Source organism: Stenella coeruleoalba (assembly GCF_951394435.1).
Source record: "Stenella coeruleoalba genome assembly, chromosome: 21".
Taxonomy (NCBI): Eukaryota; Metazoa; Chordata; class Mammalia; order Artiodactyla; family Delphinidae; genus Stenella; species Stenella coeruleoalba.
The window spans coordinates 125,950-270,128 of record NC_137167.1 but is presented as its reverse complement, the minus strand read 5'-3'; the positions used below and the strand labels follow the sequence as shown (position 1 = coordinate 270,128).

The window sequence follows — 144,179 nt, the reverse complement described above, 5'->3', positions numbered from 1 at the left end:
ACTGTTTAATGAAGAGATTGTCTCTCCACCGAGTGTTCCTGACTGTCTTATCAAATATTAGTTCACCTTATATGTATAGATTTATATCTGGATTCTCAGTTCTATTCCATTGTTGTGTATGCCTTTTTACATGACAGTACCATACTATTTACATTACTATAGTTTATAATACAGTTTGATAACATGGAATGTGATACCTCCAGGTTTGTTGTTCTTTCTCATGATCGCATTGCATATACAAGTTCTTTTGTGATTCCTCATACATTTCTCTGTTGTTTTATTCTACTTTAAAAAATGCCATTGGATTTTGATAGGAATTGCATTAAATCCATAGATGGCTTTGGGTGGTGTGGACATTTTAAAAATATTAATTCTTCCAATCATGAACAAGGGATAACTTTACGTTTATTTCTGTCTTTTGCAATTTTTTTCATCAATGTATTGTAGCTTGTATTGTAGATATCTTTCAACTCCTTAGATAAATTTATTCCTTATTATTTTATTAGTTTGGATGCTCTTATAAATAGAATGGTTTTCTTTTTTCCGATCATTGTTAGTATATAGAAATATGACTGATTTTTGCATTTTAAGTTTTTATTCTGCAACTTTACTGATTATGTTGATTAGTTTTAATAGATTTTTGGTGAAGTTTTTCAGTTTCTATATATAAAATCATGTTATCTTAATATAGACACATTTTTACTTCTTAATCTCCAATTTTGATGCCTTTTATTTCTCTTCCTTGACTGATTGCCCTGGCTAGGACTTCCATTACTATGCTGAATGAGTGGTGAGAGTAGACTCCCTTGTCTTGTTTCTGATATTAGACAAAAAGTTTCACACTTTCATTTTTGAGTGTGCTTTGAACTGCGACTTTGTCATATTTGGCCTTTTTTTAAAAAAAATATTTACTTTTGCCTGCATTGGGTCCTTGCTTCTGCATGCGGGTTTTCTCTAGTTGCAGTAAGTGGCAGCTACTCTTCATTGTGGTGCGTGGGCTTCTCATTGCAGTGGCTTCCCTTGTTGCAGAGCATGGGCTCTAGGCATGTGGGCTTCAGTAGTTGTGGCACACAGGCTCAGTAGTTGTGGCTCACGGGCTCTAGAGCGCATGCTTAGTAGTTGTGGCGTATGGGCTTAGTTGCTCCTTAGCATGTGAGATCTTCCCGGACCAGGGCTTGAACCCATGTCCCCTGCATTGGCTGGCAGATTCTTAACCACTGTGCCACCAGGGAAGTCCTGATATTTAGCCTTTATTATGTTGAGTTACATTCATTTTATACCTCACTTAACAAATGCTTTTTCTGTGCCTATTGATATTATATTTTTCCTTTGTTCTATTAATATGATGCATCCCATTTATTTGATTTGCTAGTATTTATTCAGAATTTTTAAATCTATATTCATCAGTGTTATTGGCCTCTAATTGGCAGTGTTCATTTCAGATTATTTTATGAAAGTAATGCTGGCCTCGTAAATTGAGCTTGGGAGTTTTCTCTCCTTATCCATTTTTCTCTTTCTTTTTTGAAGACTTTTAGGTTTGGCATTAATGCATTAAATATTTGGTAAAATTTACCAGTGAAGCCATTTGATCTTGAGTTTTTCTTCATTTGAAGAGTTTTCATTACTGATTTAATTTCCATACTACTAATTGCTTCATTTAGATTTTCTCTTTCTTCCTAATTCACTTTTGATGGGTTGTATCTTTCTAAGAATTTTTTCCATTTATCTAGGTTGCCCAGTTTGTTAGCATGTAGTAGTTCAAAGTAACATGTTATCCTTCTTATCTCTGTAGTGGTGTTGTAATGTCTTCTCTTTTATTTATAATTTTGTTGATTTGGGTCTTCTCTCCTTTTCCTTGGTTAGTCTAGCTAAAGGTTCGAAATTTTATCTTTTAATGAAGCAACTCTTTGTATCACTCTTCTTTTCTATTGTTTTCCTCTTCTCTATCACACTGATTTCTTCTGTAATCTTTATAATTTTCTTGCTTCTGCTAATTTTGGGCTCAGTTTTGTCTTTTTCCACGTCCTTGAACTGAAGAATTAGGTTTTTTATTTGAGATATTTCTTAATTCGGAAGGTAAGCATTTGTTGCAATAAACCTCCCTCTTAACACTCCTTTGCTGCATCCCATAGGTTTTAGTATACTGTGTTTCCATCTCAGTTTTTCTCCATATACTGTGTTATTTCTTCTTAAATTTATTCTTTGATAAATTAGTTGGTTAGGAGAGTGTTGATCAATTTTTTTGTATTAGTTAGAGTTCCAGTTTTCCTCCTGTTATTGATTTCTAGTTCATTAATATTTTCAGATAATATACTTGGTGTAAATTAAGTCTTCCTGAATTTATTAAGATTTGATATGTGGTCTGTCATATGGTCTTTGTTAGAAATTATTTTTTCTGCACTTGAGAAGACTGTGTATTCAGCGTATGTTGGAGAGAATGCTCTGTATATGACTCTTATGATCATTTGGCTTTTAGTGTTGTTCACATCAACTGATTCTTTTTTTTTAACTGAAATACAGTTGAGTTACAACGTTGTATTAATTTTTGTCGTATAGCAATGTGTCTCAGTTATACACTTATATACATCTGTTTTATATTCTTTTCCATTATGGTTTATCTCAGGATATTGAATATCCTGTTCCCTGTGCTATACAGTAGGACATTGTTTTTTATCCATTCTATATGTAAGAGTTTGCAGCTACTAACCCCAAACTCTCAGTCCATCCTTCCCCAACTCCCTCCCCCTTGGTAACCACAAGTCTGTTCTCTATGTCTGTGAGTTTGTTTTGTTTCGTAGATAGGTTCATTTGTGTCATATTTTAGATTTCACATATAAGTAATACCATATAGCATTTGTGTTTATCTTTATGGCTTACTTCACTTAGTATGTTAATCTCTACTTGCATCCATGTTGCTGCAAAAGGCATTATTTCATTCTTTTTATGGCTGAGTAATATTCCATTGTATATATGTACCACATCTTCTGTATCTATTCATCTGTTAATGGATATTTAAGTTGCTTGCATGTCTTAGCTATTAGAAACAGTGCGTCTATGAACGTTGAGGTGCATGTATCTTTTCGAATTATGGTTTCCTCCAGATATATGCCCAAGAGTGGGATTGCAGGACCATAAGGCAACTTTATTTATAGGAACCTCCATACTGTTCCCCATAGTGGCTGTGTCAATTTATATTCCCACCAACAGTGTAGGAGGGTTCCCTTTTCTCCACACCCACTCCTGTGTTTCTTATTTGCAGACATTTGATGATGGCCATTCTGCCTGGTGTGAGGTGGTACCTCATTGTAGTTTTAATTTGCATTTCTCTAATAATTAGTGATGATGGGCAACCTTTCGTGTGCCTATTGGCCATCTGTATGTCTTCTTGGGAGAAATGTCTGTTTAAGTCTTCTGCCCATTTTTTGATTTGTTTTTTCGTTTCTTTGTTATTGAGTTGTATGAGCTTTTTGTATATTTTGGAAATTAAGCCCTTGTTGGTCACATCATTTGGAAATATTTTCTCCTAGTCTGTATGTTGTCTTTTCATTTTGTTTATTGTTTCTTTTGCTGTAAGAAAACTTATAAGTGTGAGTGGGTCCCATTTGTTTATTTTTGCTTTTATTTCTATTGCCTTGGGAGACTGACCTAAGAAAACACTGGTACAATTTATGACAGAGAATGTTTGGCTATGTTCCCTTTTAGGAGTTTTATGGTGTTATGTGTTATATTTAAGCCTTTAAGCCATTGTGAGTTTATTCTTGTGTATGGTGGGAGAGTGTTCTAATTTAATTGATTTGCATGAACCAACTTTTCCAACACCTCTTGCTGAAGAGACAATCTTTTCCCCCATTGTCTATTCTTCATCAGAGATGAATTGACCATGGTTCTGTGGGTTTATTTCTGGGCTCTCTATTCTGTTCCATTGATCCATATGTCTGTTTTTGTTCCAATACCAGGCTGTTTTGATTAGCATTGTAGCATTGTCTGAAGACTGGGAGGGTTATGCCTCCTGCTTTGTTCTTTTTCCTCAGGATTGCTTTGGCAATTCTGGGTCTTTATGGTTCCATATACATTTTAGGTTTATTTGTTCTAGTTTTGTGAAAAAATGTCATGTGTAATTTGATAGTGATCACATTAAACCTGTAGACTGCTTTGGGTAGTATGGACACTGTCATTTTAAACAGCTGCAGCCTGTTCTCACTGTCAGTGGAACCAGCTCCCCTCTGGAAGCAGGTGTCCATGCAAGGCTCTTAGAAATAAGACAGACAACACTACCCACGTGGACTCTTCATACACACCTCTGACCACTGCACCTTTGCTTTCTAGAAGTAACCTCCTTAATCAAGTGGGTGGCATCTGGGGATGAGGCAGCAATCATCCTCCAGAAAGAGTTGGTGCCCCTCCTACCACTGAGGAATGAGAGGTCCTGTGCCTCATTCCCACCAAGGGTTCCAGTTTCAGGAGTTTGGGGAGCTTTTGTTTTGCTGCTTTAGTGGATGAGAAATGACACGTAACCCATTGTCTCCTTTTCACTTCTCTTCTGATGAGTGAGGCTGGACTTTTGTCACTTTCAGTTATTTCCAGAATGCAGCCACTTTTCCCAGTTCTGGGGGAGACCACTGAACATGCCTTCCTGGGTGTTCCCAGCCACAGACTGTGACCCACATGCAGCGATGAAACTCTTTCTGCAAGTACTAAGTAGCTAGTGACTGGGTTCTGTCCAACAGAATGTAGCAAATCAGGGGAGTTCAGTGTTAAGATTCATGACAGAACCTCTGTCACTTCTATTTCACTTGCTGCATCCTGTGTTCTCTCTCTGTTTCTGTCTGTCTCTCTCTCCTATCCCTGGACCTGGGGAAGGCTGCATGGGTGTTACTAGGTGCCATACGGAGAGTCCCACATAGGAGAGAACACAGGGAAGTCCCAGACCTCCAGGCAGAGGCACTAGGCTCTCAGCTCAGACTGCATCCTGCCAGTACTCATCTCAGTGAGTCTTCGAGAAAATCCTCCCCTGTGGAGTGACAGCTGAGACCTCAGCCCCAGCTTCATAGAGACCTTGGGTCGAGGGCACCCAGCTCAGTGCTGTGGGAGCTCAGGAGTAACTAGGTGTATGTATTTTGTATGTTGGGAAACCCTCCATATGATCTGCAGTAAATCAGACAATCTGTAGCATAGAGCAGGTCTACTCAATGTTATGTAAAAACAACCACAAAGACAATGCATATTAATAAAGGTAAGAAAATGCACTAAAAACAATAATAGTGACAATTATGATGATATTACCAGTACTACTGTTAAAGAGAAAAATAAACTTAGAAAGATGGCAGATTTGCGTACAGACTCATCTAAGTAAATTTCAGGGTACCTATAACTGACGTCCTCTGGGATATTGTAGAGTCAGAATGCTAGGTTTGCACAAAGAAATTTGTTCTGAGAGGAGAAAACAAGCAGGTAATCCTGGGTCAGCAGGGAGAATGATATGTTGGCACAAACAGTGCAGGGGCTCCCTGGGGGAGTTAGAAAAAGAAATGATTACTTGAGCAGGCAAGTCACCATCTCTATGTCTGCCAGTGCTGCACCAGCTTTTCCTGGACCCCCTGAGTGAATTTGGAACATGTCCCTAGGTTCAGGCATGCCAATGATATTCTCCTTACTCCTCACTTATCACAATGTCAGTTCCTGGGCTGACTTTTCTAATTCGGAGGACTGGACTCCAGGGGGGACACCCTCTCCAGCCTTCCCAGGAGACGTGAGAGTGGTTCCTGGCACAGAGTTGAGGTGGAAGATCCTGTGCTGAGTCTGGCAGGACAAGGATATCTTCCAGGGCTCTTGCATTGGTCCCTCTTTTTGGTCACTTAAGAGGACTTAAACATTGTACTAGAGGATCAGGAAAGTCAAGAATGTCCTCCCTGGGGCTCACAGTAACAACTGTCCCTTCCTCCACTGGGTAAGTCTGAGTATCTCAGGAGGCTCTCTGACCCACAAGTACCCATAAGTACAGCAGGAACCAGGAAGCACCATGTGTATGTAAGTCTGTTGAAAACCCTCCACAATACTCTTCAGTAAATTGGATACATTCATGAGCAGAGAAACTTAATAAGAAATGCAATAACAACAATAGTGATAAATAATAATATCAATAGTGATTACTATCATAAAGAAATTAATTGTACTACTACCAATCATAATACTAATAAACTTAAGGACTGAGGGATTACAGACTTCCCTTATTGAATGACAAGTTTCTTGGAGTATTTTGAAATCAGAGTCCGAGTTTAGCACATGCTTTGGAGCCACAGTTGTAGGTTTGCATAGTGAAGGTATAAATAGAGCAAAACTAAACAGCAGCAGGTAAAAGAAATCCATGGGAGGGCGTGGGCTGACTTAAGTCTCATATTCCAAGCCCAGAGGAGAGCACTATGTAGAAGAGAAAAGTTGATCCTGGGCTTTCCTGACACATGGAGCCAGCAAATCTCATGAGTTCTGATGACTGCTGTCTGCGGCTCTAACCCGGGAAAGAAAAGCAGGACTCCAGATACACCTTCAATACGTGAAAAAAACACGTAAAATGTACATGGAGCTTCAACTCTATCTCTACCCTCACTGCCTGACAATTGACAAAGTGGCAGATCAGGGCTATTGATTGCCTTTTGATGCACCTACAGACTTACTTGGAATTGGGAAGAGAAGATTACTTATGAATTTGCATGTAAAATTTTTATAATAACCTATCCGAAAGTTGAATTACTACTTCCTTGGGAAATTGATAGGTTATTTTACACAACACCTCATATGTTTCCTTTAGTAATATTTGTTCACAGTATATATATTTCTGAATATGTATGAAAGGCACATGCCGTATCAGCCCAGAGGAGGCATTGACGGGGCTTTAGAGATCAGTGACCTTTGAGCACGTGTTTGTAGAACTCACTCATAAAGAGTAGGACCTGCTGGACACATTGCAGACGAAGATGTACACAGATGTGATGCTGGAGGACGCCCGTTGTCTCATCTTCTGAGTGCGTCTCTCAATATTTATTTACTTCTTTATGCATGTCTTATTGAGATAGGCGCTGCAGCTTCCACATATGCTGCTGCACTCTTGCCCCTGACTCATGCTTCTGTAGCACTTAGAGCAACCTGGAACGAATGTGTTCCTTTACTAATCACAGCACATGTGCCCCTTCATGGAGATACAGTCTCCATTACCACAATCGCACGTACTCCTTACTAGTCAGCCACCAACACACATAATAATGCTGGACACAGATATGGGCTATTTTATCTAACAGACAAGTGACTTTATGTTGCTAAGTAATTCTTCTGCTCGGGGGACTACCATGAGGTTTGAACACAGCAAAAAACACATAACAGCTTGTATCCCCCTTTCTACATGAACTCCAAGTAATAATCTCATGGGTCTTATGTTTATTGGATTCTGTTAGAAAGCAGTGTTAACCATATTATGAAAACGTTGCTTCCTTCTTGGCTGAGACGTCTAGGCAGCGTGCAGACTGTTTTCCCTCTTGGGCAAGAACAGCAGCAGCCAGAGACTTTTACTGTCTTTGAGTGAAGTGTCGGGTGACAACCTTCAGTGTTTCCCTTCTTCAGCATGCTCGAACGTGCACTGCCATTGATGCCCTCACACTTGAGCCTTGGCATGTTGTCCTGCACTAGCATTGCATGCACTGTTCTCAACACAGAACTTTAAATCCATCTAGCATTTCCCACATGTATCAGGGCATCAGCTCTGCAAACCAGATGTAATTTCCCAGTTGGAGCAAGAAGAGTAGGTGTGGAGGGAAGAGGAGGGTTTCCCCAGGCTGGGGTCCAAGTCAGCTCCAGACACATGTGCTCTGTGTGGGGAGGGAGCAGGACACTTGGAATGCCAACTGGAGGTTTGCTCGACTAAAGGATATTTTTAGAAATGTATGTGAAGCCACTGAGTCAAATTATCCAGATTCTGTCATTATGCATCACACATCAATTTCTCTTCACGTTTCCCCCTGTACTTTTTACCTCAGAGAAGCAAAATTCCTGTCCTTGTAGAAGTTAAAATTTCATGTTTTTGTCTCTGCCATGGTCCCTTTAATAATGTTTCCTCTCATATTCCCTGTAGCGTCTGAATATATTTTATTTTTCTTTTACCTAAACACTGAACATCTTATTAACATTTTTCTAAACCATGTTTCTATTCACTGGTGTATTTCTCAAATTCATGTTTTTTCCCCATGTAATGTACTTTTCAACAATTTAATCCCCCTAATGTCACATGTGTCGTTTCTTATTTATTTAATTTAATTATTATTTTTGCCTTATTTCAAGCAAAAATTGTGACCATTAAAAGCAAGAAATGATATTCAGGCAAGTTATTTCCCTGTGGACCAATGTAGCTGTAAGAAAATAGTAAATTTATTCAGGTGTGAACTCTGGTCATCCACATGTGAAACCTGGGAATGAGGTAAGTGAGGAATTCAGCAGATTCATAGAACTCAGTTACAGTGCAGTGTAAACACCAGACCAGCATAAAGTGTTCACTTTATAGACTAAATTAGACTGAATTTTCATGATATCTAGTAGAAATGTTACAAAGAGGGGATGTCCATGCAGAAGATTTACATACTATGTGTATGTAACTGACATGGAGATCATTTTAACTGGAGAATATCATTGAATAGACTTACATACACATGATTTTTCACAGCATAGAAAACAATTTTACTGTAATGAATGAAGGAGAGCCCTGAGGGATTTTTAATTCCTTAGTCAACATTGAATCCTCACACTGGATCTATCAATGCTAAAATCAAACTGAAAAGCCGGAGTTCATATCAAAATTCTCACACATGAAAAACTCTTATCAAGAATGTTTTACCACACATTTCAGCTATGAATTCATAATTTTGGCTAATAACCTCTTATTTTATAAATAAGTAGAATAAAATTATTGATTTGTTAAGTTGTCTTGAAATGATAAATACAAAAGTTTGTAACAATAAGTACTTTTGTAAATAAGTTAGCATTAAGAAATATATATAAACAAAGTTATATGTGACAATTATTATGATCCACTTAATTGTGATTGTCAGTAAGATTATCTGTTGCTTTCTCATCAGAAATTTTGCAGGCCAGAAGAAAGTGAAATGATATGCTTAAAGCATGGCGGGAACTACCTACCAACAATTCTATATCTTACAATATTATTCTTCAAACATGAGGAAAATGAGAGACAGTCTCAGACAAAACCTGAAGGAGTTCAGTACCATAATACCTATCCTTCAAGAAATGCTAAAGGGAGTACTTCAAGTTCAAATGGAAGGACACCAGAAACTTGAGGCCATATGAAAAAATATATTTCTCTTATAAAGGTAAATAAATGGACAAATAGAAGAAAAAATCTTTAATTTTGACTTGTAACTACACTTTTTATTTCTAGGATATTTTTTAAAACCAAAATATTAAAATATAAATGTATTGCTATTGCATGATTTTTTCCCCTAAAATTCATATGTTAAAAATAAAACCTCCAAATGTGGTGGTATTAGGATGTAGGGCCTTTGGGGGGTGCTCAGGTTATGAGGGCAGAGCCTCCATGAATAGGATTTGTGTGCTTTTATTTATTTTAAAATATGTATTTATTTACTTATTTGGCTGCATTTGCTCTTAGTTGCAGCACGTGGGATCTTTGTTGTGACGCACAGGCTTCATATCTAGCTGTGGCATGGGGGCTCGGTAGTTGCAGCACACAGGCTCTGTAGTTGTGGCAGACAGGCTCTAGAGCCAGCATACACGCTCAATAGTTGCGGCATATGGGCTTAGTTGCCCTTTGGCATGTGGGATATTAGTTCTCTGAACAGGGATCGAACCCATGTCCCCTGCATTGGAAGGCGTATTCTTAACCACTGGCCTACCAGGGAAGTCTCTTGTGTGCTTTTAAAAGAGACCTCAGAGAGCTCTCTAGCCCCTTCCTCCAGGTGATGATATAATGAAAAGTCTATGACTCAGAAAAGACCTTTACCTAACCACCTTGATCTCACACTTCAGCCTCCAGAACCATAAGAAATAAACTTCTGTTTATAAGCTACCCAAGCTGTGGCATTTTGTTATAGCATCCCCAAATAACTAATTCGTACATCTACATTAACAGAAAACAATGTATACATATGTGCCTTGTGACATTAATAATATGTAATTAATGTGTAATGTAATAGGAGATGTAATAGAGATTTTGCATGTGATTAAAATTATGTTGATATCAGTTTAAGCTAGTTTGATAGGATTTTATATGTAATCTCCATGGTGTCCACAAATTTAATATCTATAGAATATACACAGAAGGAAATTAAATGTAAGTCAAGTCAGGGGACTTTTCTGGTGGTCCAGTGGTGAAGACTCAACGCTCCCAATGCAGGGGGCCTGGGCTCAGTCCCTGGTCAGGGAACTAGATCCCACTTGCCACACCTAAGAGTTCGTATGCTGCAAAGAAGATCAAAGTTCCCCCATGCCACAACTAAGACCTGGCACAGCCAAAGAAATTAATTTTAAAAATGAGTCAGTACAATGAGTAAGAACAAAGGACGTCAGTATGTGAGAAAATGTGGGACAGAAAAGCTATATGACATTACAGAAAACAAATTGGCAATTAAATGTCATTTCATATCAGTAATTTATATATATATATATATATATATATATATATATATATATATATATATATATATATATATATAGCTTAAACTCATCAGTTAAAAAACAAAGATGTCCCTAGACTTTATCCGGCATCCGGGCTTAGAGGGGCTGCTCTGAAGACGGGCGAGCAGCATGGAGGCCCGCGGCGAATCCCAGCCTGACACGAGTTGTTCGTCGTTTTCCTGGGACGGCTCCGGGGTCTCGGTGTCCAGGGAGGTGCTGACGGCGGGCAGTGTCGGCCACGGAGGTATACGGGACAAGTTGGTCATCAACTCCAAGCCTAATTCCGGAAAGAATTCCACTCTTCAAAAAGTTCGGAAAAAGAGGAGTCCCCTATTGGACCAAGTACAGAGCTTTCTCCCACAGATGGCTCAGGCAAACGAAAAGTTAAGGAAAGAAATGTCAGCTGCACCACCTGGTCATTTCAATATTGAAAATATTGACACTCTCGGAAAAGTTATGCAAATGGATATGACCTTGTTTGAGATGAATCAGTCTGATTCAAAAGAAGATGACAGTTCACAAGAGAATTCACAAGACAGTTCAGAGGACAGTTCAGAATTTGAGGATGAAGATGATAGCACCTCTTCTGAAGGTGAAGTCACCATCGATACCATTAAGCTTCCTAATTCAGAAGATGGAAAAGGCAAAATAGAGGTTCTGGACCGTCCTGCCAGTGAAAAAAAAGAAAACAGGGACATAAACAATCTGAGAAACAGGTGATAGTTCCTGCTAATTCTGTGAAAAAGAATGTGGCTTGCTGGTTATTTTGCATTTCAGATACCTATGGTGCCTGTTTGCAAAAATGAATGTATTTTGCTTCTTGGAGAAACAAGCTAGCTTTTAAAGAGTTGGAAGAGATAGCATTTGGGGATCTTCTAAGAGCAGACTGTTTCTGATCTCATGCTAAAGAGATTTAGTTTAGAAAGCTTAACTTTATGTATGGTGATGAGTGAATTTGTTGACATCCTCTTTCATCAACATAGACTTCAGAAATCTCAAACTTATTTTAAAGTAAAAATACAAGTTACCCGTTTGTTTTTGTTTTAAATTGGCCTCTTGGGGCTTCCCTGGTGGTGCAGTGGTTGAGAGTCCGCCTGCCAATGCAGGGGACACGTGTTCATGCCCCGGTCCAGGAGGATCCCATATGCACGGAGCGGCTGGGCCCGTGAGCCATAGCCGCTAAGCCTGCGCATCCGGAGCCTGTGATCCACAACGGGAGAGGCCACAGCAGTGAGAGGCCCGCGTACTGAAAAAAAACAAAAAACAAACAAAAACTTATGTTGGGGTTTTTTTTAGGCTATTTTAAAGTCACATTTATTTGTTACCATCAAAATGGGTTCAGTGAGGGAGAATTTTTTTTTAAACATCTTTATGGGAGGATAGTTTCTACATAATGTGTTGGTTTCTGCTCTGTAACAAAGTGAATCAGCTATATGTATACGTGTGTGCCCATGTTCCCTCCCTCTTGCGTCTCCCTTCCACCCTCCCTATCCCACCCTGAGGGAGAAATTTTTTACAAAGAAAAGAATTACTTATATTTAGATGCCCTCAGACATATCTACTTTAATTAAAAAAAAATCCTTTCCAGTTTCAGCTGGAAAACTGGTGCTCTGTGGTTTAATCACTGTCAGTGACTCTGTAGCATCTTAATGCATGTAAAATTTGCTGGTTGGAAAATTTTGTGTTTTTTTTTTGGTTTTCTTTTTCTCATAAAGGAATTTTTTGTTTGTTTCGGCTATTAACATTATTCTTTCCAGTTGCCCACAGTTTTGAAACCTATTCATTGTAGAGAATAGGGACATCCCAGGAAAATAGGTCACAGTACATAAAATGGTAGTAACAGGTTTTCCCTTTCAAACGGCAAAATTATCCTGCATTGGAGTTGCCTTTCTGCCACATTCTTGATCTTATTTAACTTGTTTGGGACCTCATCTGCCATGGGACTGGCTTTGCTCAGGATATAGACCTGAGAGTTTAAAGGACTGTCTCCAAGTGCATTGAGCTCATGAGACTTTGTTGCCTAATATTTTAGGGGTTTGTTTTAACTATTTTTTCCTACTCCTCTCATTAGCTTATAACATCTTGTAAATACTCTGAAGATAATTCTCCAAGTTCCTTCTGGTATTTTTCATTGGGAATTGGAAATCGGCTGTGCACTCAAAGTATGCAGAAGTGAACAGATCTGGAAACGAGACTTCTCAGCTGCAAAGGGTATACTTTGTAGCACCAAACACAGCTGTGATGGATTATTGGTGTGAATATTTAAGGATTGTCTTCTACCAGATAATATTCATGCCACATTGTGGGAAGAGTTGTATTTGTCTGGTTCACTCCTTAGCTTGGTGCATGGTACACAGTAGACACCGAATGATGTTGATAAATGTATTTACAGGTATATTGAGGATGTACAGGGCATTTTAAGCCATGCTATCCATGCGGATATGAAAGTGTAACTTCACTGGAAATACAAAGCCAAGTAGAAATAGTCTGATGGTCAGTGAAAGAGACTAGTCAGTCTAGAATACATACTAGTGTGTAGAATTAGAATTATATTTCTCCCCTGCTATGGCCTTCTCATATAATATGACTAGGTATTCTATACAGTTAAAGAAGTCAACTAAATTCAGTTCCTCTGGACATTCTTATGACATAGGAGGAAAAGGAAAAACAAAAATTTAATATGTGATAGGGATGTCGTTTTAAGTAAGTGTAAAATGGTTGAATTATTTAATATACAGAGTCAGGACTGGCTGTTTTTAAACCAATTTGGATACTAAGATAAATTATGTATGTCTTAAAGATTTAAATATAAAGAAATAAAATTATAAGTTTCATACTAAAATATAGGTGAATATTTAATAACATTAAAAAAAAGATGGACAAGATAGACATAAAGGGTCCAACTATATGTTGTCTACAAGAGACTCACTCAGAAGTAAGGACATTCATATGCTGAAAGTGAAAATATTGGAAGAGATATTGCATGAGAACAATAAGCAAAGAGAAGAGGAGTGGCTCTTCTGCTTCTGCAGCTGAGGCTGTGGCCCCTACTTTTCAGGGAGTAAACAGAGGCAGGGGCAGGGGCAGTGGCTGGGGCACACCTCCCACCCTCTGCACCCTGAGCCAGGGAAGTCAGAGGGACTTGGTCCCCCTCCCGAGTTCCATTCTTCCTCCAATGAGAATGGTGCTAATCAATAAGGACCAGGCTATAGAGCTGATTCACTTTGTTATAAAGCAGAAATTAACACACCAGTGTAAAGCAATTATACTCCAATAAAGATGTTAAAAATAAAGAAAAATAAAGACCTGGGGAAAAGAGATGGTCCTCGTGGAGAATGCCTATGTCCTAAGTTTATCTGCTGTCGGGTTGGCTTGAGAGAGGGCAGGAGCTACATGATGTGTTCTCTCCCTTCAAATCCATTAACTTTTTCTTTCTTGATGTACGCACACACCCACACACGCAAAACGAGTATAAAGCCCATATATATAGAAGGCTAAAGGGTTGGTCTATGAGCTTGAAAAGACGGAAATAGAACACTTGAGGCCGACTGCAGCAATGTGTTTGTGTCTGTGCATGTGCATTACTAGGTGGAGGGTCCACAGTATCCATCAGATACTTAAGGGAGAACATATCTCCCAAGTGTTCTGGATTTTGTAAATTATCATAGGACAAGAGTCTTCAAGAAAAAGCAGGTAGCTCTCTCACACACCACTCATTAAAGTAACAAATATTTATTGAGAGTCTCCAGGATTCCAGCATGTGGAATTTTCTGGAGACTAAGACGTGAAATGTATAAATAGTCACCTTCACCAAGTTTATAGCTCAGTGGAGGCAATAAGAATTAATATCTCACATTTTTTCTATTTAAGTATGACTCAGGGTTTAAGGTAATTTTTCTGCATTGTGTCCACACTGTCCCAGGACTGACGTCCTCCTCAAGCTCAGCACCTAGAACACAGATCTGATTGAGCTAAACTGGTGATGCACCTGCTTCCCAGCAAGGTTGTGGCCTCTAATGGCTGTCTCCTGCTCCTGTGTCCGTGGCCTGATCAGGATATGGGAGACACTTAGGCTGATTCCTCAGTGCGTTGTGTACTCCCACAGCCGAGAACTTGCTGAGCAAAACATAACTTCTTTACTTTTGTGAACACATGGCCTCCAAAAGGCAGAAATATTTAGTGACAATGTACTGAGGACATAATTCCTTATTCATTCCCTGACCTCCACTCTCTGTCACAGAGACATGCAAAACCACGGAATCAGGCTTATGGGTCATGACTTGGCTGTGTCAAGAAGTTCTAGGCCATGTGGGAAGACTCCTCTCTCCTCTGAGATTTCTGCTTCAACCAACGGGGAGCAGCTTCCCTTCAGGTCTGAACTGAAACCCTGTAAGTTCATATATTGAAGTCCAGACACTTGTACCACAGAATGTGACTGTATTTGGGAATAGGGCCTTAGGAGAGATGATGAAGTTAAAATGGGTCACAAGGGTGAGCCCTAATCCAGAGCTGTGCCCCTATGAGAAGATTAGGACACAGCCATGCACACTCAGCTCATAGAGTTAAGTCCATCTGCGGATGCAGCAAGAATGCAGCCACCTGCGAGCAAGGGAGAGAGGCCTCAGAAGAAACTGAACCTGTAGACACCTTGATCTTGAACTCAAAGCCTCCAGAGCTGTGAGAAAATTAAGCCTCCCAGTCTGCACTATCTTGTTCTGGCAACCCTAGCAAAACCCTAATACAGCTTTATTTCTCCTCTATCCTCTTTCTTGCAAATAAAACATGAAAATAGCACCAAAAAACACAGTGTATAAAGTATTTGAAAGAAAAACGCAGGGGAGCCACTGCAGGGGCTGAGGAACTACACAGCCATTGATTCCCCTGGTTTTCTTTGTCTGCTACCAAAGTAAGGGAAAATAGTCAAAATCACCATGGAAGGCTTGAGTAGACATTTTAGAGAAGGCATAGCTCTCCCTGGTAAAACAAACTTGACATGTACTCGGTAGAAATAGTAAATGCATTTTAATCCTTGGAGGTTTAAAAAATTCAATTTCTTGGCTTTCTAGAGAGGTTGTAATGCATGTACATGGTTGAAGGTCCTGAAAATTGCATTACATTGTGCCCCGCACCGCCTTCCTTCTTTGCCCAGGAGCCCCTGCCCTCCACAGGTAGCCATGTATCTGGTTTCCCACAGCAAACATCCAGAGTGTCTTTATGTGCATACAAGCAAATATGAATATACATTTCTCCTTGGCACCCTAATTAAAAAGACAAATAGTAGAACACTGGGCACGGTGTTGTTATAGCTTGCTTTTATTCATTTGACAGTATCTTGCAAATTATCCTCTATCAAGACATCGTTTCCTGCACGACAGTGCACGGAATGGATGATGTACTACAATGCACTTTGCCAATCCACGTTGGGATGCACGCTGATATTCAATAATCCGTTTATATTACAAACAATGCAGCAATGCATAATTCTGCTGCTAGCAAATGTGTAGGGTATGTTTCTAAAGGATTTATTACCTGGAGGGTTTTTAACTGAGAGCATTTGATAAGATACTCTGTTACTGAATCCTTCTGTGGAGACTAGCAATGAGCCTTTCTCTTTCTGTAAACTGCAACTTACCAGATCTATCCCCCCACATATCTTTAAGAATTCTTTCCAGCCTCTTGTACCATTCAGAAACCCTCCATAATCTGCTCAGCACCTCTCTTTATTCTCACACACGTCACAGCCTTACCTGGCACATACCTGCTGTCTCCACCTTGACCTCTGCCCATTGAGCAGCATTTAGAAATACTGAAAACCCCTCTTTGATCATCTCCAATTAATCGGCTACTGTGTGACTCAACTTTACTCAGTTTTATCACTAATTACAAACAATGGTAATTACAATACAGTTGAGTAACGACAATAGTAATTTTCGGTTCTGTAGGTCTCAGAATTTCTCACTTCACCAGTGTCTACACTAGTGGATCTCAAAACAAATTCTCAAGTCACTGAAATTGTTTCTTGCCACGACAACGCTGTATGGTCATCTAGTCGTCCTTGCAGCAGCGGACGCCAGGTAACAACCAAATGGAGGAAAAACCACCGGGATAGATCTGGATGGCACGGAAGAGAAGGTGCGCCTCCATCCCTCCGAACTCATCCCCTCTGGCCCACCACAGGTCCCATTTCTCTCCCCGGGTTGTCTCCTCGTCCACACGCGCGTTCAGAGGCCATTCCGGTATGATATTCTCACGAGGAGCCTCTGACAACCGCGCCCACCCAGGACCACGCATCACCTCGTGCCTCCTACGACCATCACCAGACGCCCCAAGCTCCTCCCCATTTCCCCATTTGTTAGGCTTCTCCAACCACCAAGCCACAGGCGGAACCGTGGCTGCGCCTGGATCGCCCTCCCCTCTCGCCTGCGAATGTCCTTGTTTTCACCTGTGGTGAGAGGACCTGGTCCACACAAGCGCTTCGCCGACGAGGCCAACAGAAGTGGGGACGCCGGGCGCTCCCCCGTAGACGCACCTCGGCCTGCAGGGGAATACCATCTGCGGAGCCCCATGACCGCTTCTTGCGGATTTCGGAGAAAGTAACAGCAGGGGAGGAGCTCCACCACGGCGACGGGACCGGGACGCACTGTTTTCCCAAGGCGGCCAAGAAGCAGCACCGGGCGTCCTATTGGATGGGGCGTGGCGGTCTCGTGGGAAGGAGGACGTGAAGGCCGTGGTCCCACTTCCAGTGCCTCCTCGTTATGCCATTCGGGCCCTACCCACTGCGGAGAAAAACATATTTGGGAATAAGGGCGAACAGGATCAAGAAACAAGGACGGCGGAACTTGGCGTCCACGTCCGTAGGAGACTTTGAACCACTCTCAGGCGACACTTGGAAAGCGGAAATACGACCACCGGGCCACACGGACGACACCGGGGATAGATACTCTCTCTTGACCACATGCTTCAATGTGGGCGTTTCACGCGCAAGAGACACAAGGGAGTGCCAGTCGAACCGAGCAGACCCACCATTCAACGACTTCTAGGGAGCGCAGCGCCGGCCTCACATTATGCATGTCTGCACGTCCAAATCCCGCGAGAGCAGCAAGCGCCCTTGCCCCGGAGACCGGGACACAAGCGCGCCAGCCAACAAGCACATCGGGCCCTCCAACGCCCTCAACGCCCGTGCCCGGTGCGTTCCCCACGTCCGGAGTGGGACGCTGGTGGACAGAAGTGGTAGAAAATGAACGCTCCTAAAGTGACTCAGAAGGACGGACCATCAAGCCTCAGGCGCTCCGGAGGGCTCGCAAGAACATCTCCCTACACAACGCGGCGGGCGGCCCAGGTAGGGTCGAGTCCGCTCAGTTCCCGTGGCTGGAGGGGCACGGGCGGTTGCTGGTCGACCAAGCCAGGTAATCCCTACATCTCACTAGGGAGCGAGGCAACGCTCACACCCTCGTAAACCTACACACCCAATCTCCAGCGAACTCAGGAGGAGCCCATGCCCCGGGACCACCGGGACAGTCGCCACACGCATAGCCGGGCTCCCGGAACGCTGCCTCGCGCCCGGCGTCCGAATGTCAGCCCTCGCGAAGATCGCTGAAGCTCCGGAGACAAGGGACGATATAAAAGCGGCCGCCAGGTGGCGCCCGACCACGGCTCGAATGTCCCCGGGCCGGATCCCGATCGCCGAACGGCGAGGGTGCAGTGCCGGCCGCCCAAACGCCCGAGCTCGTCTCGGGGAGTCCGCCTCGGAGCTAGCGCCCGGCTCGGCACGACACGGGCCGACCCCGGCAGCAGACGGGGGACGAGGAGCTGGGAGGATGGTGCCGGGAGGCTGCCGCGAAGGAGACGCGCTCTTCACGCTATTCCTGGGCCGCCGGCCGCTGTAAACAAGGAAAATTCTGCAGGGGGATGGACTGCGTGAACTGTAAGCTGAAACCATGAACGTACCAATAGAAAACACGGACGACATTTTATTCTGTAATTGCAGAGTGGAGATGTTACTAAAACAGCAAAACCAGGGCCCAGAAGCCATACAGAAAACGATTGATAACTTGACAACCTAATTGATCTTTACATATTCCACAAGCAAAGTCAAATGACAAGAAGTGGGTAGGTGGGAACATGTGTGCAAATACATGTGTACTAAGAATATTGATATCAGTATTACTTAAGAACAGAACATTTAGAAAACAGCCATTGAGAGGGACCAGGTAAGTAAATTTCAAGTATATTCAGACAATACAGTAATATCACTTTGTGCTTTGGTTTATTGATTTTTTTTTTAAATGAGCTAGATGTATAGGTATTGACTTGGAAAAAATGATGACAAGCTGTTTAATGAAAATAGCAAGTTTATATATATCTTTTGAAAAGAGTAAATGGAAAAGTAGAGGATTGGAATAGGTAAAGCAACTTTGCAAAACAAGAGTAAATTCCTCCTTACAGCCTGGAGTCAAGAACCAGAACGATGAGTGTGTCAGAAACAAACATGAGCCACACTCCTTGTTTTTCTGCCCCCTCCTTCTGCAGTCCAGGGACAGGCAGCTGGCATCTCAACCCCTCAATGTCTCTCCTCCACCCACACCCAGAGCTACCTACAGGCAAGAAGAACTTTCACTCTGCAGGCCTGGCCTCCCTATGTCCTCAGCCTGTTTCTTCATATCAGGAACTCTCAGCAATTCACTTGGTTTGCCCAGTCGTCCATGCCGAGGGTTGCTGACCCCACCCTACACCTGTGCAGCCTTTCTCTCCAAAACCTTTGAGCTGATTTCCCAAGGGAAGAACATTCCCCTAACATAGCAGGTATGAGCCAAGGGGACAACTGGAAGTTCGCGCCTGGATCCATCATACAAATTTTGTGTGCACTCAACTCCCAAAGACACAAGAGCGACGGAGCGTCCACTGTATTGTTAGCGCAACATGGCCATTGCTTTCTTAAAACACGCAGGCTCAATCAGCAAGTCCAGCTGTGGCACGAAGAAAAAAGAAACGCACACGCACACACACATATCGGCAGGTAATCTGTACTCCTGCCAGGTCTGAGAGTGGTGGGAGCAAAAAAGAGATCATTGTTGCCACTTCTTGGGTCCCCTGTGCTGACAAACCCTGGTGGCTGTATTGATGTTACTGGCGGGGTGTGAGGGCTTCGAGCTCCCTAATGTGTCATTTCCTGTCCAGTGCCCTACATTTCATTCTGTCTATCATACACTTTCTCCTCAATACACAGTTACAATTAAGAAAATAATAATCTGCATATGTTACATTCAATTTTCAAGTTTGAACAAAGGTGAAGAACACATAGGGAGGGACTTCCCTGGTGGCGCAGTGGTTGAGAGTCCACCTGCCAATGCAGGAAACATGGGTTTGATCTCTGTTCTGGGAGGATCCCACGTGCCGCGGAACGGCCAAGCCCGTGAGCCACAACTACTGAGCATGCGTGCCTGGAGCCCGTGCTCAGCAATAAGAGAAGACACGGCAATGAGGAATCTGTGCCCCTCAACGAAGAGTAGCCCCCGCTCACCACAACTAGAGAAAGCCCGTGTGCAGCAGTGAAGACCCAATGCAGCCAAAAATTAAATAAATGAATGAATAAATAAATTTATATTAAAAAAATCTTCCAACAAGCAAAAGTCAAGGACCAGCTGGCTTCACAGACAAATTCTATCAAATTCTATTCTATTCTATTCTATTGAATTCTATCGAATACTATTTAGAGGAGAGCTAACACCGATCTTTCTCAAACTCTTCCAAAAAATTGCAGAGGGAGAAAGACTCCCAAATTCACTGTATGAAGCCACCATCACCCCGACACCAAACAAAACCAGAAAAGATATCACAAAGAAAGAAAACTACAGGGCAATATCACTGATGAACATAGATGTAAAAATCCTCAACAAAATACTAGCATACAGAATCCAACAGCACGTTAAAAGGATCAGACACCATGATCAAGTGGGATTGGTCCCAGGGATTCTTCAATATACGCAAATAAAACAATCTGATACACCACATTAAGAAATTAAGGAATAAAAACCATACAATCATCTCAATCGATGCAGGAAAAGCTTTTGAAAAAATTCAACACTGATTTATGATAAAAACTCTCCAGGAAATGAGCATAGAGGGAAGCTACCTCACCATAATAAAGGCCATATATGACAAACCCACCACAAGCCTCATACTCAATGGTGAAAAACTGAAAGCATTTCCACCAGGATCAGGAACAAGACAAGGATGTCCACTCTCACCACTCTTATTCAACATAGTTTTGAGAGTCCTAACTACGGCAATGAGAGAAGAAAAATAAATAAAATGAATCCAAATTGGAAAAGAAGAAGTAAAATTTTCACTATTTGCTTATAACATGATACTACACATAGAAAATCCTAAAGATGTCACCAGAAAACTACTAGAACTAATCATTGTATTTGGTATGGTTGCAGGATACAAAATTAATGCACAGAAATCTCTGGCAATCCTATACACCAACAACAAAAAATCAGAAAGAAAAATTCAGGAAACACTCCTATTTACCATTACAACAAAAAGAATAAAATACCTAGGAATAAACCTGCCTAAGAAGGTGAAAAACTTGTACTCAGAAAACTATAAAACACTGATGAAAGAAATCAAAGGTGATGTAGACAGATGGAGAAATATACCATATTCTTGGATTGGAAGAATCAATATTGTGAAAATGACTATACTACCCAAAGCAATGTACAGATTCAATGCGATCCCTATCAAAGTACCAATCGCATTCTTCACAGAATTAGAAAAAAAAAATTGCAATTCGTATAGAAAGAAAAAAGACCCCAAATAGCCAAAGCAATCTTGAGAAAGAAAAACAGAGCTGGAGGAATCATGCTCCCTGACCTCAAACTGTACCACAAAGCTACAATAATCAAAACAGTATGGTATTTGCACAAAAACAGAAATATAGATCCATGGTACAGGATGGTACAGATACCCACAAACTTATGGGCACCTAATTTATGACAAAGGAGGCAAGAACATACAATGGGGAAAAGACAATCTCTTCAATAATTGGTGCTGGGAAAACTAGATAGGCAAATGTAACAGAATGAAATTAGAATACTCCCTAACAACATACACAAAAATAAACTCCAAATGGTTTAAAGACTTAAAAATGTAAGACCAGACACTATAAAACACTTAGAGGAAAATATAGGAAAAACACTCTTTGACATAAACCACAGCAACATCTTTTTTGACCCACCTACTAGAGTTACAGAAATAAAAACAAAAATAAACAAATCGGATTTAATTAAACTTAAAACTTTTGCACAGCAAACGAAACCATAAACAAGACAAAAGGACAATCCGCAGAATGGGAGAAAATATTTGCAAATGAAGCAACAGACAAAGGGTTAGCCTCCAAAATATACAAACAGCTCATGGAGCTCAATATCAAAAAAGCAAACAATGCAATTAAAAAATGGGCAGAAGACCTAAATAGACATTTCACCAAGGAAGACATACAGATGGCCAAGAGGCAAATGAAAAGATGTTCAACATCACGAATTATTAGAGAAATGCAAATCAAAACTACAATGAGGTATCACCTCATGCCAATCAGAATGGCCATTATCAAAAAAGCTAGAAACAATAAATTCTGGAAAGGGTGTGGTGAAAAGGGAACCCTCCCACACTGTTGGTGGGAATGTAAATTGATACAACCACTATGGAAAACAGTATGGAGGTCCCTTAAAAAAATAAAAAGAGAACTACCATATGACCCAGCAATCCCACTACTGGACATATACCCTGAGAAAACCATAATTCAAAAAGAGACATGCACCACAATGTTAATTGCAGCGATATTTACAATAGCCAGGACATGGAAGCAATCTAAATGTCCATCGACAGATGAACGGATAAGGAAGATGTGGCACATATATACAATGGAATATTACTCAGCCATAAAAAGAAACGAAATTGAGTTATTTGTAGTGAGGTGGATGGACATAGTCTGTCATACAGACTGAAGTAAGTCAGAGAGAGGAAAAAAAATACCGTATGCTAACGCATATATATGGAATCTAAGAAAAACAAAAAAGGTACTGATGAACATAGTTCCAGGGCAGGAACAAATAGGTAGATATAGAGAATGGACTTGATGACACAGCGTGGGGGGCAAAGTGAACGTAGCATCGACGTATTTACACTACCGAATGTAAAACATTTGGCTGGTGGGATGCAGCAGCATAGCACACGGAGATCGGCTAGATGCTTTGTGATGACCTAGAGGGGTGGGATAGGGAGGATGGGAGGGAGCCTCAAGAGGGAGGGGAAATGGCGATATGTGTATGCATATGTCTGACTCGCTTTGTTGTGCAACAGAAACTAGCACAGTATTGCGAAGTAAGTATACTCTAATAAAGATGTATGTTTTTAAAAAAGATATGACTTTAAGAGTGATCACAGATTTAATTTTCCAGGTATACTGAAAAAAACCAGAGTGGTGAAATTGCACTAAAGATGACAATAGCAACGAACTTCATTTTTATTTTATCTGCACATTGCACAAGAACTTTTAACCCTGTACATCACTGCTTTTTAGAAGAGAAATTTCTTTCATTATAGGATCCCTTTTTTTAATAAATAAATTTATGTATTTTATTTATATTTTTTAGAAAAGAATAATTTATAGATAGAAAACTATCAGGAGTTAATGAGTTCTAATTTACACTTGGGAGTAAAGCAAACTCTAAAAATGGTCACATTGATGAAATAATGAATACATAATTTAATATGCTACTGAAAACTTAAGAAAAATAACCAAAGTCTAGAACTACATAATTTTCGGTTATTAAATACAAAAGCATTTTCATGCAACTTCCAGAGATTCTTGCATGTCGTATAACATTTCTTTCTTAAAAGTGCATTCTTGCATAATAGTAACAGAAACAAAATACATTTTTTATTATGTATTTATCAATACATTTCATTTCAAATTTGTCAATAATGTATATAGCTTAGAGCACATTTCAGGAAATGTCTATATGACAATACTGTTATTTGGGGTGTTTTGGATTCTCTATAATTAAGCTAAGAGAAAATTAGGAGCCCAAAATAATGATTTAAATAGAGATCCTCTTGTACAGTATTCTTGAAAATGGTGCCCCATGGATGTTCAAATAAAATGGCAGATAAATGAATTTTAAGGCACATGTGCAGCAGATTTTCTATTCTAATAAAAGCCATTATTGATTTTCAAAACTTTATTTTTGAATCCAAACAATTAATTTTAAAAAATACTTATTTCATGATAGAGTAAACAGGAAACCTGGCTCTTAGGAAAAGAAATCTAGCTTTACTCTTTCTAAATCTTGCAGTGCAACTTTACAGAAGTCCAGAATTTTAGACAGTATTTTTAATAACCCAGCCTTTCTGAAAATATACAGCCTAATCAAGGATCCAGAACTGACAATGTTTTAAATGTCAACTTTACTTTGTAAAGTGCCAACTTTTCTTTGTAAACTAGTAGCAAAATTTTGGAATTATACAATGGGTAAACCCTTATTTACATTTAATTTTTAATATCAGTAGTTTTATTTTGCAGGGTAATTTAATTTACTGTATTAAGAAGAAGAAGTCTATGAAAGTAAGGCCATAGTATTATTTACCTTTCAATCCTCATAACAGTTCAAATTCTGAAATATTGGAGGGTCTCAGAAAATAGTTGTTAATAAATGAAAATTTGATTAAGGAATGAATAAGGTGATTTAGATGATCTTTCTCCTGAATGACACATTTATGTGGTTGATTCCAGAGTCATATTTTCCCGTAGGATCAGATGGATGCTATAGTCTCTCCTGTGTGTTTGTGTGTGTATGCCTTAATTTTTATTTTTAGCACCAGTGGAAGTCCTACAACTTGCTATTTCCATTGAACAGTCCATCATCAACATCTTTCCAAGTCAACATCTTTACACCTATAGATTTACTTCATGTGAAAATATCAAAAACTAAATACAAATTAATAATATTGCATTGTGTAGACATACTAGAATTTCCTTACCTGATCCCTCTTAATGGCTATGTTTACTGAATGTTCCGTTTTTATATTAAATATTTCTGATATCAGTAATCTTATTACACATGTATTTGCACAAATGTTGCTCACACACCGGTTTCTTATCATTGGACTTTGCTTGTGGAATATGTAAAGATGAATTTGTGGTCAAGTTTATCATTCATTTCTTGCATGATTTTTGCACTTCTAAAAAACATGCAAAAAAAAATGCTTTACAAGGACTCCATTTTGAAACCACAGAATAAAAATCATTCATACATGTTTTCTACGTGTACTTTCATGGTTTCAGTTTTAGAGTCCACGCAGCCCAAGTCCCCGCAAAATCCCTAAGTGCTCCCAGGAGCAGGGACCCGCCCTAGCGCTGTGGGCCGCTAGTACGCCCTCCCGGCCGGGAATCGCGTGGGGAGCGCTTCTCCGCGGCAGCCTCCCGGCGACCTCTTCCCAGTCCCCCGCCCTCTTCTTCTGTGGCCGGGGTCGCTTCCCGCGGTACTGATACAGGATCTAGCGCCGAGACGGACGCCCCGGGACGAACTCGTGCATTTGGGAGGCCTGCGCTGTACCCTCGCCGGCCGGCAATCGGGATCCATGCCTCAGACTTTCCCGCCGCTTGTCGGGCGCCAAGTGGCGGCGGCTTTGAGACCGTCCCTTCCATCCGGAGCTTCAGTGCCCATTGCGAGGGCTGGGACTCAGCCGCCGTGCCCGAGTCAGAGTTCCGGGAGGCCGGCGACGTTGGCGGCGACTGTTCCGGTGGCGCCGGGACGTGGGCGGTTCATGTTGTCGCCGGAGATTGACCGAGCAGGTCTATACCTTCTGAGGCTGGCGCTGAGCTGTAGGGAGGTTTGGGTATACTGGATGGGTCGACCAGCACGCCGTGGTTCCCCTCGGGTAACGGGGACCACGGGCCTGTTTTGTGTGACCAGGAGAGTGTGTCCGTGCCTGGCCTCCTCCTCCGTGTGTCCCGTTGGTCGTACATTCTCATATTTTCCAACTCGCCTGGAGGTTGGGAGCAACACGGATGTACGAAGACATCACCAACCCTAACCCTAACCCTAACCCTAACCCTAACCCTCCCTTTTTGACCTTCAATGAGCCTTTCTGCATGTATGTATTTGGGAAGGTTTCCTTGACTTCGAGAATGAGGAATATGTGCTCTTTTATCTCTTATCTGGGCAGGGCCCAGCCTCCTCTCTCACTCCTGATATTTTGGAGTATCTGTCCACAGGGGAGAAACTCCAGCTGTTCACCCTGGGACCCATCTATCCCCTGCCTCATAGGGATAGTGCAGGTGTTTAGACCACAGACTTCAATCCTGAAATCTGTTACATTGGAAGTGGCAGTTCCAGGACTCTGAAGAGCTACTCTGCTGGACCTCCAATGGCAGACCCTGGCCACTTTCATACAGTGCTTCACCACCCAGGCCCTCTCCTGGGCCATCATGCCCAGATCTCCGAGGCAGGTGGTGATGACGCACTTGGCCACACTGTTGAACTGGGTGACAGTGGCATGGATGGTTTGTGCCATGTGCTCATTTCCAAATGTGTTTTCTGGGACCAGATGGAGCCCAGGCACTGAGCGGGAACCACCTTCTTGAACACGTCCTGGGGAGCAGGGGGAACGTCACATGGGTCTGACACACCCCGTCTTTGCATGCCCGGCAGGGTCATCACTGACAGTGGGAGCTCAGAAGTGGAGGATATAGCCAAGCCTGCCCATCTCCACTAACTGCCAGCTCCACAAGGCAGCTCAATTCTGCTCAACCCAAGGGAGCATCTTCCACCCACCACGGTCACCCTTCTCCTCTAATTCCTTGTTCAAATGCACATTGCTCTGTGCAGCTACAACCAGGGCCTTTGTCTGTTTCTGTCCCTTGAGGTTAAGGGCACGTCAGATGTGTAATAGGTGCTGAGGCTGCTGAGTCTCTGGGCAGATTGTGGGGTGACCCGGGTACCTGGCTGCACACAGTGAGCTCTCCTCCCCCAGGCAATGGACCAGGCTCTGCCTGATGTTCCCTCTGTTCTACCTCTTTTAATCTGCACAGCCACTGTGTGGGAAGTCCTCTCATTGTCCATCTCTACTGATCTCAGGTGGACAGTGAACTTGCCCAGGTTACGTGGTTGATAAGTGGTGGAGCTGGGGATCTGCACCCTGATCATAGGAGTCCAGGCCATGGAAAGGAAGGTGTGGGACCCCAGGCCCACCATGAGCGCCCACCTACTCCACATGCCCATCGGAGCCAATGGTCTTGGTGCAGCTGTCTCTAGCACTGCGTTGACCCTTCTTCTGACCCTTCAGCAAGAACCTTGGAGCTGGCACTAGAGCAGGATAAAGAGAAAGGTTCACCCACGTAACTGACTTTCCCTGTGCCTTCCCCCAAACAGAAACATCTACTGTCTTTAAAAGGAATACCCAGCCCCTAAACCCTAACGCAGAGAATCTTCCCTGCCCACAGTCCCTCTTCCCCTCTGGCTTTGCCTCAGTGGACTCTAAAATCTCCTTCTGGATCAGGAAAATGGGGCATGGTGTTTCATGTCTGAGGCAGGCAAACTGATCTGCATGTAGGCCAACTTTAGCCTAAAAAAGGGACAGAGGAGGGGCTGCCAGGTAAGCTGCAGGTACTAACACAACCAGGTGCCTAGGATGAGAGACAGAGCGTGGGGAGAGTCACGTGTGGAGCAGAGCCGGATGCCTGGCCTCACTCAATGCTGTGCACCCGAAGCACCCTCCTTTGGCTCTTGGACCCAGATGATGGCCTCAGCCCACTTCCAACCCCACTGTGGTTATCCTTGTACTGGAAGGCCTGAGCCCGACAGAGATTGTGTGAGTCTGGTCTTCTTACTGACACTCTTCTCTCCAAGGTCATGGGCACAGCATACTCCATCCTCCATGCACATGAGCATGAGAACTGAGCTTGAGACAGCTTTGTGAACATGTTGCTCACCTCACCTCCTCTTCTGGTCCCCAGTTATGGGTGCCAGAGAAGGTAGATGTAGGGAGGGCAGGTGGAGTGAGATGGGGCTATGGAGGGGATGAGTCTCTCAGGGACTAACCCAACCCCTCTGATTCCAGGGAGGCTGGGACCCTATCCACAGCTTTCTGACTCATTTGCTTCTTCAGGGGAAGCCCCCAGACATAAGCATTCCTATGGGAACTGAAAGGTGTGTGAGCTCCAGTGTTCTGCCTGTCCTTGCCCAGCACAGCCTCCAGACTCCCACTCTGTGCTGAGGCCTACCACAGTGATATTTGGGTCGACAGAGGAGCCTGTGAGCCCAAGACCACTCAGAGTTTTAGTTGGTCCTGTGGTTCATATTTGTGTTGTAATATGGGAGGAGCACCCATATCCAGAGGCAGCCATGGGGGCTCACTTCTCATGCACTCTGGACATGACTACTTAAGATGTCTAGAGAGATGATCTGAAACTCAGTTTATAATTTAGCCCCAGGGATTGTGTCTGTTTTATTCTTTAAATTTAGTGTCTAGGAAAATGCCTGCATGTACTGGGTACTTAATCTGTATTGCTGAATGAGTGAATGCCAACCAGAACCATCCCAGGTATCTGGGTGGGCCTGGAGTTCCTCTGCCTGCTCCCAGAAATTCCTAATCTGCCCATACCAAGGACTAGGTCCAGAACAAGATGGATGCAAACACAAAGCTTCTTTGCAAATAGGAAATCAGGGTGATTTTCATGTGCTTTTCCAAACTCACAAAGACCACAGGCCAGTGCTGGATGAGGCAGAGAGTTTCTTCACTGGGGAGAGAGAAATATATATGTGAAGACACACAGCATGGCCAGCAGCCTTCTCTGCAGAGCCAGCCACCAGGCAAGCATCTACCATGACTTGCTACAGTAACACTAGGAGGTTCATACTTTTATCCACCTACTTGTGAGAAGAGCAAAGTGAAGCTCAGAGAGGTGCGGTGACATTCCAAAGACACACAGATAAAGGTGGGGCACCCCCCACCAAGCTGTGGTTGGCGCAGCCATCGCCTATGAAACTGATCATGCAGGACCTGCTGGGCAGTAGTGAAGGCCTGATTGGAGCAGAGGAACAGCGTGGTGTAGGTGATGTTTCTACCTGGGAAAGCTGGTACCAGGGACTCTCCGTGATTCTTCCTTGTGCCTGTTTTGAGGGGCAGCATTATTCAGGCATCATCTGGGGACAGGGTTGTCTCTTTTCACACCGTGTAGACAAGGAAGGACATATACACAATGGCAACACCATAAATCACCAGTAGGATCAGGATGTGGAGTTCAGACCAGAAACTAGTAGCATAGCAGGAACTGGTGCAAGAGGAGGACCTGAGTGCCCACCCCGAAAAACGTTCTATGTTTAAAAGTACAATTTAAGTGGAAGGGGGTAATAGACCGTTGACGCCTTCAAGACATTCTCTTATCTGAGGAACACCAGCACCTCCCGGTTTTAAGTGCATCATCCCAGTTAGACATCAGTAAACACCACTGTAGACATGAGAAAATAGAGGGTTAGGAATTACAAACAAGTACTCAAGATCATGCAGGTCAACAAACAGGGAACTGCCCAAAGCACGGGCTGCATGACATTCCCTCTAAGCTGCCTGAGGCTTGGTCTGCTCTTCATGTGGAGCAGAAGGCCCTGGAAAACCACATTCCTCAGAGGACCCCAGGCACTTACCAGATTCATGTTTGGGTTCTAGGCCAACCCTGATCACCTGTAAGTCTTGGGGTTTGAGACTCCTCTGCACCTGTTCTCACTGAAGACCAGAATTTGATGTTGTTGGTGGCCTGCCCCTTGCCTAGAAACGTGGAAGAGTTGAACCCATTGACCAGCTCCTCAAAGATCTCTGGGTGGAACTCTGCAAAGACACTGTCTGGTAGCTGGGCCAGGAGTGATCAGGAGCCTATCTGAACATCGCCACAGGGAGAGTCCCAATGAGAATTTCTATTCCTCAGTTCAGGAACAGAGAGACACCTGTCAAATCCCCCAGCCAGGGGGGAAAGCAGATGAAAGCTCTAGGGATCAGGTTTAACATGTGCGCAGATGACCTGGGTCTCAAGCGCTCACCTCTCATCCTGCCAGCCACGAACTGGGTTTGGGCATGAGAGAGCCCCCACCCCCAGGCTGCCGACACTTGACAACCTGCTCCTGCCCTGGAAGGCCGTACCCCTCCTTCCCTGGCCCCGCCACCCCCTTCACACACAAACAATGCTGGGCTGCCCTCTGTTACCTTTCAGTACCTCCTGCCAAATGGCCAGAGGTATCGGTGATGAGGGGTGAGCAATGTCCACAGCGACAGAAAAGTCCCTCAGCCCAGAGCCTCTGAAAAGTGGGGAACAACAGAATAGATTGTTCTCTTGAGAGTCTCCAGTCGAGTGAGTTCTTGGGGGCTCTTCCTATAATGTGGGTGTCTCGTTACCAGTGTTTAAGTTCTGTTGGGGACTCTCACCAAGGAACTGAGGTCACTTATTCAAGATTTTATTATCTGGGATCCTCCCTTCCATCAAATCTACACAAATCCGCTTCTAGGCTGTTAACTGCCCCTCCCACACAATGTCATCCTCTTTTTTTGTACACGATGAGAGGACACAGCCCTGGCCACAGCTGCCTGGAAATGTAGCTAGGGTCCTAAATTTCAGAAGATAGAACTGAAATCAGTCCCTTTTCTCACCAGTTCTGTGTCCTGGAAAACACCCTGCTCCTCTCAGCTGTTCCTCAGTCTTCCAACCTGCACAGTGGAGATCGGGCTAGAATGTCCTTTCTAGGAGCATCACCATGTGCATTGAGATAATATCTATAACAGCTGTAGCTAGTGTCACGTGTGTCTAAGGCACAAAGGAGAGACTGGAAAATTACAAGAAGGGGTGGGACACAGCATAAAATAACTCAAAAGATGTCTGAGTTTCAGGAAGGTGATATTGGAACTGTCACTTCCCCTCTTAGCCTCACTTTTAGGTCAGCAGCATGAGGGGGTTGAAATTAATGGAAATTCACACATTGTCACCCTTTGGAGTAAAACTGTTCAGTTGTTTCCTGTTATAATTTGAATGAGACTCAAGTGACTCAAATTGGCCTGTGTGGTGGGCAGCCTCCACATGGCATCCAGTGACACCACCTTTCCTATACATACCTCTGTGTAACTAAGTGGTTAGCAAATACCCCAATCAGTAGATTTTAGCCGAAGTGATGGAATGTGATGCGTACGCTTTAATTTCAAAAATCGCTCACCTTCCTTTTATTCCCTCTCTAATTTTCCACTTCTCTCTCTCTTATCCCTGAATTGAGGAATCAAGCACAGATGTTTTGAGCTGTCATATAAAGAGCCCCACAAAGGAGAGAATCGAGGCATTGCCCAAGTCAACACACAGAAAGAAACTCAAACTCCAAATCCAACCTGCATCCTGAACACTGTGAGTAAAGTTGGGACCAAATCCTCTGTCACTTGAGTCTCAGTTGAGGCTGCAGCCCCAGCCTGTGAGACACGTTGATGCAGAGGAGTCCATTATGCTGTGCCCGTATTTCTTACCCACAAAAATTGCGAGCTGTTAAATGTATGTAATTTTAAGATGCAAGGTTTGGGGTAAATGTTGTTAGAAAGAAACAGATACCTAACAGTCTAGCAGACCCCAGGATATGGCCCTGACTTCCTGACTCCCCCTAACCCCCGCAGTTTTTTCTCCAGTTCTACTCATCACTTTCTAACATCTCTGGTCCACTCACCTCTGCCCACAGGTGTCTGCAGCAGTGGTGACTTCTCCCTGACATGCTGCTCCCAGATATGTGAGGGTTGGTTCACTGTTGTCATTCTGGTCCCCGTAACTGTCACTCCAGTGAGGCCTCTGAGACCCTCCTACCCAGGGACTTGCCAAACTTCCCTCAGAGCACAGTCTTTATTTCCAGTCTCACACTTGCTCTTTTCTTTCATATGTCTTGCTCCTGTACTTTTGGCCATCTCTGCTCCAGGCTGTGAGCTCCTGGAAACTAGGGAACTCTTGGTCATTTTGTGCCCCACACAAGGGCACCTGGCAGAGAAGGAGTGCAAGGTACATAGTTGCTGAAGGAATATGTGTGACTATCTTGGCGCCCTCCTCCCTTTTAAGCAGTTGGACTGTGGAGGTGAATGCTACTGACAAGAGTTTAAAGTTGTATGTGTAACAGGGGGGACCACAAAGCCCTCTACGTGGCTCTCAGTGGGCATCAGTGATGCAAAAGCCTGTCTGCTCCTAGGTGACCAGCACTACAACTGTGGTCCTGGGCCTGCACACCCCTCAAAAACTGGTACCTTTATTTGGGTGTCCTCAACACAGAAGCTCTTCAGAGTCACAGGGGCATAGAGTAGAACATACAGGCTCCAGGGCAGTGCAGTGAAAGTGGCCCCAGAAGCTTCCTTTTCCCCACCGTTTTGTCCATCACTGTGGTGTCTCTTTGCTCGTCAGGGATGACCTCAGCCAAAACAATGATATCCCCACATTCAAATGAGGACCACGAGGCACCAACTAAGACTGGTCTTCTTCCTAGAACCCTGGCTCCGGGTCTGAGGCTCTGCCCCCTTGTACTCACAAGGCCTCGTTTCCCAGCTAATCCCTCCTCTGAGGGACCTCCGTGAAGTGGAAAGCATTTTGCCAAACTCTCAGAACACAGTGGTCAGTGGTGGAGAACCAAGTTTCTCAGCAGTCTTTCCAAGCATGCAGAACACTTGCAATCCGCCATGGCAAGCACACAATTTGTAGAGAAAGAAAGCCCTTCTCCCCTACAGCACTGTCTACACTGGGGAATGGGGTGTGTGCTCAGCCTCGGTCTAGAAGATCAGAATGGTGGACTGTAAGACCCCAGGCCCTGTCCGCTGGAGAACACGAGGGAGATGGCCCACGCCCAGGCAGGACTATGGGAACTTGGAGAATCCCCCTCATTCTTTCGACCTCTGGACACACTGCCAGAGGGGTGGACGCCCCTGTTCCATGGCAGACCTCTCTCCAACATCTTCTTGCTCTCCTCAACACTTACATATTGTTTTCTCTTCCCTAACCACCCTCGCATCATCCCCAGCTGTTAACCCTATTTCTATTTGTACATACATGTGTCTGCATGGAGATGCGGAGAGAGTAATGGCCCAAACTGAGCCGAGTTGGCAGGAATTCACCAGGATCTTAAGGGCTCTTATTTCAAAACCAAACATGATGGGAGGGACTGAGTACTGGCTTAGGGAGCTGGATTCCTCACTTTTATTCCGGCCTCTGCTCACATATGGTGTCCTAGACAAGTCCCTGCCTCTTTCTGGGCTTCAGTTTTCAAATTATATAAAGAGGGTTTCGATGCAGAGTTACATAGGCACGTGCACAGCCAGAAAGTTTCTCAGGCTCCAGCAACAGTAAATGGGTGGTTGACGTGAGTGAGCTCAGGCAGGCACAGGTACACAGGCCTCCTAACACGGGCAGATGTAGGCGGACATGTAGCAGGAGTGACCAAGATACCTGTCGATGTCCTAGCACAAGCAAGAGACAGGGCGCCTGTACCCCACCTCCCTGCACCAGCATGAACACTGGAAGAAGGGCTCTCCTCAAAGGTGAGCTCTGTCTGATGCCCCCACCTGCTGTGTCTAAAAGGTCCACATTCTCTGGAACCCTAAGCACGAAGATCATTCACAGTGGAGTGGTTCCCAGCAAGTAAATTGGGGATGGAAGTGATATTTTCTTTGTAGAGGCTCAGGCCCTGGAGACACGCTCCCTGATTTGCCATACATTTCCCCTTTACAACTGAGTGGAATAAACCCAAGGAACATACCCGTAGTTGAAAGCACATGTTGTTGTTGGACAATCCACAAATCGAAGGTTGCTGGGTCCCTGAATCTCTTATTGGAAGAAAATCAACAAGCAGAATCATTTGCTATTTCAAAGCCTTTGTTGAGCTGTTATATGATGTGAGTGTAAGTTTATGAAAGGTTCAAACAACTGATATTTTCATGTATATCTGTTAAGCAGCTAATTTTAAAGTCTGTAACAAAAGTATGTTCTGAAGAAATTTTTTCAAGAAAAATTACTTTCCAAAGTCTGAAAACAGAAAATCCCACATGAAGTTCTGAAAGGATAAGTTTTAAAATGTAATTCATGAGTTTGTTTATTTAAGGAACTGATTTTGAATTTTGTAAATAATTTTGGATATTAGAAATGTGTATCTTAAATACATTATCATTTTGTTTTCTGATATTTTATATTTAACGTATTTTACATTACTTTCTTGTGCATAAAATATAATTGAATAAAGGTGGTCATAAGCAGAATGTTTTTTCTTGTTTCCTTAATTTTTGAGAGGATTTGCTAAATGAGGGAAAACACAGTTTGAGTCCCTCCCTGACAAGCTCCAAGGTATGCCAGCTGTATTCCACTGCCTCAGATAGCTAACGGTTTCTTGGAATTAACTGTGGACTCCTATTCTCAAATGAGGAAAAGTCCATAGATTTTCTACTCCCATCTTCTGTTTCAGTTATTTGTGTTTGTGATCAACTCTGTATATTACTATAGAGAATTTTATTCCAAGCAGAGGAGCTGTCCTCTGTGTCTAACAGGTTGAAGATCCAGTGGAGAATCTGATGATGGAAATTGGTTGCTCTTTTCTAGGGACCTGAAATTGATGCTGTCATTGTAGCATAGAATAGAGGTTATTATCATTTTTGGGGGGATGACCTAAAACCCAGATAACATGGCTCCAAAGAGTGGGGCACATCCCAGGCAAGAGAGCCGGCATGGCTTGAACAGAGCATCACCAGTGCCATCAGCAGAGAGTCTGAGGCACTGAGATTTTGAGTAACTTAGCATCCTGGCTGGGAGGGGGCACATGTTCTCCAGTGAGTTCGAGCATCCTACACTTCCCCCAAGGGCCTGCAGGGGGGGCACGAAGCCACTATGTCACAGGCGATGGGGCGCATGCGCAACTGCACCCGCACTCGATGGGCGGTCTTCCCTGAGGACGGAGTGGAGGCGCCATGGCTGTTGCGGGCCCGCGTGTGGGGCTGGCTGGTCTGCGGGAGGACGATGTTCCCCACCCGCGCCCCGGCCGGTGCAAAGGGGCTGTGCCCGTTCCTCGACGCTCCGCGTCTTCCTTTCCGGCCGCCCCGCGCGGTGTATCCCCACCTTCTCAGGTAACGTTCGATGTCGCTTGTTGTCCCTCGGATCCGGTCTCCGAGGGGCCGGCGGCGTGGAGGCTGTTCCCGGCGAGGCGTCTATTCCGGACGCGGGGCGGTTGGCGGGAGAAGCTCCGCCCAAGGCGGAGCGCGGGAAGCGCGTGCCCTCGTGGGCGGCGCGGCTGGGCCCCGGACCCTCGGGCCGCGGGGAAGGAGCTGGGGCGCGGGCGACAGGGAGAGTTCACCGTCGCGGACTGACTCTGCTGCGTTTCCTCAGACGCCCCCGGAAGGTTGTAAAAATGTCCCCTTTTTTTAGCGGCCAAGAGAAATGTTTCCGCCCCTTGTCCTCAACCGCACGGACTTATCCACTTATTCCTTTGTTCAAAGACCTTAACTAACAGACTGTACACGGATGATGTGCAGGTAACGTGGATCTAGTTTAAAACGTATTGAAAGAGTAAAAAAACAGGGCTTCCCTGGTGGCGCGGTGGTTGAGAGTCCGCCTGCCGACGCAGGGGCCACGGGTTCGTGCCCCGGTCCGGGAAGATCCCACATGCCGCGGAGCGCCTGGGCCCGTGAGCCATGGCCCTGAGCCTGCGCGTCCGGAACCTGTGCTCCGCAACGGGAGAGGCCACAACAGTGAAAGGCCCGCGTACCGCAAAATAAAAATTAAAAAAAGAGTAAAAAAAACAGTGTAGTAAAACACACTATGTTAAGTTTTATACTTTAAACATGTCAGAATCAGAATTTATTGTATTTTACTTTTCCATCTTAAAGGAATAAAATTATTTGGAGCGTATTGTCAGCTATGGATCGGCACTTGCCTTCTACCTCGACAAGGATTAAATCAGGTGCTGGTGCAGTTGCTGCAGCCGCTGACCTTCAACACCCCCTGAAAGGAGTTCAGGGTGGAGAGCGGAAATAATGTGCTCTGTGCTCGGGGAAAGCTGGCAGGACAGCTCTTCAGAGAGTTAGATACTTTCAGGAGCTGATTTTATGAGCCCAGTTCTTGTATCTCCTCTTGTCTAGAGAAGCACTGAAATCCTTCATGGTGACGTCACTAGCCGGAGCCTGCATGAGACGAGCAGAAACCTTCTGCAAAAATTATATGTGCTCGATTGCGTGTACTCCCCCTTCACCAAAATTACATATATACTGGCCTTCCCCCTGCCTCTTTGGAACAGTTTCTTGGAGCCATCTGAGATTCTGTCTCCCAGGATATAGTCTTTATTTTGCCCCCAATAAAACTTAACTCACAACTTTCATGTTTTGCTATTTTCTTTACGTCACCAATATTTATTATTTATTTATTTTTACAAATAATTCTTTTTTAAATTTATTTAATTTATTTTATTTTTGACTGCATTGGGTCTTCGTTGTTGCATGGGCTTTCTCTAGTTGTGGCAAGCGGGGGCTACTCTGTTGTGGCGCACGGCTTCTCATTGCGGTGGCTTCTCTTGTTGCAGAGCACGGACTCTAGGTGCGTGGGCTTCAATAGTTGTGGCTTGAAGGCTCTAGAGCGCAGGCTCAGTAGTTGTGGCTCACAGGCATAGTTGTTCCCGTGTATGTGTGATCTACCCGGACCCGGGCTCAAACCTGTGTCCTCTGCATTGGGGGGTGGATTCTTAACCACTGCACCACCAGGGAAGCCCCACAATGAGCAATATTTAAGATGTAGTTCTTAGCTTTTTTCTCATTTTCAAGTCAAAATATTGCTGTGTTTGAAATTTTCTCATAATACAGTGACAGTCTTAAATATTTATACACATAAGCTCATTGAAAAATCTTCTGCAGTATTCCAATGTGACTAGTATTATTAAAAATCATAATATTCATGTCAATACCAAATTTTTATAAGAATGTAATTTAAAAAATCGTGAATCACTTTTAGAAGTTCCAGGCACAGTGACGATTTTTAAAATACCAACCATTGCATACTTCATAAGACCATTTAAGATGAAATATATTAAAACTTAAAACTTCAACAGAATACTTAAAAGCTAAGACAGGGGCTGCTTTTTGTAAATTAAATACATTCATAGCAAATAAATTTTCTGCTAATAGAGAATATGAAGGTTTTTAGCTTAATGTTGTATAGCTCCATTCAAAAGGTGAAATTAGGATATCTATAATCTTATTTATTTTCAGCCTCTTTCCCATAAGAATTGATATTTCTATCTGTAGAATCTTCGTAGCTTATTCATTTACTTTTTATTTTGGTTTATTTTCTACAACAGAAAGAGTATTCCTATGTCTTGTTAAAGTTTTTATTCTCCTAACCTAGTTCAAGGTTACTTTCTGACATTGGTTGTAAACAAGGGGAGAGGCCTTATAATAAGCATGCGATTTTTCCTATAGTCAAGATGTTTTTCTTGGACGACTTTCTTTACAATTTCCACTTTGCTCACAATATTATCCCATTGTGAAAACTGCATAAAAATTTGTAATCTATTTATACCTAGATGCTTCTTATTTCACCACAGTGCATTTGTTAATATGATTTTACATTAAATATTAATATAACATAGTTGATTTTATTCATATATGCTAACATGTTTTATATAGGTACACACATATATGAATATTTGCTACATGCCATTCATTTGCATAGAATGATAGCTGATTGTATCTGATCTTTCTGACTGACAGTTGGATAGACTTATGTGTGTTTAAAGTACTACTTAGAACAGACATTAAAATATCACATCGTCTCGTTATACAGCATTTTAAAGGTCATATTTTAAATTGTGGGAGCAGAAATTTTGTCCATTAAGGTTAAGAAATGATCAGGTCACAATTTTGGCATCGTCACGCTCAGTGGAGGAACATGGCTTCTACGTCTTCGTACATGTGCCACAGTTACACCTGTATAATATCTGTGAGCATGAGCATTTTTATGTCAACATTATCTTTTCCCAATATACTCATAATTAGCTGAGGTATATCATATCTAGTTTTTCCTTTTACTTCAGTACAATCAATAAAGCTTTCTTTTGCAGTGATGGCACTTTTTCTTTTTTAACATGAAGGTACATTGTCATCTGACATATTTGTACATGGTGGGCTACTGCTCTTGTACAAAGCAAAGTACTTTCATTTCATATTTTCATCTGTATTCCAGATCTAACCTGATTTCTTAGGAGCATTAGGTACTTTTTTAAACTGTATTAGACACATAAGAACAGATCACTTTTTATCTTTACCTACCTCATGAGCTAAATGGATATAGACATTACAATAACATGTAAGTCTGACAAAATTGGGAAGCATTCCAGGGTTTGAGCTTCAAGTAATTTTATGTAATCTTCTAAGAGGCAATTTATTTCTGGCACATTATATGGCAACATCTACAATCACTTGCAAGTTTGTGTGCCATTTGGGCTTTCTGATATTGTCACTTTCAGCTATCCCCTAGGAACGGAGTTTGAATTTTTTTTTTCTTTTTGCGGTACGCGGGCCTCCCACTGCTGTGGCCTCTCCCGTTGCGGAGCACAGCCTCCGGAAGAGCATGCTCAGCGGCCATGGCTCTCGGGTCCAGCCGCTCCGTGGCATGTAGGATCCTCGCGGACCGGGGCACGAACACGTGTCCCCTGCACCAGCAGGCAGACTCCCAATCACTGCGCCACAAGGGAAGCCCTGAATATTTTAAAAAACACTTCTGATTAGAAAATATCAGGATGAAACACTGAATTTTTGTGGTCACAACTCAGTTCTCATTATTCTAATGTAATATTTGAGTTGGCACATAATTTGATTTTGTTCCATTAGTATGAAATGTAAGCATGGAAACAAAATTTTTTAAAAGCATTCTTGGAATAAATGAACCAGTCACAATGAATTATTAGTTATTTTATTTTTATTTTATAAATGGGCTGTTTGAATATGTTCAGCCATGAAATGACATGTAGACTCACTTCTGAGTCCTGACAGACATCTCTGGTGAGTGACTTCTTAGAAAGTGACTCAGGATACAGCCATACCAGTAAAATGACTGCAGCCAAAAGAAAAAAAACAAAAACTCCCAAATAACATAATATATAATAAATGATTATACACATGTGCATTCTTAATTTAACATAAAATATGTAAAATTGGTGTTATTGGATATTTTCTACTATCATGGGTAATTTACTTCTCTCTGTTATAAATTCTATTTAACAAGATGAAACAGTACAACTAGGTGACAGGGGAAATTAATAGTAATTACTGGTAGGACAGTTTAAAAATAATATGTGTTAGAAAAAAATAAAAATTTGTTTAATACATTTTCATTTTAAAATTGTTTCAGATTTATAGAAAATTTGCAAGAATAGTGCAGGATTTCACAACTAGCCCAGACTCAGTTTCCTCTCTTATTACAGTTTCATGTCATTAGGGTACATTTTTACAGTTAATGAACTAGTGTTGACACCTGATTATTAACTATAACCCACACTTTTTTCAAATTTTCGTAGACTTACCTTTTTCTCTTCTAGGATTGCATTCAGGATATCTCACCCTCATTCCATTTAGCTGCTATTTCTCTTTAGGACACTGTTAGTTGTTATAGTTTCTGAGACATTTCTTGTTTTTGATGACCTTGACAGTCTCGAATTGGGATTTACCTGTTGTTTCCCTCGTGATTAGCCTGGGGTTATGTGTTTCACTTCGTATCAAGGGCATATGCTCTGCAGATGACTTACTACTGTTGATGTTGCCCTTGATCACCCGGCTGAGGTGGAGTTTGTCAAGTTCCTCACTGTAACATCAAACTTTTCTCCCTTCCATTCAGTGTGTACCGTTTGGAAGGATGTCACTGCGTGCAGGACACAATTAGGGAGTTGGGAAGTTATGCTCCACCTTTCTGATAGTTAAACATCTATCTCTATTATTTGGGATTTTGCCTGAGCGATTCCTACACTCCCATATTTATGTATCTGTTTTTTCCAGAAATAATAGCCAGTAAGTTTATGAAATGATGCTCCATCTCAGAAGGATCAGAGAGATGCTGGGTCCAAACATCTGTGCCTTGAATACTGTCCAGCACATAGTCTTGCTCAGTAAATACCTGTGAATAAGACTTAAAAGATATGAGGGAGGGCATACATAGTGTGCATAGGTGGCAAAAGCAGATTCCAGGCAGAGGGGAGAGCAAGGTAAAATGCTGTAAAGAAGGAACATGGCTGGCTTGTTTGAGGAAAGTTGGGAATGCTGGGTGGTTGAAGTTAAGTGAGCAAGGGATAGAGCCCTTGGTGTTGTCAACAGATTGTCGGCCATTTAAAGGACATTGGCTTTTACTCTGTGTGAAATAAAGGACCAGTGAATGGTTGTAAGCAGAGGAGGGCTATCATCTGACTTCCTCTGGCTGCTGTCCTACCAACTGACTGAAGGGGCAAAAGCAGAATTGGGGCGCCAATTAGGAGACTGCTGTAGTAACCAAGGTGGGAGCTCAGGCACGTTGTTAGCCCTGGTGATGGAGACCAGTTGTCAGATATTCGTTGTGGTTTTGCAGGTACAACTGGGGCCAGCCACATGGATATGACACAAGGTTCTTCACTCAGAAACGCCCGTGCTTTGTTTCATGCTCTTGTGTCCATCTTGAAATTCTTATTTTTTTTTTCTCCTCTAGACTTATTGAGACATAATTGATATACAGCACTGTGTAAGTTTAAGATGTACATTGTGGTGATTTGATACATATATATAATGTGAAATGATTACCGCAATAAGGATTCTTCCATAAACTCACATCATTAACTTTTTTGTGTGGTAAAATTTTTGAGATCTACTCCCTTAGCAACTTTCAAATATATAATACAGCGTTGTTAGCTATGGCCACCATAATGTATGTTAAAGTTCCCAGAACTTACTCACCTTAAAAGTGGAAGTTTATACTCTTTGATGCAACGTATGATTTGCAGATATTCTCTCCTAATCTGTATGTAGACTTTATATATATATATATATATATATATATATATATATATATAAAGCTTTTTAGTTTGATATAATCCCATCTGCTGGTTTTTACTTTTCTGGCTTATGCTTTTGGGATCATATGCCCAAACCAGTGTTAAGTAGATTCTTCTTTATGTTTTCTTTTGGAGTTTTATAGTATCTGGTCTTATGTTTCAGTCTTCAAATTAATATTTGTGAGTGGTATAAGATAGGTGTCCAGTTTCATTTTTCTGTATGTGGTTTTCCAGTTTTCCCAACAGAATTTGGTGAAGACACTATCCTTTCCCCATTCAAAATTGCATTAAAACGAATAAATATTTAGAAATAAACTTAACAAAGGAAATGAAAAATTTGTCCTTTGAAAACTACAAGACTTTGATCAAAAAAAATTGAAAAAGACAAAACAAGTGGGAAGATATACAGTACTGTGTTCTGTGATCAGAAGAATTATTGTTGTTAAAATGTCCATACTACCCAAAGACATCTATAGGTTCAATGCAATCTCTATCAGAATTCCAACAGCATCGTTTACAGATATAGAGAAATCAATTTTAAAATTTTGTACGTGACCACAGGAGACCGCAAATAACCAGAGCAATCCTGAGAAAGAAAAAATTGGGAGTCATCACACTTCCTGATTTAAAATTATATTACAGGGGCTTCCCTGGTGCTGCAGTGGTTAGGAATCCGCCTGCCAATACAGGGGACACAATTTCAAGACCCGGTCTGGGAGGATCCCACATACCACGGAGCAACTAAGCCAGTGCACCACAATTACTGAGACTGTGCTCTAGACACCATGAACCACAACTACTTAACCCATGTGCCACAACTACTGAAGCCCGCGTGCCTAGACCCCATGCTCTGCAACAAGAGAAGTCACCACAATGAGAAGCCCATACACCACACTGAAGAGTAGTCCCCACTCGCTGAAACTAGAGAAAGCCCGCGCGCAACAGCAAAGACCCAGCACAACCAAAAATAAGTGAATAAATAAGTAAATTTATTTTAAACAAAAAGAAACAATATTAAAATCCTGTAGTTACACGACACTATGATATTGGCACTAAAATACACACATAGACTAAAGGAACAGAATAGAGAGCCCAGAAGTAAACCCCAGTGTATAAGTTACTAATATTTGAGATGGGAATAAAGCACACCCACTGGGCAGGATAGTCTCTTCAACAAATGGTACTGGAACAACTGGATACTACTTATAATTTTGGGGGGAACCTCCATACTGTTTTTCATAGTGGCTGTATTAATTTACATCTCTACCAACAATGCACAAGGATTTTCTTTTCTCCATGTTCTTTCAAACACTTGTAATCTCTTGTGTTTTGGCTGTAGCCATTCTAAAAGGAGTGAGATGATCTCGTGATTTTGATTTTCATTTCCCTGATGATTAAAGACATTGAACACTTTTTCATATATCTGTTGGACATTTGTATGTCTTCTTTGGAAAATATATCTATTCAGATCCTTTCTCCATTTTTAACCAGTTGTTTTTTGTTTTGTTTTGCTTTTGTGTGTGGTTTTATTTTTTTCTGAACAGAAGGTGTTTTAGGTTTTCTTAGTCCTATTTTATTTTTGCTTTTGCTTTATTGCCTGTCCTTTGGGGTCATAACCAGAAAATCACTATTCCCAAGACCAAGGTCAAGGAGATTTTCCCCCAGGAATTTTTTAGGTGTTTTATGGTTTCAAGTCATACATGTTTGTCTTTAATCTCTTTTGAGTTAATTTTTGTGAGTAGTGTGAGATAGGGGTCCAATTGAATTCTTTTACATTCATTAGACTGTACCAGTTTACATTTCCACCAAATATACACACAAGTTGCCTTTTCTTCACATTCTCACAAACATTTGTTTTTTCTTCTCATTTTTAGAATAGCCATTCTAACAGGTGAGAGCTGATGTATCATTGTGGTTTTGATGATTATTGATGTTGAGCATCTGTTCATGTACCTGTTGGCCATCTGTATGTCTTTTTTGGGGAAAAATGTCTTTTCAAGTCCTTTAGCCCATTTTTTATTTAATTTTTGGCTGCTATTATTTTATGTTACTTCTTATATATTTTGAATATTAGCCCCTTATCAAAAAAATGGTTTGCACATATGTTCTCCAGTTCTGTAGATGCTTTTTAGTTTGCTGATTGTTCATTTTGCTATGCAAAGTTTTTCGTTTGTTTGTTTGCTGTTCCACTTTTTTTTTTTTTTTTTTTTTTTTTTTTGCTTTTGTGGCTCCCACATTTGGTATTATATCCGAAAAATATTTGCCAAAACTATATTGAGGAACTTGTTCTTTATGCTTTCTTCAAATAGTTTTACAGCTTTAGGTCTTATATTTAAGCCTTCAGTCCACTTTGAGTTAATTTTTGTGAGTGGTACAAGAAAGGGGTCCAATTGTATTCTTCTGTAGGTTGTTATCCAGTTTTTTTTCAGCACCATTTATCGAAGAGACTGTATTTCCCCTACTGCAGCTCCTTGGCTCCCTTGTCAAATATTTGTTAACAGTAAATGACTGGTTTTATTTCAGTGCTCTTGATTCTGTTTCATTGGATTAAGTCTCTATTTTTTCCCAGAATCTATTGTTTTGATTACTATAGCTTTGTAATAAAGTTTGAAGTTAGGAATTGTGATGCCATTAGATTTGTGCTTCTTTGACCATGTTGATTTGGCTATTAGTGGTGTTTTGTGGTTCCATACAAATTTTAGGGTTGTTTTCTCTTTCTGTGAAAAAATCATTGGAATATTGATAGAGATTGCACTGAATGTATAGACAGCTTTGGGTAGTATAGATATTTTTACAATATTCTTCTGTTTCATAACCATGGAAATGTTCTTCATTTATTTGTATCTTCAGTTTTTTCATCAGTGTTTTGTCATTTTCAGTGTATGGATATTTTACCTACTTGGTTTAATTTATTCCTAAATGTTTTATTTATTTCTGATGCCATTTTAAATATGATTGCTTTTTACATTTCTTTTTCAAATTGTTGTTAGTATATAGAAGTACAATTGCTCTTCACATGTTGATTTTGTATCTTGCAACTTGACTGAATTTGTCTATAATTAGTAATACATTTTTTTGGAATCTTTGGGATTTTCTCCATATAAGATTATATTAAATGCAAACAGAAATAGCTTTACTTCATCCTTTTCAATTTGTAATTCTTTTATTTAGTTTTCTTGCCTAACCGCTCTGGCTATGACTTCCAGTATTATGCTGAAAAGGAGTGGTGAGAGTGCACAAAACTTATTTTGTTTATATTTTTAGCAGAAAACCTTTCAAGCTTTCACCATTGATTTTAATGTCTGCTGTGAATTTGTTCAATATGACTTTTATTGTGTTGAGGTACATTCTACGTATAGCAATTTGTTAAGTATTTTTTATCATGGAAAGTTCTTTAATTATTTCACATTCTCTTTCTGTATCTATTGAGATAACCATATGATTTTCATATTTCATTCTCTTAATGTGGTGCATCACATGTTTGAATTACATAGGTTGAATTACCCTTGCATTCTAGGGATAAATTCCAGTTGATCATGGTGTATGATCCTTTCAATATACTGTTGAATTTTGTTTGCTAGTATTTCACTGAGAATTTTTGCATCTATATTAGTAATACTTGACAGTTGTTTGTTTTTTTTTTTTTTTCTTGTAATGTTCTTATCTAGCTTTGGTATCAGGATAATGCTGGACTCATCAAATGAGTTTGGGAATGTACCTCAAAGCTTTTTAGAAAAGTTTGACATGGAGGTGTTTTTTATTCTATTTAAATATTTGGTTGAATTTCCCAATGGAAATTGGAAAATTTCCATCTGGTCCTAGCCTGTTGTTTTTTGTTTGTTTGTTTGTTTTTTGTAAATCTTTTATTACTGATACAATCTTTTCACTCATCATTGGTCTGTTTGGTTTGTCTATTTCCTCATGATTCAGTTTTGGTAGTTTTTATGTTGCTAGGAATTCTTTTCCTCTAGGGTATCAAACTTGATGGTATATATGTGTTGATGGTCACCTCTCATGAGCTGTGGTATTTTTGTTGCATCAGTTGTAATGTCTCCTTTTTCATTTCTGATTTTATTTGAGTATTCTCTTTTATTCTTCATTAGTATAGCTAAAAGGTTAATTTTGTTTTCATTTCAAAAACCACCTCTTGCATTGATGTTTTCTATTGTTTGCATGGTCTCTGTTTTATTTCTGTTCTCTTATCTCTTATTTCATTGCTCTGCTACTTGTGAGCTTAGTGGTTTTTCCTTTGTTTGCTAGTCCCGTGAGAAGTAAGATTGTTTACTTGTGATCTTTCTTTTTTCTTATTGTATGCATTTGTTTCAATAAACTCTCTTATTACTGTTTTTCTTGCAGCCCATAAGTTTTAGCAAGTTGTGTTTCAATTTCCTTTTAAGATTGTTTTTAAATTTCAAAGACATTATTGTAAAGGTGTTGTAATTTTTCCCCCAGTTTTATTGAGATATAATTGAACACAGTACTATTTAAGTTGAAAATGCACATTATAATGATTTGACTTCCATATATTGTGAAATTGTTATTGCAGTAAGATTAGTTAACATACATCGTCTTATATAGATGCAAGAAAAGAAAAATAAGGAAAATATATTTTCCTGTGATGAGAACTCTTAAGATCTACTTGCTTAACAGCTTTCAAATATACCATATGGCAGTGTTAACTCTATTCATCATGTTGTATATAATATTCTCAATACTTATTTATCCTGTAGCTGCAAGTTGGTACTTTTGGACTTCATCAAATTCTGCCTCTTCTCACCTCCCTCCTCTGGTAACCAAAAATCTGACCTTTTTCTATGAGTTGTGTTTGTGTGTGTGTGTGTGTGTTTTTCACATATAAGCTTGGTCTGACTTCTCTCACTTAGTGTAACGCCCTCAAGGTCCATCCATATTGTCACCAATGGCAAGATTTCCTTCTTATGGCTGAATGTTACTCCATTTTCTAAATATACCACAAGGTTTATATCCACTCATCTGTTGATAGACACACGTTTTTTTCCATGTCTTGGCTATTGTAAACACTTTTGCTATGAACATGGAAGTGCAGATATCTCTTCAACATAGTGTTTTTAATTCTTTCAATATATTTCTATAGATGAAAATGCTGGACCATATGGTAGTCATATTAAATTTTGAGGGCCTCCTCTAGTGTTTTCCATAGAGGCTGAACCAATTCATAAGACAAGCAAAAGCACAAAAATCATCCTTTTTCTCCACATCTTTGCTAGCATTTGTTAGCAGATATCTTGTCTCTTTGATGAATTCCATTCTAACAATCCTGAGGTGATATCTCATTGTGGTTTAGATTTAATTTCCCTGATGTGTAATGACGTTGAACACATTTTCATGTATTTGTTGTACATTCACATATCTTCTTTGAAAAAATGTCCGTTGGAGTCTTTGCAACAGGTTTTAATTGGCTTAATTTATTTTGTGTTACTGAGTTCTATGATGTATTTTGGATATCAACCCCTTATTTGGTGTAAGGTTTGCAAATATTATTTTTGATTACATAGGCTCTTTTCGTTATTTATTTATTTTATCCTGTTGTGTAGCAGATTTTTAGTTTGATATTGTTCCACGTGTTAGTTTTTTTTAATTGTTGCTTGTGCTTAAGGTATCATCAAAAATAATATTAAAGACCTGTGTTAAAAAGATTTTTACTGTTTTCCTCCAGGAAGAAAAGCCTCCCGTCTTACAGTTGTCTTTACCTTATCTTATTTCTATTTAATTGTCATGAGTGGTGTTAGACAGGAGTCTAGTTTTATTCTTTTGCATATAACTATGCAGTTTTCCAAGCACTGTTTAATGAAGTGATTATCTCTCCACCGAATGTTCCTGACTGTCTTATCAAATATTAGTTGACCTTATACGCATGGGTTTATATCTGGATTCTCAGTTCTATTCCATTGTTGTGTATGCCTTTCTACATGACAGTACCATACTACTTACATTACTATAGCTTTATAATACAGTTTGATATCACGGAATGTGATACCTCCAGGTTTGCTGTTCTTTCTCATAGTCACATTGCATATACAAGTTCTTTTGTGATTCCTCATACATTTCTCTGTTGTTTTTTTCTACTTTAAAAAATGCCATTGGATTTTGATAGGAATTGCATTATATCCATAGATGGCTTTGGGTGGTGTGGACATTTTAAAAATATTAATTCTTCCAATCCTGAACAAGGGATAACTTTACGTTTATTTCTGTCTTTTCCAATTTTTTTCATCAGTGTATTGTAGCTTGTATTGTAGATATCTTTCATCTCCTTAGATAAATTTATTCCTTATTGTTTTATTAGTTTGGATGCTCTTATAAATAGAATGGTTTTCTTTTTTCCGATCATTGTTAGTATATAGAAATATGACTGATTTTTGCATTTTAAGTTTTTATTCTGCAACTTTACTGATTATGTTGATCAGTTTTAACAGGTTTTTGGTGAAGTTTTTCAGAGTTTCTATATATAAAATCATGTTATCTTAATATAGACACATTTTTACCTCTTAATTTCCAATTTTGATGCCTTTTATTTCTCTTCCTTGACTGATTGCCCTGGCTAGGACTTCCATTTCTATGCTGAATGAGTGGTGAGAGTGGACTCCCTTGTCTCGTTTCTGATATTAGAGAAAAAGTTTCACATTTTCACTCTTGAGTGTGCTTTGAACTGTGACCTTGTCATATTTGGCCTTTTAAAAAAATTATTTACTTTTGGCTGCATTGGGTCTTTGTTGCTGCATGCGGGCTTTCTCTAGTTGCAGTAGGTGGTGGCTACTCTTCGTTGTGGTGCGTGGGTTTCTCATTGCAGTGGCTTCTCTTGTTGCAGAGCATGCGCTCTAGGCATATGGGCTTCAGTAGTTGTGGCAAACAGCCTCAGTAGTTGTGGCTCACGGGCTCTAGAGCACAGGCTTAGTAGTTGTGGTGCATGGGCTTAGTTGCTCCTAGGCATGTGGGATCTTCCCGGACCAGGGATTGAACCCATGTCCCCTGCATTTCCTGGCAGATTCTTAACCACTGCACCACCAGGGAAGTCCCGATATTTAGCCTTTATTATGTTGAGTTACATTCATTTTATACCTAACTTAACAAATGCTTTTTCTGTGCCTATTGATATTATATTTTCCCTTTGTTCTATTAATATGATGCATCCCATTTATTTGATTTGCTAGTATTTATTCAGAATTTTTAAACCTATATTCATCAGTGTTATTGGCCTGTAATTGGCAGTGTCCATTTCAGATTATTATATCAAAGTAATGTTGGCCTCGTAAAATGAGTTTGGGAGATTTCCCTCCTCATCCATTTTTTTTCTTTCTTTTTTGAAGACTTTTAGGATTGGCATTAATGCATTAAATATTTGGTAAAATTTACCAGTGAAGCCATTTGATCTTGAGTTTTTCTTCATTTGAAGAGTTTTCATTACTGATTTAATTTCCATACTACTAATTGCTTCATTTAGATTTTCTCTTTCTTCCTAATTCACTTTTGGTAGGTTGTATGTTTTTAAGATTTTTTCCCATTTATCTAGGTTTCCCAGTTTGTTAGCATGTAGTTGTTCAAAGTAACATGTTATCCTTCTTATCGCTGTAGTAGAGTTGTAATGTCTTCTCTTTTATTTAAAATTTTGTTGATTTGGGTCTTCTCTCCTTTTCCTTGGTTAGTCTAGCAAAAGGTTCAAAATTTTATCTTTTAATGAACCAACTCTTAGTATCACTTATCTTTTCTGTTGTTTTCCTCTTCTCTATGACATTGATTTCTGCTGTAATCTTTATAATTTTCTTGCTTCGCTAATTTTGGGCTCAGTTTGTTCTTTGTCCAGGTCCTTGAACAGAAGAGTTAGGTTTTTGATTCGAGATATTTCTTAATTCGTAAGGTAGGCATTTGTTGCAATAAACCTCTCTCTTAACGCTCCTTTAGCTGCATCCCATAGCTTTTAGTATACTGTGTTTCTATTTCAGTTTGTCTCAAAATACTGTCTTATTTCTTCTTAAATTTATTCTTTGATAAATTAGTTGGTCAGGAGAGTGTTGATCAATTTTTTTGTATTCATTAGTGTTCCAGTTTTCATCCTGTTATTGATTTCTAGTTTAATAATATGCTCAGACAACATACTTGGTATAATTTAAGTCTTCCTGAGTTTACTAAGATTTGATATGTGGTCGATCATGTGATCTTTTCTAGAAAATATTTTTTCTGCACTTGAGAAGACTGTGTATTCAGCCTATGTTGGATAGAATGCTCTGTATATGACTCTTATAATTGGCCTTTAGTGTTGTTCACATGAATTGATTTTTTTTTGTTTAATTGAAATATAGTTGAGTTACAATGTTGTATTAATTTTTGCTGTATAGCAAAGTGTCTCAGTTATACACATATATACATCTGTTTTATATTCTTTTCCATTATGGTTGATCTCAGGATATTGAATATCCTGTTCCCTGTGCTATACAGTAGGACATTGACTTTTATCCATTCTATATGCAATAGTTTGCAGCTACTATCCCCAAACTCTCAGTGCATCCTTCCCCAACCCCCTCCCACTTGGTAACCACAAGTCTGTTCTCTATGTCTGTGAGTCTTGTTTTGTTTCTTAGATAGGTTCATTTGTGTCATATTTTAAATTTCACATATAAGTAATACCATATAGCATTTGTCTTTCTCTTTATGGCTTACTTCACTTAGTATGCTAATCTCTATTTGCATCCATGTTGCTGCAAATGTCATTATTTCATTCTTTTATGGCTGAGTAATATTCCATTGTATATATGTACCACATCTTCTGTATCCATTCATCTGTTGATGGACATTTAAGTTGCTTCCATGTCTTAGCTATTAGAAACAGTGTTTCTATGAACATTGGGGTGCATGTATCTTTTCGAATTATGGTTCTCTCTGGATATATGCCCAGGAGTGGGATTGCAGGATCATATGGCAACTCTATTTTTAGGAACCTCCATACTGTTCTCCATAGTGGCTGTGTCATTTTATATTCCCACCAACAGTGTAGGAGGGTTCCCTTTTCTCCACACCCCCTCCTGCGTTTGTTATTTGCAGAGTTTTGATGATGGCCATTCTGACTGGTGTGAGGTGGTACCTCATTGTAGTTTTAATTTGCATTTCTCTAATAATTAGTGATGATGGGCAACCTTTCGTGTGCCTATTGGCCATCTGTATGTCTTCTTGGGAGAAATGTCTGTTTCAGCCTTCTGCCCATTTTTTGATTGGTTTGTTCGGTTTTTTGTTATTGAGTTGTATGAGCTGTTTGTATATTTTGGAAATTAAGCCCTTTTTGGTCGCATCATTTGGAAATATTTTCTCCTAGTTGGTATGTTGTCTTTTCATTTTGTTTATGGTTTCTTTTGCTGTAAGAAAACTTATAAGTTTGAGTGGGTCCCATTTGTTTATTTTTGCTTTTATTTCTATTGCCTTGGGAGAGTGACCTAAGAAAGCACTGGTACAACTTATGTCAGAGAATGTTTTGCCTATGTTCCCTTTTAGGAGTTTTATGGTGTTATGTGTTATATTTAAGCCTTTAAGCCATTTTGAGTTTATTTTTGTGTATGGTGGGAGAGTGTTCTAACTTTATTGATTTGCATGAACCAACTTTTCCAACACCTCTTGCTGAAGAGACTGTCTTTTCCCCCATTGTCTATTCTTCATCAGAGATGAATTGACCACGGGTCTGTGGGTTTATTTCTGGGCTCTCTATTCTGTTCCATTGACCCATATGTCTGTTTTTGTTCCAATACCAGGCTGTTTTGATTAGCATTGTAGCATTGTCTGAAGTCTGGGAAGGTTATGCCTCCTGCTTTGTGCTTTTTCCTCAGGATTGCTTTGGCAATTCTGGGTCTTTTATGGTTCCATATACATTTTAGGTTTATTTGTTCTAGTTCTGTGAAAAAATGTCATGTGTAATTTGATAGTGATCACATTAAACCTGTAGACTGCTTTGGGTAGTATGGACACTGTCATTTTAAACAGCTGCAGCCTGTTCTCACTGTCAGTGGAACCAGCTCCCCTCTGGAAGCAGGTGTCCATGCAGGGCTCTTAGAAATAAGACAGACAACACCACCTACGTGGACTCTTCATACACACCACTGACCACTGCACCTTTGCTTTCTAGAAGTAACCTCCTTAATCAAGTGGGTGGCATCTGGGGATGAGGCAGCCATCATCCTCCAGGAAGAGTCGGTGCCCCTCCTACCACTGAGGATTGAGTGGTTCTGTGTCTCATTCACACCAAGTGTTCAAGCTTCAGGAGTTTGGGGAGCTTTTGTTTTGCTGCTTTAGTGGATGAGAAATGACACGTAACCCATTGTCTTCTTTTCACTTCTCTTCTGATGAGTGAGGCTGGACTTTCATCACTTTCAGTTATTTCCAGAATGCAGCCACTTTTCCCAGTTCTGGGGGAGACCACTGAACATGCCTTCCTGGGTGTTCCCAGCCACAGACTGTGATCCAATGCAGCAAGGAAACTCCACTCTTTGTGCAAGTACTAAGTAGCTAGTGACTGGCTTCTGACCAACAGAATATAGCAAATCAGGGGAGGTCAGTGTAAAGATTCATTGACAGAACCTCTGTCACTTACATCTCACTTGCTGCATCCTGTGTTCTCTCTCTGTTTCTGTCTCTCTCTCTTCTCCCTGGACCTGGGGAAACCTGCATGGGTGTTACTAGGTGCCATATGGAGAGGCCCACATAGGAGAGAACACAGGGAAGTCCCAGGCCTCCAGACAGAGGCACTAGGCTCTCAGCTCAGACTGCATCCTGCCAGTACCCATCTCAGTGAGTCTGGGAGCAAATCCTCCCCTGTAGAGCGACAGCTGAGACCTCAGCCTCAGCTTCATAGAGACCTTGTGTCGAGGGCACCCAGCTAAGTGCTCTGGGAGCTCAGGAGTAACTAGGTGTATGTATTTTGTATGTTGGGAAACCCTCCATAGTGATCTGCAGTAAATCAGACAATCTTTAGCATAGAGCAGGTCTACTCAATGTTATGTAGAAACAACCACAAGATAATGCATATTAATAAAGGTAATAAAATGGACTAAAAACAATAATAGTGAGAATTATGATGATATTACCATTACTACTGTTAAAGAGAAAAGTAAACATAGAAAGATAGCAGATTTGCGTACAGACTCCTCTAAGTAAATTTCAGGGTACCTATATCAGATGTCCTCTGGGATATTTTAGAGTCAGAATGCTAGGTTTGCACAAAGAAATTTGTTCTGAGAGGAGAAAACAAGCAGGTGATCCTGGGTCAGCAGGGAGGATGATATATTGGCACAAACAGTGCAGGGGCTCCCTGGGGGACTTAGAAAAAGAAATGGTTACTTGAGCAGCCACGTCACCATCTCTATGTCTGCCAGTGCTGCACCAGCTTTTCCTGGACACCTGAGTGAATTTAGAATATGTCCCCAGGTTCAGGCATGCCAAAGATACTCTCCTTACTCCTCACTTGTCACAATGTCAGCCCCTTTGCTGACTTTTCTAATTTGGAGGACTGGACTCCAGGAGCGACACCCTCTCCAGCCTTCCTAGGAGACATGATAGTCGTTCCTGGCACAGAGTTGAGGTGGAAAATCCTGTGCTGAGTCTGGCAGGACAAGGGTGTCTTCCAGGGCTCTTGCACTGGCACCACTTTCTGGTCACTTAAGAGGACTTAAACATTGTTCTAGAGGCTCAATAAAGTCAAGAGTGTCCTCCCTGGGGTTCACTTACCAGTAACAGCTGTCTCTTCCTCCACTGGGTATGTCTGAATATGTCAGGAGGCTCTCTGACCCACAAGTACCCATAAGTACAGCAGGAACCAGGAAGCACCATGTGTATGTAAGTCTGTTGAAAACCCTCCACAATACTCTTCAGTAAATTAGATATATTCATGAGCAGAGAAACTTAAGAAATGCAATAACAACAATAGTGATAAATAATAATATCAATAGTGATTACAATCATAAAGATATTAATTGTACTACTACCAATCATAATACTAATAAACTTAAGGGCTGAAGGATTATAGACTTCCCTAATTGAATGACAAGTTTCCTGGGGTATTTTGGAGTCAGAGTCCTAGGTTAGCAGCCAAAGTTGTAGGTTTGCATAGTGAAGGTATAAATAGAGCAAAACTAAACAGCAGCAGGTAAAAGAAATCCATGGGAGGGCGTGGGCTGACTTAAGTCTCATATTCCAAGCCCAGAGGAGAGAACTATGTAGAAGAGAAAAGATGATCCTGGGCTTTCCCAACACATGGAGCCAGCAAATCTCATGAGTTCTGACGACTGGTATCTGCAGCTCTAACCCGGGAAAGAAAAGCAGGACTCCAGGTACACGTTCAATACGTGAAAAAAACAGGTAAAATGTACATGGAGCTTCAGCTCTATCTCTACTCCCACTGCCTGTCAGTTGACAAAGTGGCAGATCAGGGCTATTGATTGCCTTTTGATGAACCTACAGACTTACTTGGAATTGGGAGGAGAATATTACTTATGAATTTGCATGTAAAATTTTTATAATAACCTATCTGGAAGTTGGATTACCACTATCTTGGGAAATTGATAGGTTATTTTACACAACACCTCATACGTTTCCTTTAGTAACATTTGTTCACAGTATATATATTTCTGAATATGTATGAAAGGCACATGTCATATCAGCCCAGAGAAGCCATTGACGGGGCTTTAGAGATCAGTGACGTTTGAGGACGTGTTTGTAGAACTCACTCATAAAGAGTAGGACCTGCTGGACATATTGCAGACAAAGATGTACACAGATGTGATCCTGGAGGACGCCCGTTGTTTCATCTTCTGGGTGCGTCTCTCAATATTTATTTACTTCTTTATGCATGTCTTATTGAGATAGGCGCTGCAGCTTCCACATATGCTGCTGCACTCTTGCCCCTGACTCATGCTTCTGTAGCACTTAGAGCAACCTGGAACGAATGTGTTCCTTTACTAATCACAGCACATGTGCCCCTTCATGGAGATACAGTCTCCATTACCACAATCGCACGTACTCCTTACTAGTCTGCCACCAACACGCAGAATAATGCTGGACACAGATATGGGCTATTTTATCTAACAGACAAGTGACTTTATGTTGCTAAGTAATTCTTCTGCTCGGGGGACTACTATGAGGTTTGAACACAGCAAAAAACACATAACAGCTTGTATCCCCCTTTCTACATGAACTCCAAGTAATAATCTCATGGGTTTTATGTTTATTGGATTCTGTTAGAAAACAGTGTTAACCATATTATGAAAACGTTGCTTCCTTCCTGGCTGAGACATCTAGGCAGCCTGCAGCCTGTCTTTCTTCTTGGGAAGAACAGCAGCAACCAGAGACTTTTACTGTCTTTGAGTGAAGTGTCGGGTGACAACCTTCAGTGTTTCCCCCCTTCAGGGTGCTCGAACCTGGGCTGCCATTGATGCCCCCACACTTGAGCCTTGGCATGTTGTCCTGCGCTTGCATTGCATGCACTGTTCTCAGCACAGAACTTTAAATCCATCTAGCATTTCCCACACGTACCAGGGCATCCGCTCTGCAAAACAGATATAATTTCCCAGTTGGAGCAAGAAGAGTAGGTGTGGAGGGAAGAGGAGGGTTTCCCCAGGCTGGAGTCCAAGTCAGCTCCAGACACATGTGCTCTGTGTGGGGAGGGAGCAGGACACTTGGAATGTCAACTGGAGGTTGGCTCGACTAAAGGATATTTTTAGAAATGTATGTGAAGCCATTGAGTCAAATTATCCAGATTCTGTCATTATGCATCACACATCAATTTCTCTTCACGTTTCCCCCTGTACTTTTCACCTCAGAGAAGCAAAATTCCTGTCCACGTGGGAGTTAAAATTTCATGTTTTTCTCTTTGCCACGGTCTCTTTAATAATTTTTCCTCTCATATTCCCTGTAGCATCTGAATTTATTTTATTTTTCTTTTACCTAAACACTGAACATCTATTAACATTTTTCTAAACCATGTTTCTATTCACTGGTGTATTCCTCAAATTCATGTTCTTTCCCCATGTAATGTACTTTTCAACAATTTAATCCCCAAATGTCACATGTGTCATTTCTTATTAATTTATTTAATTTAATTATTATTTTTGTCTTATTTCAAGCAAAAACTGTGACCATGAAAAGCAAGAAATGATATCCAGGCAAGTTATTTTCCTGGTGGAACAATGTAGCTGTAAGAAAATAGTAAATTTCTTCAGGTGTGAACCCTGGTCATCCACATGTGAAACCTGGGAATGAGGTAAGTTAGGAATTCAGCAGACTCATAGAACTCAGTTACAGTGCAGTGTAAACACCAGACCAGCATAAAGTGTTCACTTTATGGACTAAATTAGACTGAATTTTGATGATAGCTAGTAGAAATGCTACAAAGGGGGGATGTCCATTGCAGAAGATTTACATACTATGTGTATGTAACCGACATGGAGATCATTTTAACTGGAGAATATCATTGAATAGACTTACATACACATGAGTTTTCACAGCATAGAACACACTTTTACTGTAATGAATGAAGGAGAGCCCTGAGGGATTTTTAATTCCTTAGTCAGCATTGAATTCTCACACTGGATCTATCAATGCTAAAATCAAACTGAAAACCTGAGTTCATATCAAAATTCTCAGACATGGAAAAATGCTTATCAAGAATGTTTTACCACACATTTCAGCTATAAATTCATAATTTTGGCTAATAACCTCTTATTTTATAAATAAGTAGGATAAAAATATAGATTTGTTAAGTAATCTTAGAATGATAAATACAAAATTTTGTAACAATAAGTACTTTTGTAAATAGGTTAGCATTAAGAAATATATATAAACAAAGTTATATGTGACAATTATTATGATCCACTTAATTGTGATTGTCAGTAAGATTATCAGTTGCTTTCTCATCAGAAATTTTGCAGGCCAGAAGAGAGTGAAATGATATGCTTAAAGCATGGCAGAAACTACCTACCAACAATTCTATATCTTACAATATTATTCTTCAAAAATGAGGAAAATGAGAGACAGTCTCAGACAAAAGCTGAAGGAGTTCAGTACCATAATACCGATCTTTCAAGAAATGCTAAAGGGAGTACTTCAAGTTCAAATGAAAGGACACCAGTAACTTGAGGCCATATGAAAATATATATGTCTGTGATAAAGGTAAATAAATGGACAAATAGAGAAAACACTATAATTTTGACTTTTGGCTATACTTTTTATTATTCTAGGATATTTTTTAAACCAAAATATTAAAATAATTATAAATTTATTGCTATCGCATGATTGTTTCCCCAAAAATTCATATGTTAAAAATACAACCTCCAAATGTGTTGGTATTAGGATGTAGGGGGGTGCTTAGGTTATGAGGGCAGAGCCACCATGAATATAATGTGTGTGCTTTTATTTTAAAATATGTATTTATTTACTTATTTGGCTACATTCGCTCTTAGTTGCAGCATGTGGGATCTTTGTTGTGACGCACAGGCTTCATATCTAGCTGTGATATGGGGGCTCGGTAGTTGCAGCACACAGGCTCTCTAGCTGTGGCAGACAGGCTGTAGAGCCAGCATACAGGCTCAATAGTTGTGGTGCATGGGCTTAGTTGCCCATTGGCATGTGTGATCTTAGTTCTCTGACCAAAGTTCGAACTCAGGTCCGCTGCATTGGAAGATGGATTCTTAACCACTGGCCTATCAGGGAAGTCTCTTGTGTGCTTTTAAAAGAGACCTCAGAGAGCTCTCTAGCCCCTTCCTCCAGGTGATGATATAATGAAAAGTCTATGACTCAGAAAAAGACCTTTACCTAACCACCTTGATCTCACACTTCAGCCTCCAGAACCGTGAGAAATAAACTTCTGTTTATAAGCTACCCAAGCTGTGGCATTTTGTTATAGCATCCCCAAATAACGAATTCGTACATCTACATTAACAGAAAACAATGTATACATATGTGACTTGTGACATTAATAACATGTAATTAATGTGTAATGTAATTGGAGATGTAATAGAGATTTTGCGTGTGATTAAAATTATGTTGATATCAGTTTAAGCTAGTTTGATAGGATTTTATATGTAACCTCCATGGTATCCATAAATTGATTATCTATAGAATATACACAGAAGGAAATTAAAAGTAAGTCAAGTCAGTGGACTACCCTGGTGGTCCAGTGGCGAAGACTCCGCGCTGTCAATGCAGAGGGCCTGGGCTCAATCCCTGGTCAGGGAACTAGATCCCACATGCCACAACTAAGAGTTTGCATGCTGCAAAGAAGATCAAAGGTCCCCCATGCCACAACTAAGACGTGGCACAGCCAAAGAAATTAATTTTGAAAATGAGTACAAAAAGTAAGAACAAAGGACCTCAGTATGTGAGAAAATGTGGGACAGAAAAGCTATATGACATTACAGAAAACAAATTGGCAATTAAATGTCATTCCATATCAGTAATTTATATATATATATATATATATATATATATATATATGTCTTAAACTCATCCGTTAAAAAACAAAGATGTCCCCAGCCTTTTTCTGGCATCTGGGCCTGGAGGGGCTGCTCTGAAGACAGGCGAGCAGCAGGGAGGCCCACGGCAAATCCCAGCCTGATGCGAGCTGTTCGTCATTTTCCCGGGACAGCTCCAGGGTCTTGGTGTCTAGAGAGCTGCTGATGGAGGGCAGGGGCGGCCGCGGAGGTATATGGGACAGGTTTCTCATCAACTCCAGGCGTAATTCCAGAAAGAATTCCACTCTTCAAACAGTTCGGATAGAGAGGAGTCCCCTATTGGACCAGGTACAGAGCTTTCTCCCACAGATGGCTCAGGCAAACAAAAAGCTAAGGAAAGGAATATCAACTGCACCACCTGGTCATTTCAATATTGAAAATATTGACACTCTCGGAAAAGTTATGCAAATGGATATGATCTTGTTTGAGATGAATCAGTCTGATTCAAAAGAAGATGACAGTTCACAAGAGAATTCACAAGACAGTTCAGAGGACAGTTCAGAATTTGAGGATGAAGATGATAGCACCTCTTCTGAAAGTGAAGTCACCATCGATAGAATTAAGCTTCCTCATTCAGAAGATGGAAAAGGCAAAATAGAGGTTCTGGACCGTCCTGCCAGTGAAAAAAAGAAAACAGGGACATAATCTGAGAAACAGGTGATAGTTCCCGCTAATTCTGTGGAAAAGAATGTGGCTTGCTGGTTATTTTGCATTTCGGATACCTATGGTGTTTGTTTGCAAAAATGAATGTATTTTGCTTCTTGGAGAAACAGAAGCTAGCTTTTAAAGAGTTGGAAGAGATAGCATTTGGGGACTCTTCTAAGAGCAGACTGTTTTTGATCTCATGCTAAAGAGGTTTAGTTTAGAAAGCTTAACTTTATGTATGGTGATGAGTGAATTTGTTGGCATCCTCTTTCATCAGCATAGACTTCAGAAATCTCAAACTTATTTTAAAGTAAAAATACAAGTTACCCATTTGTTTTTGTTTTAAATTGGCCTCTTGGGGCTTCCCTGGTGGTGCAGTGGTTGAGAGTCCGCCTGCCAATGCAGGGGACACAGGTTCATGCTCCGGTCCAGGAGGATCCCATATGCACGGAGCGGCTGGGCCCGTGAGCCATGGCCGCTGAGCCTGCGCATCCGGAGCCTGTGATCCGCAACGGGAGAGGCCACAGCAGTGAGAGGTCCGCATACTGAAAAAACAAAACAAAACAAAAACTTAGGTTGGGTTTCTTTTTAGGTTATTATAAAGTCATATTTATTTTTTACCATCAAAATGGGTTCATTGAGGGAGAACTTTTTTTTTTTAAACATCTTTATTGGAGTATAGTTTCTTCACAATGTTGTGTTGGTTTCTGGTCTGTAACAGAGTGAATCAGCTATATGTATACATGTGTGCCCATGTCCCCTCCCTCTTGCGTCTCCCTTCCACCCTCCCTATCCCACCCCGAGGAAAAACTTTTTTACAAAGAAAAGAATTATATTTAGATGCCCTCAGACATATCTACTTTAATTAAAAAAAACAAATCCTTTCCAGTTTGAGCTGGAAAACTGGTGTTCTGTGGTTTAATCACTGTCAGTGACTCTGTAGCCTCTCAATGCATGTAAAATTTGCTGGTTGGAAAATTTTGTGGTTTTTTTGGGTTTTTTTCTTTTTCTCATAAAGGAATTTTTTGTTTCAGCTAATAAAATTATTCCTTCCAGTTGCCCACAATTTTGAAACCTATTAATTGTAGAGAATAGGAACACCCCAGGAAAATAGGGCACAGTACATAAAGAGGTAGTAACAGGTTTTCCCTTTCAAAAGGCAAAATGATCCTGCATTGGAGTTGCCTTTCTGCCACATTCTTGATCTTCTTTAACTTGTTTGGGACCTCATCTGCCATGGGCCTGGCTTTGCTCAGGATATAGACCTGAGAATTTAAAGGACTGTCTCCAAGTGCATTGAGCTCATGAGACTTTGTTGCCTAATATTTTAGGGGTTTGTTTTAATTATTTTTTCCTACTCCTCTCATTAGCTTATAACATCTTGTAAATACGCTGAAGATAATTCTCCAAGTTCCTTCTGGTATTTTTCATTGGGAATTGGAAATCGGCTGTGCACTCAAAGTATGCAGAAGTGAACAGATCTGGAAACAAGACTTCTCAGCTGCAAAGGGTATACTTTGTAGCACCAAACACAGCTGTGATGGATTACTGGTGTGAATATTTAAGGATTGTCTTCTACCAGATAATATTCATGCCCCATTGTGGGAAGAGTTGTATTTGTCTGGTTCACTCCTTAGCTTGGTGCATGGTACACAGTAGGCACTGAATGATGTCGATAAATGAATTTACAGGTATATTGAGGATGTACAGGGCATTTTAAGCCATGGTATCCATGCAGATATGAAAGTGTAACTTCACTGGAAATACAAAGCCAAGTAGAAATAGTCTGATGGTCAGTGAAAGAGACTAGTCAGTGTAGAATACATACTAGTGTGTAGAATTATATATCTCTCCTGCTATGGCCTTCTCATATAATACGCTTAGGTAGTCTATACAGTTAAAGAAGTCAACTAAATTCAGTTCCTCTGGACATTCTTATGACATAGGAGGAAAAGGAAAAACAAAAATTTAATATGTGATAGGGATGTCGTTTTAAGTGTAAAATGGTTGAATTATTTAATATACAGAGTCAGGGGTGGCTGTTTTTAAACCAATTTGGATACCAAGATAAATTATGTAGGTCTTAAAGATTTAAATATAAAGAAATAAAATTATAAGTTTCATACTAAAATATAGGTGAATATTTAATAACATTAAAAAACAAAAATGGACAAGATAGACATAAAAAGGGTCCAACTATATGTTGTCTACAAGAGCCTCACTCAGAAGTAAGGACATTCATATGCTGAAAGTGAAAATATTGGAAGAGATATTGCATGAGAACACTAAGCAAAAAGAGGAGTGGCTTTTCTGCTTCTGCAGCTGAGGATGTGGCCCCTACATTTCAGGGAGTAACCAGAGGCAGGGAGCAGGGGCAGGGGCTGGGGCACCCCTCCCACCCTCTGCACCCTGAGCCAGGGAAGTCAGAGGGACTTGGCCCCCTCCCGAGTTCCATTCTTCCTCCAATGAGAATCGTGCTGATCAATAAGGAACAGGCTATAGAGCTGATTCACTTTGTTATAAAAGCAGAAATTAACACACCAGTGTAAAACAATAATACTCCAATAAAGATGTTAAAAATAAAAATAAAGACCTGGGGAAAAGAGATGGTCCCCGTGGAGAATGCCTATGTCCTAAGTTTATCTGCTGTCGGATTGGCTTGAGAGAGGGCAGGAGTTACATGATGTGTTCTCTCCCTTCAAATCCATTAACTTTTTCTTTCTTGATGTACGCACACACCCACACACACAAAACGAGTATAAAGCCCATATGTATAGAATGCTAAAGGGTTGGTCTATGAGCTTGAAAAGAGGGAAATAGAACACTTGAGGCCGACTGCAGCAATGTGTTTGTGTCTGTGCATGTGCATTACTAGGTGGAGGGGCCACAGTATCCATCAGATACTTAAGGGAGAACATATCTCCCAAGTGTTCTGGATTTTGTAAATTATCATAGGACAAGAGTCTTCAAGAAAAATCAGGTAGCTCTCTCACACACCACTCATTAAAGTAACAAATATTTATTGAGAGTCTCCAGGATTCCAGCATGTGGAATTTTCTGGAGACTAAGAGGTGAAACGTATAACATAACCACCTTCACCAAGTTTATAGCTCAGTGGAGGCAATAAGAATTAATATCTCACAGTTTTTCTATTTAAGTAGGACTCAGGGTTTAAGGTAATTTTTCTGCATCGTGTCCACTGTGTCCCAGGACTGACACCTTCCTCAAGCTCAGCACCTAGAACACAGATCTGATTGAGCTAAACTGGTGATGCACCTGCTTCGCAGCAAGGCTGTGGCCTCTAATGGCTGTCTCCTGCTCCTGTGTCCGTGGCCTGATCAGGATATGGGAGACACTTAGGCTGATTCCTCAGTGTGTTGTGTACTTCCAAGGCCGAAATTTGCTGAGCAGAACATAACTTCTTTACTTTTGTGAACATCTGGCCTCCAAAAGGCAGAAATATTTAGTGACAATGTACTGAGGACATAATTCCTTATTCATTCCCTGACCTCCACTCTCTGTCACAGAGACATGCAAAACCACGGAATCAGGCTTATGGGTCATGACTTGGCTGTGTCAAGAAGTTCTAGGCCATGTGGGAAGACTCCTCTCTCCTCTGAGATTTCTGCTTCAACCAACGGGGAGCAGCTTCCCTTAAGGTCTGAAATGAAACCCTATAAGTTCACATATTGAAGTCCAGACTCTTGTATCTCAGAATGTGACTGCATTTGGGAATAGGGCCTTAGGAGAGATGAAGTTAAAATGGGTCACAAGGGTGAGCCCTAACCCAGAGCTGTGCCCCTATGAGAAGATTAAGACACAGCCATGCACACTCAGCTCATAGAGTTAAGTCCATCTGAGGATGCAGCAAGAATGCAGCCATCTGCTAGCAAGGGAGAGAGGCCTCAGAAGAAACTGAACCTGTAGACACCTTGATCTTGAACTCAAAGCCTCCAGAGCTGTGAGAAAATTAAGCCTCCCAGTCTGCACTATCTTGTTCTGGCAACCCTAGCAAAACCCTAATACAGCTTTATTTCTCCTCTATCTTGCAAATAAAACTTATGAAAATAGCACCAAAAAACACAGTGTATAAACTATTTGAAAGAAAAACGCAGGGGAGCCACTGCACGGGCTGATGAACTACACATCCGTTGATTCCCCTGGTTTTCTTTGCTTCCAAAGTAAGGGAAAATAGTCAAAATCACCATGGAAGGCTTAAGTAGACACTTTAGAGAAGGCATAGCTCCATGGTGAAACAAACTTCACATGTACTCAGTTGGTAGAAATAGTAAATGCATTTTAATCCTTGGAGGTTTAAAAAATTCAATTTCTTGGCTTTCTAGAGAGGTTGTAATACATGTACATGGTTGAAGGTCCTGAAAATTGCATTACATTGTGCCCTGCACCGCCTCCCCCTCTTTGCCCAGGAGCCCCTGCCCTCCACAGGTAGCCATGCATCTGGTTTCCCACGGCAAACTTCCAGAGTGTCTTTATGTGCATACAAGCAAATATGAATATACATTTCTCCTTGGCACCCTAATTAAAAAGACAAATAGAACACTAGGTACGGTGTTGTTATAGCTTGCTTTTATTCATTTGACAGTATCTTGCAAATTATCCTCTATCAAGACATCGTTTCCTGCACGACAGTGCACTGAATGACGTACTATAATGCACTTTGCCAATCCACGTTGGGATGCACGCTGATATTCAATAATCTGTTTATATTACAAACAATGCAGCAATGCATAATTCTGCTGCTAGCAAATGTGCAGGGTATGTTTCTAAAGGATTTATAAACTGCAGTGTTTTTAACAGAGCATTTGATAAGATACTCTGTTGCTGAATCCTTCTGTGGAGACTAGCAATGAGCCTTTCTCTTTCTGTAAACTGCAACTTACCAGATCTATCCCCCCACATATCTTTAAGAATGCTTTCCAGCCTCTTGTACCATTCAGAAACCCTCCATAATCTGCTCAGCACCTCTCTTTATTCTCACACACGTTACAACCTTACCTGGCACAGCCTTAGCTGGCACATACCTGCTGTCTCCACCTTGCTCTCTGCCCATTTAGCAGGATTTAGAAATACTGAAAACCCCTCTTTGATCATCCCCAATTAGACAGCTTCTGTGTGACTCAACTGTTTTATCACTAATTACAAACAATGGTAATTACAATGCTGTTGAGTAACAATAGTAATTTTCAGTTCTGTAGATCTCGGAATTTCTCACTTCACCAGTGTCTACAACTAGTGGATCTCAAAACAAATTCTCAAGTCACTGAAATTGTTTCTTGCCACGACAACGCTGTATGGTCATCTAGTCGTCCTTGCAGCAGCAGACGCCAGGTAACAACCAAATGGAGGAAAAACCACCGGGATAAATCTGGATGGCACGGAAGAGAAGATGCGCCTCCACCCGTCCGAACTCATCCCCTCTGGCCCACCACAGGTCCCATTTCTCTCCCCGGGTTGTCTCCTCGTCCACACGCGCGTTCAGAGGCAATTCCGGTACGAGATTCTCACGAGGAGCCTCTGACAACCGCGCCCACGCAGGACCGCGCATCGCCTCATGCCTCCTCACGACCATCACCAGACGCCCCAGGCACCTTCCCATTTCCCCATTTGTTAGGCTTCTCCAACCACGAAGCCACAGGCGGAACCGTGGCTGCGCCTGGAGCGCCCTCCCCTCTCGCCGCGACTGTCTTTGCTTTCACCTGTGGTGAGAGCACCTGATGCACACAAGCGCTTCGCCGACGAGGCCAACAGAAGTGGGGACGCCAGGCGCTCCCCCGTAGACGCAGTTCGGCTTGCAGGGGAATACCGTCTGCAGTGCCCCATGACCGCTTCTTGCGGTTTTCGGAGAAAGTGGCCGCACGGGAGGAGCTCCACCACGGAGACGGCACCGGGGCACACCGTTTTTCAAGGCGGCCAAGAAGCAGCACCGGGCGTCCTATTGGACGGGGCGTGGCGGTCCCGTGTGAAGGAGGACGTGAAGGCCGAGGTCGCACTTCCAGTGCCTCCTCCTTACGCCATTCGGGCCCTACACACTGCGGAGAAAAACATATTTGGGAATAAGGGCGAACAGGATCAAGAAACAAGGACGGCGGAAACTTGGCGTCCACGTCCGTAGGAGACTTTGAACCACTCTCAGGCGACACTTGGAAAGCGGAAATACGACCACCGGGCCACACGGACGACACCGGGGATAGATACTCTCTCTTGACCACATGCTTCAATGTGGGCGTTTCACGCGCAAGAGACACAAGGGAGTGCCAGTCGAACCGAGCAGACCCACCATTCAACGACTTCTAGGGAGCGCAGCGCCGGCCTCACATTATGCATGTCTGCCCGTCCAAATCCCGCGAGAGCAGCAAGCGCCCTTGCCCCGGAGACCGGGACCCAAGCGCGCCATCCAACATGCTCATCGGGCCCTCCAGCAGCCTCAGCGCCCGTGCCCGGTGCGTTCACCACGTCCGGAGTGGGACGTTGGTGGACCGAAGTGGTAGAAAATGAACGCCCCTAAAGTGACTGAGAAGGACGGACCATCAAGACTCAGGCGCTCCGGAGGGCTCGCAAGACCTCTCCCTACACAACGCGGCGGGCGGCCCAGGTAGAGTCGAGTCCGCTTAATTCTCCTGGCTGGAGGGGCACGGGCGGTTGCTGGTCGACCAAGCTAGGCAACCCTCACAGGCTCCTAGGGAGCGAGACAACGATCACACCCTCATATACCTACACACCCAATCTCCAGCGAACGCAGGAGGAGCCCATGCCCCGGGACCACCGGGACAGTCGCCACACGCATAGCCGGGCTCCCGGAACGCTGCCTCGCGCCCGGCGTCCGAATGTCAGCCCTCGCGAAGATCGCCGAAGCTCCGGAGACAAGGGACGATATAAAAGCGGCCGCCAGGTGGCGCCCGACCACCGGCTCGAACATCCCCGGGCCGGATCCCGATCGCCGAACGGCGAGGGTGCAGTGCCGGCCGCCCAAACGCCCGAACTCGTCTCCGGGAGTCCGCCTCGGAGCTAGCGCCCGGCTCGGCACGACACGGCGCGACCCCGGCAGCAGACGGGGGACGAGGAGCTGGGAGGATGGTGCCGGGAGGCTGCCGCGAAGGAGACGCGCTCCTCACGCTATTCCTGGGCCGCCGGCCGCTGTAAACAAGTAAAATTCTGCAGGGGGATGGACTGCGTGAACTGTAAGCTGAAACCATGAACGTACCAATAGAAAACACGGACATTTTATTCTGTAATTGCAGAGTGGAGATGTTACTAAAACATAAAAACCAGGGCCCAGAAACCATAAAGGAAACGATTGATAACTTGACCACCTAATTGATCTTTACATATTCCACAAGCACAGTCAAATGACAAGAAGTGGGTAGGTGGGAACATTTGTGCAAATACATGTGTACTAAGAATATTGATATCAGTATTACTTAAGAACAGAACATTTAGAAAACAGCCAATGAGCGGGACCAGGTAAGTAAATTTCAAGTATATTCAGACAATACAGTAATATCACTTTGTGCTTTGGTTTATTGATATATTTTTTAAAATGAGCTAGATGTATAGGTATTGACTTGGAAAAAATGTTGATGACAAGCTGTTTAATGAAAATAGCGAGTTTATATATATCTTTTGAAAAGAGTAAATGGAAAAGTAGAGGATTGGAATAGGTAAAGCAACTTTGCAAAACAAGAGTAAATTCCTCCTTACAGCCTGGAGTCAAGAACCAGAAGGATGAGTGTGTCAGAAACAAACATGAGCCACACTTCCTGCTTTTCTGCCCCCTCCTTCTGCAGTCCTGGGACAGGCAGCTGGCATCTCAGCCCCTCAATGTCTCTCCTCCACCCACACCCAGAGCTACCTACAGGCAAGAAGAACTTTCACTCTGCAGGCCTGGCCTCCCTATGTCCTCAGTCTCTTTCCTCATATCAGGAACTCTTAGTAATTCACTTGGTTTGCCCAGTCGTCCATGCCAAGGGTTGCTGGTCCCAACCTACACCTGTGCAGCCTTTCTCTCCAAAAGCTTTGAGCTGATTTCCCAAGGGAAGGACATTCCCCTGACATAGCAGGTATGAGCCAAGAGGACAACTGGAAGTTCGCGCCTGGATCCATCATACAAATTTTGTGTGCACTCAACTCCCAAAGACACAAGAGCGACAGAGGGTCCACTGTATTGTTAGCGCAACATGGCCATTGCTTTCTTAAAACACGCAGGCTCAATCAGCAAGTCCAGCTGTGGCACGAAGAAAAAAGAAACACACACGCACACACACATATCGGCAGGTAATCTGTACTCCTGCCAGGTCAGAGAGTGGTGGGAGCAGAAAAGAAATCATTGTTGCCACTTCTTGGGTCCCCTGTGCTGACAAACCCTGGTGGCTGTATTGATGTTACTGACGGGGAGTGAGGGCTTCGAGCTCCCTAATCTGTCATTTGCTGTCCAGTGCCCTACATTTCATTCTATCATACACTTTCTCCTCAATACACACTTACAATTAAGAAAATAATCTGCATATGTTACATTCAATTTTCAAGTTTGAGCAAAGGTGAAGAACACATAGGGAGTGACCTCCCTGGTGGCACAGTGGTTGAGAGTCCACCTGCCAATGCAGGAAACATGGGTTTGATCTCTGGTCTGGGAGGATCCCACGTGCCGCGGAACGGCCAAGCCCGTGAGCCACAACTACTGAGCATGCGCGCCTGGAGCCCGTGCTCAGCAATAAGAGAAGACACGGCAATGAGGAATCTGTGCCCCTCAAAGAAGAGTAGCCCCCACTCACTGCAAGTAGAGAAAGCCCGTGCTCAGCAACAAAGACCCAACACAGCCAAAAATAAATAATAAATAAATAAATAGGAAACTCTTTAAAAAGAAAAGTACACATAGGATAATTGAGTTATTGTGAAGGAAGGAAATTTTATTTATCTTCTTTCGTAGACTTAAAAATGTTCAAATATAGTCTATAAAAAGCTTAATATTTAAAAAATTAGAAATAGTAAACAATTCCTCATTACTCTTTATTGTCCAGCATCCACCTCCACCCCAGCACCTTTCATATCTGCTCCACCCCCCACTCCCCCACCTCCACCCTGGGTCTGCAAACTTGTTTCTCTCATTACTATCACCTGTGTTCACCACACACCTAAGGCTGTTGTCATTCACATGGTAATTAGGGAATTTTTCTTTACTGAGGCTAAGGGCTGTATTTATTGTTTTTAGTGAAAATCTCTCCCATGTGTTCTGTGAAGTCACAGCATTAATGGAGTCTGGAACAAGTGGGTGTGAATGACGGAAGGAAATTATTTCCACATCAGTCTCCCTAACAGGGTGGTGAACATAACTGGCATTAGTATTTCATGGGTGTACTTAGAAGATCCAGGCCAAAAGGAGAAACCTGACCATTTGGCAAAAGACGGACCAATTCAAGAATAAAAATAAGTCTCTTCTCACCTGTTGTTTCATTGTAAGGAACTCAGCCAACACTTGTCCGCCTCTGCATACTTATGCAGGGTCAGATGAAAAACTGAGCAGGTAAAGATGAGGAAAGGGAAAGCAACCAAGAGAATCCAGGCATTTAAAGCATTGTTAGGCATTCCAGGCATGAATCCCCAGCCACTCACCTGGGAATGAGCTCTACCACCTAACCCCCAGGCATGTGTAGATATGGTGAACCTCCCTCTCTCCAGGGTCAACAATAAGGCAGTGTAGGCTACTGCACATAATCAAGACAGTAATATTTTCATTTACACATAAAACATGAAAATTCTTGGGTGTTGTACTTTTATTAGAGCTACTTTTTCAAAGTTATTTCATTAATGTTCAGTTCCTAGGAGTTACACCAAACTGCAGGAAACCCGGAAAATGATCAGTTGGGGAATGTTGACTCCACAGAAAGAACACCACTCTCAAATGTTTCATGAAATAATTCTTGATCAAACGCACCAGGATTTTTTCTCCAACACCCGCCCCAGTGCTACAGAGGCCCCACCCTCCCTGCTGTGCCCTCTCCCCACATCCCGGATGCCCTTGCCCTTAGTCACCTTGGTTCCTCCCCATGTGGGAATCAGGCAACATGAGAGCCTCAACACTATTGCTGCCCTCCATGGCCTTGGACCATGTGGCCAGGCCACTTTGGATCTACTTCATGGTGGGGAAAACAATCCAGGGACTCATGTCTTGTTGGAAGGTCTTGTCACACAAATCAGGACTAAAAACCCCTTGCACAGGAAAGCAGCAGGAGTACGCACATCATAAGCCCACTGTTGGGTACCACAATCCACACAGGGCAGACACGCTCATCAAATATAGAGTGAAGTTTAATTTGGGGTGAAATTTAGTCGACACCTTCAGATACCTTAGTGAAAGAGTAGGTGGAGTTCTGTCCTACTAAATGTCATGGGGAAAAACATTCTTCACTTCATAATATTTCTACAGGAAAGTATGGGTCAACTGTCAAGTGCTACCCAAGTCAATGTTAATCATTAACTACTGCATAGACAAATACTGATAATGTGTCAGGAAGAGGGGTGGATCACAGCCCTTTGATCCTGAGATTCTGAAAAGAGAAAACATTCCTTTTGAGACCCTGTGATTGAGATTTACCTACGTTTGCTCATTTATCTTTCGTACAACCCTGTTACTTATAGATTAGTTACCTTTTAACAAGTAACATAAGCTAGGTTCTGAAATTTTGCTTATGTGAGAAGATCATGCAGCTAGAAAATGACGGAGCTAGAATTCAAACGTAGCTCAGGCTGTTTCTGAATCTCAAATTCCTAAATATACTGGTGTTGAGGTGTGGATCCCAGATTCAAATTTCACCTGGATATGTCGCCTATCAAATCAGTGGCTGGAATCCTCCCTGTTATCATAACACTTCCCCTCCAGTCTGTTCACACAATGACTACCGTGCTTAGGTTCTCCCAACACAGGAATCCTCCAGTGCATTGACCCAGCCTCCCGATCATTCCCATGTCTCCTGAGTTTTATGGAACAATTCTCAGGTCCCTCTGACCTCTCAGCACAGCTGATGATCAAGACCCCAATCAGAGATGACAAAAAGACTCCGCTTCCTATGGCTGCATCTATCAGACGTATCTCCCAATGAGTTTTATAAATATCTGCATCCTACCAGGACGTGATCATAAAGCATTCTCCCATGCTTTGCACGCACTTCGAATGTTCCCCTTGTTTTTTTGAATCCCTGAAATTCTCACCTTCCCTCACTTTCAACAGTGTGCTCACCTCCTACCATGCAGATGAAGTAGAATATCGAAGAAATGTGTCAGCTCACTGTCATGAAGTCAACACCTATTCCTGAATCTTCACCCATTGGCGATGCCGCTCCTGTTTAAACTGAAAGTCATTTCTACTCCTGGATAAGCCCATTTTTCTCAAATGTATCCCCTTCCCTCCTGCTCTCTGGAGGATATTTTATTATTAATTGTAAACTGAAGCTCTTCTACCAGCTAACACCCATCTCTTCCCAGTCCATTCCCTTTCATCTTTTTCAGTTTCTTCATTCTTTTTTTTTTTTTTTTTTTTTTTTTTTTTTGCGGTACGCGGGCCTCTAACTGCTGTGGCCTCTCCCGTTGCGGAGCACAGGCTCCGGATGCGCAGGCTCAGCGGCCATGGCTCACGGGTCCAGCCGCTCCGCGGCATGTGGGATCTTCCCGGACCGGGGCACGAACATGTGTCCCCTGCATCAGCAGCGGACTCTCAACCACTGAGCCACCAGCGAAGCCCCTCAGTTTCTTCATTCTTGAAACAAAATCTCTGAACCAATTTATCTCTACTTCCTGCCCAATGAATTTCCTCTTTCCAAAGTAAACTGAAAGAGCAGTACAGGATTAGTGACAATCTCTGGGCGCCCCTCCCACAGTTTGATTTACTAGGGTTGATCTCCCTGTTACTGTTGACTTGCGTATACATAAACCTTTATAACATTATAGTTATCTCTCCGTGATTAAATCCAATGAATGTTTCTCAGTATTTTACTTGAACCCAAGCAGAATTGGACTATGACCTCCGTCAGGAAATTTATATTTCCAAGGTCCTCTGACATCACAAACTCCCCACTGCCTTTAAACTAGTCAGTTCCTGCCAGTGTACTGTGCACGGTTCTCCTCAAACAATACTATTTCAACATCTCAAGACTGCATTGTAGCCCTCTTCTCTCTTTTTACTATATACACCATCTTCGAAAACTGTTATAATTATTCAGTCTATGGCTGTTACCACTATGATAATAATGCGTAAAAACGAATGCTAGATTTCATTTATGAGGTCTCATCCATAATTGCATGGGAAGCAGACACCTACAATGAAATGTATATCACACAGAAGCCAGGAACTTCCTCCCTAAGTAGAAACTATTACTCCTCTCTTCTGCAGTTTCAGATAGCGGCTCCACTAATTATTTGGGGCTCAGTCATTGACACAACGTCTCAGAACCACACAAACAGAACCAAGCATCGATTTTATCTCTACAATGAGCGCTCTCGTCTCTGTTCATCTCCTCCCTGATATACACATATATAGTTCCAGCTACACTTATACTGCTTCACTTTCAGGTTAAATGGCAGTGTCTCAGAGATTCCTTCTTTAAATTACTAGCTAAGTAACTCTCCTCTCTCTGTTGTCTTGAATAGAACCTACAGGCAACACACGTAATATTTCGCGATATCTCTACTCATCTTTATTTTTTCTTTTCTTTTTTTCCTGTTTTCCTCTCTGCACCAATTGCAGAAAAGTAAACCGTAGAGTCATAAAGCAAGTTTCTCTTGACTATTACATAAGGATTGTAAATGCACAGAAATTCCATGTACACAGTAACCTAATCTACTCTCAGATGGCCTGTGACCAATGTTCTTTAATCAAATTAAATAACTATCTTTAAATTAATAATTCTTTGAATAATAAATGACTTTGATTCCTCCTGGAGAAAATTTTATTTAGTAATCACCAGGAACAAAATGTGTGGGAAAACTGTGTTTGTGTCTTTACTTAAGTATGCAACAACCACACTCCTGAGTTCAAAGTTTTAGTCTCTTTCTATAGAATCAGGCATAGAATTGTCTGTGGGCTCCTGTTAATAGATCTGATAACCTCATATATTTTATAATCATAAAGAACTCTTTAATCTGGACGCCAATCAGGATAAATCTAATCAAGGAACAACTTCCCTAACACAAACTTTTCCTTCTCGACACGTTAACCACTTAGATACATGTAAGGAAAGTATAAGAGATTCCTTTAATTTGCTAATATTCTAAAAACCTCCAAAAGCAGTCTTGATGCCTTGGCCGGAGGTCTCACTGTTTTGTGAATTGTGGCCAGTTCTGGGAAGAGAATTGCAGCTGGAGGATTAGTCTTTATATAAATATGTTTAACCTACAAACAGCCCATCAGGCTGTGGGTTTTGTGTGGCTTTATATAAGGACTGGTGTTGTTTGATGATATCAAACATTCAAGGAAGATATTTTTAGGGTTTTATAGCATTTGTATTTTAATACCAAGGTAAATAATAATTAAATTATAATCAATTACATGAAGTTTCCAGGGAGGCAGGAGAGAAAAAAATACAATTGGAGAAATTGAGCTTGGCCAAGGAAGAGATGATTCTTCAATTTTTACTATGGGCTTGGGAATAAACCGTGAGGAATATTTGTAGATTTTGTGACAGTGAGCTGAAGAATTTCCTCAAATTATCTGATTAATGTGTCTAGTAGAAGGTGGTCCCTTTTGTGGAAAGTGGCGAAAGTACTGAGAACGATTAAAAGTCAAAAGATATGGAGAATGTCTGAAATATTTGTGAGGCATAGAATAAGACTTAATCATCTAGATATAGTACAATGGCCAGGGATATTTGAAAGATGTTGGGAGATTTGTGAACCCTACCAGATTTAATATCCTAGTTAGATTCAGTCATGGAAGAAGCAGGTACTTGGAGCCCTCCAAGATTGGAATCTTGACCAGCAAATGTGATGAATTTGGAAGGAATATGGAAAGAGGAATATGGAAATTGTTGGTCTTCATAACTATATGTTGAAATTACTTGATTTGATTAATTTGGAATAAAAATGAAGACGGTTGGCACACATGTTAGGAGAGTGGGGTCAGTGCACTGGAGGTTCTCCTAGCATGTGGGGCGAGGGAGGAAACTGACTAATAACTTGGAATATCATGGGTTAATTACCTTTAAAAACTCTTTGATTTTTATTTCCTAATAAATAAATTTGGGGAACTAATATTTCCCTTATGAGAAGCAGTAGCCAAAGCCTTCTGAGTTTGACCGTGGGAAACAAGATTACTCCTCTTTTCTCATAGGCCAGTTCACATTTGTAGGTGGGGTGGTTGTTCACTGCCAGGTAAAGATTTATGGGTTCATGAGTCTTAGGTCTGAAAACTCTAGATAGGATTCAAGTCTCATGGCTTTCTTCTCTTTCCTTGGATTTTCCTGCTTAGAGTAAACAGTGTCTCTGAGAGAGAATACTAGCAGCTGAGTTCTTGGCAATGTGTCTCCAGGTGAGTGGGGACTTGCTCTTTCTCCTGCTTTGGTAACTCTCTTTCTGGTGGATAAAAAGGTGTCACCACTTGGACTGAGTTCTCTAAGTGTATCCTGGTGCGAGTCAAGGCTCTGAGCACTAGTCCTGTCATCTGGCATCTCTGTGAGTATTGTGGAGTAGGGCAAGGGCTAATACAGCAACCATCTCCTTTCCAACATTTATACCGACGTGCTCCAGACTCCATGAAGGCTGTGATGGTAAAGTGGGCACATGAGAGGTTGTATTTCTCTCTGCTCAGCCATGGGTTTGACGGGGGTGTGACTCACTCCATAAGCGAGTCTGCGATGCAGTGAGCTCTGTCATGTGATGGACACAAGTGGAAGGATGAGCAAGAGCAGAAGTTCAAGGTCTGGAAGGGGAGGAGGTGTGTGGACAGGTGAGATCTATACATCCAGGGTCAGAGATGGTAGCTAGAGGGCTGTTCTGGGCTGAGGGGGCAGGAGAAAGAGAAGAAGCCCTTCAGTAGGACTGGCCCAGAGAGGACAGTGGAGCCAAGTTTGCTTTTTTTCTTTGTTTTTCCAATTTTTAATCTGTTTTCTGAGAATACAATTGACTATTTTGAAAACTCTAAAAAGTCACAACAAAATATGCCCTTTCATTCTTGTTCCAAACCAGCCATTTCCCCCCTGTTTAGGAACCTTTGTTCAGAAGCTGGAAGCACTATACAGAAAGCATTTTTTCCTTAATTGGTGCATTGAGTAGGATATAGTAGGTAGAGGAACACTTAGAAAACTGTGGCGATATATGAAGCCCTGGAGGGGCCTGAACCATCGAGAGTCTCCGATTAGTCTCTGAGCAGGGAAGACAGGAGGAAGCTACAGGAGAGACCATGATAGTCAAAGTGGTGAGGTCCCAGGAAACGAGGAGGGAAAGAGGGACCTCAACCCACAGGAAAGGTCAGTTGGGGATCATCTTACAGTTTGGCAACCCCGGGACCGCTGGCTTGTAAAGTTGAGCCCGTCTGTCCTCATATCTGGTGATGAATGCATGGTCTGTGTCGAGGTTAAGTAGGCAGCAACTGCGGACCCCAAGTTGTATATACAGTCTGTTCACTCACACAAAATTGTGGACATTGCATCAAGGCTCTCTGACTTTTTAATGACTCATTCACCTGTAGCTTTTATTTATTGGGTTTTGTTATGTTCAAACATGTCATGTCAGCTCATTTAATCACTCAACTCTCTTGAAAGGTTATTAAAGTATTTCCCACATGAGAACAGTGAGGTTTGTATTGGGGAATACTTTGCCTGTAGTCACTGCTGATAAGTGGCGGAACATGTAAATTGCCTGTCTTGTGCTAAGTCTGTAGATTTAACTGAAAGTAGTGGGGAGCAGGGATATTTATGAATTCCCAAGTACACATTTTTTAATTGCCAGTCAGCTCACAATTAACATTCTTTTGTGGACTGTGCAGGTTATTTCATACCACCCCTCATGTGATGCTCCTTTACCATGAAAGTCACTCTGTATTCAGAGTGTGCCCATCTCTGTGATGCACCTGAAAGGCATATGCCAAGTCAGCCCAGAAGAACATTGGATTTGATGTCAAACAGGTTTGAGCTTTTGATACACACAGCTGCCTTTTCTCAGTACTGTCACCCTCGACCATCACCTCTGAACATTTGGGGAAAGTGGGCAGCCTGAACCAGAATGTCCTGCATGTTTTTAGGAATCAGTGACTTTCAAGACATGTGACTGTGAACTTCATCCAGAACTGGGGTAATGTCAATTGCAGGTTTCTTTGAGTGAAATGTCTCTGGAATCTTGTTGAAGTCAATGTGGAAAACTCCCTCCGATGGTGTCACAATTCTGTGAACGTATCAATCTTATTAATCTAACCTTCTGCATATTCCTTGGCCTTAGAGGAAAGGATGGTTCTGTGGCTACTGGTGCTAAACGTCAACGCAGCACCCATTGTTTCAGTCCCTCCCTTTCGGTGCTTTTCCCATCTTTATCTCACCAACATCCCACCCATTTTATTTTTCATTTGTTTTACCCTTCAAGATATATTCTAATTGTCAATATCCTATAATATGTTTCCAATTTCTTATATATTGCTCCATTTCATACTTTTTCTCTGTGTTAAAGATCAACATTATAAAAATGTTCACAGACAGTAGCTTCAGGAAGAAGCCATTTATCTGAAGGTCAATAGTAAGTTTATGGGGATAAACCCCACTGTCCACATTAGAGACATGATATAAGGGTAAGAGGAATTCAGCCCAACCATCTGACTGAAAGTGGACTTTAACGCTGGCCCGGCAGAGGCTTTTGAATAGTTTGTATATGGAACCATTCCCCCCCCAAAAAAAAAACTGTACCTTGAGTTTCAAAAGGTCAGTTGCTTAAATGTAGCTCGTGTATATAGTGTTTGAAAAATAAAGAAGACCAAAAACTTAATCAGAAAACGATGGCAGTAAGAGGCTACAAAATAGAAAAATTTATGTGAATCCAGCAAAGTGAGACTCTATGTGAATATAAGTAACATGGTGGGGTGGGTAGTTAGTGGAGACCATCACTGAGGGAGCAGCCTAGAATTCATGTGTAGAGAACTAAAGAAATGAATTTTATGTGAGCAAACTTTTAACAGTCTTTCCTTTCCTTATCAATAGCAGAGACTTCACACTGGAGAAGAGCCCACTGAATGTAACAAATATGAGGAGATTTCACAAAGAACTCAACTATCACGCCACATGAGTGACCTCTCACAGGACAGAAACCCTATGCTTGCAATCAATTTGGAAGCGCCTTCAGCCTTTATTCATCATTGAACTAACATAAGATAATTTATACTGGAGTGAAACCATGCAGGTCTCATCAATGTGGGAAGGCTTGTAGACAATGCTGTAACCTTAGATGACATGAGAAAACTCACCCTGTAGTGAACCCCTATATATGTTATAAACGTGGCGGATAGTTTAGCTGGAGCCTCATATTTAAATACACCAAAAACTCACACTGGAGAGAACGCTTAATGTGATAAATGTGGGACAGACTTCAGCAGAATCTTAACTTTTATTCACACTTATGAACTCACAAGGTGAAGGCCTCTGTCTCAAAACACTGTAAAATCTGGTGCCTCAATTATTCTATTCTATTTATTTTTTCTATTAATGTGCCTCTTATGACTTAAAATTGAATTACAAATACACTAAATTTTTCACAAGAGTCCTAGTCCTAGAGAATTTTTGGACCCGGCCATGAAAATTCCAAGAATTCAGTCAGGCAGGGATTTATTCCTGCAACAGAATTTTTTATCCAAAATGTTTTTCCCCCACCTAGAACAGATAGATATGTCAGAATCAAGAAGGTGGAAGATCATTCCAGAAACACAATATTGTAAAGCAACTATACCCCCAGTAAATAAAATAAGGTAAGATAAAATAAGATAAATCATTGCAGACATGGAGAGTTCCATTTTCAGATTTGGAGAGGGTAGGGGCTTCCTGATAAGGTCGGGCTCCTCTTCAGATACATTGCTTTTACTTTGTTGGCCTAAAAACATTCATTATAACCCTAAAGTCCACGGATGTCTAATGGGTGAAAGCATGGTATTGTAGGGGTCTATAAAGCATGGGTTGTTGCCTGCAACATTTGTGTGTCTGTGCTCCTGTCTGTGTACATGCACACGCACACACACAAACGTGCAAGCAAGGGAGAGAGCATATAGCATCCATTGGAACCTAAAGAGAAAATGTGAGTCTGGAATCAATGGTATAAATGTGTCATCAGGAGAGAGAGCATCCAAGATACCTTAGTCATTAATTTATCAAATTTTCAATTATTAACAAATATTTACTGAAAGCTTCCAGGATTTCAGAACTTGGCTTGTTATGAGGACTAAATTGTAAATAATACAATGTTCCTATCTTCGTAGAGCTCTACATTCTAACGCAGTCAATTCAAATACACTGCAATATAAAATTTCTGATATTGAAAATCAAACATACATAAGGGTTTACAAATTGTGTAACGAAAAAATGTTTGCTCCTAATTTACAAAGAAAAGTTGCCACTTTATAAAATAAAATTGAGATTTATAACGGTGTCATGATAGAACTTTGGAAGGCCAAACATTGTCAAAAAGACTGGGCTTTAAAAAAATATTTTACAAAATTCTGAACCTTTGAAAAGCTATTCTGCAAGATTTGGGAAGATTAAAGATAGATTTCCATTTCTAACAGCCAAGATAATTGTTCAAAATATTATGAAATAAGTATTTTAAATTAACTGTTCAATTACAAAATACACTTTTGAAAATCAATAATGGTATTTATTAGAATAAAAAAACTGCTGCACATGTCCACTAAAATTCCATTTAGCATCCATTTTAATCGAGATTCAATGCGGCATCATTTTATTTATTCATTTATCTTCTCCCAGTTTTACTGAGATATTACTGACATAGAGCACCGTGTAACTTTACAGAGTATAATGATTTGACTTACATATGTTACGAAATGATTATCACACTAAATTTAGTGAACATTCATCATCTCATATAGACACAAAATTAGAGAAATAGAAAAATGTGTTTTTCTTGTGATGGGAACAGTTATAATTTATTCTCTTAACCAGTTTTATGTGTAGGAGACAGAAGTATTTATTATCTTTATCATGTGCTATATTGCATCCCTGGTACTTCATCTCTCTTTCGGCTGGACGCTTGCAGTTTGGGCCACCTTCATCCAGTCCCACCCTTTCCCACGCCCTGCCTCTGTGGACCACAAATTGGACTGTTATTGGATGAGTTTGTTTGCTTGTTGGTTGGCTGTTGAAATATAACTGATCTACAACACTATGTTACTTCTTGTTACACAACAGAGTAATTTGGAATGACTATACATTTCAAAATGAGCACCGGGTCCTCTGCTTGGGGAAGGGCCAGGGCACCGGCGCGTCTGAGGCCCTGGGCCCCGCCGCCAAGCTCAGGGACAGGCCCCTGTCTGCGGAGGACAAGGCAGCCTCCGGGTGCCAGAGGATATGCTGGGATCGCGCCCCTTCTCTCCGTCCTCCGACCCCAAGTTCCCTCGGCGACGGGAGAGACAGCGGGCTGGGATGTGCGCCTAGGGAGGGAAGCAGGTGCGGTTCCGGCCACGGGGGGCTGATCTCGGCCGGTGAGAAGCCCTCTGCCGGGCCGAGGACCCGCTCTACCGCCCGTGGTGCTCCCATGCCTGCCGCTTCCCCTGAGCGCAGAGGAGCGGGACAATCTCCTGGGCCTGCAGGCCGTTACGTTCCTCTCCTCGCCGCCTCCAGGTCTCCCGCCACGCATCCAGCACCTGCGACGTCAGCGAGGGGGGCGAGAGCTCGTGCGGGGATGGACCCAGCCGCAATCGCCGCCCCAGCCCGGAGCTCTGTCGTGTGCTCTGCCCGACCCGCGATCGCTCCTTCTCGGACCTGCAGGCCGAGCTGACACTGACGCCAGAGGCGCCGTCGGGTTTTCCTGGCCCGTCCCGGGACACCGGGCCGCTTCTACTTCTGGCTCCACGTGCTTCCCGGTCTGTAGCTTAAGAGCCGAAGGACGCAGCGCCGGGTCGCTTCTCTGGCTGCACGTTGCGCGCAGGGTCAGCATTGGAACAACAGCGCGGGGGTCAACTACACAGTGCACCCCGCGTGCTACTTGTTTGATCTTTTTCTCTGGTGTGGAAGGGCCCAGATTTCCCATCCTGGGCAACAGAAATGTTCTTTATAAATGTTTTGTAGAAGATATTCTGTCCCCTACCAAAATAATATATTTGGTGGCTTGAACTGTCAGAGTCATCCGCTGGTGTTGGCCGTGAGGTTGAAAAGCAGGTCACTGCCGCAACCACTTTTGGGTGCACAGAACACACAACAGCTGTCAGACTCTGGCCATTAGCCCTCAGAGAAGGTGGACCCGTAGCGGCTGGACTCCAAGCCAGGGGTGGGGCTGGAAAGGCGGCTTTCTGTCCCTCTGGGAGCCACAGAAGTTAGCGGTGAATTGATGAATGAGGATCTGTGCCCAGCAAATAACTATTGCTCGGAACTCTTTGGTTCCATGCATGCGGCCAGACAGAGAGCACAGGGTCAGGACAGTCTCACTCACTGCTGGTGGCTGGGGACGCCAAGAGGAGGGGACCATACATGAGTAGGGGGGCCACCCTGGGGGAGGAATAAGTCCCCTCCCATCTTGGGCAGATTTTGGTAACTTGTTTTTTGTTTTCATTGTAGTTTTCATATTTTCTGGCGGAGGGCTAGTACAATCAATTCGTTTTGAAATGCTGGTCTCCAAGGAGGGATGTTTGCACTGTAATTCTAGAGAACAGGCCATTGCATCCTACATCCCATCGGCCGAATTCCACACCCAGCTTGTGCTGGTAAGAACTGCAATCTAAGAGTGTTTTTTATATATTTAAATATCTGAAAATAATTCATAAAAAGATTATTTGCAACCCTCGAAAATTATATAGCATTCAAATTTCCTTGTCAATAAATAATGTTTTATTGAAACACAGTTATACTCCTTTATTTACATTTTACTATAGCTGCTTTTTGGCTACAATGACTGAGCTGAGTGGAAATAACAGACATCCTATGACGAATCTAAAATATTTACTCTCTGGTCCTTTACACAAGTTTGCCAACCCCTGCTCCAGAAAAGCGGGAAAAAAATGTTTTTTGAAACTCATATGCTGGGATTTATACTTTTAAAACAGTTAAACTTTTAGCGAATTTTCTCCCTGGAAACAAACTTTAGGTAGATGTAAATATGTTAAATTACTCTCAGTAATCTCAGTTAGAATAAACACTAATTCACAATTATTCCTGCACTGAGGAAAGGAATCCACCTGCAGATAATTTTATTTTCATCTCAGAAATAATCACAAATTAGTATAACTAAAACCTAGCTCCACACAAATTAACATCAACTGCATAAACTGCTAGATATTTCTGAGCCTCAAAATAGAACATTGTAAGCCATAAAAGTATTTACTTTAAATTTTGGTCTGGTGACATCTCTTGCCTGTGGCAGTGTTTACCAAAGTTAATTGATCACGGAGAATTTCATCAAGAATCATTTTCTAATAGAAAACTATCAAGAGTAAATGCACTATAATTCACACTAGAGTAAAATAAACCAGAAAACAATCACATTGATGAAACAATGAATATGTAATTTACATAAGAATATAAAAATGTATAACAACAAAAAAATCACTTCTTACCTTATTTTCTGTTATTAAATATAAAAACATATTATGCAACTTCCAGGTATTCTTGCATCTGGTAAGCCATTTCTTTCTTAAAAGGGCATTATTGCATAATGAAACATATAGGTAAATGCATTTTTAGATTTTTATTTTGTATTTAGGAATACATTTAACTTCAAATTTACCAATAGTGTATATAATCGCATTGGGACTATATACACTACAGAACACACTGGGAAATTCTAGATTTTATGATAATAATGTGTTATTTTGGATTGCTTTGGGTTTTCAAAAAAATTAGAAAGAAATTAAGAGTCCAATATAAAGAGCAAGATAGAAATCCTCTTGTCTGTTATCCTTTAAAATGGTATCCGGTTGAATTTTGAATAAAATGGATAATGAAAGGAATTTTAACAGGCACGTACAGGGAATTTTTATCCTTATAAAAATCGTTACTGATTTTCAAACGTATAGTTTTGAATTGTAACAATTTAAAAAATACTTATTTTGGAATATAGAGAAGAGCAAACCTGGATCTTAAGACAGGAAATCTAGCTTTGCTCTCCTCAATTCACGTAGAGAAGGTTTTCCAAAATTGAGAATTTTGTAAAATATTTTTACTGACCAGTCTTTCTAAAAATATATAACTTTTCAAAGTTCCAGAATTGAGACTGTTTTAAATGTCAATTTTATTTTATGAAGTGCCAACTTTTTATTGTAGACCAGTAGTGATATTTTGTGACTATACAATGTATGAACATGTCTTTTTTTTAACGTCAGAAATTTCATTTGGCAAATGATTCTTATTACCTGCATTAGAATATAAAGTTCTATGAAGAGAAAGGCGTTCTGCTATTTACAGTTTAATCATCATAAGAATCCAGGTTCTGAAATGTTGGAAGTTCTCTTTAAATATTTAATAATTGAAAAGTTTATAAATGAACGAACAGGGTGATTTAGCTTATTTTTCTCCTGCATGAATCCTTTATGCTAATAATTCCTAAATGGCATTTTCCCTTTTGATCAGATGGTTGTTACAGTGTCACTTCCTTGCATGGGTGTGTGTGTGTGTGCACTCAGATGCACGTACACACAGTAATGTTGCAGGTAACATGATGGGTTTTTTAAAGGAATGTTTTTAAGTATTTTTTTCATTTTAAAAGATTTTTATTTTTATTTAAAGACCATTTTAAAAGATTTTTATTCAATTTTTTACAATATTGTTACTGTTTTATGTTTTGGTTTTTTTGGCTGCAAGGCATGTGAGATCTTAACTCCCCGACCAGGGATCGAACCCACACTCCCTGCATTGGAAGGTGAAGTCTTAACCTCTGGAATGCTAGGAAAGTCCCCATGATGGGCTTTATAGGCCCTAGAATACCATTTCTCAACCCATTAGACTTCAATGGACCTCAGGGCTATAACGAATGTTTTGGCCAATAAAGAAAAAGAAATTGAACGGAAAAAGGTCCAGAACTCATCATGCAGCCTCTACGCTCTCTCTAGCTAGCCTTCTTGAAGGTTTAATTGACAAAATAGACATTGTCTCTATGGTGATCTTTCTCCCGGAACTTTTTTTAATACCATTTTTCTACATCAAAGAGTAAAGCTTTAAAGGTAGACTTACCAATGGCTCTGTGAGGGATCTCCTTTGTGTTTACATGATTTAGTATATGCACCACTCATTGTTCTAATACATTTTTAAAGTAGAACTCTTTTCATGTCTGCAAAGATCTTTCACAGATCTTTCTCACTCCTGAAGATATCTATCTGTTCTTCTTGGACAAAACAAACAAAGAAACCCTTGGCTACAAAATGCTATGTAGGGATTAAACCACCATCTGACTCTGAATTCTTGAGTTCTTCCTGTCCATGTACCCACAGTTATTCACCTTTCTTTAAATATAATTAATGTATACATTTTTTAAAGTCATACGAGAAATAGTAAGTGAACGTTAAGTAATAGAATTAATTGAAGCAGCAGAGGTTAATCACAAAGTATGTGTGTATTTATTCTAGAAGCCATTCGTCCGGAATGTGTATACAGATATTTGGACCCTAATGTACGAGTTAACACACATCATACCATGTTTTACATTTTCAGTTAAGATTCATCGTTGTTTCCTGATTGATCCCAGTCTTTGTAATTATGATTATAATTTTATAAAGTCAGAAAGTGTCTAACTGATCAACAGTGACAGAGTATTAACAGAAAATGCGTTCATTCTTACTTATCACAATATTTCATGATTTTGAATGACACATACCCACTCAGTAGTGTTTATGTTTTGCAAATCCTGATCTACTGAAGCAGGTTTGCTTCGTTTCTTCTTACTTGATACTGAATATTGCTTGCAGCACTTCTCAAGACCTTTCACCATCTATATATTTATATTGTATATTTAATAATAAGACAATTGCTGAAGGACTGAATTATTGGCTCAATTGCATGCTAACACATTCTTTATAGACTATTTTCCCAGTATGAGTTTTCTGATGAATAGCAAGTGAAAGATTTTCCACATTGTCTTTAGAATTGGTATCTCCTCAGTGTGAGCACTTTCTTGTTCAGTCAGGAATAAGGAATCACTGAATAATGTCCTTCCTTCATTACACTGAGACTATTTTTTCAGTGTGAACCCTCTCATGTCTAAAGACTCCATGACTAATGGAACTCTAGCATTCATTTAATCGGATTTCTTCTACAGCAGTGATTAGATGGTTTACCCCAAGAGGGCTCTCCTCGTAGTAAACCTTGGGATGTCTTCTCTACTGTGTCAGGGATGCAGCCCACTCTGAGTTCTCTGTGTATTCTGAGGCTGGAGCTCCAACTGAAGGCTCTTCCACCATGATTACAGGGTCAGGGTTTCTCTCCACATGACTTTCCTGTGGTTTAAAAGGGATAATTTCTGGCTGAAGGCTCAATATCACTGATTACAAACACAGGGTGTCTACTCGGTATGAATTCTCTGGTGTTTATAAAAGTGGGAGCTCTGGGTAAAGGCTACACCACATGGATTCCAGACATAGGGTGGCTCTCCTGTGAGTTTTCTAGTGTGTATAAGCGTGAGAGCTGCGTTTAAAGGCTTTTCCACATTCATTGCATTTGTAGGCTTTCTCTTTAGTGTGAATTCTACCCCATGACTAAGGTTATGGCTATGACTAAGTGTTTTCTCACATAAATGATATTCCTTGTGGTTTCTCTCCTGTGTGAATGTGCTCATGTTATTGAAGCGTTGGATGGTCACTGAAAGCTCTTCCACAGTCATTCCAAATATAGGGCTTCTCTCCCGTGTGGGTTTATTGGTGTGAATAAAAGTCAGCTCTGTCTCTGCATTACCTTGATAAGGTTCGTCTTCTCCAGTGTGAGCTGTTGGTGTATAAATGCGAGGCTTCAGCTGAATTATTTCCCACGTTCAGCACATTTGCAAGAGTCACTCCAGAGTGCACTCTCTCATGTTGTCTAAGGTTGGAGGGTGACTAAAAACCTTCCATATTCTGATATCTGCATGGTTTTCTAGTATAATTAGCTTATGTTAATTCAGTGATGAATAAAGGCTGAAGTCTCTCCCATTCGGGCTGAAAGTGTAACACACGTGGAGTTAAGGTTTTTGTATGTGATATGTCCTCATATTCATTGCATTCAGTGGGCTCTTCTCCAGCATGAAATCCCTGCTATTGACAAGGAAAGAGAGGCTGTTAAAAATTACTCACATAATAATCATTCAGTCATTTCTCTACATGTGACTTCTAGGCGGCTTCCACAGTGATGGTCTTCATTGAAAATCTCCCCATGTTAGTTACATTCACAGGTAATGTTACTTTGCTGAATTCACACAGATTTTCTATCTGGTAAACCCTCACTTGTCATAGCTTTCTGATTAAGATTTAGGTCTTCTTTATGTTTCAAACACTATATCAATGAGGTATGTTTAATCAATTACCTTTTCATTGAAGCCCAGGTTAGTGTTTGACATGTAATGTCAAAAGACATGGGTCCTCAGATTGTTCCATCCTCCATTAAATTGATAGAAAATCTCCTGGCCACATGTCCAAGGACATGGAGGGCAGAGCTAGGGTTGAGTCTCTGATGTTGCTGATTTCCACATGGGGAGGAACCAAGGTGACTGAGGGCAAGGGTATCCAATGTGGCGGGGGGGCGCAACAGGGAAGGTGGGGCGCTAAAGTCCTGGAATGGGTTTTGGAGAACAAATGACGGTGCCTTTCACCAAGAATTATTAAATGAGAACTTTGCAAGAGGTGTCCTTGATGTGGAGACAGGACTCTCCAGGAGATCATGTAAGGGTTACCTGGGAATAAGTGTTAATCCTAGGAACTGAATATTAATAAAATAATAACTGAACAGTAAGTGGAATCAAAGTATAACACCCCATAATTTGCATTGTTTTCTGCAAAATGGGGATATTATATCCTCTCCACATGCCGAGTAGCCAATGCAGCCCTGTTCTTGACCATGGGAGGAAAAAGCGTTCCTTCTGTCTGCGCATGCCTGAGGGTAAGGTGGGAGGGGTCACTCCCAACTGAGTGGTTGGGGATTGATGCCTGATATATCTAACAATACTCTGAAAGGCTGGGTTCTCATGGCTGCTTTCTCTTTCCTCAGATTTATCTGCTTGATTTCCGGATTGTCCCTGCATAAGGATGCAGAGGAGGGCAGATGGTGGCAGAGTTCCTGATAATGAAACAACAGGTGAGTAGAAAACTTACTTTGATTCCTGTATTTATCCATCTTTTGCCAAATGGTCAGGTTTCTACTTTGGGTCCGGGTCTTCTAAGTGCACCCAGGAAATATTAAGGCCAGTTATGTTCACCACCCTGTTAGGGATATGGCAGGTCAGGGACCAATGTAGAAACACTCTCTTTCCGAACATTTACTTTCACTTGCTCCAGCCTCCATTAAGGCTGTGACCACACAGAAGACAGGAGAGGTTTTTTCCTTCTCTTTTTTGAAAGGTCATCCCTTGGGTTCAGTGGCCTCCTTCATCATGTTACTGGCTGCAGTGGACTTAGGAATGCGGTGAACACAGGGGATAGAGAATGACTCAGAACAGAAATCTCTAGGCCAGTGGGGAGCAGACGTTTCATCAGGTGAGTCCTATGTTATAGGTGCTGGGGTGAGTGGGGTTTGGTGAGAGACAGCAATAAAGGATCATTTATTTTTTCTAATTTTAAAAAGATTAACCTTTTACAGACTACTCATTAACATTTTGATAGCTTCAAAAAGATAAAGGTAAGTTCCTTAGCAAAATTATTCACATAACTCTGTTCCTTTGTGTTCTTAACCTTCATTCAAATTAGAAAGTTGAATTCAATGCCTGCAGATTCTTATTTTCTTAATTATGACTGTGTATGGACGAGAAGGGGCATAGTACACAAAACGAAGTGTAGAGCACTGGACAGCAAATGACAGTCTGTGGAGCTCCAAGACCTCACTCCCACACAGATCCATCAGTAAAACAACCAGGATCTGCCTGAATGATCTGGGATTCTAGCCCAGGGAACCCCAGAAGTGGGAACAATGGGCTTTCTGATCCCACCATTGCCAGCCCTGGTAAGTTTTCCTATTAGACCCGAGGATGTGTGTGTGTGTGTGTGTGCTTGTGTGTGTGCGTGTGTGTGTGTGTTTCTTCTTCAGGACACCCCTGGACTTGCCGAGTGTGCATCACTGTTTCATGAAAGCTATGCTCATGTGGTGCTAAAGTTATAAGACCCTCTCAGTCTTGTATCTTCCTGCGTTGGATACATAAAATTTCTCTCATAGGTCCAGATGCAAATGTTCAGTTGTCTCCTTGGCTCCTACCTGCAATGGCATGGGGCTGTCTTCCTTGGGAAAGCAGCTCTAGGCTCATGGAGAGAAGAGCTGCACAGGTGTAGGGTGGGCAGAGATAATTGGAGCAACCAAGTGAATTGCTAAGGTCTCCTGATAAGGAGGTAAGAGGCTGGGCACTAAGGGAACGCAAGTCTTCAGAGTCAGAGTTCTGACTGCAGAATTCTCCACATTAGCGTGAGGAGCGCATCTCCTTCGCGGCATCCTCCTGCCCAAATCTTCCCAGCCCCGTCCGCTGCTGGGGGCCGGGAGCTCCTAGGCGGACGGGCCGAGACGAACTCGAGCGTTTGGGCGGTCGGAGCTGATCCGTCGCCGTCCAGCGATCAAAATCCATCGCGCTGACGTTCAAGCCCGTTGTCGGGAGCCATCTGGCGGCCGCTTTTATATTGTCCCTTCCCTCCTGAGCTTTGGCGACCTTCGCGAGGGATGTGACTCGCCCTCCAGGCGCGGGCCAGAGCTCCGGGAGGCCGGCGACGCTGGCGGCGACCATGCCGGTGCTGCGGAGTGGTGGGCGCCTTCTGTTCTCACCAGAGATTGAATGTGGAGAGATGTATGTTGTGGGGCCGAGGCTGAGCTCTCTTGCAGGTTGTGGATGAGGTCTGCGCCGGTCGACCAGCATTCCCTGGTGCCCCTTGGCCCGCGGAGACCTCACGTCCTGTTACGTGTGACCAGGAGAGGTTGTCTGTGAACAACGTCGTACACCGTGTGTCACGATTCGTCGGTGCCTCCTCGCCGACTTGGGGGCCCAGGTCCCTACTGTTGCAGCCTTGGCGTTGGGGCTGCTCAACAGGGGCCACTTCAGTTTCTCCGGGTTCCGCGCGATGCGGTCACGGGGGCGAGTATCGCCCTGAGGCAGGGGCATGGGATGCTTGTCAACAGACGGGATCCACCCGGCAGATTGAACCAACGTCTACGCGGGGAGCTCCCTTCCCCACTCTTTGGTCGCCTCGTCAGCGTGGCGCTTGCGTTTCCAACCTGTTCAGGTCCCCTCACCGCGGACTGTCGAGGGCAAGTGTGTAGGGCGCTCATGGAGGGCCGGCAGTTCTTCCTAGGCTTCCGTGGTCGTTGGTCGTAGCCGTTTCTCTTTGTGAAACAGGGCCCGCCCGGGGCATCCGTGATGGTCGGGAGGAAATACGAGCCAGGCCGCGGTCCTGGGTCGGCGCGGTTGTCGGTAGCTTCTCTGAAGAAGCTCTGCAGACCGTAAACGACCTATAGACGAGCGGGCGCAGGGGAGGACCCCCCAGGGCGAGAAATGAGACCGATGGTGGCCTGGGTCGAGGACGGGTGTCAGGGTCGTGGTGGTGCGCCTTCGCCCGTGTGCGATCTGGATACTTCCTGTTGAAGTTCACAGCAGTTGCACGTCACTTGACGTCTGCAGCGGCAAGGTCGACCAGATGGCCAGATTTCGGTATTGGGGCAAGAAGAAACTAGTGAATTGAAATTCTTTTTGTTGTGAGATTCATTACAATGTGAACATTAGTGAAATAAGAAATCCTAAGATTTACAGTAAACCCACATTACTGTAATAATTACTATCGTTTGCAGCTTTTTTCACAAAGTGTTTATGAAATTTAAAATATATTTAGTACATTTTTTTGCGATACAAGTCTGCTAATGAGAAAAATGGAATTCTTTGGCAAGGGGGATGCCATTTAACTTATTACAGATTCCTATCATCAAAATTTCAATTGTTAATGCTGACTTATAAGGAGATTTTGCATGGTTTATGTATTTCATATTTGAAAATTCTTTTCACACAGATATGTACTACCAAATACTGCAGTTCATGAGTGTGTGATTTTAACTGACCATATTCATTGTTTGGAAGGAATTTATAAAATTCTGTTTGATTCTTCTATTGATATTTGCCTTTTAGTATGTCATTATATTGTCCATTAGTCATTGACAATTCTGTCTGCAGTTAATTTTAAAAACATTGATTCAAGTTTCTCTATCCACAGAGTATCTGATTGCTTGAAGATGATGAAGGAGGGTTTTGGGATGCAGAATTTTCTAAAACCACCTGGAAGGCTGGGAACCTCTCCCTCCAGCCACAAGGCCCTGCCCCACACCCTGCAGAAGCCAATGTGGAAAATCACACTCCAACCACCGCAACAATAGGCCCCAAGGGTCAGGACTTGGACAGTGACTCACAGCTTCGCCATTTTCATTCCTTTCCATGTAGAATCAAATGCGGGGAAAGCCAAATATGTTCCCTTAAGTAATCACTTAGGACGTCCCTCTTCCTATCAACTTGTCTCCAGCCTCCTCACATCACAAGCTCTGGGGAGCACATGCCTTCCTTTTCTTTGTCACCAGAAAGTGTCCCCACTCTTATGTGCCCTGAGTCTCAGCCTGATGTGAGTGGTGGTGGCTGACTTCTGTGCTCTATAGACAAGTTCTGAGTAAATAGTGCTTGTTCTCATTTGGTGTGTGTGTTGGGGGGTCTTTTTTCATATCTACAGAGCTTAGGATGGCAGGAAGCAAATAAAACTCATGTTAATGTTTCCCATGTTCTTTTAAAAATCACATTTATTAATCACCATTTTTTAAGTTGAGACATAATTCACATACTATAAAATTCACTCTTTGAAAAGTGTAGAATTTAGTGATTGATAATCTACTCACAAAGTTGTGCAACCATTGGCACTAATAACAGAACATTTAATCACCTCAAAAAGAAACCCCATCCCCATTAGTCTCTTCTATTCCACCTATACTCAGGCCACGGCCACCACAAATGTGCTTTCTGTCTCCACGGATATGCCTATTCTCAGTATTTCATGTGACTGGAATCATACAATATGTGCCCTTTATGTCTGGCTTCTTATACTGAATATCATGCTTTTGAGGCTCATGCTTTAGAATGTATCAGTAATGTACTCCTTCGTTTGGCCTAAGAATTTTTCTTTTTAAGCCATAAGATTTTACGTACATTCACATGCCTCCAGGTTTTTGGAGGTTTTTTTTTTTTTTTTTGTAAAATATATATTTTCAATTTTAACCATTTAAAGTCTACAGTTGACTAACATTAAGTACTGCTTCCCTGCCTGGCCCCAACATACCCCCACTCACCTGGAGCTTCCAGTAGGCCCAGAGGACACAAGCCCAGCCATGCTGCCCTTCCTTGGAAACCCCAACGTCATCCATCATGACCATGATCCCACTATTAGTGCCCCTCATTGTAGCAAAAACAACCCCGGACATGGATAGACTCTAGTGAAGAGAACAGCTGCCCCCAGGCAAGTTGTTGTGCTTGGGACAAGGAAGCAGTGCCCTGGGACCTGCAGTCACCCTGGGGTCACATGAGGTACAGTGCTGGTCTCCTGAGGGCATATTCTGCTGAGGTCACGGCCAGGCCCCTATGGAGGAGAACCAGTGAACACTTAGGGACATCTCTTGTCATTCTTTTCTTCCTTCCTTCCTTTCTTTCTCTTTTTCTCTTTCCACCCGGAAGAGGTAAAGCTTGACAAGAAAAAAGTAAATGACTTTCTAGACCATCCATATATCAGGGCTGCCTCATGGACCTGTCCTTATTTTCTCAATAAAAACCCTTTAAGGAACTAAGATGTGCTACATGTTCCATGCACGCTCACCTGTGTGTCTGCCCCGCACAGTCCCCCGTCTTCCCTTCCCTCTTCCAACACTTCACTCCCCTGTGGGGGCTTATACAAGGGCAAAGATTGCTGTGAGTTCCAGCATAGTGTCTGCCTCACCCCCTTCATGACTGTCTTGCTGAACCAACAGCCTTTGTTCTGGCTGCTCGGGAACACTTGTCTGTCCTCTGCTCAGGGACACTGCTCATCGTTAGCAACACCCAACTGTATTCCCCATTGTTCAGGCCCTGGGAAATCGGCTGTCCTGACCTGGGACAGCTTTAAATATAAGAAATTGCTACCTTCCACCTCTGGTGTCAGAAGGCTGGGTGTGTGGCCCAAGGCTCTCGGAGGTGTTTTGTATCCTCCCAGAATCTCCTCTCACCACCCTAAGAAACTCTACTACCAGGACACCTCCAACCAACACCCTCCATAAGGTGCTGAGCTGTCAATATTTCCAGCCCAGAAAGACCACAGCCTGTGCTTTGCAACAGGGAAAACCCTCCCCTCTACTTCCAGTCCATCCAAGTGCCCCCACCGTTCCTCAGCTCGCACAGCCCACAGACGGTTTCTGAGTCTGTACAGCAGATGAAGTCTCATCGGTGTCAGGTCCTGAGTCTCTTCCAGCTACCATGTTCCACTCAAACTTACATGACAAGTCCACGGTCCTCTGGGAGTGCAGGGGCCCCTCCCATGTGCCTCTTCTGGCACTGTTGCTGGATCTCCTTCCTCCTTAGGTCAGGGGAAAGAGCTTGGTTTCTCTCGGCCTGTGAGTGGGGAAGTGTAGGAGGAGACGAGCGGCCTAGAGTCCAGCCTATTCTGCATTTTGTGGGCCCATGACTCTGGTGGGTGCAAGCAGAGGGAGTAATGGGACAGCGAGGCTCTTGGGCTGCTTAGTGGCTCGGGATTTAGGGCACATTCAATTGGAGGCTGAACCTAGTGGAGCATGTTGGTCAACAAGCAATTTCTGCATGTGTAGGAGCTGAACCAGTTCACCAAGCTCTCTCAAAACTAATAAACACTCTTACTTCTGGCAACAGGGGAAGGGCAGATGACGTTCCAGGAAACTCCTCTTTAACCTCCTGGGAACATTCTGACAGGGTCTTTGAATATGCAACAAATGTCTGCTTTGGTTAAGAAGACATTGGATGATTTGAAGGTACATTCTGGTAATGTAGAAAACTACAGTACTTCAAAATTAAAATCCTATTTTATGATTTAGAATCTACTGTACTTAGATGATTGATAAATTGTTTAATGAAGACATGGTAAAAATAAAAACTGAGAGCTACAGAGGTTTTTTTGGTTTTGTTTTTGTTTTTTTTTTGCATTACCTGGGCCTCTCACTTTTGGGGCCTCTCTGGTTGCAGAGCACAGGCTCCGGAGGTGCAGGCTCAGCGGCCATGGCTCACGGGCCCAGCCACTCTGCGGCATGTGGGATCTTCCGGACCGGAGCACAAACCCGTATCCCCTGCATCGGCAGGCAGACTCGCAACCACTGCGTCCCCAGGGAAGCATGAGAGCTAAAGAGTTGTAACATTACTTTCTATTTTCATAAATTTTACATTATAGTCTAAAACTGTGGCATGCTTACCTATTTGTCCATCTATCTCTCCTTCTTCCTCTCTCCGTAGTGTTAAGATGTTCGTCACTATTTGGTAGGTGTCAATTCTTCTGCAACACGCACACTTCATTGTGTAGGAGAAGTGGTAACGTTTGTTCACAGGAGTGTAAGTGAGGAGGTGATGCGCGGGCGGGCTGGGCCACTGCAATGTGGTGAAAGAAGGACAGGCATTGTCCACGGGGGATGGCACATGGACCCTAGGCTCCTGCTTTTATCCAGACATCTGGGGCGCCCTGATTCACTCTTGACCCAGTAAACAAGGAGCCTAGAATATCTCTGTGAGCAGCCCTGGCCAGGAGCCCTTCACATACTTCTCTCCATTTACATCGTGGGCATGGAGTTCTCTCAAAGATCTTCAAAGTTCTCAGTTCTTCTGATTTCTATAGTCTTCGCTTTTCTTCTTGCCAAGGATGTCACTAACTAAATTAGCCTATGTACGATTAATATGAACATATAGTGTTGATATATTAAAATAATATTAGTATATCATATTTAACATTTTATTTACATTATATGTACATTTATTTATATAGTATTATTTTATTATAATAAATTAAATTAATAAATATAAATAAGCTATTAATATGAATATATGTTACACCTGCGACTCAGGATTTGCCACCTGGGTGCTCAGCTCTTCCCACTGAGCCAGGCTGTTTGCCTGAAAAAATGAAGACTTCAGGGCAAAGTGAAATGTGAGGGGGAGGTGGGCAGAGAAGACCCAACCTGCAGTCACAGTGAAGAATGAGGTGTGTTCTCAAGACCAGCTTGAAGCGCACATTCTTAGTGAGGGGAGTGGATGCAAACACTGTCGCCCACCCCGTGCGCCCCATCTGGAGTGGAGAGGGGAGGAAGCGTCCTCCAGGTATTTCTTCACCGGCTCCTCCCACCGGACCCCCTCTCCTCCCCAGTGTCTGCTGTGACACTTGTTTTTTGACACCTGGAGGTGAATTTAACCCTCCCCCACTGTTCTCCTCCCTCCTGTCTCTCTTTTCTTTCCCTTCATTGAGGCTCTCAGACCTGCTATCAGGTTGGCTGGGGGCCACAGCCAGTCGTAAGCACCTTCCCTGCAGCCAGTGAGCTGGCCTTGCTCCATCTTCCTCCTTTTAGAGCTGTGATAACTGGGTACCTGCTGTCACTGGAGACTTTCCCTGCTGTTATTCTCCCCTCGCGAGGTGGTTGGATGTGAGGACAACTAAAGGCGACTCTGACTTTCCCCGGGTGTGCATGGTAGCACCTATTGTAGTTTGCTAAGGCTAGCCACCTAAGCACAGGCTGTGCGTTGTTTTAAGATATAGCCCAAAAATACAATAAGAAAAAAACTCCCCTGATAAAGTTGGCGTGACTAAATATATTCAGAACTTCATTGAGCCTATTCTCATACACTCAATTTACTACAGCTTTAGAGGTTTCTAATTTCTACTCAGATTTGCAAAGATTGGCCACTGGGAAATTTATTAGCTGTCATTGTATTCCAGATGGCAGAGTACACAGGGACTAAAGGTAGAAACACCTGCAAAATACCTAATATGGTCAAAAGTGTCCGAATACTTTTAAAATGTTATTGATTAACCATCCAGACAAATGAGAAATGCCAGAGAAAAGTCAAATAGAGACATGTATTCATTCAGCCAAAAAGATGAACGAAGTGAGAGGTGAGGTGAGGAAGCTGGCCCAGTGTGGGCGGTGGGACCAGGCAGCTGTGGCGGCAGCTCTACCACGTCCTTCACGGTGCTGCTCTCTCAGCCCCCCAGACGGGCAGATTTTCTTGGTAAACTCAGTGTAAGGATATCAGCCATTCATCAGGCACTTCTTTGGCTTCACACGTGAGCAGGACCCTTGTAGCTGCAAGGTTTACAAATTAGATCCTCTGCAGTGGCTAGTCTGTGTTCTGTACTCTCCTCAACTGAGGCTGCTTCTGGTGTCTATCACAGAACCTATAACACGTCCTGAGTGTCCAGGCTTACAGCGGTGCTGCTTGAGACTGGGCTGTGACATTTCCGTGTCTGGCATGTAGCAGGCATTGAATGAATATTTATTGGGGTCAAGGAGGCTAAACTGCACAAGCATCTACTCCTAAGCTGCTTCACATAGCTTGTGACTGCAGCTGAGCTCCAGAGACCTCACGGCCTGTGGTGGGGGTTAAAGTTCTCACAGCTTGTTTCATCTGCATGTTGCTTTCCCCCTGATAATATGATCCTTTTAGCTTCTCCTCCTAGAGTTTTGCATAGACCAAGTGAGAAAGACCAAAGTTGTTCCAGTCTTGTGTCAGGCTTTTAAAGCTCAACTACACTGAAAGCTCATGAGAGGTACAGTATCACGTGGGGGTGACTTTCAACAAGAGTAGTCACAGTGGCACTAACCTCAACAAGTCTATTCACTTTTTGTATAGAGGTTTTAGTCCAATACTCTGCTCAAAAAGTTCAGAAGGCACATTTTGTGATATTTAAGCCCTTTGCTCTTGCTTTAGGGCAAGATTTCTCAACCTGGGGATTAACGAGATTCTGAGCTGGATAACTTTTCGCTGTGGGAGCTGTCCCGTGAGTTCTGTGATGTTGAGCAGCAGCCCTGGCCTCTACCCACTAGCATCTCCTCAGGCGTGACAACCCAGAATGTCTCCGGTTACATCCACTAGTCCTCTGGGGATAGGGGATTGAGGAAATATTCCTCCAGCTGAAAATTTTTTTCTCAAGTGGCACCAGTAGATTGCAAGGAGAACCAAAACGACAACAACAAAAACAACAACAACAAATGACTCACCAAGACTTCCCAGTGATGGAATTATGACAAACTAAAGAATAGGCTTTCCTTGTGTAGTATCTTCAGGCTATTTTTGGATACTTCTGTGCAGAGCTGACTCGAAGTCCTCCATCCCTTAGTGGTATTTGGCCCAAGGCCCCAAGATGCCTTTACCTAAAGTGTGTTTAATGTCACGTTTGTTTAATATATTCCCCCAGATGTGCCCCTCTGTGTGCCTGCATCAACAGCGTGTATCTACTTAGATTAGACAATGTGAGAAAATAGAATCCTCATTATTTCAATAGCCTCCAGGGTAACAACGCACAAGGAAGCTAAACTAATTTTACTGATAATAGTGAGACTTTGCTACCAGAATATGTAGTAAATATTAGGAAACAATCTATTTTAAAGTAATAATTCAAAATGAAGTTAAAGAAATTTAATCATCATGACTGTTTACCACCAGAATCAGGTAGTGTAGCATGTTAGGTGGTGCAGCAGGGTGAAGATGACAAGACAAATATCTCTAACGTGTTCCCCACTTACTCATCTCTAATATATGGGGCACCACTCAGGGTGCACATGGATGTGCCACCCACACTTCTGGCCCAGAAAACACTCACTGCCCAGCTGCTGGAGTGCCATCAACAGGCAACTTCCAGCCAAGATCCCCTCAGGCAGCTTCACCCATGCATGGGTCCCTCTCAGGGCTGCCACACCCAATGGTCAAGTGCAGAGGGGCACTTACAACACCTGTGATGGCCACATATGCTTCAGAGCCCCCATTGGCTGAGTCAAGGCTTCCTCGGGGCCGGACACCTGCTCAACTATGCCATCTGGCCAATCCTGCTCCCTCTCTGCCCTGTCACAGAGGTTGACACCTAAGTTGCACTCTGCTTGCCAAAATCCATGTTAACATTCCCTTCCAGAGAAACTGACTTGTGACGGGGGGAAAGCAGTGATGAGGAGGAATTGGGAGCTAGACTGCTCCACAGTTGGAAGTAGCAAGGACCCCTCCACGGGCTAGGTGGGGCACCCATAGTGTCTGGAATAGGCGATGGTCAGGTGTGCAAACTCTCACAGGTGACAGGGTAGTAATTGTTAGTCACCATCGAAACAAGAAGAGGAGCTTCCGGGTAGAAAGAAAACAGAAAAAGCTGAACCCCCCCACCCAGACCCAGGATTTTGACAAAGATATTTTCACATATTGAGGTATGGGGACGTCGTCTGGCTTATACAGGTGTTAACTTGAGTGTTATGCATACTAGAATAGCCTGCATGTGGCCTATCAAACATACATTGTGCTTCTGCTTTAATTATTAAAGAAAAGAGTGCATTGACCAGAAGTAAAGAATGTCCATGTTAAAAATAAAGATGAAATGCCTCCCTTCCTGGGATGCCAATGCTGAAGCTCCTTCAATAATAAGCCTCATTTCCCAGGTGCCAAGGCCATGCTGACTCTCTGTGTATGAGCTGATCTGTTTTTTGTTTGTTTGTTTTGTTTTTGTTTTTTCCCTGAAACCTTAAAGGAAAGTATCCCTGACTTGTTTAATGTTCTTTGTTCTGACAATATATAAAACTTTGCTGAAAACCATGCTTACCTGAGACAGGTCATCAGAGCTATCTTAGGGGTTGTCTTCCAGGCTATAGTCCACAGTTTGGCTCAAATCAGATGCTTTTCTATTCCTATTATAGATTGTTTATTGATTATTTTCATCAACAATTTATTAGTTAAAGTAGCCAGGCTCCAAGTCCCAGACGAGGTTAGTCAGCCACTCACCAGAGGTCTGCTAGCCCGTGGGACGTTAGCGCCGTGACAGGGACCCTAACTTGGTAGTGGAATTCAGGAGGATGCCCCTGAGCGTTGAAGTCCACACTCTTCTGATCCCTGTGAGCCTGCAGAAATGGCCAACCGTCCCTGTGTAGACCAGGTGCTGCCCGTCCATCCTGTTCTTGCAATGAGAATGAGTGCTTGGTCCCTTCTTACTGCTCAACTTCCACCCTTTCAGCTACCAGCCCTAGGGAGAAAGTGGTAACCCCAAAGAACACCCCAAATTGCCTCAGTGCTCATATGAATAGTCGGAGGAAGTAGTTGAAGGAGCAGAAGGAGTGAGATTTCACCAGAGCTGGAAAATTGCGTCCCAATGCGTCACCTGTGAGTAACGACCCCAGCTGCCACCATCCCTTTTGCCTTCCAGGTGTAGGGGGTCTGCGGGATCCTTGCTAAGTCTATTTTTCGTCATTCCCGGCCCTTCCCTATCATCACCCCTTCACCTTGAAACATGTTCAAGAAACTTGATTAAAAAGAAAATGTGTTCAGCTACATCCAGTGGAAAGCCTGCTATTACGGGTATTAAGAACAAGTAGAACCATTCCCAGGCATTGAACCATGGCTTCATCCAATCGTGCCTAAGAAGGAACCAGTTAAAAGAGTGGTATGCTATGAACAGAAAGAAATCTTTACAGTGACTGGAGAGTTATTCTATTTAGAAAAAGAGAGGGTCTTTTTATCCAACCCCAAGGTTATTCCACACAGAAAGAGATAAAGGGGGGGGGGTGGGGGGCGTGGGGGGGGAGAAAAAGAAAGAGATAAAAAAAGACCCCTTTTCCACACCAACAGGTGGATAAAGGAGCCATCAAATTTGTACTCAAAGGAGTTGATATCACGTGTCTACGCTTAGCTTCTCGAGGAGCTAATCTTTGCTCCGCTGCAGCAGATAGGATTGTTGCAATCGAGGCAGAAGTAAAACAGCTTGCTCTGGGTGCTGCAGTCGTGAAGATGTCTGCAGATGATGCTGAGAAAGTCAACACAGCAACTGGCATTGAAACATGTATTATATAAAAAGTGGGCTGTGGCACGTAAAAGCATATAAGTAAGTCTCAGATGGAATGCACTTGGGCTCCACATGGATGTGGTGCAATATCTGTGTTTGTGTGTGTGTGTGACAGCATGACTACAACGCCCCTGTGATTATGCTGAATAAATTCTACACATGCAGAAAAGAGAACCCAACAAATAAACAACTGTTGCCGCCTTGCTCGGAAAGAGTGCACACCAGCTGCCCCTGTGTCCTCTCCTGGCCATCAGGCTATAACTCTCCCAAAAGAGCTTCATGACCCAGCCAGTGTGCTGGTGGGACTGCGAGAAGACAAATGGGACTGAATTCTCAGTGTGTCACCTGAGATGCCCTCATGGGAGCGTCTGGACAGGACCGAGCATGGAAGAGTCAAGTGTAGGGGCACTGAACTGGCTGGAGGGTTTTCCTCTCGACATCCCTGCGGAGTCAGAGCCGTCTCAGCCCTTCATGGTGGAGAAGGGAGACGATGAGACGCCTCAGCCCCTACACATGGACAGGCAGCTCCCGGCTCTTGCGGACTTCCAAAGCCTCATGCTAAGAACTGACTTGCAATAACTTTGTTTTTGTCATTAATGTACTAGATATTTTTAGTAGCATTAATCTGAAAACGGGTTATTACCACCGATGTCAGTAATGGAATTAGCTGCGCTAGAGATAACCTACAGTTTAACCTAAAGTTTACAACGAAGTTTTCGCCTCAAAATTTTAAGGAATTCAAGACGAAACTAGAATAAGACAAGACACCACAGAAACTGCTTGGTGACTGGGCTTTATATTCACTTTAAAGAAAATTATCTCTAAAAACTTAGAAACGTTTAATTATGCATATTGTTATTAGCATGAAGGTGAGAGATAGAAATGAAATATGAACCTAGATATGCTTATAGCAGTGTTATGTGGTTCTGTGGAAAGCTTTCTGCAGTGTTCTCAAATAGCAGTGGAAAACCCCAAAGCAGGAAATCGTGACACATCAAAGTCATGCTGTTACCTGACAAAAGCAAGCTGCAAGTCAACACACAGTATTTAAGACAAGTAAAAATGAAACTTTATTATCTGTGAGTAAATAAAAGTATATTTGAAAAAACTTTTTTTAAGTTGTCAGAATATATACAAATGAACCATGGATACCTTGATACGTGTGAACGAGAAATTGTACTTTTACTCTGAAGTATTCAGGGTTTTTTTTGTGTGTACTTGGAACTCAGGATGAACTTGAACAAGAGTTATACACTGTTTGTATTTAAAAACACGCGCACACATGCACAATTTTACATGTGATAACAGAAATGTCTTGTCATACAGCCTAGAGTCAAGTCAAATAGTAAGTTACGTGGAAGAGAATGGGTTTTTATTTAAGGATTAGAGACAGAACACACTCGAAGCACAAATAATAAAACCCTCACTGCACAGTAGTCACTAGAACATTCCTTGAGCACTCGCTGGGTTTAAGCCAGCTTGGAAATCAGTTATTTGTCTAAACTAAGTGAGAATTTATGCCCGGTTCCTAGAAAACATATGTTTTAATTAACTTGGCTGCCAGTATCTCTCCAGGGAAGAAAATATACATTTTATTTTCAAAACTCCTCTGGGCCTGTTCTATCATGGATTGGTCCATTAAAAACAAAACACCCAAATCAATATTTTAAAATACTATTTTTGCTTACCTGAAATCTTCCTCCTTTTTAGAGCTTTTTATTTTCTGTCATCTGTTCAACACAGTGTAAAGTAAATACAGTCGAGTCCACAGCAGGGGCCGGTACTCAGGGGGCTCGGGGCTTCGGACATCACTAGGAGTTGAAATGGCAAAGAGTGTGTTTGATGCAGAACCCTAAAGGCATTTTGGTACTGGATAATCTACATCTACAGAAAGCACATGATAGCCTGATACTGTTTCCTACATCTGCCACAATTTAAAATAATTTTCTAATGTTTTATTTTCTGTAACCTGAGATTGGGAATGTTGGGGAGAGGGTATAAATATAACTATTTATGTAACTCATTCTAAATAGAGTATAATTAGAAAGTATAATTAGACTTGAGTCTAATTCCCCTTCATATCCTAGTTTCTGTGGCTCTCAGTAGATAAGGCTCAGGTTCCAGTCCCAGCTCATTTCTACAGACTGGACAGTAGGTGGCACCATCAGCCAGTTTAAAACACAGTTCACTGGTTTGGTTTGTTGTTAACCAGTTTACCACACCCGAGCAGGAACCTAAATAGTTTTGTGCATAAGTGCATTAAGTCCTGGCCATTGTCACGGGAGAATAATCCTAGAAGAGCACAAAGCCATTTAAGTAGATCTGTATGAAGTATTTACAAATAACCACAGGAAGAGACTTTGCCTCTCTGTAGATCGAGATTATCCAATAATTAAATGCGTTTAGGGTTTGTGTCATAAATACTCTTTGCCACTTTAATTTCTGGTAATGAGAAAAGTCTGCCTGTGACCATCCCTAAACTAGTTTGTCCTTTGACCCTGGCCAGACACATAGACTTTATATATTTAGGTTTTCTTGTCTGGGGGAACAAAAAAACTTGACCTAGCTGCTCACAAGTGGAAAACAAAGTATTAGACCTTAAAATGTTCCAGTAGAGTGCAGATCAAACACTCCCGATTCTAGACACTTCATAGAATGTTTTTAAACCTTTTCAGCCACCACTCGCTCTTGACTCAGAAAGCTTACTTTACTAGGTACTGTTCACACTGGAAATGTGTTGAAATCACTGCAGCTATGTTCTACTCCAGTGCACAAGGATCTCTACAGACTAGGAACAGTGCTAAAATATTCGGAAAGGGTAAATCCAGGGCATTTAATTTTATTTGAATAAAAACCTGTGCACAAACACATTTTATACATGACTTCAGGGAGGCCACAGGCTCCCTGGGCTCCCTAAGCCCCTCAGGTTAAGATCTCCTGACCTGGGAGTGAAAGAAAACAAATGCACCCCTACCACCTTCCCCATTCAGACCTCTGGTCCCACCCCAGCCACACCCGTGGGAAGGCAGGTCGACACTCAGCACACGTACTGTCCCAGCTGCAAGGCGGTCAGACGTGTTATACGAAGCAGATCCGCCACAGAGCACCTCTGCTTCCTACATCCTCCTGGCCCAGAAGGAGATTTAGAAAAAGCATAGAGGAGAACATCAACTCAGCAGAGCAGTCTCGAAGCACAAGGGAGTGGAGAAACAGGAAGCACAAATAAGCCCAGGGAATGACTGACTTCTGACGGTTTTGTTGATAACAGATCTGGGTGAAGTTTCCCTGCTCCCTGCTGATGGCATCTCTGTATCTGCAGACACTTTCTCTTTGCCTCGCAGTGAAATGCAACTGCTTGTCAGAAGGCCGATCTCTTCTGTCATCCATAGGTCGCCTTCTCGCGGCTGTCACCCCTGTAACCCTGGACTCTATGCTGATTGTTCCATTGGTTGTTAACACTTCTATAAACGGAGATCTAACTGCCAAGAGTTCAAAATCCCAGTGGTCTGTCAGGTCCCACCACCAATTCACTCCCCAGAGTCATGTCTGAAGTAGGTAAAAATGCCACAAACTCAGGATTGAAGATATTACTGTGGGAACATGAAATAAATTTAGAACGTTAGACAGTCTACTTGTAAAGGTATTTGTTTTCCTTTAAAGTCTGATAAGAAAATGATCCTCTTGCTTATCTTGTCTAAAGAATAAAGATGGACAGGTACTTACTGAAGATAAGCTACAAAATTTGAGACTGAAGAATGGAATTAAAAGAGAATTGTCTCATGCAGAATAACTACTCGGGTTTGAGAATTTGAGAGGAAAAAGAAATGGATTCAAGAAAAGATCTTATTATTAGAGCTGAGACCATATGCGATTTAGTCAAATTTCTTTTTCTGAAGGCCAGATCGCCTTGTACAGACTTGTACAGACACAAGGCTGCAACTTTCTTCTCTACTGATCTACAGAGGGGTCCACAGCCACCACTCCAGACCACCGCATTGTGCAGCACTCAAGATGCTCAGGACTCTCTCCTATGTATCCCTGGGGAGTGACTCCCAAAGGGTCCATCCACTGGGCCTAGCTCTACATGCTTTTAAACACCCTTTAAACCTCTGAAGAGAGCTCTCCTCTCTTCCACATGAAATATCCCCTCACCTCTCCTCACTGTTAACATGGCTGCTGGTTTTACAATCAGTCTTAAGGTATGGTCTCCTGACTAATGTTTCTTATTATAATAAAGTCAACGGTTTTATACAATATCTTACTGGCATTATTAATATGTCAGATGCAGAGAAAGAATTCAAGTATTAAGGCAAATAATTGTCCTCCTAGCCTTATGAATTATCTAAGTATTGTCTCAACTGATAATGAATGTACAGAGCCTTTTCATAGGGAAAAATGGGGAAAAAGGTAAGAAAATTAGATCAAGCTTAACTCATAAAATTAGCAGCGGTAGATGTTCTTTGAAAGGAAGAACACAAAGGATTATGAATCAGAAAACTGCTTCCAAAGTGAAAGAAAAGAAGCAAAAGCCACCAGAAAATTCTCATGAGTAGACATTTTAGGGAAGCCGGATAATCTTTCTGGAAAAACAAATTGGACTTTCATTCAGTTGGTAGAAATCGTGCTATAACTTTTAATCTTTAGAGATTTAAAAAGAATTTAATGTCCACATTTATGAGAAGTTGATAATATGTGTAGAAGGTTCAAGAACCTATAAATATTAAATACTTTATGTTGTATTCTGCCACCCGCCCTTGCCCAGGACCCCTGTCTTCAAAGTCAGCCACTGTGGTTGATTTTCCAGGTATCATTCCAGAGTGTCTTTTTATGGGTATACAAGAAAATGTGAATATATATTTTCCTTCACTCTACATTTTAATACATAAGTAGTTGTATAATGTTTCATTACATCTTCCTTATATTCAGTTGAAAAATATCTGGGGAAAAAACCTTCTATCAGGATGTTGTTTCCTACAAAGCAGTCCACTGAGTGGATGATGTACTATAATGCATGTTGCCAGTCCATATTGGGATAAACACTAATAGTTAACCATCTTTTGACATTACAAACAATGCTGCAATGCATAACGTTGACCTGTGTTATTCTACTGCTAAAATCTGTATAGGATAGTTTCTAAAGGATTTGTAGCCTAAAGTATTTCTAACTGAAATAACATTTGATAAGATGTTACCAGTAAGAGAGCAGGTACTGAGTTTTTCTGAGGAACCTAGAAGTGGTCATTTCTCTGTATTTTATTATAAATTCAACCTCTCCTCTACCAGATTTCTCCCTGATCTGTGTTTGAAAACATTTTCCAACCTCTTCTACCCTTGTGACTTCTCTATAATCTGTTCCTCTTCTTAGCAGTGTCATTCATTCTCATGCCCACCACAGCCTGACATGGTCTCTAACTGCTGTCTGCTCATCTCTCTTTGTCCATCATTGCTCAACCCACTCCACTGGAGAAACACTCAACATGGCCAGACATCTTGTTGAGTATGAAAAAATGGATCATGGATGATTCTGACTCACTGAGCCTGGATGAGAGGAGACATCCAGAGGGGAGTTTAAAGTAGCTGGGGAAGGAGAAGAGGATTTAGGTTTCATCCATGGTCATCATTCAGGGGAAGGTGCTACTGAGACTTTACATAGGAGCAGGAGAAGACAGAGTTAGATGCAAGTACTTTCAGTGGCCCAGAAATTACAGGTGAACTGAGAGGAAGGGACCACAAGGGAAGAGCAAGGGAGAGAACACAGTGAGTTGGGAGGTCCAGGGGGTGATAATTTGTGGGGCAGGGCATCCAAAAGGAAGGAGCTACCCAGAGAGAGGACTCCACCACTGCCTGATTATCCCTCTGAGTCTCTGTCGAGTACTAATCTGAGCACACACAGGTGAAATTTCACAAGGCTGGGAAGGAACAATTGCTGCAGAAAGAACAATTACTGGAGAACTGTACATTAAATAATTTCCAAAGTTCATGTATGGCTGAGAATCCTCACCAGCCAGAGTGAAGAAACCTCCTTGAATACATGGGGCATTCAATTAAGACACCAGAAATTGTGCATATTAGAAGTGGAACTAATCACAAGCCCTAGAATAAAGGATACTCTAGGATACTCTAGAACTGCACTAACAAACCTTAAAAATGAGACTTTAAAGGGTCTAAGTGATATGCAAGTAATCCTTTCCTACCAGAAAAAAAAATTTAAATTAACACTTTAAAAAACATAGAAAAATGCCTCACTTCTATCACCCAGGGAACTCCAAGGGATTTAGGGGTATTGTGTGAGACCCCAGGTCAGATACACACATACACACACACACAGACACACAGACACACACACACACACACACATATATATATATATTATATATATATATATATATATATATACTGTAACTACATTAGAATATTCAACAAATTGACTACTTTATGGAAAAATATGAATTCTCAACAGCAATATTTAAAACAACTAAAACAAAAGAAAAATAAGCTAGAAAGCACATAAAATAAAGTTTTTCAACAATTACTTCTGAAAATCATGTATGGGTTATACAAGTAAAAAAAAAAAACAGCTGACTACAAAAGTAACAAATAGTTTCAGAGAATCAAGAATAGATGAAGAGAGGAAATCTGTATTTTGTGAAAATAATTTAACCCTGATATCAGACATAAATGGTGCAAAACAAAACCACACACCAATTTTATGTGTTGGTGGGAATGTACATTGATACAGGCACTATGAGAAACAGTATGGCCATTCCTTAAAAATCTAAAAATAGAACTATCATATGACCCAGAAATCCCACTACTGGGCGTACACCCTGAGAAAACCATAATTCAAAAAGACACATGCACCCCAATGTTCATTGCAGCACTATTTACTATAGAAAGGGCATGGGAGCAACCTAAGTCTCCATCAACAGATGAATGGATAAAGAAGATGTAGTACATATATAAATGGAATATTATTCAGCCAGTAAAAGGAATGAAATTGGGTCATTTGTAGAGACGTGGATGTACCTAGAGACTGTCATACAGAGTGAAGTAAGTTAGAAAGAGAAAAACAAATATCGTATATTAACGGATATATGTGGAATCTATAAAAATGGTACAGATGAACCTATTTCCAAAGCAGAAGTAGAGACACAGACATAGAGAACAGATGTATGGACACGAAGGGGGGAAAAGGGAGGTGGGATGAATTGGGAGATTGGGATTGACATATATACACTACTATGTATAAAATAGATAACTAATGGGAACCTGCTGTATAGCACAGGGAACTCTACTCAATGCACTGTGGAGACCTAAATGAAAAGGAAATCCAAAAAAGAGGGGATATATGCATACATATAGCTGATTCACTTTGCAGTGCAGCAGAAACTAACAAAACATTGTAAAGCAACTATACCCCAATTTTTAAAGTCCTATCTTATTAAAATACTAATTAATAATATATGAATTGTTGAATGCTAAAGGACATTTTCAGAAATTATGAGATTTCCCAATAGTTAATGAAACGGCACTAAAAATCCTTAAAAATATAACAGTTCAATGGACAAGAATCATAAAGAGTGCACAAAACGGCTGACTTTCTACTTTTAAGATATAGAAAACATATGTATAAATCTCTTTCATAAAAAAGCAACTAAAATTTAAAATAAACGTATTTTAAAGGAATATAGAGAATGAATAAGTAGAAAAAATCAAATTTACAAAATACCATTTAAAAAGACCAAAAAAAAAAAAAAAAGAGAAAATACCATGATTCTGTAGAGTACCAAATATTATAGAGAGATCTACCATTCTCGATTTTAATTCTAATAAACTTCCAATCAAAATCCTAGTATGTTGTTAAGAAAGTGATTAAGGCTTAGTTAAAAGTCAAGCTAGAATTTTTTTTGAAGAGAATGAGTGAAATGTGCCTTACTAATTATATATATATAAAGCTAAATTAAGACTGTGGTTCTAATACAGAAAATGGTAAACTACTGTCGACTTTTAAAAAAATGAACAACGTGAGAGTTGCAAGTTCAGATTTATTTGGGGCAAAATGAGGAGTACAGCCCAGGAGACTGCATTTCAGAGAGCTCTGAGAAACTACTCCAAAGAGGCAGGGGGAGATCAGTATATATGTGATTTTGGTGAATGGGGAGTATATGCAATCGAGAACATATATTTTTTGCAGAATGTTTCTGTTAGTCTCGCGAAGGTTGCTGCTAGTCTTGAGAGCAGACCTCACCATGAAAGATCTTAGTGTTTTTCTAGATATGAGGGGATACAAGAATTGGGCTCATAAAATCTTCTCCTGAAAGTATCTAACTCTCTGAAGAGTTGTCCTGCCAGTTTCCCCCGAGCACAGAGTGCCTCATTTCTGCTCTCCACCCGGAACTCCTTTCAGGGAGTGTTGAAGGTCAGCGGCTGCAGCAGCTGCACCAGCACATGATTTAACCCTTGAGGAGGTAGATGACGAGTGCCAATTCGTAGTTGAGACTAGCGTTACCCTAAATGTAGATTCTAGGATGAGAGCCTATATGATAAAGGTATTACAGTCAATAGAAGCCATTATGGAGCATACAATAAGTGGTGATGAAAAACTGGGTAGTTAGTTTTCTTTAAAAAGTATTTACATTTTCACTCAAAACATAAAAAATAAATTTGATATACATTCAAACAGGGTTTTATTTTAAAAAAAATATACAGATGTATATGGTTTCTAGATGGGAAAATCTCAAACATATAAAGGATAGAAGAAAAATTACATAAAAATGGGAAACTTCAAGAGGTTAATATTTGTATAAGTTAATATTTTTAAACTATTTTTTAAAAATAAACTATTAGTTTTAAAATATTAAAACATTAATGCAAATTGAGTTAAACCGAAAGAATAAAGCAGATCTAAAACACACACACGAATGGTGTGCACAGAAAATTCCTTTGATTAAATAAAAATACCAACATAAAACGTTGATCTCACAAGTGAAAAATAATACAATCTTTTCTACCTTTAGGGAAACTTTCAAAACATGGCACAATTAAATCAAAAGTGGTGAACAGCCACATACATAAATTGGTACATTTCTAGAAAGCAGTTTTTAAAGAGGTGATAATAAACCTCTTGTAATTCCATCCTTAGAATTCTACTACTAACGGGGGAAAAATGATATGGCAACGTGTTTGTACATAGAAAAGGTATTCAAATAGTTTACTGTTAAGATGGAAAAATTGTGAAGAGCCCTAAATCTAGACTCTAACTAGCAAGGAAATGGTTAAACTATATTGCCCAGGTTCCTGACGTAACATTATTCAGGCATTATCATAATGTCTATGAAGATACTTAAATACAGGTCAATAAATGTATCACAGCAGCTACTATTTACATTATGTGTTACATATGTTGAACCCGTAACTTTGGGAATCTAATTTAAATCCTTAGAGCAGGCCTGGAAGATGGGTTGTGTCGTCTGCAAATCAGATGCCCCATCTTGCATTCTTTCAATGCATTGCTCCAAAAATTATATATTACATTACATTATGCAAATATGGAGAGAGGGGGAAATCAACAATATTTACATGTGAGTTTATGAGGAGTGTAAATATATAAAACTCTTACTAGCTCTTTCTTTGCGATAGAGATGTGCATAATTCTTATTTTCTTGGTACTTTATAAATTTTGACCACACATTACTCACATAATCAGGGTAAAAACCAATTTAAAACGCTGAAGCATCCAAAATATAGATGAAAATTTCTGGGTTATTATTTTTAATTAGGTAAAGATTTATTGATATTTCTTGACGTGCATTTAGTTTAGAGTTGTTTAATCAATGTAAGTTGAAGATGTTAAGACAGTGTGGGGCCCCACCACAAGAAAAGTTGAAAAACTGGCTTTAACCATCTCAGATAGTCAGGGTCATTATTTTTCTAAATCTAAAGTTAGACAGCACAGACTATGGTGCCTATGGAAATACTAACCCTGCTTTATGGATTTTCATATTTCAAAATGTTGTTCTCCACACCTATTGAAGCTCATACTACATTAGCATTATATTCTAATATTCTATATTTAACTATACAAAAGCCTAAAGATTTTTGGTTGCATAATCTGAGAACTGAATTCATTAAGAGAAAATGACTCAACGGAACATGGAAGCCAAGGTAAGCTTTAAACCTTAGTACTCCTTTTTTCCATAATGTATTACATTAATTATTTAAAAATAATTGTTTAAATCCCGTTTCTTCAATTCCTTCAACCTGCAGTTCGTGATCCTTAGGGAGCCCCAGATTAAAGGTCATATATGCTGTTTCATAGCCATCAGGAGAAAGATATTAATACATTGTCAGAGTTGCAATAAGTATTGCTCTAACATGCCTAACTTACAGGGAACTATTTGAACATATTCTGAATCTCGCTTGTGTTCACATGTAATTTTGTCCAGAGAAACAGTTGGTGAATGAATGCACAGCTGCACCCAGAGGAACCTAGCCAGGTGGAAAAACACAAAACACACACTTGCACACACCTCCAACAGCTACCCCACTCACATCAGACGTTACAGCTTTTTATGGGATTTCAAATCACCCTTCTCTCACTGCTTCACAATCACCCACAAGCTGCAACCCTTCTACCACCCAGATTAACCAGCAAACTGCAGGCCCTTTTCAAGTTAAAGTGCCATATTTGTTGTGGGTGAATATTTAACCATTTAGCACATATAATTACACAACCATTTTTAATAGGGTTTGTCTTAGTTTGGGCTGCTGTAACAAATATACCACAGACTGTGTGGTTTTGACACAAAGATTTATTTCTCACAGTTCTGGAGGTTGGGGAGTCCAAGATCAGGGTGGCAGCACTTGTCTGGTGAGGATGTCAGTATGTGAGAAAATGTGGGACAGAAAAGCTATATGACATTACAGAAAACAAATTGGTAATTAAATGTCATTCCATATCAGTAATTTATATATATATATATATATGGCTTAAACTCATCAGTTAAAAAACAAAGATGTCCCCAGCCTTTTTCCGGCATCTGGGCCTGGAGGGGCTGCTCTGAAGACGGGCGAGCAGCAGGGAGGCCCATGGCAAATCCCAGCCCGATGCGAGCTGTTCGTCATTTTCCCGGGTCAGCTCCAGGGTCTTGGTGTCCAGAGAGCTGCTGATGGAGGGCAGGGGCGGCCGCGGAGGTATATGGGACAGGTTGCTCATCAACTCCAAGCGTAATTCCAGAAAAAATTGCACTCTTCAAACAGGATAGAGAGGAGTCCCCTATTGGACCAGGTACAGAGCTTTCTCCCACAGATGGCTCAGGCAAACGTAAAGCTAAGGAAAGGAATATCAACTGCACCACCTGGTCATTTCAATATTGAAAATATTGACACTCTCGGAAAAGTTATGCAAATGGATATGACCTTGTTTGAGATGAATCAGTCTGATTCAAAGAAGATGACAGTTCACAAGAGAATTCACAAGACAGTTCAGAGGACAGTTCAGAATTTGAGGATGAAGATGATAGCACCTCTTCTGAAGATGAAGTCACCATTGATACAATTAAGCTTCCTCATTCAGAAGATGGAAAAGGCAAAATAGAGGTTCTGGACCGTCCTGCCAGTGAAAAAAAGAAAACAGGGACATAAACAATCTGAGAAACAGGTGATAGTTCCCGCTAATTCTGTGGAAAAGAATGTGGCTTGCTGGTTGTTTTGCATTTCAGATACCTATGGTGTTTGAAAAAATGAATGTATTTTGCTTCTTGAAGAAACAGAAGCTAGCTTTTAAAGAATTGGAAGAGATAGCATTTGGGGAATCTTCTAAGAGCAGACTGTTTTTGATCTCATGCTAAAGAGATTTAGTTTAGAAAGCTTAACTTTATGTATGGTGATGAGTGAATTTGTTGACATCCTCTTTCATCAGCACAGACTTCAGAAATCTCAAACTTATTTTAAAGTAAAAATACAAGTTACCCATTTGTTTTTGTTTTAAATTGGCCTCTTGGGGCTTCCCTGGTGGTGCAGTGGTTGAGAGTCCGCCTGCCAATGCAGGGGACACAGGTTCATGCTCCGGTCCAGGAGGATCCCATATGCATGGAGCGGCTGGGCCCGTGAGCCATGGCCATTGAGCCTGCGCATCCGGAGCCTGTGATCCGCAACGGGAGAGGCCACAGCAGTGAGAGGCCTGCGTACTGAAAAAACAAAAGAAACAAAAACTTAAGTTGGGGTTTTTTTTTTAGGTTATTATGAAGTCATATTTATTTATTACCATCAAAATGGGTTCATTGAGGGAGAACTTTTTTTTTTAACATCTTTATTGGAGTATATTTTCTTCACAATGTTATGTTGGTTTCTGGTCTGTAACAGAGTGAATCAGCTATATGTACACATGTGTGCCCATGTCCCCTCCCTCTTGCGTCTCCCTTCCACCCTCCCTATCCCACCCCGAGGGAGAAATTTTTTACAAGAAAAGAATTACTTATATTTAGATGCCCTCAGACATATCTACTTTAATTAAAAGAAACCAAATCCTTTCCAGTTTGAGCTGGAAAACTGGTGCTCTGTGGTTTAATCACTGTCAGTGACTCTGTAGCCTCTCAATGCATGTAAAATTTGCTTGTTGGAAAATATTGTGGTTTTTTTTGGTTTTCTTTTTTCTTTTTCTCATAAAGGAATTTTTTGTTTCAGTTATTAAAATTATCCCTTCCAGTTGCCCACAGTTTTGAAACCTATTAATTGTAGAGAATAGGGACACCCCAGGAAAATAGAGCACAGTACATAAAGAGGTAGTAACAGGTTTTCCCTTTCAAAAGGCAAAATGATCCTGCATTGGAGTTGCCTTTCTGCCACATTCTTGATCTTATTTAACTTGTTTGGGACCTCACCTGTCATGGGCCTGGCTTTGCTCAGGATATAGACCTGAGAATTTAAAGGACTGTCTCCAAGTGCATTGAGCTCATGAGACTTTGTTGCCTAATATTTTAGGGGTTTGTTTTAATTATTTTTTCCTACTCCTCTCATTAGCTTATAACATCTTGTAAATACTCTGAAGATAATTCTCCAAGTTCCTTCTGGTATTTTTCATTGGGAATTGGAAATCGGCTGTGCACTCAAAGTATGCAGAAGTGAACAGATCTGGAAACGAGACTTCTCAGCTGCAAAGGGTATACTTTGTAGCACCAAACACAGCTGTGATGGATTATTGGTGTGAATATTTAAGGATTGTCTTCTACCAGAAAATATTCATGCCACATTGTGGGAAGAGTTGTATTTGTCTGGTTCACTCCTTAGCTTGGTGCATGGTACACAGTAGGCACCAAATGATGTCGATAAATGAATTCACAGGTATATTGAGGATGTACAGGGCATTTTAAGCCATGCTATCCATGCGGATATGAAAGTGTAACTTCACTGGAAATACAAAGCCAAGTAGAAATAGTCTGATGGTCAGTGAAAGAGACTATTCAGTCTAGAATACATACTAGTGTGTAGAATTATATTTCTCTCCTGCCATGGCCTTCTCATATAATACGACTAGGTATTCTATACAGTTAAAGAAGTCAACTAAATTCAGTTCCTGTGGACATTCTTATGACATAGGAGGAAAAGGAAAAAAAATTGTAATATGTGATAGGGATGTCGTTTTAAGTTAAGTGTAAAATTGTTGAATTATTTAATATACAGCGTCAGGGGTGGCTGTTTTTAAACCAATTTGGATACTAAGATAAATTATGTAGGTCTTATAGATTTAAATATAAAGAAATAAAATTATGTTTCATACTAAAATATAGGTGAGTATTTAATAACATTAAAAAAACAAAAATGGACAAGATAGACATAAAAAGGGTCCAACTATATGTTGTCTACAAGAGCCTCACTTCGAAGTAAGGACACTCATATGCTGAAAGTGAAAATATTGGAAGAGATATTGCATGAGAACACTAAGCACAGAGAAGAGGAGTGGCTTTTCTGCTTCTGCAGCTGAGCCTGTGGCCCCTACATTTCAGGGAGTAACCAGAGGCAGGGGGCAGGGGTAGGGGCTGGGGCACCCCTCCCACCCTCAGCCAGGGAAGTCAGAGGGACTTGGTCCCCCTCCCGAGTTCCATTCTTCCTCCAATGAGAATGGTGCTAATCAATAAGGACCAGGCTATAGAGCTGATTCACTTTGTTATAAAAGCAGAAATTAACACACCAGTGTAAAGCAATTATACTCCAATAAAGTTAAAAATAAAGAAAAATAAAGACCTGGGGAAAAGAGATGGTCCCCGTGGAGAATGCCTATGTCCTAAGTTTATCTGCTGTCGGATTGGCTTGAGAGAGGGCAGGAGCTACATGATGTGTTCTCTCCCTTCAAATCCATTAACTTTTTCTTTCTTGATGCACACACACACAGCCACACACACAAAAGGAGTATAAAGCCCATACACATAGAATGCTAAAGGGTTGGTCTATGAGCTTGAAAAGAGGGAAATAGAACACTTGAGGCCGACTGCAGCAATGTGTTTGTGTCTGTGCATGTGCATTACTAGGTGGAGGGTCCACAGTATCCATCAGATACTTAAGGGAGAACATATCTCCCAAGTGTTCTGGATTTTGTAAATTATCATAGGACAAGAGTCTTCAAGAAAAATCAGGTAGCTCTCTCCCACACCACTCACTAAAGTAACAAATATTTTTTGAGAGTCTCAAGGGATCCAGCATGTGGAATTTTCAGGAGACTAAGAGGTGAAACGTATAACATAACCACCTTCACCAAGTTTATAGCTCAGTGGAGGCAATAAGAATTAATATCTCAGTTTTTCTATTTAAATATGACTCAGCGTTTAAGGTAATTTTTGTGCATCATGTCCACAGTGTCCCAGGACTGACGTCCTCCTCAAGCTCAGTACCTAGAACACAGATCTGATTGAGCTAAACTGGTGATGCACTTGCTTCCCAGCAAGGCTGTGGCCTCTAATGGCTGTCTCCTGTTCCTGTGTCCATGGCCTGATCAGGATATGGGAGACACTTAGGTTGACTCCTCAGTGCATTGTGTACCTTCCAAGGCCGAGAACTTGCTGAGCAAAACATAACTTCTTCACTTTTGTGAACACCTGGCCTCCAAAAGGCAGAAATATTTAGTGACAATGTACTGAGGACATAATTCCTTAGTCATTCCCTGACCTCCACTCTGTCACAGAGACATGCAAAACCACGGAATCAGGCTTATGGGTCATGACTTGGCTGTGTCAAGAAGTTCTAGGCCATGTGGGAAGACTCCTCTCTCCTCTGAGATTTCTGCTTCAACCAACAGGGAGCGGCTTCCCTTCAGGTCTGAACTGAAACCCTATAAGTTCACATATTGAAGTCCAGACCCTTGTACCTCAGAATGTGACTGTATTTGGGAATAGGGCCTTAGGAGAGATGATGAAGTTAAAATGGGTCATATGGGTGAGCCCTAATCCAGAGCTGTGCCCCTATGAGAAGATTAGGACACAGCCATGCACACTCAGCTCATAGAGTTAAGTCCATCTGAGGATGCAGTAAGAATGCAGCCACCTGCGAGCAAGGGAGAGAGGCCTCAGAAGAAACTGAACCTGTAGACACCTTGATCTTGAACTCAAAGCCTCCAGAGCTGTGAGAAAATTAAGCCTCCCAGTCTGCACTTTTTCTGGCAACCCTAGGAAAACCCTAATACAGTTTTATTTCTCCTCTATCCTCTTTCTTGCAAATAAAACTTATGAAAATAGCACCAAAAAACAAAGTGTATAAACTATTTGAAAGAAAAATGCAGGGGAGCCACTGCAGGGGCTGATGAACTACAGATCCATTGATTCCCCTGGTTTTCTTTGTCTGCTACCAAAGTAAGGGAAAATAGTCAAAATCACCATGGAAGGCTTGAGTAGACATTTTAGAGAAGGCATAGCTCCATGGTAAAACAAACTTCACATGTACTCGGTAGAAATAGTAAATGCATTTTAATCCTTGGAGGTTTAAAAAATTCAATTTCTTGGATTTCTAGAGAGGTTGTAATCCATGTACATGGTTGAAGGTCCTGAAAATTGCATTACATTGTGCCCCGCACCGCCTCCCCCTCTTTGCCCAGGAGTCCCTGCCCTCCACAGGTAGCCATGTATCTGGTTTCCCACGGCAAACTTCCAGAGTGTCTTTATGTGCATACAGGCAAATATGCATATACATTTCTCCTTGGCACCCTAATTAAAAACACAAATAGAACACTAGGCACTGTGCTGTTATAGCTTGCTTTTATTCGACAGTACTTTGCAAATTATCCTCTATCAAGACATCGTTTCCTGCACGACAGTGCACTGAATGGATGATGTACTATAATGCACTTTGCCAATCCATGTTGAGATGAACGCTGATATTCAATAATCTGTTTATATTACAAACAATGCAGCAATGCATAATTCTGCTGCTAGCAAATGTGTAGGGTATGTTTCTAAAGGATTTATAACCTGGAGTTTTTTTTTTTTCGCAGTATGCAGGCCTCTCACTGTTGTGGCCTCTCCCGTTGCAGAGCACAGGCTCCGGACGCGCAGGCTCAGCGGCCATGGCTCACGGGCCCAGCCGCTCCGCAGCATGTGGGATCTTCCCAGACCAGGGCACGAACCCACATCCCCTGCATCGGCAGGCGGACTCTCAACCACTGCGCCACGAGGGAAGCCCCCTGGAATGTTTTTAACAGCATTTGATAAGATACTCTGCTGCTGAATCCTTCTGTGGAGACTAGCAATGAGCCTTTCTCTTTCTGTAAACTGCAACTTACCAGATCTGTCCCCCCGCATATCTTTAAGAATGCTTTCCAGCCTCTTGTACCATTCAGAAACCCTCCATAATCTTCTCAGCACCTCTCTTTATTCTCACACACGTCACAGCCTTACCTGGCACATACCTGCTGTCTCCACCTTGACCTCTGCCCATTTAGCAGCATTTAGAAATACTGAAAACCCCTCTTTGATCATCTCCAATTAATCAGCTACTGTGTGACTCAACTTTACTCAGTTTTATCACTAATTACAAACCATGGTAATTACAATGCTGTTGAGTAACGACCACAATAGTAATTTTCAGTTCTGTAGATCTCAGAATTTCTCACTTCACCAGTGTCTACACGAATGGATCTCCAAACAAATTCTCGTCACTGAATTGTTTCTTGCCAGGACGACGCTGTATGGTCTAGTCTTCCTTGCAGCAGCGGACGCCAGGTAACAACCAAATGGAGGAAAAACCACCGGTATAGATCTGGATGGCACGGAAGAGAAGGTGCACCTCCACTCCTCCGAACTCATCCCCTCTGGCCCACCATAGGTCCCATTTCTCTCTCCGGGTTGTCTCCTCATCCACACGCGCGTTCAGAGGCCATTCCAGTACGAGATTCTCACGAGGAGCTTCTGACAACCGCGCCCACCCAGGACTGCGCATCGCCTCATGCCTCCACATGACCATCACCAGACGCCTCCACATGACCATCACCAGCTCCCCATTTCCCATTTGTTAGGCTTCTCCGACCACCAAGCCACAGGCGGAACCGTGGCTGCGCCTGGGGCGCCCTACCTCTCGCCCGCGACTTTCCTTGCTCTCACCTGTGGTGAGAGGACCTGGTCCACTCAAGCGCTTCGCCGACGCGGCGAACAGAAGTGGGACGCCGGTCACTCCCCCGTAGACGCAGCTCGGCCTGCAGGGGAATACCGTCTGCGCAGCCCCATGACCGCTTCTCGCGGATTTCGGAGAAAGTAGACGCAGGGGAGGAGCTCCACCACGGCGACGGGACCGGGACGCACCGTTTTCCCAAGGCGGCCAAGAAGCAGCACCGGGCATCCTATTGGACGGGGCGTGGCGGTCCCGTGGGAAGGAGAACGTGGAGGACGTGAAGGCCGTGGTCCCACTTCCAGTGCCTCCTCGTTATGCCATTCGGGCCCTACCCACTGCGGAGAAAAACATATTTGGGAATAAGGGCAAACGGGATCAAGAGAGAAGGCCGGCGGAAACTTGTCGGCGTCCACGTCCGTAGGAGACTTTGAACCACTCCCAGGCGACACTTGTAAAGCGGAAGTACGACCACCGGGCCACACGGACGACTCCGGGGATGGATACCCTCTCTTGACCACGTGCTTCAAAGTGGGCGTTTCACGCGCAAGGGACACAAGGGAGTGGTAGTCGAACCGAGCAGACCCACCACTCAACGACTTCTAGGGAGCGCAGCGCCGGCCTCACACTACACATGTCTGCCCGTCCAAATCCCGCGAGAACAGCAAGCGCCCATGCCCCAGAGACAGGGACCCAAGCGCGCCAGTCAACAAGCACATCGGGCCCTCCAACGGCCTCAACGTCCGTGCCTGGTGCGTTCCCCACGTCCGGAGTGGGACGCTGGTGGACAGAAGTGGTAGAAAATGAACGCACCTAAAGTGACTCAGAAGGACGGACCATCAAGCCTCAAGCGCTCCGGAGGGCTCGCAAGAACCCCTCCCTACAGAACGCGGCGGGCGGCCCAGGTAGGGTCGAGTCCGCTCAGTTCCCGTGGCTGGAGGGGCACGGGCGGTTGCTGGTCGACCAAGCCAGGCAACCCTCACACTCACTAAGGAGCGCGGCAACGACACAGCCGCGTAAACCTACACACCCAATCTCCAGCGACCGCAGGAGGAGCCCATGCCCCGCGGCCACCGGGACAATCGCCACACGGATAGCCGGCGTCCCGGAACGCTGCCTCGCGCCCGGCGTCCGAATGTCAGCCCTCGCGAAGATCGCCGAAGCTCCGGAGACAAGGGACGATATAAAAGCGGCCGCCAGGTGGCGCCCGACCACCGGCTCGAACGTCCCCGGGCCGGATCCCGATCGCCGAACGGCGAGGGTGCAGTGCCGGCCGCCCAAACGCCCGAGCTCGTCTCGGGGAGTCCGCCTCGGAGCTAGCGCCCGGCTCGGCACGACACGGCGCGACCCCAGCAGCAGACGGGGGACGAGGAGCTGGGAGGATGGTGCCGGGAGGCTGCCGCGAAGGAGACGCACTCTTCACGCTATTCCTGGGCCGCCGGCCGCTGTAAACAAGTAAAATTCTGCAGGGGGATGGACTGCGTGAACTGTAAGCTGAAACCATGAACGTACCAATAGAAAACACGGACGACATTTTATTCTGTAATTGCAGAGTGGAGATGTTACTAAAACATAAAAACCAGAGCCCAGAAGCCATAGAGGAAACGATTGATAACTTGACCACCTAATTGATCTTTACATATTCCACAAGAAAAGTCAAATGACAAGAAGTGGGTAGGTGGGAATATTTGTGCAAATACATGTGTACTAAGAATATTGATATCAGTATTACTTAAGAACAGAACATTTAGAAAACAGCCATTGAGAGGGACCAGGTAAGTAAATTTCAAGTACATTCAGACAATACAGTAATATCACTTTGTGGTTTGGTTTATTGATATATTTTTTTAATGAGCTAGATGTATAGCTATTGACTGGAAAAAATGTTGATGACAAGCTGTTTAATGAAAATAGCAAGTTTATATATATCTTTTGAAAAGAGTAAATGGAAAAGTAGAGGATTGGAATAGGTAAAGCAACTTTGCAAAACAAGAGTAAATTCCTCCTTACAGCCTGGAGTCAAGAACCAGAAGGATGAGTGTGTCAGAAACAAACATGAGCCACACTTCCTGCTTTTCTGCCCCCTCCTTCCGCAGTCCTGGGACAGGCGGCTGGCATCTCAGCCCCTCAATGTCTCTCCTCCACCCACACCCAGAGCTACCTACAGGCAAGAAGAACTTTCACTCTGCAGGCCTGGCCTTCCTATGTCCTCAGCCTGTTTCCTCATATCAGGAACCCTTAGCAATTCACTTGGTTTGCCCAGTCGTCCATGCCAAGTGTTGCTGGCCCCAACCTACACCTGTGCAGCCTTTCTCTCCAAAACCTTTAAGCTGATTTCCCAAGGGAAGAATATTCCCCTGGCATAGCAGGTATGAGCCAAGAGGACAACTGGAAGTTCGCGCCTGGATCCATCATACAAATTTTGTGTGCACTCAACTCCCAAAGACACAAGAGCGACGGAGGGTCCACTGTATTGTTAGCGCAACATGGCCATTCCTTTCTTAAAACACGCAGGCTCAATCAGCAAGTCCAGCTGTGGCACGAAGAAAAAAGAAACACACACGCACACACACATATCGGCAGGTAATCCGTACTCCTGCCAGGTCTGAGAGTGGTGGGAGCAGAAAAGAGATCATTGTTGCCACTTCTTGGGTCCCCTGTGCTGACAAACCCTGGTTTTTGTATTGATGTCACTGGCGGGGAGTGAGGGCTTCGAGCTCCCTGATGTGTCATTTCCTGTCCAGTGCCCTACATTTCATTCTGTCTATCATACACTTTCTCCTCAATACACAGTTACAATTAAGAAAATAATAATCTGCATATGTTACATTCAATTTTCAAGTTTGAACAAAGGTGAAGAACACATAGAGAGGGACCTCCCTGGTGGCGCAGTGGTTGAGAGTCCACCTGCCAATGCAGGAAACATGGGTTTGATCTCTGTTCTGGGAGGATCCCACGTGCCGCGGAACGGCCAAGCCCGTGAGCCACAACTACTGAGCATGCGCGCCTGGAGCCCGTGATCAGCAATAAGAGGAGACATGGCAATGAGGAATCCATGCCCCTCAACGAAGAGTAGCCCCCACTCACTGCAAGTAGAGAAAGCCCGTGCTCAGCAACAAAGACCCAACACAGCCAAAAATAAATAAATAAATAGGAAACTCTTTAAAAAGAAAAGTACACATAGGATAATTGAGTTATTGTGAAGGAAGGAAATTTTATTTATCTTCTTTTGTAGACTTAAAAATGTTCAAATATAGTCTATAAAAAGTTCAATATTTTAAAAATTAGAAATAGTAAACAATTCCTCATTACTCTTTATTGTCCAGCATCCACCTCCACCCCAGCACCTTTCACATCTGCTCCACCCCCCACCCCCCCAGCCCCACCCTGGGTCTGCAAACTTGTTTCTCTCATTACTATCACCTGTGTTCACCACACACCTAAGGCTGTTGTAGTCATTCACATGGTAATTAGGGAATTTTTCTTTACTGAGGCTAAGGGCTGTATTTATTGTTTTTAGTGAAAATCTCTCCCATGTGTTCTGTGAAGTCACAGCATTAATGGGGTCTGGAACAAGTGGGTGTGAATGACGGAAGGAGATTATTTCCACATCAGTCTCCCTAACAGGGTGGTGAACATAACTGGCATTAGTATTTCATGCGTGTACTTAGAAGATCCAAGCCAAAAGGAGAAACCTGACCATTTGGCAAAAGACGGACCAATTCAAGAATAAAAATAAGTCTCTTCTCACATGTTGTTTCATTGTAAGGAACTCAGCCAACACTTATCCGCCTCTGCATACTTATGCAGGGTCAGATGAAAAACTGAGCAGGTAAAGATGAGGAAAGGGAAAGCAACCAAGAGAATCCTGGCATTTAAAGCATTGTTAGGCATTCCAGGCATGAATCCTTAGCCATTCACCTGGGAATGAGCTCTACCACCTAACCCCCAGGCATGTGTAGATATGGTGAAGCCCCCTCTCTCCAGCGTCAACAATAAGGCAGTGTAGGCTACTGCACATAATCAAGACAGTAATATTTTCATTTACACATAAAACATGAAAATCCTTGGGTGTTGTACTTTTATTAGAGCTACTTTTTCAGAGTTATTTCATTAATGTTCAGTTCCTAGGAGTTACACCAAACTGCAGGAAACCCGCACAATGATCAGTTGGGGAATGTTGACTCCACAGAAAGAACACCACTCTCAAATGTTTCATGAAATAATTCTTGATCAAACGCACCAGGAGTTTTTCTCCAACACCCGCACCAGTTCTTCAGAGGCCCCACCCTCCCTGCTGTGCCCTCTCCCCACACCCCGGATGCCCTTGCCCTCACACCTTGGTTCCTCCCCATGTGGGAATCAAGCAACATGAGGGCCTCAACCCTATTGCTGCCCTCCATGGCCTTGGACCATGTGGCCAGGCCACTTTGGATCTACTTCATGGTGGGGAAAACAATCCAGGGACTCATGTCTTGTTGGAAGGTCTTGTCACACAAATCAGGGCTAAAAACCCCTTGCACAGGAAAGCAGCAGGAGTACGCACATCATAAGCCCACTGTTGGGTACCACAATCCACACAGAGCAGACACGCTCATCAAATATAGAGTGAAGTTTAATTTGGGGTGAAATTTAGTCGACACCTTCAGATACATTAGCGAAAGAGTAGGTGGAGTTCTGTCCTACTAAATGTCATGGGGAGAAACATTCTTCACTTCATAATATTTCTATAGGAAAGTATGTGTCAACTGTCAAGTGCTACCCAAGTCAATGTTAATCATTAACTACTGCATAGACAAATACTGATAATGTGTCAGGAAGAGGGGTGGATCACAGCCCTTTGATCCTGAGATTCTGAAAAGAGGAAACATTCCTTTTGAGACCCTGTGATTGAGATTTACCTACGTTTGCTCATTTATCTTTCGTACAACCCTGTTACTTATAGATTAGTTACCTTTTAACAAGTAACATAAGCTAGGTTCTGAAATTTTGCTTATGTGAGAAGATCATGCAGCTAGAAAATGACAGAGCTAGAATTCAAACGTAGCTCAGGCTGTTTCTGAATCTCAAATTCCTAAATATACTGGTGTTGAGGTGTGGATCCCAGATTCAAATTTCACCTGGATATGTCGCCTATCAAATCAGTGGCTGGAATCCTCCCTGTTATCATAACACTTCCCCTCCAGTCTGTTCACACAATGACTACCGTGCTTAGGTTCTCCCAACACAGGAATCCTCCAGTGCATTGACCCAGCCTCCCGATCATTCCCATGTCTCCTGAGTTTTATGGAACAATTCTCAGGTCCCTCTGACCTCTCAGCACAGCTGATGATCAAGACCCCAATGAGAGATGACAAAAAACTCCTCTTCCTATGGCTGCATCTATCATACGTATCTCCCAATGAGTTTTATAAATATCTGCATCCTACCAGGACATGATCATAAACCATTCTCCCATGCTTTGCACACACTTTGAATGTTCCCCTTGTTTCTTTGAATCCCTGAAATTCTCACCTTCCCTCACTTTCAACAGTGTGTTCACCTCCTACAATGCAGATGAAGTAGAATATTCGAAGAAATGTGTCAGCTCACTGTCATGAAGTCAACACGTATTCCTGAATCTTCACCCATTGGCGATGCCGCTCCTGTTTAAACTGAAAGTCATTTCTACGCCTGGATAAGCCCATTTTTCTCAAATTAATCCCCTTCCCTCCTGTTCTCTGGAGGTTGTTTTATTATTAATTGTAAACTGAAGCTCTTCTACCAGCGAACAGCCCTCTCTTCCCAGTCCATTCCCTTTCATCTTTTTCAGTTTCTTCATTCTTGAAACAAAATCTCTGAACCAATTTTTCTCTAGTTCCTGCCCAATGAATTTCCTCTTTCCAAAGTAAACTGAAAGAGCAGTGCAGGATTAGTGACAATCTCTGGGCGCCCCTCCCACAGTTTGATTTACTAGGGTTGATCTCCCTGTTACTGTTGACTTGCGTATACATAAACCTTTATAACATTATAGTTATCTCTCCGTGATTAAATCCAATGAATGTTTCTCAGTATTTTACTTGAACCCAAGCAGAATTGGACTATGACCTCCGTCAGGAAATTTATATTTCCAAGGTCCTCTGACATCACAAACTCCCCACTGCCTTTAAACTAGTCAGTTCCTGCCAGTGTACTGTGCACGGTTCTCCTCAAACAATACTATTTCAACATCTCAAGACTCCATTGTAGCCCTCTTCTCTCTTTTTACTATATACACCATCTTCGAAAACTGTTATAATTATTCAGTCTATGGCTGTTACCACTATGATAATAATGCGTAAAAACGAATGCTAGATTTCATTTCTGACGTCTCATCCATAATTGCATGGGAAGCGGACACCTACAATGAAATGTATATCAGACAGAAGCCAGGAACTTCCTCCCCAAATAAAAACTACTACTCCTCTCGTCTGCAGTTTCAGATAGTGGCTCCACTAATTATTTGGGGCTCAGTCATTGACATAACGTCCCAGAACCACACAAACAGAACCAAGCATCGATTTTATCTCTACAATGAGCGCTCTCGTCTCTGTTCATCTCCTCCCTGATATACACATACATAGTTCCAGCTACACTTATACCACTTCACTTTCAGGTTAAATGTCAGTGCCTCAGAGATTCCTTCTTTAAATTACTAGCTGAGTAACTCTCCTCTCTCTGTTGTCTTGAATAGAACCTACAGGCAACACCCGTAATATTTCTCGATATCTCTACTCATCATTTTTTTTTTTCTTTTCTTTTTTTCCTGTTTTCCTCTCTGGACAAATTGCAGCAAAGTAAACCGTAGAGTCATAAAGCAAGTTTCTCTTGACTATTACATAAGGATTGTAAATGCACAGAGATTCCATGTACACAGTAACCTAATCTACTCTCAGATGGCCTGTGACCAATGTTCTTTAATCAAATTAAATAACTATCTTTAAGTTAATAATTCTTTGAATAATAACTGACTTTGATTCCTCCTGGGGAAAATTTTATTTAGTAATCACCAGAAACAAAATGTGTGGAAAAACTGTGTTTGTGTCTTTACTTAAGTATGCAGCTACCACACTCCAGAGTTCAAAGTTTTAGTCTTTTTCTATAGAATCAGGCATAGAATTGTCTGTGGGCTCCTGTTAATAGATCTGATAACCTCATATATTGTATAATCATAAAGAAAGAAATCCTTTAATCTGGATGCCAATCAGGATAAATCTAATCAAGGAACAACTTCCTTAACACAAACGTTTCCTTCTCAACACGTTAACCTCTTAGATACATGTAAGGAAAGTATAAGAGATTCCTTTAATTTGCTAATATTCTAAAAACCTCCAAAAGCAGTCTTGATGCCTTGGCCGGAGGTCTCACTGTTTTGTGAATTGTGGCCAGTTCTGGGAAGAGAATTGCAGCTGGAGGATTAGTCTTTATATAAATATGTTTAACCTACAAACAGCCCATCAGGCTGTGGGTTTTGTGTGGCTTTATATAAGGACTGGTGTTGTTTGATTTTATGAAACATTCAAGGAAGATATTTTTAGGGTTTATAGCATCTGTATTTTAATACCAAGGTAAATAATAATTAAATTATAATCAATTACATGAAGTTTCCAGGGAGGCAGGAGAGAAAAGAATACAATTGGAGAAATTGGGTTTGGCCAAGGAAGAGATGATTCTTCAATTCTTACTATGGGCTTGGGAATAAACCGTGAGGAATATTTGTAGATTTTGTGACAGTGAGCTGAAGAATTTCCTCAAATTATCTGATTAATCTGTCTAGTAGAAGGTGGTCCCTTTTGTGGAAAGTGGCGAAAATACTGAGAATGATTAAAAATCAAAAGATATGGAGAAGGTCTGAAATATTTGTGAGGCATAGAATAAGACTGAATCATCTAGATATAGTACAATGTCCAGGGATATTTGAAAGATGTTGGGAGATTTGTGAACCCTACCAGATTTAATATCCTAGTTAGATTCAGTCATGGAAGAAGCAGGTACTTGGAGCCCTCCAAGATTGGAATCTTGACCAGCAAATGTGATGAATTTGGAAGGAATATGGAAAGAGGAATATGGAAATTGTTGGTCTTCATAACTATATGTTGAAATTACTTGATTTGATTAATTTGGAATAAAAATGAAGACGGTTGGCACACATGTTAGGAGACTGGGGTCAGTGCACTGGAGGTTCTCCTAGCATTTGGAGCGAGGGAGGAAACTGACTAATAACTTGGAATATCATGGGTTAATTACCTTTAAAAACTCTTTGATTTTTATTTCCTAATAAATAAATTTAGGAAACTAATATTTCCCTTATGAGAAACAGTAGCCAAAACCTTCTGAGTTTGACCGTGGGAAACAAGATTACTCCTCTTTTCTCATAGGCCAGTTCACATTTGCAGGTGGGGTGGTTGTTCACTGCCAGGTAAAGATTTATGGGTTCATGACTCTTAGGTCTGAAAACTCTAGATAGGGTTCAAGTCTCATGGCTTTCTTCCCTTTCCTTGGATTTGCCTGCTCAGAGTAAACAGTGTCTCTGAGAGAGAATACTAGCAGCTGAGTTCTTGGCAATGTGTCCCCAGGTGAGTGGGGACTTGCTCTTTCTCCTGGTATGGTAACTTCGTTTCCAGTGGATAGAAAGGTGTCACCACTTGGACTGAGTGCTCTAAGTGTATCCTGGTGGAAGTGAAGGCTCTGAGCACAAGTCCTGTCGTCTGGCAACTCTGTGAGTATCGTGGAGTAGGGCAAGAGCTAATACAGCAACCGTCTCTTTTCCAACATTTACACCGAGATGCTCCAGACTCCATGAAGGCTGTGATGGTAAAGAGGACACATGAGAGGTTGTATTTCTCTCCCCTCAGCCATGGGCTTGACGGGGGTGTGACTCACTCCATAAGCGAGTCTGCGGTGCAGTGAACTCTGTCCTGTGATGGGCACAAGTGGAGGGTTGAGCAAGAACAGAAGTTCAACGTCTGGCAGGGGAGGAAGTGTGTGGACGGGTGAGTTCAATACGTCCAGGGTCAGAGATGTTGGCTAGAGGGCTGTGCAGAGCTGACGGGGTAGGAGAAAGAGAAGAAGCCCTTCAGCAGGACTGGCCCAGAGGGGAGGGTGGGGCCAATTTGCTTTTTTTTTTCCTTTGTTTCTCCAATTTTTAATCTGTTTTCTCAGAATACAATTGACTATTTTGAAAACTCTAAAAAGTCACAACAAAATACTTCCATTCATTCTTGTTCCAAACCAGCCATTTTCCCCCTGTTTAGGTAACCTTTGTTCAGAAACTGGAATCACTTTACAGAAAGCATTTTTTCCTTAATTGGTGCATTGAGTAGGATATAGTAGGTAGAGGAACACTTAGGAAATCGTGACGATATGTGAAGCCCTGGAGAGCCCTGGACCATCGAGAGTCTCCGATTAGTCTCTGAGCAGGGAAGACAGGAGGAATCTACAGGAGAGACAATGATAGTCAAAGCGATGAGGTCCCAGGAAACGAGGAGGGAAAGAGGGACCTCAACCCACAGGAAAGGTCAGTTGGGGATCATCTTACAGTTTGGCAGCCCCGGGACCGCTGGCTTGTGAAGCTGAGCCCGTCTGTCCTCCTATCTGGTGATGAATGCATGGTCTGTGTCGAGGTTAGGTAGGCAGCAACTGCGGACCCCAAGTTGTATACACAGTCTGTTCACTCACACAAAATGGTGGACATGGCATCAAGGCTCTCTGACTTTTTAATGACTAATTCACCTGTAGCTTTTATTTATTGAGTTTTGTTATGTTCAAACATGTCATGTCAGCTCATTTAATCACTCAACTCTCTTGAGAGATTATTAAGGTATTTCCCACATGAGAACAGTGAGGTTTGTATTGGGGAATACTTTGCCTGTAGTCACTGCTGATAAGTGGCGGAACATGTATATTGCCTGTCTTGTGCTAAGTCTGTAGATTTAACTGAAAGTAGTGGGGAGCAGGGATATTTATGAATTCCCAAGTACACATTTTTTAATTGCCAGTCAGCTCACCATTAACATTCTGTTGTGGACTGTGCAGGTTATTTCACACCACCCCTCATGTGATGCTCCTTTACCATGAAAGTCACTCTGTATTCAGAGTGTGCCCATCTCTGTGATGCACCTGAAAGGCATACGCCAAGTCAGCCCAGAGGAACATTGGACTTGACGTCAAACAGGTTTGGGCTTTTGATACACACAACTGCCTTTTCTCATTACTGTCACCCTCGACCATCACCTCTGGACATTTGGGTAAATGGGGCAGCCTGAACCAGAATGTCCTGCATGTTTTTAGGAATCAGTGACTTTGAAGACATGTGATTGTGAACTTCATCCAGACCTGGGGTAATGTCAATTGCAGGTTTCTTTGAGTGAAATGTCTCTGAAATCTTGTTGAAGTCAATGTAGAAAAATCCCTCCAATAGTGTCACAATTCTGTGAACGTATCAATCTTATTAATCTAACCTTCCGTATATTCCTTGGCCTTAGAGGAAAGTATGGCTCTGTGGCGACTGGTGCTAAACGTCAACGCAGCACCCATTGTTTCAGTCTCTCCCTTCCGGTGCTTTTCCTCATCCTTATCTCACCAACATCCCAGCCATTTTATTTTTCGTTTGTTTTACCCTTCAAGATATATTCTAATTGTCAATATCCTATAATATGTTTCCAATTTGTTATATATTGCTCCATTTCATACCTTTTCCCTGTGTTAAAGATCAATTTTAAACATGTTCACAGACAGTAGCTTCAGGAAGAAGCCATTTATCTGAAGGTCAATAGTAAGTTTACGGGAATAAACCCCGCTGTCCACATAAGAGATATGATCTTAGGGTAAGAGGAATTCAGCCCAACCATCTGACTGAAAGGGGACTTAAACGCTGGCCCGGCAGAGGCTTTTGAATAGTTTTCATTTGGAACCATTTTTCCCCAAAAACAAACTGTACCTTGAGTTTCAAAAGGGCAGTTGCTTAAATGTAGTTCATGTATATAGTGTTTGAAAAATAAAGAAGGCCGAAAACTTAATCAGAAAACGATGGCAGTGAGAGGCTACAAGTTAGAAAAATCTATATGAATTCAGCAAAGTGAGACTCTATGTGAATATAAGTAACATGGTGGGGTGGGTAGTTAGTGGAGACCATCACTGAGGGAGCAGCCTAGAATTCATGTGTAGAGAACTAAAGAAATGAATTTTATGTGAGCAAACTTTTAACAGTCTTTCCTTTCCTTATCAATAGCAGAGACTTCACACTGGAGAAGAGCCCACTGAATGTAACAAATATGAGGAGATTTCACATAGAATTCAACTATCACGCCACATGAGTGACCTCTCACAGGACAGAAACCCTATGCTTGCAATCAATTTGGAAGAGCCTTCAGCCTTTATTCATCATTGAATTAACATAAGATAATTTATACTGGAGTGAAACCCTGCAGGTCTCATCAATGTAGGAAGGCTTGTAGACAATGCTGTAACCTTAGATGTCATGAGAAAACTCACCCTGAAGTGAACCCCTATATATGTTATAAAAATGGAGGATAGTTTAGCTGGAGCCTCATATTTAAATACACCAAAAACTCACACTGAAGAGAACCCTTAATGTGATAAATGTGGGACACACTTCAGCAGAGCCTTAACTTCTATTCACACTGATGAATTCACAAGGTGAGAAGCCCTCTGTCTCAAAACACTGTAAAATCTGGTGCTTCAATTATTCTATTCCTTTTATATTTTCACTCAATGTGCCTCTTAAGACTTAAAATTGAATTACAAATAAACTTAATTTTTTCACAAGATTCCTAGTCCTGGAGAATTTGTGGACCCGGCCATGAAAATTCCAAGAAATTTTGCAGGGGTTTATTCCTGCAACAGAATTTCTTAGCCAAAATGTTTTTTCCCCCACAAAGAACAGATAGATATGTCAGAATGAAGAAAGTGGAAGATCATTCCAGAAACACAACATTGTAAAACAACTATAGCCCCAATAAATAAAATAAGGTAAGATAAAAAAAAATCATTGCAGACATGGAGAGTTCCATTTTCAGATTTGGAGAGGGTAGGGCCTGCCTGATAAGGTCTTGCTCCTCTTCAGATAAATTGCTTTTCCTCTGTTGGCCTAAAAACATTCATTATAACCCTAAAGTCCACGGATGTCTAATGGGTGAAAACATGGTATTGTAGGGGGCTATAAAGCATGGGATGTTGCCTGCAACATTTGTGTGTCTGTGCTCCTGTCTGTGTACATGCACACGCACACACACAAACGTGCAAGCAAGGGAGAGAGCATATAGCCTCCATCTGAACCTAAAAAGAAAATGTGAGTCTGGAATCAATGGTATAAATGTGTCATCAGGAGAGAGAGCATCTAAGTTACCTTAGTCATTAATTTATCAAATTTTCAATTATTAATGAATATTTACTGAAAGCTTCCAGGATTTCAGAACTTGGCTTGTTATGAGGAGTAAAATGTAAATAATACAATGTTCCTATCTTCGTAGAACTCTACATTCTAACGCAGTCAATTCAAATACACTGCAATATAAAATTTCTGATATTAAAAATCAAACATACATAAGGGTTTACAAATTGTGTAACTACAAAATGTTTGCTCCTAATTTACAAAGAAAAGTTGCCACTTTATAAAACAAAATTGAGATTTATAACAGTATCATTATAGAACTTTGGAAGGCCAAAAATTGTCAAAAAGACTGGGTTTTTAAAAAATATTTTACAAAATTCTGAACCTTTGAAAAGCTATTCTGCAAGATTTGGGAAGAATAAAGATAGATTTCCCTTTCTAACAGCCAAGATAATTGTTCAAAATATTATGAAATAAGTATTTTTAAATTAACTGTTCAATTACAAAATACACTTTTGAAAATCAATAATGGTTTTTATGAGAATACAAAAACTGCTGCACATGCCCACTAAAATTCCATTTAGTATCCATTTTAATCGAGATTCAATGGGGCACCATTTTATTTATTCATTTATCTTCTTCCAGTTTTACTGAGTTATAACTGACATAGAGCACAGAGCAACTTTACAGTGTATAATGATTTGACTTACATATGTTATGAAATGATTATCACACTAAATTTAGTGAACATTCATCATCTCATATAGATACAAAATTAGCGAAATAGAAAAATGTGTTTTTCTTGTGATGGGAACCTTTATAATTAATTCTCTGAACCACTTCTATGTATAGGAGACACAAGTGTTAATTATCTTTATCATGTGCTACCTTGCATCCCTGGTATCTCTTACTAGTGGATGCTTGCAGTTTGGGTCACCTTCATCCAGTCCCACCCCTTCCCACGCCCTGCCTCTGTGGACCACAAATCGGACTGTTATTGGATGAGTTTGTTTGCTTGTTGGTTGACTGTTGAAATATAACTGATCTACAACACTATGTTACTTCTTGTTACACAACAGAGTAATTTGGAATTTCTATACATTTCAAAATGAGCACCATGTCCTCTGCTTGGGGAGGGGCCAGGGCACCGGCGCTTCTGAGGCCCTGGGCCCCGCCGCCAAGTTCAGGGACATGCCCCTGTCTGCGGAGGATGAGGCAGCCTCCAGGTGCCAGAGGATATGCTGGGATCGCGCCCCTTCTCTCTGTCCTCCGACCCCAATTTCCCGTGGTGGCGGCAGAGACACCGGGCTGGTCTGTGCGCCGAGGGAGAGAAGCGGGTGCGGTTCCTGCCCCGCGGGGCTGAGCCCGGCCGGCGGGAAGCCCTCTGCCGGGCCGAGGATCCGCTGTACCAGCCGGGGTGCTCCCATGACTGCCGCTTCCCGTGAGCGCGGAGGAGCGGGACCATCTCCTGGGCCTGTAGGCCGCCCCGCTCCTCTCCTCGCCGCCTCCAGGTCTCCCGCCATGCATCCAGCACCTGCGACGTCAGCGACGGAGGCAGTAGCTCGGGCGGGGATGGGCCCAGCAGCGATCGCCGCCCCAGCCCGGAGCCCTGCCGTGTGCTCCGCCCGCCCCGCGGTCACTCCTTCCGGACCTGCCGGGCGAGCTGCAGGCGGAGCCGTGGAGACACTGACGCCAGAGGCGCCGTCGGGGTTCTCCTAGCCGGTCCGGCGACACCGGGCCGCTTCCACTTCTGGCTCCACGTGCTTCCCGGTCTGTAGCCTAAGAGCCGATGGACGCAGCGCCGGGCCGCTTCGCTGGCTGCAGGCTGCGGGCAGGGCCGGCACTGGAACAACAACGCGGGGGTCAACTACTTACTGCACCCCGCGTGCTACTTCTTTGATCCTTGTCTCTGGTGTGAAAGGGCCCAGATTTCCCATCCTGGACGAAAGAAATGTTCTTTATAACTGTTTTGTAGAAGGTGTTCTGGCCCCTGCCAAAACAAGACGTTTGGTGACTTGAACTGTCAGAGTCATCCGCTGGTGTTGGCCGTGAGACTGAAGAACAGGTCATGGCCCCAACCCCATTTGGGTGCAGAGAACCCACAACAGCTGCCAGACTCCGCTGGCCATTAACCCTCAGAGAGGCTGGACTCTTAGCGGCTGGACTCCAAGCCAGGCGTGGGGCTGGAAAGGTGGCTTTCTGTCCCTCTGGGAGCCACAGAAGTTAGTAGTGAATTGATGGATGAGGATCTGTGCCCCGTAAATAACTATTGCTGAGAACTCTTTGGGCCCCTGCATGCGGTCGGACAGGGAGCAGAGGGAAAGGACAGTCTCACTCACTGCTGGTGGCTGGGGACGCCAACAGGAGGGGACCATACATGAGCAGAGGGGGGCATCCTGGGGGAGGAGTAAATCCCCTCACATCTTGGGCAGATTTCGGTAACTTGTTTTTTGTTTTGATTGTAGTTTTCATATTTTCTGGCGCAGGGCTAGTACAATCAATTCGTTTTGAAATGCTGGTCTCTAATGAGGGATGTTTGTACTGTAACTCGAGAGAACAGGCCCTTGCATCCTACATCCCATCGGCCAAATTCCACACCCAGCTTGTGCTGGTAGGAACTGCAAGCTAAGAGTGGTTTTTATATTTTTAAATGGCTGAAAATAATTCATAAAAAGATTATTTGCAACACACGAAAATTATATAGCATTCAAATTTCCTGTCTATAAATAATGTTTTTATTGAAACACAGTTATACTGCTTTATTTACATTTTACTGTAGCTGCTTTTTGGCTACAATGACTGAGCTGAGTAGAAATAACAGACATCATATGGCGAATCTAAAATATTTACTCTCTGGTCCTTTACACAAGTTTGCCAACCCTTGCTCCAGAAAAGTGGGGAAAAAAAATTTTGAAACTCATATGCTGGGATTTATACTTTTAAAACAGTTAAACATTTAGCGAATTTTCTCCCTGGAAACAAACTTTAGGTAGAAGTAACTATGTTACATTACTCTCAGTAATCTCAGTTAGAATAAACACTAATTCACAATTATTCCTGCACTGAGGAAGGGAATCCACCTGCAGATATTTTTATTTTCATCTCAGAAATAATCACAAATTAGTGTAACTAAAACCTAGCACCCACACAAATTAGCATCAACTGCAAAAACTGCTACATATTTCTGAACCTCAAAATAGGACATTGTAAGCCATAAAAGTATTTACTTTAAATTTTGGTTTGGTGACATGTCTTGCCTGTGGCAGTGTTTATCAAACTGAATTGATCATGGAGAATTTCATCAAGAATCATTTTCTAATAGAAAACTATCAAGAGTTAATGCACTATAATTCACACTAGAGTAAAATAAACCAGAAAAAAATCACATTGATGAAGCAATGAATATGTAATTTACAAAAGAATATAAAAATATATAACAACAAAAAAATCACTTCTTACCTTATTTTCTGTTATTAAATATAAAAACATATTATGCAACTTCCAGGTATTCTTGCATCTGGTAAGCCATTTCTTTCTTAAAAGGGCATTATTGCATAATGAAACATATAGGTAAATGCATTTTTAGATTTTTATTTTGCATTTAGGAATACATATAACTTCAAATTTACCACAAGTGTATATAATCGCATTGGGACTATATACACTACAGAACACACTGGGAAATTCTGGATTTTATGATAATAATGTGTTATTTTGGATTGCTTTGGGCTATCAAAAAAATTAGAAAGGAATTAAGAGCCCAATATACAGAGCAAGATAGCAATCCTCTTGTCTGTTATCCTTTAAAATGGTAACCGGTTGAATTTTGAATAAAATGGATAATGAAAGGAATTTTAAGAGGCACATGCAGCAGAATTTTTATCCTTATAAAAATCGTTACTGATTTTCAAACATGTAGTTTTGAATTCTAACAATTTAAAATTTTTATTTTGGAATATAGAGAAGAGCAAACCTGGATCTTAAGACAGGAAATCTAGCTTTGCTCTCCCCAATTCATGAAGACAAGCTTTTCCAAAATTGAGAATTTTGTAAACTATTTTTACTAACCAGTCTTTCTAAAAATATATAACTTTTCAAAGTTCCAGAATTGAGACTGTTTTAAATGTCAATTTTATTTTATGAAGTGCCAACTTTTTATTGTAGACCAGTAGTGATATTTTGTGACTATACAATGTATGAACATGTCTTTTTTTTAATGTCAGAAATTTTGTTTTGCAATTTATTCTTATTGCCTGCGTTAGAATATAGAGTTCTATGAAGAGAAAGGCGTTCTGCTATTTATGTTTAATCATCATAACAATCCAGGTTCTGAAATATTGGAAGTTCTCATTAAATATTTAATAATTGAAAAGTTTATAAATAAATGAACAGTTTACAAATGAATGAAAATTTATAAATGAATAAACAATGATTTATCTTATTTTTCTCCTGCATGAATCCTTTATGCTAATAATTCCTGAATCGCATTTTCCCTTTATGATCAGATAGTTGTTACACTGTCCCTCCCTTGAATGGGTGTCTGTGTGTGCACTCAGATGCATGTACACACAGTAATGTTGCAGGTAACATCATGGGTTTTTAAAAAAATTTTTTTTAAAGATTTTTTTTTGATGTGGACCATTTTAGAAGTTTTTTTTATTGAATTTGTTACAATTTACTGTTTTCTGTTTTGGTTTTTTGCCTGTGAGCCATGTGAGATCTTAGCTCCCCAACCAGGGATCGAACCCACACTCCCTGCATTGGAAGTTGAAGTCTTAACCTCTGGAATGCTAGGAAAGTCCCCATGATGGGCTTTATAGGTCCTAGAATACCATTTCTCAACCCATTAGACTCCAATGGACCTCAGGGCTATAACGAATGTTTTGGCCAACAAAGAAAAAAAATTGAACTGAAAAAGGGCCAGAACTCATCATGCAGCCTGTACACTCTCCCTAACTAGCCTTCTTGAAGGTTTAATTGACAAAATAGACATTGTCTCTATGGTGAACTTTCTCCAGGAACTTTTTTTAGTCCCATTTTTCTACATCAAAGAGTAAAGCTTTAAAGGTAGACTTACCAATGGCTCTCTGAGGGATCTCCATTGTGTTTACGTGATTTAGTATATGCACCCCTCAATGTTCTAATACATTCTTTAAGTAGAACTCTTTTTATGTCTGCAAAGATCTTTTACCTTCTCAGTCCTGAAGATATTTATCTGTTCTTCTTGGACAAAACAAACAAAGAAACCCTTGGCTACAAAATGCTAAGTAAGGATTAAACCACCGTCCGACTCTGAATTCTTGAGTTCTTCCTGTCCAGGTACCCACAATTATTCACCTTTCTTTAAATATAATTAATGTATAATTTTTTAAGTCATACGGGAAATAGTAAATGCAAGTTAAGTAATAGAATTAATTGAAGCAGCAGAGGTTAATCACAAAGTATGTGTGTAATTATCCTTGAAGCCATTCATCCTGAATGTGTATACACATATTTGGACGCTAATGTAAGAGTTAACACACATCATACTATGCTTTACATTTTCAGTTAACATTCATCGTTGTTTCCTGACTGATCCCAGTCTTTGTAATTAGGATGATAATTTTATAAAGACAGAAAGTGTCTAACTGATCAACAGTGACAGAGTATTAACAGAAAATGGGCCCATTCTTACGTATCACAATATTTCATGATTTTGAATGACACATTTGAATGATCTACTGAAGCAGGTTTGCCTCGTTTCTTCTTACTTGATACTGAATATTGCTTGCAGCACTTCTCAAACCCCTTCACCATCTACATCTTTATATTGTATATTTAATAATAAGACAATTGCTGAAGGACTGAATTATTGACTCAATTGCATGCTAACACATTCTTTATAGACTATTTTCCCAGTATGAGTTTTCTGATGTGAATAGCAAGTAAAAGATTTTCCACATTGTCTTTAAAATTGGCATCTCCTCAGTGTGAGCATTTTCTTGTTCAGTCAGGAATAATGAATCACTGAAGAATGTTCTTCCTTCATTACACTGAGACTATTTTTTCAGTGTGAACCCTCTCACGTCTAATGACTCCATGACTAATGGAACGCTAGCATTCATTTCATCAGATTTCTTCTACAGCAGTGATTAGATGGCTTACACCAAGAGGGTTCTCCTCGTAGTAAACCTTGGGATGTCTTCTCTACTGTGTCAGGGATGCAGCCCACTCTGAGTTCTCTGTGTATTCTGAGGCTGGAGCTCCAACTGAAGGCTCTTCCACCATTATTACAGGGTCAGGGTTTCTCTCCACATGACTTTCCTGGTGGTTTAAAAGGGATAATTTCTGGCTGAAGACTCAATATCCTTGATTACAGACACAGGGTTTCTACTCAGTATGAATTCGCTGGTGTTGATAAAAGTGGGAGCTCTGGGTAAAGGCTACACCACATGGATTCCAGACATAGGGTGTCTCTCCTTCGAGTTTTCTAGTGCGTATAAGCATGAGAGCTGCGTTTAAATGCTTTTCCACATTCATTGCATTTGTAGAGTTTCTCATCAGTGTGAATTCTCCCCCATGACTAAGGTTATGGCTTTGACTAAGTGTTTTCTCACATAAATGATATTAATTGTGGTTTCTCTCTTGTGTGAATGTGCTCATGATATTAAAGTGTTGGATGGTCACTGTAAGCTCTTCCACAGTCATTCCAAATATAGGGCTTCTCTTCCGTGTGAGTTTATTGGTGTGAATAAAAGTCAGCTCTCTCGCTACATTACCTTTATAAGGTTCGTCTTCTCCAGTGTGAGCTGTTGGTGTATAAATGCGAGGCTTCAGCTGAATTATTTCCCACGTTCAGGACATTTGCAAGAGTCACTCCAGGGTGCACTCTCTCATGTTGTCTAAGGTTGGAGGGTGACTAAAAACCTTCCACATTCTGAGATCTGCATGGTTTCCCTCTAGTATAATTTGCTTATGTTAATTCAGTGATGAATAACGGCTGAAGTCTCTCCCATTCGGGCTGAAAGTGTAACACACGTGGAGTTAAGGTTGTTGTATATGACATGTCCTCATATTCATTGCATTCAGTGGGCTCTTCTTCAGCACGAAATCCCTGCTATTGACAAGGAAAGAGAGGCTGTTAAAAATTACTCACATAATACTCATTCAGTCACTTCTCTTCATGTGATTTCTAGACGGCTTCCTCAGTAATGGTCTTCATTGAAAATCTTCCCATGTTATTTACATTCACAGGTAATGTTACTTTGCTGAATTCACAGATTTTCTATCTGGTAAACCCTCACTGGTCATAGCTTTCTGATTAAGTTTTAGGTCTTCTTTATGTTTCAAACGCTATATTCATGAGCTATGTTTAATCAGTTACCTTTTCATTGAAGCCCAGGTTAGTGTTTGACATGTGATGTCAAAAGACATGGGTCCTCAGATTGTTCCATCCTTCATTAAATTGATAGAAAATCTCCTGGCCACATGTCCAAGGACATGGAGGGCAGAGCTAGGGTTGAGGCTCTGATGTTGCTGATTTCCACATGGAGAGGAACCAAGTGACTGAGGGCAAGGGCATCCAATGTGGCAGGGGGCGCAACAGGGAAGGTGGGGTGCTAAAGTCCTGGAATGGGTGTTGGAGAACACATGAAGGTGCCTTTCACCAAGAATTATTAAATGAGAACTTTTCAAGAGGTGTCCTTGCTGTGGAGACAGGACTCGCCAAAAGACCATGGTAAGGGTTATCTGGGAATTAGTGTTAATCCTAGGAACTGAATATTAATAAAATAATAACTGAACAGTAAGTCGAATCAAAGTATAACACCCCATAATTTGCATTGTTTTCTGCAAAATGGGGATATTACATCCTCTACACAAGCCGAGTAAGCAATGCAGCCTTGTTCTTGACCATGGGAAGGAAAAGAGTTCCTTCTGTCTGAGCATGTCTGTGGGTAAGGTGGGAGGAGTCACTCCCAGCTGAGTGGTTGGGGATTGATGCCTGATGTATCTAACAATACTTTGAAAGGCTGGGTTCTCATGGCTGCTTTCTCTTTCCTCAGATTTATCTGCTTGACTTTCAGATTGTCCCTGCATAAGGATGCAGAGGAGGTCAGGTAGTGCCAGAGTTCCTGATAATGAAACAACAGGTGAGAAAAAAGGCTTACTTTTGTTCCTGTAGTGATCCATCTTTTGCCAAATGGTTAGGTTTGTACTTTGGGTCTGGATCTTCTAAGTGCACCCAGGAAATATTAACGCCAGTTATGTTCACCACCCTTTTAGGGATATGGCAGGTCAGGGACCAATGTAGAAACACTCTCTTTCCCAACATTTACTTTCACTTGCTCCAGCCTCCATTAAGGCTGTGACCTCACAGGAGACGGGAGAGGTTTTTTCCTTCTCTTTTTTGAAAGGTCATCCCTTGGGCTCAGTGGCCTCCTTCATCATGTTACTGGCTGCAGTGGACTTAGGAATGCAGTGAACACAGGGGATAGAGAATAACTCAGAACAGAAATCTCTAGGCCAGTGGGGAGCAGACGTTTCATCAGTTGAGTCCTGTGTTATAAGTGCTGGGGTGATTTGGGGTTTGGTGAGAGATAGCACTAAAGAATCATTTATTTTTCCTAATTTTAAAAAAGATTAACCTTTTACAGACTACTCATAAGCATTCTGATAGCTTCAAAAAAATAAAAGTAAGTTCCTTAGCAAAATTATTCACATAACTCTGTTCCTTTGTGTTCTTAACCTTCATTCAAATTAGAAAGTTGAATGCAATGTCTACAGATTCTTATTTTCTTAATTGTGACTGTGTATGGAGGAGAAGGGGCATAGTACATAGAACAAAGTGTAGAGCACTGGACAGCAAATGACAGTCTGGGGAGCTCCAAGACCTCACTCCCACACAGATCCATCAGTAAAACAACCAGGATCTGCCTGAATGAGCTGGGATTCTAGCCCAGGGAACCCCAGAGGTGGGAACAATGGGCTTTCTGCTCCCACCATTGCCAGCCCTGGTAAGTGTTCTTATTAGACCTGGAGATGTGTGTGTGTGTGTGCTTGTGTGTGTGCGTGTGTGTGTGTGTTTCTTCTCCCTGACACCCCTGGACTTGCCGAGTGTGCGTCACTGTTGCATGAAAGCTATGCTCATGTGGTGCTAAAGTTATAAGACCCTCTCAGTCTTGTATCTTCCTGTGTTGGATACATAAAATTTCTCTCATAGGTCCAGATGCAAATGTTCAGTTTTCTCCTTGGCTCCTACCTGCAATGGCATGGGGTTGTCTTCCTTGGGAAAACAGCTCTAGGCTCATGGAGAGAAGAGCTGCACAGGTGTAGGGTGGGCAGAGATAATTGGAGCAACCAAGTGAATTGCTAAGGTCTCCTGATAAGGAGGTAATAGGCTGGGCACTAAGGGAACCCAAGTGTCCAGAGTCAGGGTTCTGACTGCAGAATTCTCCACATTAGCGTGAGGAGCGCATCTCCTTCGCGGCAGCCTCCTGCACAAATCTTCCCAGCCCCGTCCGCTGCTGGGGGCCGGTAGCTCCTAGGTGGACGGCCCGAGACGAACTCGAGCGTTTGGGCGGTCGGAGCTGATCCCTCGCCGACCAGCGATCAGAATCCATCCCGCTGACGTTCGAACCCGTTGTCGGGAGCCACCTGGCGGCCAATTTTATATTATCCCTTCCCTTCTGAGCTCTGGCGACCTTCGCGAGGGATGTGACTCGTCCCCCAGGCGCGGGCCAGATTTCCTTGAGGCCGGCGACGCTGGCGGCGACCATCCCGGTGGTGCGGAGTGATGGGCGCCTCCTGCTCTCACCAGAGATTGAATGTGGAGAGACGTGTGTTGTGGGGCTGGCGCTGAGCTCCCTCGCAGGTTTCTGGGGAGGTCTGCGCCTGTCGACCAGCAGTCTCTTGTGCCCCTTGGCGCCCGCGGAGACCTCACGTCCTGTTACGCGCGACCACGAGAGGATGTCCGTGACCAGCGTCGTACACCGTGTGTCACGATCCGTCGGTGCCTCCTCGCCGGCTGGGGGCCCGGGTCCATCATGGTGCAGTCCTGGCGGTGGGGCTGCTTAACGGGTTCCACTTCAGTTTCTCCGGATTCCACTCGAGGCGGTCACGGGGGCGGATCTTGCCCTGAGGCAGGGGCACAGGATGCGGGTCAACAGACAGGAGCCACCCGGCAGATTGAACCGACGTCTATGCGGGGAGCTCTCGTCCCCACCTTGGTGGCCTCGTCAGCGTGGCGCTTGCGTTTCGAAACTGTTCAGGTCCCCTCACCTCGGACTTTCGAGGGCAAGCGTGTAGGGCGCTCCTGGAGGGGCGGCAGTTCCTCCTAGACTACGGTGGTCGTAAGTCGTTGTCGTTTCTCTTTGGGAAACAGGGACCGCCCGGAGCATCCGTGATGGTCGGGAGGAGACACGAGCCTGGCCGAGGCCCTGGGTGGGCGCGGTTGTCGGTAGCTTCTCTGAAGAAGCTCTGCAGACAGTGAACGGCCTACAGACGCGCAGGCGCAGGGGAGGACACCCCAGGGCGAGAAAGGGGACCGATGGTGGCCTGAGTCGAGGCCGGTTGTCAGGAGCGTGGCGTTGCGCCTTCGCCCGTGTGCAATCTGGATACTTCCTGTTGAGGTTCACACCAGTTGCATGTCACTTGGCGTCTGCAGCGGCAAGGTCGACCAGAAGGCCAGATTTCGGTATTCGGTCAAGAAGAAAATTTAATGAACTCTTTTTGTCATGAGATTCACTACAATGTGAACATTAGTGAAATAAGAAATCCTAAGATTTACAGTAAGTTGACATTACTGTAATAATTACTATAGTTTGCAGTTCTTTTCACAAAATGTTTATCTATGAAATTTAAAATATATTTAGTACATTTTTTTGTGATACAATTCTGCTAATGAGAAAAATGGAATTGTTTTGCAAGGGGGATGCCATTTAGCTTATTACATGTTCCTATCATCAAAATTTCAGCTGTTAATGCTGACTTATAAGGAGATTTTGCATTGTTTATACATTTCATATTTGAAAATTCTTTTCACACAGATATGTACTACCAAATACTGAAGTTCATGAGTGTGTGATTTTCATTGAGCATATTCATTGCTTGGAAGGAATTTATAAAATTCTGTTTGATTCTTCTATTGATATTTGCCTTTTAGTATGTCATTATATTGTACATTAGTCATTTTCAATTCTGTTTGCAGTTAATTTTAAAGACATTGATTCAAGTTTCTCTACCCACAGAGTCTCTGATTGCTTGAAGATGATGAAGAAGGGTTTTGGGATGCAGAATTTTCTAAATCCACCTGGAAGCCTGGGAACCTCTCCCTCCAGCCACAAGGCCCTGCCCCACACCCTGCAGAAACCAATCTGGAAAACCAGACTCCAACCTCTGCAGCAATAGACCCGAAGGGTCAGGATTTGGTGAATGACTCACAGCTTCGTCATTTTCAGTCCTTTCCATGTAGAACCAAATGCGGGGAAAGCCAAATATATTCCCTTAAGTAATCACTTAGGACGACCCTCTTCCTATCAACTTGTCTCCAGCCTCCTCACATCACAAGCTCTGGGGAGCACATGCCTTCCTTTTTTTGCCATCAGAAAGTGTCCCCACTCTTATGTGTGCCCTGAGTCTCAGCCTGATGTGAGTGGTGGTGGCTGACTCCCGTGCTCTATAGACAAGTTCTCAGTAAATTGTGCTTGTTCTCATTTGGGGTGTGTGTGTGTCTTTTTTCATATCTACAGAGCTTAGGATGGCAGGAAACAAATAAAACTCATGATAATGTTCCCCATGTTATTTTAAAAATCACATTTATCAATCACCATTTTTTAAGTTGAGACATAATTCACATACCATAAAATTCACCCTTTGAAAAGTGTAGAATTTAGTGATTGATAATCTAGTCACAAAGTTGTGCAACCATCGGCACTAATACCAGAACATTTAATCACCTCAAAAAGAAACCTCATCCCCATTAGTCTCTTCTATTCCACCTATGCTCAGGCCACGGCCACCACAAATGTGCTTTCTGTCTCCACGGATATGCCTATTCTCAATATTTCATGTGACTGGAATCATACAATATGTGCCCTTTATGTCTGGCTTCTTATACTGAATATCATGCTTTTGAGGCTCATGCTTTAGAATGTATCAGTAATGTACTCCTTCGTTTGGCCTAAGAATTTTTCTTTTTAAGCCATAAGGTTTTATGTACATTCACATGCCACCAGGGTTTTTGGAGGGTTTTTTTTAATTGTAAAACATATATTTTCCATTTTAACCATTTAAAGTCTACAGTTGACTAACATTGAGTACTGCTTCCCTGCCTGGCCCCAACTTACCTCACTCACCTGGAGCTGCCAGTAGGCCCAGAGGACACAAGCCCAGCCATGCTGCCCTTCCTTGGAATCCCCAACATCATCCCTCATGATCATGACCCCACTATTAGTGTCCCTCATTGTAGCAAAAAGAACTCCGGACACTGAGAGACTCTAGTGAAGAGGGTAGCTGCCACCAGGCAAGTTGTTGTGCTTGGGACAAGGAAGCAGTGCCCTGGGACCTGCAGTCACCCTGGGGTCACATGAGGTACAGTGCTGGTCTCCTGAGGGCATATTCTGCTGAGGTCACGGCCAGGCCCCTATGGAGGAGAACCAGTGAACACTTAGGGACATTTCTTGTCATTCTTTTCTTCCTTCCTTCCTTTCTTTCTCTTTTTCTCTTTCCACCCGGAAGAGGTAAAGCTTGACAAGAAAAAAGTAAATGACTTTCTAGACCATCCATATTTCAGGGCTGCCTCATGGACCTGTCCTTATTTTCTCAATAAAAACCCTCCAAGGAACTAAGATGTTCTATGTGTTCCATGCACGCTCACCTGTGTGGCTGCCCCGCACAGTCCCCCATCTTCCCTTCCCTCTTCCAACACTTCACTCCCCTGTGGGGGCTTATTCAATGGCAAAGATTGCTGTGAGTTCCAGCATGGTGTCTGCCTCACCCCCTTCATGACTGTCTTGCTGACTCAATAGCCTTTGTTCTGGCTGCTCGGGAACCCTTGTCTGTCCTCTGCTCAGGGACACTGCTCATCATTAGCAACACCCACCTGTATTCCTCACTGTTCAGGCCCTGGGAAATCGGCTGTCCTGACCTGGGACAGCTTTAAATATAAGAAATTGCTACCTTCTACCGCTGGGGTCAGAAGGCTGGGTGTGTGGTCCAAGGCTCTCAGAGGTGTTTTGCATCCTCCCAGAATCTCCTCTCACCTCCCTAAGAAACTCTACTACCAGGACACCTCCAACCAACACCCTCCATTAGGTGCTGAGCTGTCAATATTTCCAGCCCAGAAAGACCACAGCCTGTGCTTTGCAACAGGGAAAACCCTCCCCTCTACCTCCAGTCCATCCAAGTGCCCCCACCGTTCCTCAGCTCGCACAGCCCACAGACGGTTTCTGAGTCTGTACAGCAGGTGAAGTCCCATAGGTGTCAGGTCCTGAGTCTCTTCCAGCTACCATGTTCCACCCAAACCTACATGACGAGTCCAGGCTCTCTGGGAGTGCAAGGGCCCCTCCCATGTGCCTCTTCTGGCACTGTTGCTGGATCTCCTTCCTCCTGAAATCAGGGCAAGAAGCTTGGTTTCTCTGGGCCTGTGAGTGGGGAAGGGTAGGAGGAGACGAGCGGCCTAGAGAGTCCAGTCTATTCTGCATCCTGTGGGCCCATGACTCTGGTGGGTGGAAGCAGAGGGGTTAATGGGACAGCGAGGTTCTTGGCCTGCTTAGTGGCTCGGGATTTAGGGCACATTCAAGTGGAGGCTGAACCTAGTGGAGAATGTTGGTCAACAAACAATTTCTGCATGTGTAGGAACTGAACCAGTTCACCAAACTCTTTCAAAACTAATAAACACTCTTACTTCTGGCAACAGGGGAAGGGCAGACGATGTTCCAGGAAACTCCTCCCTACCCTCCTGGGAACATTCTGACAGGGTCTTTGAATATGCAACAAATGTCTGCTTTGGTTAAGAAGACATTGGATGATTTGAAGGTACATTCTGGTAATGTAGAAAACAAAAGTACTTCAAAATTAAAATCCTATTTTATGATTTAGAATCTACTGTACTTAGATGACTGATAAATTGTTTAATGAAGGCATTGGTAAAAATAAAAGCTGAGAGCTAAAGAGTTCTTTTTTTTTTTTTTTTGCGGTACGCGGGCCTCTCACTGTTGTGGCCTCTCCCGTTGTGGAGCACAGGCTCCGGACGCGCAGGCTCAGGGCCATGGCTCACGGGCCCAGCCGCTCTGCGGCATGTGGGATCTTCCCGGACCGGGGCACGAACCCATATCCCCTGCATCGGTAGGCAGACTCTCAACCACTGCGCCACCAGGGAAGCCTGAGAGCCACAGAGTTTTAACATTTCTTTCTTCTTTCATAAATTTTAAATTATAGTCTACAACTGTGGCATGCTTACCTATTTGTCCATCTATCTCTCCTTCTCCCTCTCTCTATAGTTTTAAGATGTTTGTCACTATTTTGAAGGTGCCAATTCTTCTGCAACACGCACACTTCATTGTGTAGGAGAAGTGGTAATGTTTGTTCGCAGGAGTGTAAGTGAGGAGGTGATGCGCGGTCGGGCTGGGCCACTGCAATATGGTGAAAGAAGGACAGGCATTGTCCAGGGGGGCTGGTCCCTGGACCCTAGGCTCCTGCTTTTATCCAGACATCTGGGGCTCCCTTATTCACTCTTGACCCAGTAAACAGGGTGCCTAGAAAAGCTGTGTGAGCAGCCCTGGCCAGGCGCCCTTCACATACTTCTCTCCATTTACATCGTGGGCATGGAGTTCTCTCAAAGATCTTCAAAGTTCTCAGATCTTCTGCTTTCTATAGGCTTCACTTTTCTTCTTGCCAAGGATGTCACTAACTAAATCAGCCTATGTACGATTAATATGAACATATAGTGTTGATATATTAATAAATATTATTATATTAAAATAATATTAGTATATCATATTTAACATTTTATTTACATTATATGTATATATATTTATATAGTATTATTTTATTATAATAAAATAAATAAATAAATATAAATAAACTATTAATATGAATATATATTACACCTGCGACTCAGGATTTGCCTCCAAGGTGCTCAGCTCTGCCCACTGAGCCAGACTGTTTGCCTGAAAAAATGACGACTTCAGGGCCAAGTGAAATGTGAGGGGGAGGTGGGCAGAGAAGACCCAACCTGCAGTCAGGTGTGTTGAGGTGTGTTCTCAAGACCAGCTTGAAGCGCACATTCTTAGTGAGGGGAGTGGATGCAAACACTGTCGCCCACTCCGTGCGCCCTGTCTCGAGTGGGGAGGGGAGGAAGCGTCCTCCAGGTATTTCTTCACCGGCTCCTCCCACCGGACCCCCTCTCCTCCCCAGTCTCTGCTGTGACACTTGTGTTTTGCCACCTGGAGGTGAATTGACCCCTCCCCCACTGTTCTCCTCCATCCTCTCTCTCTTTTCTTTCCCTTCGTTGAGGCTCTCAGGCCTGCTATCAGCCTGGCTGGGGGCCACAGCCAGTCATAAGCACCTTCCCTGCAGCCAGCGAGCTGTCCTTGCCCCATCTTCCTCCTTTCAGAGCTGTTCCATGGGCCTCGCTCCAGGCTGGTCTGTGCTGACGGCGTGATACATGGTGGGACTTCCTGAGTCCCCCGGGGGCTGGAGGCCAAGGTCAGGCACATGGTGGTCCCCACATTGACGTGACAGACCCCAATAAACCCTGCACTACAGGACTCAGGTGGGATTCCCTGGGCTACCACAGCCGAGGAAGCTGGAACCTCCTCATCCCCCTGTCCTCGCTGATTTTAACTTGCATCCTTCGCCATAATAAACCCTGGGTATAACAGATTCAGGGAATTCTGGGAGCTAGAAAAAAGAAGCCGCAGAGGGGGTCCCCGACTCTGCAGTTGGGGTCAGAAGTCGGTGAGGAGGATCTTGGGGCCCCGGAATCTGAAGGACCCCCCTACCAGGGGTGGGATAGGAGACCCTGGGTGGCAGTTAAGCTGAGTCCAAGGCCCTCCTGCGTAGGAGGCTTCCTAGCCCCGGGGATCCTGAAGAGGCCGGCTCCCTCCTCCCCTCCACCTGCAGGCCTGGTCCCTGCTCTTGAGAGATTCCCTAGGGTGGGGTCCTGGTGCTGGAGGTGCCCCGATGCTGTGGCCTCCTGAGTCTCCAGTGAGGATAATGGGAGTGGGGGAAGACCTGTTCACAGAAAGGGAGCTTCTGCCGGAACAGAGCCTGGGTCTGCTGCCCCCGACCCCAGGTGCACTGGGGCAGGAATGTGAGAGCTAGAATTTGGCTAGAATGCAACTGTGAGACCCTGAGGGGTGAGGATTGGCTGACCTGGGCAGCCTGACCCTGCCGGCCAGCCCTCCCCAGGTGTGCCTGCGTTGAGGTCAGTATAAACACCGCTCCAGACAGCAAGAGCCCCTGCAGCTGGGCCTGACGCCATATTCTCTGCCCTGTCAGTAGTCTCGGGGCCGGACTGCTGGGAGGGAGTGGGGGGCCACGGCTCTGTGGGTGGCCCAGTGTGAATGGGGCTCTGCTGGACTTTCTGCAGGAGTTGCCGTCTGCCACCTGCTAAAGGAGAGAATGTGTCACCCATACCTTCTGCTGGAATTTCTCCCCGGGCAGAGGTGAGGAAGGAAAAACACAGTGGGGGCCGGGACAGGAGGGGTACCTCAGGCAGGGAAATGGAAAGCTTCCAGAAGAGCGCCTGGGGCCAGGACCATCCTGGCTGGCCTGCAGGCACCAACTGGGCCTGCGTGCTGTGGCTGGTGTGACTCCAAGCCCTTTCCTCTAGGCTTTCAAGTCCTTGCACACATTCAGGTGTTTTACCTGGGAAGGGTGGGAACAGTTCAGCAGCAGCTGGCCTGGGGCTCAGCTCAGGGTGACATCAGAAGTCCTGAATCAGGATGGAAATACTTATCCCCAACAGGTACAGGTGTAAAAACCAGGGGAGGCCATGTGCAGCCGGCACCCTTAGGGATGAGCTTCTGACTGACCCCTCAACATTCTGGTGTCCAGCCACTGCTTTAGTATTTCTGAGGCCCAATGCTGACACTAAGGGTTGTGTAATCCAGCCTCTGTGGGCCTTTAATGAGACCCGCACTCCAGGATCCTACAGAGCAGGGTCTGTGTGACCATTCTGTGGCTTCTGTAAGAAATGACCAAGATTGAAACTGTGATTAAAAATCTTCCAACAAAGAAAAGCCCAGGACCAGATGGCTTCACAGGCGAATTCTATCAAACATTTAGAGAAGAGCTAACACCTATCCTTCTCAAACTCTTCCAAAATATAGCAGAGGGAGGAACACTCCCAAACTCATTCTACGAGGCCACCATCACCTTGATACCAAAACCAGGCAAGGATGTCACAAAGAAAGAAAACTACAGACCAATATCACTGATGAACATAGATGCAAAAATCCTCAACAAAATACTAGCAAACAGAATCCAACAGCACATTAAAAGGATCATACACCATGATCAGGTGGGGTTTGTTCCAGGAATGCAAGGATTCTTCAATATACGCAAATCTATCAATGTGATAAACCATATTAACAAACTGAAGGAGAAAAACCATATGATCATCTCAATAGATGCAGAGAAAGCTTTTGACAAAATTCAACACCCATTTATGATAAAAACCCTGCAGAAAGTAGGCATAGAGGGAACTTTCCTCAACATAATAAAGGCCATATACGACAAGCCCACAGCAAACATCATCCTCAATGGTGAAAAACTGAAAGCATTTCCACTAAGATCAGGAACAAGACAAGGGTGCCCACTCTCACCACTCTTATTCAACATAGTTTTGGAAGTTTTAGCCACAGCAATCAGAGAAGAGAAGGAAATAAAAGGAATACAAATCG

The 144,179-nt window shown here is 42.3% G+C and overlaps 1 protein-coding gene, 1 long non-coding RNA gene and 1 pseudogene across 5 annotated transcripts; all 3 read left to right on the top strand.

Moving 5' to 3' along the window:
• Positions 1–10,821: 10,821 nt before the first annotated feature.
• On the top strand, positions 10,822–11,412 carry LOC307179820 (NOP protein chaperone 1-like; the record flags this gene model as incomplete). The annotated part of the gene is made up of 1 exon (XM_079909473.1): positions 10,822–11,412. One exon carries the CDS (start codon positions 10,822–10,824, stop codon positions 11,410–11,412), a length of 591 nt encoding a protein of 196 aa, XP_079765599.1.
• A 23,266-nt stretch (positions 11,413–34,678) lies between these two features.
• On the top strand, positions 34,679–113,744 carry LOC307179697. 3 transcript variants are annotated; one of them, XR_013825515.1, is made up of 3 exons: positions 34,679–34,857; positions 54,926–55,062; positions 112,816–113,744. It is a non-coding gene; the product is annotated as an uncharacterized lncRNA (long non-coding RNA). The 3 variants fall into 3 exon arrangements; XR_013825516.1 differs by lacking the exon at positions 112,816–113,744 and adding an exon at positions 111,189–112,178; XR_013825517.1 differs by lacking the exon at positions 112,816–113,744 and adding an exon at positions 55,719–55,921.
• LOC307179703 (NOP protein chaperone 1-like) lies at positions 96,723–107,981 on the top strand (annotated as a pseudogene). Its single transcript has 2 exons — positions 96,723–96,859; positions 107,404–107,981. The product of its transcript is annotated as an NOP protein chaperone 1-like (transcript).
• Positions 113,745–144,179: the final 30,435 nt, after the last annotated feature.